General features: G+C 44.6%; 1 protein-coding gene across 1 annotated transcript; it reads left to right on the forward strand.

Moving 5' to 3' along the window:
* The first annotated feature begins 29,854 nt into the window (after window positions 1-29,854).
* BAX (BCL2 associated X, apoptosis regulator) lies at window positions 29,855-88,757 on the forward strand. Its single transcript, XM_078655230.1, has 6 exons — window positions 29,855-30,140; window positions 60,910-60,958; window positions 63,289-63,453; window positions 64,504-64,639; window positions 80,366-80,470; window positions 83,133-88,757. The coding sequence occupies exons 1-6, from the start codon at window positions 30,026-30,028 to the stop codon at window positions 83,223-83,225; spliced, it is 663 nt and encodes a 220-aa protein (XP_078511356.1). The 5' UTR covers window positions 29,855-30,025; the 3' UTR covers window positions 83,226-88,757.
* Window positions 88,758-144,179: the final 55,422 nt, after the last annotated feature.

A 144,179-nucleotide genomic window follows, 5' to 3' on the forward strand; every position in this document is an offset into this window, starting at 1 on the left:
AATGGCGTCGCTGGTAAACAAACACTCTCCGGTGGCAGCCTATTGCTCAGCTGTCCTCCCGGGGGTTTGTGCAGCGCGAGGTGCTCAGGAGGGGGGGTAAGTGCAGCGGAGGTGGATTAAAACACAAACAATTCCGTTTTAAAAATATCAGCGCTTCCGCTTCTACTCCCGGCTCAAGCCTCAGGAGGTTCCAATTTTAAGCTGTAGGCGCTAGGATTCAGCGCGCTTTTATGGCAAGGAACGAGTGAGGGGGGCGTGGCCTGTCCGGTAGGCGTGGCCAATGTGTTCAGAATGGCGTCGCTGGTAAACAAACACTCTCCGGTGGCAGCCTATTGCTCAGCTGTCCTCCCGGGGGTTTGTGCAGCGCGAGGTGCTCAGGAGGGGGGGTAAGTGCAGCGGAGGTGGATTAAAACACAAACAATTCCGTTTTAAAAATATCAGCGCTTCCGCTTCTACTCCCGGCTCAAGCCTCAGGAGGTTCCAATTTTAAGCTAATTCCCATGAGGCAAGAAAACCCCCATGATGCAGATACCGTTATCTGACGCAGTCACACTACGGCACAGGAACGTGTTATCTGATTAGGTCATAACGCTTGAGATCTAATTAGACAAGCGACATTCCTCCAGCCCCTGATAAGGCATACGACGTTCTCATAACAAATCAAACCTATGACAACCTGGAAAATCCGTGCGGCCATTGTTTTGATTTCACAGAGAACTTTTGCAAAAGAATGTGCTAACGAGCAAGTCGTATGACATCTTTATTGACGTACCTATGTCCATCCTTACGTCAATCTCGGCACCTTTAAGGTATAAATATTGCCGACCTTGCCCTATGCAAACACACGCGTGGTGACAAGACGGAGCAGCCATACTTGCCGAAGCCGAGAGCAGAAGCAGACCCCGCAGGCAGCAGCCCCGCCTTCCTGACGCGCTGAGAGACGCGCTGCTATCTCAAGCCGAGAGACCCAGCACCGGCGCTTCTGGGCAGCCCTCGCAGGCAGCCTGGAATATCGAGAGCAGAGAAAGAGATACCATTCCTCATTCATCCTAAATTCCAGGTACAGAACTGAATAACCCCTCCTAGAGAATTCTTTAGTTATTCACTTGGCAAAAACAAACTTAACTTAAACTGTAACTTTCTATTCCCGCCCACGCATTAGACTTAGGTCAGGTACACGGGGTAGGCGTATTTAGAAACACCAGTTGAGTACGTTTAGTCAAATGTATATGTGTATGTAAATATATTTTAATCATTTTAAACATCATATGGCTCAGAAACCATATCAATGTTTTTACAGTATTATTTTATACTATTGCTTCTAATGTATGCACTTTACTTAACTATAAGTATTGCAATAATATCGATCCATTTCTCTTGTACGAGAAAAGAGACTGATCAATAAATAACATCTTTTATTGAACACGCCCGTCTCTTCCTTTTCTCTACATTCTGATGAGACTAAGAATGCACGTACTGACTGAGTAAAATAATTGCCTTGTGCTCACACGACTCATGAGATTGACTCTTGATTAGGGGAGAGCAAAGTTGTCATGTTCTATGGTTGTCAGAAACTAAATCCCTTCTTGTCTAATCAGGGGAGGTAATTCTTTCCTGAACATTCGAGAAAGTTTCTAGCGAACTCTGAGCTTAGCTGGCAAACCCAAAAATTAAGTCTAGTATCGACAGTAGTAGACCTAGTTAACGTCTGGCCTAGGCCTTTACTACTGTAGGTACTATTCCAATGCGCAGAGCCTATTGGGAAAATAGGAGCTACACTACACCTGCACCATGAGCCTTGGTCTCACTGACGCCATTTGGACGACTGTCACCGAGCTGCATTGGGAAGACACCGCACCCGGTACCGCTTCCATTTTGCAACGAAACCGCAACTGTTGCCACGACCGGCTCTCACCCAGTGTAAGCCGCAATGAGATTTGTACTGTTACCGAGTCTGTTCACGCTTTGCTGGCCCGTATCGACGCGGTCGGCTGGAACTGTTAGACTCTATTGTTTTCAGCATCGCGGTAGCCCCCGATGGAGCTACCGACTCGTATGAACTGTGTTTTTGATGTATCTCTGCAGTTTAGAAAACATATTGAAAAGTGTCAATTTTACAAGTACTGTATTGTGGATTCTTTATTGTTTTGGTCTTGTTTTGAGTACATAAAAATGTTTGGATATTTTTCTAAACTGGTGTGGTGTCCTTTTGCAGTGATTACACTGTATTACTGTTGGTTATGTGCAAATGTGTTACACACTACCTCTAAGATAAGACTGACTTCTCGTGCCAAGCTACCAAGGGGTCCCTACTTGGACAAAGGTACAACCCTTGCCAACTAGAAATCCCCATTTCTAACACCAGCTCTCTTTCCTCTTCAGCATCCTATTTTCACTCTTCCCCAAATGGACTTCCTCGCATCTCTGTCACTTCACCGCCCCCAAACATGCACTGCACTCCCTCAAATGTAATCACTTTAAATTCTCTTACTTTTGCCTTGCAAATATTTTGACATCTGTGTCCCCTTCTCACACATATTTACAGAATTTCAGTTGCAAATGGTATACATAAACATTGTTCTGTGTGCTCTGCAGAGAGGTACTGACACGCACATTGTTTGGCTTCAGACTTAGCGCCTGCACGCTCAATCAAAGCCACTCATCAACACATGGCATGGCTCAAGCCTCAAAGTATGCACAGAAAGAAATACAGATGAACGACAAAATTATAAAATAGCGAACTCTTGGGAATGCAAGATTAAGTAAAGCATGTGAAATAAGACAAAAAATTATTCTCCTTGCCTGGATTCGATCCCACCGCCTATGTTTCAAAGACAGCAGTGTTGCCATTGCACAACTCCGGCTTTCCAAGAGATCTGTTGGCTCCTACCCTTAGCAGAGCAAGCAGCAAGTGCAGAAGCTGTGAGCTCTCTAATCTGCACCATGTTCCTGGCAGAATAGCTGCTCTTTGGTCCAATCTCGCAAATGCGCCACTACTCCTCACATTTTGCCCATGTTGATTTACATATGTGGTTGAGGAACGGACTTTTGGTGTTATGCTTGCTTTTCAAGTGTGTGTGTGCCCTGGAGGAAAGCCTGATGTGTGCGCGCGCACACGCACATGTTAGAGGGAACTATGGTAGTGAGTGTTTGGATATTTTTCTAAACTGGTGTGGTGTCCTTTTGCAGTGCTTACACTGTATTACTGTTGGTTATGTGCAAATGTGTTACACACTACCTCTAAGATAAGACTGACTTCTCGTGCCAAGCTACCAAGGGGTCCCTACTTGGACAAAGGTACAACCCTTGCCAACTAGAAATCCCCATTTCTAACACCAGCTCTCTTTCCTCTTCAGCATCCTATTTTCACTCTTCCCCAAATGGACTTCCTCGCATCTCTGTCACTTCACCGCCCCCAAACATGTACTGCACTCCCTCAAATGTAATCACTTTAAATTCTCTTACTTTTGCCTTGGAAATATTTTGACATCTGTGTCCCCTTCTCACACACATTTACAGAATTTCAGTTGCAAATGGTATACATAAACATTGTTCTGTGTGCTCTGCAGAGAGGTACTGACACGAACATTGTTTGGCTTCAGACTTAGCGCCTGCACGCTCAATCAAAGCCACTCATCAACACATGGCATGGCTCAAGCCTCAAAGTATGCACAGAAAGAAATACAGATGAACGACAAAATTATAAAATAGCGAACTCTTGGGAATGCAAGATTAAGTAAAGCATGTGAAATAAGACAAAAAAAATAATTCTCCTTGCCTGGATTCGATCCCACCGCCTATGCTTCAAAGACAGCAGTGTTGCCATTGCACAACTCCGGCTTTCCAAGAGATCTGTTGGCTCCTAACTTTAGCAGAGCAAGCAGCAAGTGCAGAAGCTGTAAGCTCTGCACCATGTTCCTGGCAGAATAGCTGCTCTTTGGTCCAATCTCGCAAATGCGCCACTACTCCTCACATTTTGCCCATGTTGATTTACATATGTGGTTGAGAAACTGACTTTTGGTGTTATGCTTGCTTTTCAAGTGTGTGTGTGCCCTGGAGGAAAGCCTGATGTGTGCGCGCGCACATGCACATGTTAGAGGGAACTATGGTAGTGAGTAAAAAAAGGTGGATTAAAACTGATAGGGGAGGTCACAAACTATTCTTTAATAACTGGACCACCCTCTCAGGAGTAAAAACCTTTTTACAGGTGAATGCTACCAACGTGAGGAACCTTGGTAGTCAGTTTACTACAGTTGGGTCAAGGACAGTATCCTGCAGTTGTAAGTGAGAAGCCTCCCTCTGGTCTCACCCTGAGTTATAAGTCAACATGTTTCGCCCCTTTCTAGTCGTCATAAGGATCCATGCCACTTTGTCAGGACAAAGAAAGTTATCTACCCCACAAATATGTGGTGTCCCTAAAGTGCTACCTGCTGTATATGTGGTTCAATGTCCAACCTGTCGAGAAAATGGGGGATACAAAAAAGAGAGATTATCATGTCCCTGGTGTGAGAGCCTCTCATAAACCAGGGAGTCCATTATCGTGGACCAAGATATCGGTCTGGTACCAAAATTTGCATCCAGACACTTGAAATACATATAAGACATACTCAAAATGTATATTTTGCTTCAAATCATGCTGTAGCAGTGAACCCTACAGTGACTGTGTTATTACGAAAATTGTTTATGGACCAGGGTGCCAGTAGGTACTGGATTGGTATCCAAAGGCATCAGACATACATACAGGACACACAGAACACTGATTTGTTAATTAACAAAAAAATAATGGCATAATATATCAGGATGTGGTGTCAATGTGCAGTTGCCAGGCTGTGAAAGAGAAGTCTGACATCTACGTGTAGGCAAGACACAGCACAGGTTGTAAACATGTTATGGCAAGCATTCCAAACCAAACAAACATCCTCGTTGTAGTGCACATTTACACTCAAGTGGTGCTCTGTGCACGTTTAACAGGTTACCGTGTTAAAAACACTGATCAATTATGTTCACACATGTGAGCCTCCCGATGCGTGTCATCTTTATAATGTTGACATAGTGAAAGACATTTGGTAGATGCGTACTCTTATGTGATCAATATAACCGCATCTACTCTCTTAAGGAAGTATGATTAGGTCTTACCTAACATGAAATTACGCGGAGGTGTCGTTCTATGCTGGGAATAAGGTAAGTGAGGGTTTTAATCAAGTAATGCGGCCCTGCCTCAAGGGAGTTGACGCGTTGGTCAGCCCGAAGGTCGGCATCTGTACTTACAATTCGAAGAGTGCAGACCCTTTATCACCATCTACTCTCGCCCTATGCGTCCCTGGAATGGGACTGCAGGGGCCGTTGGAGCTTTATTTAACCTAGAATCTGTTCAGGTGGCTGTATCGTATACGTGTGCAGCCGCCATGAGTCCAAGGCGCATGTCAGGTGTCCATATTGGGTCGATTGACAGTGTTGAAAGTTAAAAGCCAGTCAAAGGGGTTTTTGACCATATCTAGATAATTAGGTTGAAGTCAGAGCCTATTGATGGATTAGGCAAAGATTTGAATACAGGTCCTCCTGGGAGATCGCCCTGCTTTTCAAAAAGAATTGGACCAAGGAGACCTACGACAGAAAAAGTGTCTCATATATGATTTCAGTGAAGAGTGCCCCCAGATGAAAAAACTGTATATTCGTGATATTCAATTTTACGTAATAAATGCCCAATAGCTCAAAACCGATAGGATCAAGGAGATCTATGGCAGGTTACGTTTCTTCCATTATAGTGCGGGGAGCCACTGGGTGACAAAATCATATATTAATGACACATATGTGGGACCCAAGGTGAATTGTCCCTAATAAAAAAACTAATGGCAACTAAGGATAGTAAATGGATTACATCGAGCTTGGTGAACAACTGAGGAGTATCCAGGTGGTGTATGGGGTTTCTTTTTTGTTGGTAGGACCAATGTCAGACCCCTGAGTTAGAGTAATGTGGAGATGTCTCATTTGTAGTTCCTTAGGCTTGATTAGAAAGTGTGTACACCTGTACAGGACCAATGGCTTGTTACTTTGGTGGAGGGTCATGGAAGCCGACACTATATGGTGCCTGATGAGTATGCGCCTAAAGTTCGATTCAAGGAATCTCGTCATTTAGTCCGGTCCTGTTAGTTTGTAAGCGGAACACCTATTGCTGCATCTCGCCTAAAAAGAGTGGTAGTACTGCATGAGGAGTTGGCTTCAAGAATGGTCCATCTTAGGTCATCAATGGAGTGATTTACATATTTAAAATGATTGCTCATCTTGGTTCGCATCTGATGGTGTTCCTATACTCCCTATTTTTATTTTTACAGGCATGTTATAAGATATACGCTGTTTCTGGTGTTGCAATTAGGGGCACATTATGATGGAGGATTTTCCGCATCCTCCGGGCCAACGGATGCGGAAAATCCTCTGCGGACCCACCAAAGACCCACCGCTACATTAGGATGGCTGGTGGGTCCTGGTTTTAGTCCGCTGCTTTTCCTCCGCGGTTGGCTTACAACCGCGGCGGAAAAGCTCTAATATGGTGGCAGTGTCTCTCAGACACCGCCAGACATATTAGGATGGCGTAGAAGAGATGCTTTTCCGCGGCGGGTTCTCCGCCGTGGAAAAGCTTACAGATCTTCACTCTGGGGGCCCGTTGCGGGCTCCCTGGGTGAAGGGAGGTGGGGGGGTGCACATGGGGGGTACCTATGGTACCCACCTGCATTTACATGGAGAAAGCGGCAGGCACCGCGCGGTGCCTGCCGCTTTGTGCATGTAAATGCACTGCATGTGTTTTTAACATTGCGGCGGGTGCAGCTTCAAGCCGCACACGCCGCAATGTTAAATATAGAGGATGTGACCGCCAGGGTGGCGGTCACATCCTAATTGCACGGGAGGGAACGCCGCAGCACATGCGGACGTTTCCTCCTACACAGGGATCGCGGACGGACGCAAGTCCGTCCGCGATAGTAATGGGCCCCTTAGTGTGCTGCTTTTGATCCCAAGAAAAGGACCCTAACTGTAGAGTGGTAGAGTATACAGTTGAGTTGCACGCAGTGCAGCTTCCGTATGGCTAATGTCCGGTTACTGGTCGAAGGCTCCATAGTTTGTGAGTTGAGTTTCTGAATGCGTGTTCTTGTATGCACCAGTTGGTCTTTCAAGTTAGATGTTTGTCTGAACGCAAAGGTGGCATGTTCCAAATTCAGATTTCTTGTATTCAAGATGTTCCAATGTTTCAATATACAAGGTACTTTCCTTGACCCAGCTGTAGTAAACTGAATACCAGGGTTCCTCACAACCGCAGTGGTAGCATTCACCTGTAAAAAGGTTTTTTACTCCTGACAGGGTGGTCCAGTTATTAGAGAATGGCTTATGACCTCCCCTATCAGTTTAAATCCACATTTTTATACTCACTACACCACCCCACTTACTAGCTTTCTTGCACTCATCATATGGCATTTTTCAACAAAAGATCTTCGTTAAAGAGACCCGTCGGGGGACCCGTAGGGCATTGCAGCGCCGGCCCTATGAGTAGCACTTCCCTATGATGAAGCATGACATCACCTTAGGGATGTGTGAGGGACACAAGAGCATTGACTGCCCCTGTGCTCTTGCTCTAGTCACACACAAACTGTCTAGATTCTTTCTCTTCCTCTCTAGGAACAGAAGCCTTATTTTTGTTATATTGTGATTCATACCTATTAGCATGGGCTCTGGACCTTCCACTCCAGCTCCCAGTCCCTCCCTTAAGGGAGGAAACTATTTGAGATGTCCCCTCATACCCAACCAACCATTCCCAAATTGTGAAAATGGGCAACTCGTTCTCGAGACCAGTCAGCGTTCACCAAGGGGGTCCCTCAAGGTTCGATCCTCTCCCCAACCCTATTTAACCTCTACCTAGAACCATTATGTGTGATCCTCAGAAACTCTGGGATTCTCTTCCAATGCAACACTGTCAAATATAGATGAAAATCTCATCCCTGGAAGAAATTGACATGCTTTCCAAATCACTCTTACAAATTCAAAACTGGATGTCCAACCACCATTAAAAACTCAACCCAACTAAAACAAAATTACTTTTGATCTCATCTCTGAAATCAAAAACTCAAGTACAAGAATGGATGGCTAACCTTCCCATGTTGGATGGCAACTCTGCCATAGTCCAGAGTACCAAATCACTTGGCACCACTCTTGATAATCATCTCAATCTTCTCAGTCACATCGCAGTCATGGCCAACAATGCACAACACCAACTTAGGCAGTTTTGAGGAAATCACACAATTGATCCTGGAACAAGACCTCAAAAAGAGTGGTGCAGTCTCTTGTTCTCTCTAGACTTGACTATGGAATTGCCCATCTTTCAGGCATTCCCAAACTTCACCAAGGCCCACTAAAGCAACACGACATGCTGCAGAATACTTTGTTTTAGGTCTCAAGAAATTTGACCACATTTCCCCTTCCCTGATAACCCTTCAATGGATTCCCATTGAAGCGCGGGCCCAATTCAAAACTGATTGCATTACCCACAGGGCGCTAAACTCCTTTTCACCCTCCTATCTAAACGAGAAACTGAAAATCTCTGGAGCAAAGAAGGGTTCCAGAAATGCCTAATGCATGCTCCTGGAACTCCCCACCTTCAATTGAAAATTATAAATGAAGCAGTCTTTCTCTGGTAGTGCCACTGGAATATGGGACTGTAACAAGGCGAGGCTGAGTGACAACGAGGGGTGGTGGACTCCCGGAAATGACCCCGTAATGCCTCCTTCATTACAGACGGACTCCTGGGATTCAGGTCAGGACGGGCTCGAAGAAGAGGAACACGGCGCCTTTAATTGGGAGTTCACGGAGGAGGAGGACACACCTTCGGCATACGTCAGCGATGCCGGATTGGATAAACACCAGGAAGTGATGTTCGCGGCGTGTGACATCACCCCGGAGGAGAAGGCGAGGAGCGCTGTTGGCGAGCGGAGGACCGAAGAGTGCAGCAACGAAGAAGTACGAGGAAGAGACGAAGAACTACACCGAGGAGGCGGAGAAGAGTCCCATGGAGAGCCAGGAGGCCAACGACCCCGTGAGCCGCCGTGCCACTCTCCCGGGGGAGGAGCGTGGCTATCCCAGGTACGGGAGCGTATGGCGGCTTGGGTGGGAAAGCGTGTGTAAATAGTGTAAAAAGCCCCGTGATTGTTCTTCCTCGTCTCCCCACCCTCTCGTTTCCTTTACCCCGCGTTTAACCCTCACTGTCTGTAAGACCCGCCTCACCTCACTGACTTGTATAGAAATACTTGGTCACCGGTGATTCCCTCCAGTCTCACAACAAACGGTCCCTAGGGAAAACCCCCCCCAGTAGACAGTGGAACTAACGGCTCCCTCTCTGTTGGTCTTCTTTTGCATGGGAAACCGGAGCCAAGGGAGTCGCTACATTGACCACATTGACCAGACCTTGATGTGACAACAACAACAACCGGAAAGACGAAAGGTCCCAGACCAGAACGCCACAACGGATCCCAGTCAGTTTGCTAAGGAAAGACTTACCTTTAAAACCCGAAGAACTTTGATGTTACCATCGAAACGCTTGATACCAATAAAACCGTCTTTACCCACACGACCCGGTGTTACTCTCGTTCCTGAAGGAAGGAAAAAGGAGTCCCCGGGGAAAACCCGAAAACTTTGTATTTGCGACTCAAAATGGCAGCAGAAAAGTGGTTAAGACCTGAAATAAGGAGCAAAGACGACGTAATGACGAGCATAATCCTTGAGCAGTTCATGGAGGCACTACCCTATGGTACTCAACGGTGGTTGAGACAACATCCAGGACTGACGGCAGCTCAGGCGATTGAGATGGCGGCCAACTATACGAGGGCAGCACCAAGAACTTTTCCGTGGGAGACCGAAAAACCCTCAAAGACACCAACCCCTCCCGTGAAGACAGAGAAAAAGAAGGCCATCTATGAACCCATGAAAATACGGCCCTTCCGCCCGGATGTGACACCATTAAAAGGACCCCAGTGCTTCGAATGCGGGGAGTGGGGCCATATAGCACGGTTGTGCCCCCGAAAAAAACCCATTGAGGAACCGATGGAAGTTGGGTATATACCCAAAGCCGTGATGTACACCGCAGAAGTGGGGCCTTCGTATTATGTAAGGGTACGGGTGAACCACGTCTTGGTAAAAGCTCTCCTAGATTCGGGGTGCAGACAATCAGTAATAAGGGAAAAACTACTGCATCCCTCTCAGATAGGGCAGGAGGGGGAAGTACACATCCGGTGTGTCCACGGGGACGTCAAGACCTATCCCATCGCACGCATCACTTTACACCCCATAGGGAGGGAACCTTGCACAGTGAGAGTAGGGGTGCTGGGGTCCCTGCCCGAAGAACTAATCTTGGGGGTAGACAATCCTCATTTCCTGGCCTTGTTTAAAAGAGAGCTAGACAGTCATCCTGCGGAGGCGTATTTGTCCACCGAACCATGGGTTATAGACAAGGGGTTCAAGTTCGCACAAGCTAACGACCCTACCCTTTTGAATGCATGGGAGAGCGCCCACGTTGCACAAACAACCGCCACCTCTCAAAGGTACCCACGTTTTAGTATTAATAACGATCTGCTATATCGGGAAGGAAAGGAGGGAGACCAGAGACAACTGGTGTGCCAAAAGATTTCAGAGAACAGATATTGTTCTATGCACACACTCACTTAACCGCAGGACACAGCGGGGCAGAAAAGACCACACAAAACATACTGCGTTTGTTTTATTGGCCTATAAAGAGACGGAGGCCTATTGCCAGCACTGTGAGGTGTGTCAGAGGAAAAATCTGACCAAACCTCCATCAGTTCCATTACAACCCTTGCCCATTATCGGCAATCCATGGGAACGTGTGGGGATGGATCTCATAGGGCCCCTACCTCGCACCTCCAGGGGACACACCTATGCCCTAGTGGTGGTGGACTATTCCACCAGGTTCCCCGAGGCGTTTCCATTAAGCGCCCCAACCACCAAGAACATAGCAGAGAAGCTAGTAGAACTGTTTTCAAGAGTTGGGTTTCCCCGTGAAATCCTAACTGATCAAGGGACACCCTTTGTCTCACGTATGATGAGGGAGGTATGCAAAACACTGGATCTCCAACACATCCGCACTTCTGCTTATCACCCACAAACGGATGGTTTAGTGGAAAGATACAACAGGACATTAAAAAACACCCTAAAAAACTTGTTGAGTTCAGAAAACAAGGACAGGGACAAAATGCTCCCGTTAGCGCTATATGTGGTAAGAGCACAGGTCCAGAGTAGCCTCGGATACTCCCCCTTTGAACTCTTGTATGGCCGGCAACCGAGGTCCCTACTCGAGATAACCCGAGAGACATGGGAAAGAGAAGAGGCTAACGAGCAACGCTCCCTGCTAGACTACACCCAGCAGTTAAGGTCCCGAATAGGTAAACTGAGGGATTTAGCCTATTCAAACCTGAAGGCGGCCCAAAGCCACCAAAAGCGATACTACGATAAGGGTAAACGATGGAGAGCACTGAATAAAGGGGACTGGGCTCTGGTATTGCTCCCTTCCACTACGCATAAGTTTAGGAGTGAATGGAAGGGACCGTACCAAGTACTAGAGAAGTTCGGCAGTACCACCTATAGGATACAGATGTCGCCCAATCGCAAGCAAACCTTCCACATAAACCTTCTGAAGAAGTGGTTGGGACCAGTCCCACGATCGTCTCATCTGGCGCTACCTGAAGATAGCACCAAGTCAACCCTAGCCTCCCTACCCATCAATCCTGAGCTCCTCGATTCAGAGAAACAGGAGTTGCTTAAAGGACTCCGCCAATATTCTCACTTATTTTCAGACACACCTGGATGCACCCACTTGGCAGAACATGAGATTCATACAGCCAAAGGGAATATGGTAAAACAAAGAACATATCGCATTCCAGCCGCGAAAAGGGCAGACGTAAGAAAAGAAGTCGCTAGTATGTTAGAACTCGGTGTCATCAGACCATCAAAGAGCAGCTGGTCATCCCCCATAGTCATGGTCCCCAAACCTGATGGGTCCACCCGTTTTTGCATGGACTTCAGGGCGTTAAACGCCATTTCCACGTTTGATGCATTCCCCATACCCAGGGTAGACGAATTGATAGAACGGATAGGGGAAGCCAAATACATAACGACTCTGGATTTGACGAAAGGATATTGGCAGGTACCCCTAAGGGAGGAGGACCACCACAAAACAGCGTTTGCCACCGAGGACGGATTATATGAGTTCAATGTCCTTCCTTTCGGCCTCCACGGGGCACCTGCCACGTTCCAGAGACTTATGAATAAAGTATTGGCTCCCCATAACAGATATAGTTCTGTGTATCTTGACGACATCGTCATCTTCAGTCACACCTGGAAGGAGCACCTAGAACACCTAACCAAAGTAATGGCATCTTTGGAACATGCACGTCTGCATGTTAATGCCAAGAAATCTCGAGCAGCATTCTCAAAGGTGAAATATCTTGGGTTCATGCTAGGAGATGGAGTGATTGCACCCCAAGAGGAGAAAATAAAAGCGATCACAGAGACACCTTTTCCATCTACAAAAAGGGATCTCAGGGCATTTCTGGGCCTCATGGGCTACTATCGGAGGTTTATAAAGAACTTCGCCGAGATAGCCACCCCCCTGACTAATTTACTGCAGAAGAACGTCAGAAACACGCTACCTCATCCTCCTTCCTATGAAGCCGGGAAGGCCTTCCTCCTACTGAAGAAAGCCATTACCACCAGCCCTGTGCTTATGCCGCCTGACTTCGAAAAACCCTTTTCGCTAGCGACAGACGCTTCAGAGACAGGTATAGGAGCGGTTCTGTCACAAATAGGGGAGGACAATGCTGAACATCCGATACTGTACATAAGCCGTAAACTCCATCCAAGGGAGCAGAAATATCCCACCGTGGAAAAGGAGTGCCTAGTCATACGGTGGGCTGTTGAGAAGTTGCGATATTACCTGGAGGGGAGGGCGTTCACGCTCTACTCCGATCATGCCCCTTTACAGTGGATGCAAAAGAACAGGACACAGAATGCCAGGATACTGAGGTGGTTCTTGTTTCTCCAACCCTTTGCCTTTACGGTGGTGCACAGGAAGGGGAGCGACAATGGGAACGCTGATTTTCTCTCTCGCATGCCCATTCTCCCCAATCGGGAGAATCCAGGGGGGGAGGTGTGTAACAAGGCGAGGCTGAGTGACAACGAGGGGTGGTGGACTCCCGGAAATGACCCCGTAATGCCTCCTTCATTACAGACGGACTCCTGGGATTCAGGTCAGGACGGGCTCGAAGAAGAGGAACACGGCGCCTTTAATTGGGAGTTCACGGAGGAGGAGGACACACCTTCGGCATACGTCAGCGATGCCGGATTAGATGAACACCCAGGAAGTGATGTTCGCGACGTGTGACATCACCCCGGAGGAGAAGGCGAGGAGCGCTGTTGGCGAGCGGAGGACCGAAGAGTGCAGCAACGAAGAAGTACGAGGAAGAGACAAAGAACTACACCGAGGAGGCGGAGAAGAGTCCCACGGAGAGCTAGGAGGCCAACGACCCTGTGAGCCGCCGTGCCACTCTCCCGGGGGAGGAGCGTGGCTATCCCAGGTACGGGAGCGTATGGCGGCTTGGGTGGGAAAGCGTGTGTAAATAGTGTAAAAAGCCCCGTGATTGTTCTTCCTCGTCTCCCCACCCTCTCGTTTCCTTTACCCCGCGTTTAACCCTCACTGTCTGTAAGACCCGCCTCACCTCACTGACTTGTATAGAAATACTTGGTCACCGGTGATTCCCTCCAGTCTCACAACACACGGTCCCTAGGGAAACCCTCCCCCCCCAGTAGACAGTGGAACTAACGGCTCCCTCTCTGTTGGTCTTCTTTTGCATGGGAAACCGGAGCCAAGGGAGTCGCTACATTGACCACATTGACCAGACCTTGATGTGACAACAACAACAACCGGAAAGACGAAAGGTCCCAGACCAGAACGCCACAACGGATCCCAGTCAGTTTGCTAAGGAAAGACTTACCTTTAGAACCCGAAGAACTTTGATGTTACCATCGAAACGCTTGATACCAATAAAACCGTCTTTACCCACACGACCCGGTGTTACTCTCGTTCCTGACCCGCAGTCTGGTACATCAGTCACCCCAGAACCACAAGCCCAGTTCACAGGGACTCTCTAGTTTGAGCGTGAAAAATCTGTCACTTCTCCCCCCACTAGGCCATCTTGAGTTTTCATGCTGGCTTTGCTCCCTTCTCTGCTATTGCCCAATACAATCTTTGCATTTTCTAGCTTACCCCCTGAAGGATTTCATGTGGCTGGGCACTTTCTCCTGCACCTTCTATTGCTGTGTCCTTTGCTGTGTCACTTGGAGTATCCAACTCACCCTCCTCTGTCAACAGCCTTTCGGTTATATCTACCTTTGCCTTCTCTGTTGATGTCCGGGCTGCCAGTGCCGTCTCCCCGGAGGCTGAGGCTAAGGTGGAGGGAGGAGCTGTGGCATCCAAAGCCCAGGGAACCCCCTCACCCTGTTGTGGGCAGTCACAATTCTGTACATCATTCTGGGAGCCTTCCTGAGCTGGTTGCAGAGAGGATGTCTGTCGATCCTGCCCAGATGCTGCTTTGGAAGAGGAACCGTGAAACAGCTCCAGCACCGTGGTGCCGGTCAGGCGTTGCTGGGGAGGTGCAGTCCCACTCCTCCCCTTCCCCTCTCTGGGGGGTTCAATCCAGGTGGATTTTTACTGTTGGCGCCCAGATTGCATAGCAGCAACAGACGCCGTGGTTGCATCCGTGGTCGGGCCTGACACGTGCACTCTGGTCTGCGGGGGAGCAGTCCCCCTCCCCCTACCAGCAGCTGGGCTTAGGCCCCATAGCGGGCGTAGCACCCAAGGTCGGCTGCCGGCGTCCCTGGTCCACGCGGGCTGCCACCTCCTGCAGCCTCCGAAAGGCAAGCACAAACTTCACTTGCTGTAGGATGATCTCCAAGGTAGGCTCCAGATGATTTTCTTCTTAATTATTAGGCCGGTATTTGCTGCTATGCCGAGCATGCTTCAGCACTTAAATCCAGCGGGTTTGCGTGCAATCCTGCCACCTGGTCAGGGAGCTGCAGAATGGCCATCTCAAGAGGTCACCATCTTCCACCATAGGCTGCTCTCCATTTCCGTTGACAGATTGTTCCCGATCAAACCAGAAAAATGCAAAGTTGCCGCCTGGCCCCCCATCTCAAGGGAGTGGGAGCGGGTAATGGCTGGGATTACGATCCTGAGGTGAATGATTGCTTTTTCTCCTTGTCGGACGGTACCTGGTCAGTAGACGGAACAGAGTCAAGTCAAGTCAAGTGAGACTGAGAGCCTGCCAGGTACTAGCAGAGTAGACTCAATAGCTACCACATGAAAAGTGTTCAGGAACCCGGGGGGCTGTGACAGTAAGGGAGGTAAAGACCTCGAATAGGATTACTTTGCGGGCAATTAGCTGGTTGAATTGGTGCAACTGGGCTTCAAGATGTTCATTCAGCAGTACCCCCTTCGTTGGATACTATTTTACAGTGTGTCATGTCACATTGTGAAGAGGCTCGGCAGGAAAGCCGTCACTCACAGGTAGCAGCATGTAAGCTGCAAAGGTCTGTCAGGAAGGTAGCCAAGACATGTAATGCCATCAGTGAGTGACTGACGGACCTAGAGCTTAGAGCTGCTGACCTTGAGACAGACATTGCTGATGCCTGTGGACAATCGGAAGCTCATGAATCCCAACTTATTGACATCCAGTGGAAGCTGGAAGACCAAGAGAACTGCCAAAGATGCAATAACCTTCGATTCTTAGGCATCCCAGAAGACAGGGAAGGGTCTGACGTGCGGTTGTATATGGTAGAGCTGCTGCGTGAGGCTTTCCCAGATTTAGAAGATAGAATTGCCATCACAAGGTCCAAAGAGCACACCGAATCCCCTTCTCCCTGCGACAACCAGAAAAACCGGATGCAAAACCTTGTGCCGTGCTGGTGTACTTTGGAAATTTTTTGTGGCGACAGAATCTTTGAGCAAGCCAGGCCGGAAGAACGACGGTCTGCTTATGACGTTTCATGCATCACCAGGCCAGATTTTTGTCACATAACTTGAACGGCGCTGGCGCCTACACCAAATGATTAAGCTATTTCAGGAGAAGGGCGCACAAGCCTTTTTAATGGACCAGGTCCGTTTGAAAGTGATCTGGGGGGATCGGACCAGATTTTTAACCTCCGAAATCAAAGCCAAGGACTTTCTTGCGGAGGGTGGAGTATAATAGTTGGTCATATGGTTGGGGAGTCGGCGGCATTTCAACCTGATTAATTTCAGGCCATCATCAGGACAGTGGTCACAATTTTTCAAAAAGTGCTGTAAAAGGGAAGGGAGAAAGGCGGGGTAAGTGGAGGAAGTGGCCCGAAAATAGATAAAAGAAACAGGTTCAGGTAGTGGACAATTACCTGAATATAGCTTAGAGTAGATCAAGAAGTCCATGCAAGATGGGGTCATGGGTTAATGTAGGGGATAAGAGGCGCAGCGTCAGGTCACCGCGTGAATAATTATGGAGAAAAGAAGGGACAGGGATCATGTGAATCACGTACCACGTGAATAAGGTACCAGGGAGGACAGTAATGAGGTAATTGGCTAGCACGGTGTAAATTTACCTATTCAATGTGGAAGAACCGGCGTGGAGTAGATTGAGTTGCTTATTCGAAGGGGATCAAGCTGGCACTGTAGTAATTCCAGTTACTGGGAGGAACCGAAGCAATCTGTGTTACCGGGAAAAGGGAGGGGAGAATTAATGGCAATTCAATGGCTGTTGGAAAACGGTTGTTCGGCATGGTATGGGCCAAGGAGTGCCGTGACATACCTGGTTAGGAGATTCCAATACTCCTGAAACAGAACTTGGCCCGGCCGTGGTGCGGGTGGGTCCGTTGGTGACCGCTCCGAGGGACTCGAATAATTCTGAGGCTATCTGTGGGACGAATGAAGTGTCCGGAGGCATACAAGCATAAAGGTCTCGGCGATAAGAGCCGGAAGGAGGATCATATGACTGGGGCCATGTGGGGTTGGAAAAAGTGGGACTGTAACCAACAGAGTTAATCAAAGTACCCCGGGGGGACGAGGAAGAGTAGTAAAGAGATGCAGCAGCGTCAGAAAAGCACCGAGGGTGAAGGGTTCAAGGCTGTAGGCAGCCGCATGTGTGTTATAACAGATGATGGTTTGGCACCAGTAAATTAATTGAATTAAATCACAATGATGAGGGCGACCTGTGGGGTATGTGTGGATACAAAAAATTTAAAATTTACAAAGAATACAATTATGCGGTAATGAGATCAGGAGGCAAATTAACTGATGCAGTATGAACATAATGTCTGTGATACAGTTGCATAGGTGGTCATGTGAGTGGGGTAATCAATCGACAGTACAGAGTACACAACATTTAATTTACTTTACATAGTAAGTGCTGCACGGTAGTATGTTAAAAGAAAGGGGGAAAAAAGAGATCCTTGCGCCACTTACAATTTCTCAGAATGCGAAGAATCTGGCCGTAGGGTAGGCTGTCTCTCGAACCTCAGGGATGATAGCTAGAGTACATCAAGTGAGTGCCCATGGCTTGTAAACCAAATGCTGCTGGTGGGCTTGCAGCACCTGTTGTGCCACCCACGGAAGCAGCCTGTAAAAGTGTGTCTAAGGTCAGCCATTGCAGAGCCTGTGTGCAGCCTGGTACTACAAAGAAAATGGAAGCTGTTCCTCTGAGCTAGAAATCACCTCAACTCAGTCTGGTACTGCCATGCTGACTGGGAAAGTGCACCCACTTGCCAGTCCCTAAACTTTCCTTTTCTTCATATCAGACACCCCTATGGTAGGCCGAAGGGCAGGGTGCATTGTAAGGATAAGGTAGGACAAGCCCTGGTGTGTTTGGCATGTCCGAATAGTGAATTACAGCCATTTTTGCTTTTCACTATTGCAAGGCTACCTGTTCTCCATAGGCCAGAATGGGCAGTTAGATTATTACATCTTATAATCCTAACTGACTCAGGGAACATGGTAGAAATTCGAGTTTAGTATGCCTGAACTCAGAATGATAAAATAGATCTTTTAGTGAAGTTGGTTTTAACATTCTGTGTTTGAAAATGCCACTTTTTGAGAGACAGTGGGTGACCCTGGCATGTATGATTGCCAAGCGTAACATTGCCCAGCTGTGGGGTGCTGGTCAACCACCCCGGGTCGAGAAATGGGTGGAGGACCTGGATTGGTGCATGTACAGGGAGAGGTCGGTCTACGTTGCTAGGGGATGTCCCGCGAAGTGGGGGAAGGTCTGGGGAGCCTGGAATAGGTATCGTGGTGATATTTGTGCTCCCCCAGTTGTTCGGGAGGAAGCGGTAGCACAGGAGTCCCTGTGAACCCCAAAAAGTCATTCTGTATGTATTATCCTGTGGTATGGAAAAGTATACAAGACAAATATGAAGCGATGTATGTCACCTGATGTTTTTGTTTGTGGTTTTTGTTAATAAAAAGATTTATGAAAAAAAAGAAAATACCACTTTTAGAAAGTATGTACTTTCTTGTCTAACTATCCAAGCCTGCCTCTGCTAGGTTGTGTATTCCTTGTCTGGTGTTTGAGTGACAGGGCTGGGGGATTCCAGGAGACAGGACGAGTCAGCCCAGCGGTGAATAGAGAGATCTGCATCTAGATGGGAGGGAGGAGTTGCACCTGGGACCTAAATAGGACAGTGCCTGCCCCCCACAGTGCTGGCTCCATCCCCTGTTGTGCGTCTGATGTCTCTGTCCTGCACTGTGAAAGGAGAGAAGTAATCATGTCAACAGAGTGCTCCAGGGCTTTGCTTTCCCTCCGTAATGCTGACTCCACCACCTGTGGGGCGTCTGATGTTTCTGCCCTGCACTGTGAAAGGAAAGAAGGAGTCATATAAACAGAGTGCTCCAGAACTGGTTTGGACTAGGCAAAGGCCCCTCTGCCCTCTGAGGACAAAGGATTTTGGGGTATAAATATTGGGACCCTGATCCCAAGAAATTAGATCACGTTTGGACAAACAAGAAGAAACCTTTGCTGAGGAGAGGAAGCTGAACAAACTGAGCAGAGACTATCCCTAAGCTGAAGTGCTGCTTGGGAGATTGGCCTGCAGTGGTTGCCTGACTGCCAAAGAAAGGAAAAAGGGACTTTCTGCACGTTCATCAACTTGTAAGGATCTCCAAGGGCTTGAGAAAAGAGCTTGCCTCCTGTTGAAGTCTCAGGGACAACAGACTTCAACTCCCAGCTCCCCAGAGTTCCTTGGGAAGTACCTGCTGCTGTTTTGGGGCCTTCTGAGGGACTGCGTGTCGCAAGGAGCTGGAAGCGCGACTCAAGAGGAAGAAGCATGTCGCCGTCGCTGCCATTGCCGCCGCATCTTGGATGTCGCCTCTGTAGGTGTTGTATTGCACCGCATCGAGAGAAGCGTCTTGCAACGAAGAGGAAACGTGTTGCCGTCGCATCTTGGATGTCGCCGCTGTAGCTGTCGTATTGTACCGCATCAAGAAAAGCGCTTCGGAGCTGCTGTCGTCGCATCACGGAACAAGGGTGATGCCGCTGCAGTTGTCGCATTGTGCGGAAACATCTCGCAACGTCGGAGAAGAGTGTCGCTGCTGCAGCTGTTGTCGTTGCATCGCGTAACAAGGGTGTCGCCGCTGCAGCTGACGCATCGAATTGAGACTTCTCGCATTATCAGAGAACTGTGCCGCATCTGGAAGATCTTCACGTCTTTATTTCTTTGCGCCGGAACTTTGCCGCATTTCCATCACTGCAACACTTTTGTTGTGGAAGTTTAAGACATCGTAAGGTACTTTGACTCTAAGTGTCGCATTTTAAGAACTGAACAGAACTAAGCTAACACTACCATTTTAAGTACAGTATTGTGGATTTTTGTCGTTTGTGGTCTTGTAATAAGTCTATATAAAGAATACTTAATTTTGATATAAAATCTGTGTGGAGTCCATCTGTAGTGTTGTCACTGGATTACTGTATATGTTCACACATGCTTTACACACTGCCTCTAAGATAAGCCTGTCTGCTCGTGCCAAGCTACCAAGGGGGTGAGCAGGGGTTATTTTAGGAGTGTACCCCCTTACCCTGACGAGAGGCAAGGGTCCCTATTTGTCACGAGTACCGACCAGTGCCAACTAGAGACCCCCAAATCTAACACTTCGATTTTGCCCTGTAACTGGAATTACTACAGTGCCAGCTTGATCCCCGATGAATCGGCACTCAATCCACTCCACGCCGGTTCTTCCGCATTGAATAGATAAATTTACCCCGTGCTAGCCAATTACCTCATTACTGTCCTGCCTGGTACCTTATTCACATGGTACCTGATTTACATTATCCCTGTCCCCCCTTTTCTCCAAGATTATTCACGCACTGACCTGACACTGCGCCTCTTCTCCCCTACATTAACCCTTGACCCCGTCTTGCCTGGGTTTCTTGATCTACTCGAAGCAATATTCAGGTAATTGCCCACTACCTGAACCTGTTTCCTTTATCTATTTTCGGGCCACTTCCTTCACTTACCCCGCCTTTCTCCCTTCCTTTTTACAACACTTTTTGAAAAATTGTAACCATTGTCCTGATGATGGCCTGAAATGAATCAAGTTGAAACGCCGTCAACTCCCCAGCAAAGAACTATGGCACTGCTGTGGTCAATTTATTCATTGTTAAAAACCTACACTCTATATTACTTTTTTGTATCTTTGACCTCATCGTTACCTTCATAGTACTTTCGCCATTCACGCTGTTCTTCTCCCTTGTGTCACTGCACCGTTCACTATCACTAGCATGCCCAGTGCTCACTTGAGTGTTATGGTCACTTGTACTTTGATTTGTACTGTAGTGCTGTAATAACTACTTACAAATAGAATTCTTCTCCAACTCCCTGCCCGTTTGTGGTCTCCCTTTCTTCTTCCCCTCCCTATGTGATTTATATCACTATATTTGAAATTGCTATGTTTTAATGATTTCCAGTTGATACATTGTTGTTTGTTACAAACTATTGCCCGGTCTCACCTGGGTAAACAGGCCTACTCCTGTTTTTTGCTTCTTTGGGACACGTTTAAGGCAGGAAAAAGGGGTGCGGTTGCTAGCTTCGTGGGATATCATAGAAAAAGGCATGCAAGATGAGATGCATCGGTTGATCAAATAGCTTACCTCACTTGAGGAGAAACACACCACTGCAATAGCATGTGGACAGGAAGAGCTACAAGCCCAGCTACAGATAGAAGTTAAATGGATAAAAGATGAGATCAATAACTACTATAATAAAAAAGTAGTCGAAGCTTATCAAGCCTATAGCAGAGATAATTATGAGTATGGAGAGACTACCTGTAAACACTTAACCTTGCGTATGAGACAGAAGTCAACTAGAAGTAACATTGCTAAGATTAGTAGGAAGGATGGAATATATGCGATAGATTCATATGAGGTTCTCAGGGTATTCACAGAGTTTTATGGGGAACTATATCGGGCAGAAACACAGTATAGCGCTTCAGAGATAGGAGGGCTAAACACTGATGGGGGGAGGATAGGGGCCTCTTCACCTGTATTGCAAGACCTAGAGGCTAATATTACACTAGGGCAAGTTATAGAGGCAATCCAGATGATGGCCTCAGGGAAAGCCGCTGGCCCGGATAGAATCCCCATGGAAGTCTATATGATGCTTCAGGCAGAGGTGGCTCCCTTGTTATTAGATTTATTTCTGGCTGTTCAGTATAAGGGGCTGCCCCAGCAGGTCCTGACTAGGCACTGATATAGTTGTTTCTGTAAAGGGAGGGAAATCCCCAGAGGACCCAGCTTCTTATCGTCCCATCTCCCTTATCAACTGTGACCCAAGACTATATGCCAAATTATTTGCGATTTGATTGGGTAAGATCATTTCTAGGCTTGTAAGTCCATGGTAAAATGGCTTTATACAAGGGAGAGGGACTACAGATCATATCCAACAAGTCATTACTATATTTGACATAGCTGCTATCTCAGTAGAACAGATGGCCCTGATTCTCCTCGATGCTCAAAAAGCTTTCGATCGAGTTGCATGGGATTATCTTTGGAATACTTTAAGGCAGAATGGCTTTGGCCCACGAATCATTACTGCCATTAGAGCTATTTACTCGCACCCCTATGCCAGAATACAAATGATGGGCAGTGAATCTGAAAGGATCGAAGTTGTGAGAGGGACAAGACAGGGGTGTCCTTCCTCACCGATTATTTTTACTCTATATGTTGCTCCATTCATTAGAGAAATTCCGTTAAACCAGAAGATTAAGCCAGTGTCGGTCAGGGGGTTTGACACCAAAGTATTAGCATAGGCTGATGACATAGCTATTGTAACCCCTGACCCACAGAGTGGATTACACAGGGAGAAATCCTGGCCAAGGAATTTGGCAGGCAGGCTGGCTATCTCCTGAACACTGAGAAGACCCAGATTGTTTGCACTAAGAACATCACACTTCAGCATCCATGCAGGACTGAAGTGGCCACATATCTCGGGATTGGTGTAACTGCTATAAGGTGGACTCAATCTGGCCAACGAACATGGACCGCCTGATAGTTAAAATCAATAGGGATTTAAGAAGAATTGATAGGTTGCACCTCAAAATAATCTGGAGTTGTAAGACCCTCAAAATGGCAATGTTCCCAAAGGTACTCTACTTATTTTGCTGCATCCCCCTTGAGTTTGAACCTGTTTTTATCAAAAATCTTGGTGTACTGTTTTCAAAATTCATATGGCACTTTCAGAAAATCAGACGGTCTCTCAAGTTCTTAACCCTTCCCAAGGCGCGAGGGGGCTAAGTGGTCCCAAATGTACTTTATTATGACTGGGCCACAATGTTACAACAGATGAGTATTTTGTCATGCCAGACAAGGGAGACAAGGGTCACAGAGAAATACAGGAAGCCGAAGCCCCAATATCTATCTATGAACTGGCTATCGGAAGAATAGCATGGGGGTGTTACTACAACAGTTGGAGGCCAGTTACTATAAGAAGACACGTTTTAAGTCCTTTAGAGCAGGTTTGAATGTATCGTGTAAAGTCAGCATATTGATGACGATACCAATGCTCCATAAATATACATCCCTTTGGCGTTCACCAGTTTTTACTGTTTATGATGGGATGGGAAAACAATGGAAGCTAGGGGATATTCTTTATACGGACTGTATGGTTTCTTTTGCTGAGCTACTGGAGTTCTGTGGTATTGATGCTCATGCCTATTTTAAGTATATCCAAATTAATTACATTATTAGACAGTTTAAGCTAGAAGTGCTTTCCACAGATAAGATTCCTCTTTTAGAAGCTGTTCTTTGTAAAGACTGCCGGATAAAGCACATATATAACTTTTTATTGAAGCTATTCCAGATGATTTAGTAAAAATAAATTGTAATCGGGCTTGGAAGCTAGGGGGTAATGATACAGACCTATGTATGCCAATTTCTCTTGCCAAAAAGATCTTTCTTGCAGCCAACCTGAAGGCTTAACACTAAAAAACGATCTTCAATTTGTATTTAACCCCAGCCAAGTTATTTGGGTGGGGGGAAATGGAAAATTATCACTGCCCTGGGTGTGGGCAAGGGCTTGCAGATTTGGTCTATATGTTTTATGATTGTTGGAAATTGGAACCTTTCTAAAGGTGGGGTCGAAATTTTCATTCAAAAAGCATTGAGACAGAGAGTGAGTATCTCTCAGGCTATGATGCTATTAGGCTACAATGAGAAATCCCATTTAGAACAGACTCACATATATTTTATTTTCATCTCAGTGGCAGTAGCTCGCTTGTTTATTGCTATAAAGTGGAATGACCGGGACCCTCCGTCCTGTCATGCTTGGTTTGCCCGGATGCTCCATATCTGCAATCAGGAAAGAGCTTTATACAACCCTAAGAGGTGGCAGTCCAAGAAACAAGGTAGAAAGATCTGGAGCCCTATGCTTAAATGGGCTTTTAATGAGTAGCTGGGATCTGCTTACTCTAGTGTCTTTCCGCCACTAGCCGTGTAAAGCAGCTAAGGACCATACATGTAGGCAAATAAGTAATGATTGAAGCATTTTTGGACCTCTCGTGGTTGTTATTATGACTTTAGGATAATATGTATTCCTGATGCCTCTTTTTAAAGCCGAGGCATGCATATGAACTAATTTATTGTGATTTGGTTTTTAGTCTAATAATTATTTGTCCTGACACTCAAGGCCTGCCAGTGGTGCAGTGGCAAACATTTTGGAAGTTTTCAGTTGAACTTTGCAGCAATTGGATTGCCAAATACCTTTTGTGTGCAAGATACAAGCCCTATTTATCAAAGTCTCAAAAAATATATCACATTTTCTAATCCATCTATAAAATATGCTTACAAACCTACAATACCCCCTTCTCCAAACTTCTCCACAGTAAAAGCATGTTTTACCTTACACCTCCACCCTAAAAAATAAAAAATAAAAAAAAATCTGGCAGCAGTTGTCTGCTTCCTAATCACTTTTTGTTTGCCTGTCTGCCCAACGCTGGATATAACATTTTCACAAAATGAGTCTGTACTCATCCTCCTAGAGCTCGTAGGACAAGGATACTACTGGCATGTAAAAATGTCAACAGCCTGGCTTTGTATCTAAAATCTATATCACCACAAATCCCTGAATTCAATGTGATGTTGTCTAAAAAGCCACTACCGACCGAAAGTACCATAATTGAACAATGGAGGCTGTGGCTTTATTAGGCCGAAGAAAGTTGTGTGTCACAGTTCAGTTTATGTGTTGCCATGCTATGGAAATGTACAAGGCAGAAGCCTACTCCTTTCACGACAGGGCAAGAAATAGTTTTCATGTCTCCTAACAGGAATGTAAGAATTTCACACACATTGCAGATATTATATGGCAACATGGGTTAAATGATTACGTTGATCTTATTACTTGGACACAGTTGTTTTGTCATACATGTAATACAGTGTCCCTTAGAGTATCACACATAAGGCAGTGACGGGGGCCCGTGGCCACAGCGGACGGGCGGGACAGGTTACACGACCAGGAGAGGATTTTAATTACAGCGCTCACCCCCTACATATGACGAAGCCGCTAACGTCCCCCTGGGAGAGCCAAGATAGACATCAGCTTTTTGTCGAGCATGAAAGCTGGATGGAGACCTGGGGATTTGTTTTAACACCCCTGGATGGATGGATGGGTTTTTATATAGCGCAATATCACCGCCAGGTCTCAAAGCGCTTTGCATTGGGAACCCGTCCTGGTTTTTCCCTGTGAGATAGCCCCTACTGGGTATCCCCAAGGTGAAAGCCAGGCATCCCGCCACGGGGGGCCGTAGTGGAGATTAAGCAAGCTATTGCCCAGAGTTGCAGAGTGTGAACCTGTGATTCGAGTAGGCACCAAAGCGAGAATTATCGAGTCCGTGGACATTTTGGGTTCAAGACCCTGCCACGTCGGGAATTGAACCCTGGTCCCAGGTCTGATCTCACCGTCCGGGTCTGCCTCCTCTAACCAGTGAGCCACACTTCTCCACCCCTCCAGCTAATTACACAGGTGGTGCCCAGGACAGGAGCATGGGAGCATTTAGACCAGGGATCATGTGTGTGCAGCTGTGGTAAAAGGAGGTACAAATACTGAACATGCTCCTCCTTTTGACTGTCTGGCTCCTTTTCCCCTCTTGTTCTTCCTCCTTTGGGTCGGCTCCCTGGTTTTCTTTGGACTTGGCCCTCGTAACTTTTGGACTGGATTTCGTGTGCGCCCCGCCATTTTGGGACCCTCTCCTGTTGTCGATATTGCCCTGGGTGCATCTTACCATGTTGAGAAAGCGTGATCGTAGGAGGCTGGTCTGGCGGCTTAAGCGAGAATCTGAAGAGCCCCTGTGGGCAAAACTCCTATATGACGCCAAATCAAACAACAGCGCTCAATTTTGGAGAAAAATCAACAATTTGTCTACGGGGAGGAGTCAAGGCATTAACTCCTTTGTCCCTGAAGATGATTGGATAATATTTCTTAGCATTCACTTCAAGGGTACTGATGCTAACACCCAAGGAACGTCCAAATTCATAAAAGAGGAATGTTTAACACTCAGCTGTGACCCATATGAGCCCCAGCAACAAGATCAGATAATTGAAATTAAGTGCGCCTTGATCTGTTATCGAATATCAAAGGGAAGGCGTGTGGGGGCCCCGGGACCAAACGGGATCCCCCCCATATTGTTTAAGCAAGATCCCGATTTTTGGGCAGCTGCCCTCAGACCAATGTTCGTCAAGATTTTGCAGACATCATCAATCCTGTTATCATGGAGGGGAGCCATTATTTCCCCCTTCTTCAAAAAGGGTGACCAAAGCGACCCGAAAAATTATCGGCTAGTGGCTCTGCTCGATAACGAAGCTAAATACTACGCGAGTCTGCTTCTAGAGGAACTGTCATCCTGGGCAGCCGAAGTTTCAGCAATCCCATACAACCAAACAGGTTTATGCAAAGGTATGGGAACCACCTCTAATATCTTAGCTCTTTCTTTATTCATTGATGCGGCCCAAGAAGTGAACCATCCTCTCTACTTGTGCTATATTGACTATGGCTTGGCTTTTGATCATGTGGACAGAAACCTTTTGTGGGAAAAACTACACAAGTTGAACATTCCCCCGCTGCTTTTAAACCAATTAATTCTCCTACACAGCGAGACATGGGTGCAATTAGGCTCGGCACCGGTGATTTTTTAACAAAAAAGATTCCAACATATACAGGGGTAAAACAGGGCTGTGTACTCGCCCCAATACTTTTTAATCTTTTTATGGGAGAACTATCTTTACTATTAAACGAATGCAACTCGCACGCTCCAAAGTTAGGGGGCTCACAGATCTCAAATTTATTCTACGCAGACGACCTGTTACTCATCAGCCGGTCTCCGGTTGGCCTTCAGCGGCTGTTGGACATCACCTCTAGATATTCCGCTGCTAACAGGCTTACCATCAATCGTGAAAAATCCAAAATCATGTGTATTAACCTTTCTAAAAAGAAAGCAACACGAAACTGGCTCTTGTCATCCAGAAAGCTAGAAAAGGTCAGCGAATATCGATATCTGGGGGTCATTATAGATCACAAGGGCAATTTCAAGCCGCAATGTGAAGCCATAAAAAGGAGAGGACTAATCACTGCAGCGGCGCTCAGAAATTTAAAAAACACAGTTTCGGGGCCAAGCTTACTTCCTCTCATAAAAGTAATCCAGGCAAAATTAGTTCCAGCAATCACTTATGGCAGCGAAGCAATGAGAGGGAGGGACGCTCCCCTACTAGACAGAACAGTAGCAAAAGCACTTCGCATGATCTTCGGCCTTCCAAGGTATGCATCGCCTGCCCAAATGAGATTAGAGTTCGGGTTACAAAAAGAAGAGCTGGCGCGCAAGGGAGCCTACATAAAAACCTGGCATAAAGTAAGCAGGGGGGACCCGAAGACCCTAAACGCTCTCCTGTGGAAGGAGCTTCAAAATAAAGAAACATGCCTGGCAAGGAGGTACTTGGAAGCAGCCATTGAGGACCTTGGCTTACAGCAACTCTGGGAACTTTCAGGCTCCACAGCACTCTTCAAAAAGGTGGTCAATAAAATAGTACGGAAGGAATCATTGCTGCAGGACAAAGCCGCCCTAATAGAGCGGGCTCATGGCTGGCTCACAGTTCAATCATACACCATGCTCTTGCCTCAAACCTATCTGCAGATAGGCTTCACTAAAAAAACAAAAGAAAAATTCTTGAAATATCGCCTAGGTCTACTGCCGTCAGCGGCTCACCTACCTCCATGGTTACGGCCACATCTACCTACAACATGCCGACTTTGCGGGATTGGCAAGGAAAATATAGTTCATCTGATCACTACCTGCACCAAGCTCACCCAAGATCGCCGCGTCCTCCTGCGACCACTTTTCAACATTCGTAACATACGGACCTGCAGGCAAGCAGCGCTAGCCTGCTTTAAAGGAGATGACATCCAACTGAGTTGCCAAATGGTAAAATTTCTTGAAACAGCTGAGGCCCGCTTCAAAATTTTGAAGGAACAAACAAGTAGCACCGTAAAGGGCCATAATAATGAGCTAAATGGTACTTCAGAAGCCCATCCTCCAGAGTGACACCTTTTGCACTCCCTTACACTGTCTAGTACTGATTGGTAATAGGGCTCCCCTGAACTGTTATCATAATTTAACTATTCTCTCCTCCACCTTGGCATCTTTTTTTTTTTTTTATCTTCCCTTGGCAGGCAGGGAGGAAGAATTCATTCCTTAATTTTTTATTTTTTATTTTTCTGCTTTTAGGATAAATAGGCTGTTTAACATGATGTTAAGCTTCTTTTAATTCTGTCGCTGCTACCTCACCGTGGATTCTTGTGTCTTGTCTTAAGGACGGACTCTCTGTTTTAACACGCTTAAATTTGATTTATGTTTTATTGAATCTTTTTCGATGTATATTGTAAAGGTTTTAAATAACCATGCACAATAAAAGTATTCCCACCCTGTATGTTGAGATGGTTTCCATCGATGCCCACGACCCGGGTCTGCCATTTTGTTGATTCTTGTCCTTTTCTTTGGTCCCTTGGATTCCATCCTTCTGACCTTCAGACATTTCACTTACGCTGGACTGCCTAATCTCTTTCTCCCCCTCAGGCCCCCCCTCTCTCCTCTCACCAATCTCAGCCTCCAACTCTTCTCCCTCACATACTGCTCTCTACCCCTTTTTATTTTAATTTTTTTTATTTTTTTATTTTTTTTTATTTCTCTTTTTACTCTGTAAATATTTGATATATACTTGTCCAAGCCGAATGGCTGGTAAAATGGAATCCTGAGAAAATCTACTATTTGTATATATATATGTATATAGAGATAACTCGTATATGTAGTAGACCTTTGTACTCACTATCATTCCTATGTGATTCTTAGAGTTTATCCATTAGTATCTCTTCCTTGAGTGACTTTAGAACTTGTACATTTGCAATTTTTTCTATTTGTATCTCTTCTCTGTTTGACTTTACAACTTGTACATTTGCAATTTTTTTTCCTGTTTGTATCTTTTATGTAACTCATGTAATCCTAAGTCCTTATGTATCGCAACTGGTTCTTTTATAAAGCGTACACGCTCTGACACCTTTGGGTAATGTTCGCGCTATAGAAAATTGCATTAAATAAAAAAATAACAATAAAACTGTCACACATTTGAACTGGAAAAACGGAAATGTCACACATAACCATTCTGAAAACTTGGCAGCTATGTGTAACCCTCTGTAACCCATGTATCCTGCTTGTTGTAAAGCGCTCTGATGCCTTTGGGCCATGTCCACGCTATACAACATTGCAAAAATAAAATAAATGTAGCAAACCAAACAGCTGGGCTGTCTGGAAGGCTACGACCTAAAAATCGACTGAATGTACTTTCTCAATTGACTTCTGTTGAAGCAAAGGCAATTTCTGTAGGTAAACAAAATAAAGCAATTTTAAGCTTAAAAGTAGGGAGTCTCACGCTGAAATAGGGTCAATTGGCATACATGGGCATGTGATCTATCGCAAGTTACATATGTTCACCGGAAATTTAGTTTTTGTTTTTAATCTCTTTTTACTGGCTGCTGTTAAAACTGCAGTAAGTATCGAAAAGTATAATTATTGTCTCTGCGTCCTTAAAAAAATTGAAATTCTGTGCTCGTCTGCTAGAATTATTTTTACTCGCAGTTAAAATTAATCTTTCTTCTCTGTCTACAGCGTACTTGAAATAGTACTTCTTCTATGTTACTTGTTAAATATTGTGTAGCAGTTGTCATCAGCACACGAGCTCCAATAAAGGGCTAGTCTGGTAGGTCACGTGACTTTCTCCTCCGAGCGGTTCTTCCTTGTCACCATGGTTTCTCAGGTGCCGGTATTGCCCACGGCTCTCGCTCTTTGATAGGTGACGTAGCAGATTTTTTTTTTTAACCTTTGGCGGAAGCAGGAAGCAGAAGAAGTTGCAGTGTTGCTCCCGGCACAGCGATGGCTGATCAGGGCGCGGGAGAAGATTGGCGTCAACGGCCACCGGAGGAAACCGGTGCAGAAGGTAGAGGACCAGGGGGCGATGGACCCACGAGAAGACGGGGAAGCAGCGGAGGTGAGTGGACCGGAAGCAACGGCATACACAAACAGGCTAAACTTGGTTCTATGAGATTTGTAGGCAGATAAATAATAGGACCGTCTCTGGAACCTAGAAGTTGTCCTGGGTGAATTTCAGGCAAGAAGGGATATGCGCAGCGGTTATAACCTAGAACAGGAAGGGACACAATGGTGGTCATGGGGGGAAAAGAGGTTGGTATCTTTAGCTGTGATATTTTGAATTGATGACCTCACAATTCCTGAAATGGAGCGCTAGCCTATCGTGGTTTGGACAACCTTAAATGGTATGTAGATCTGGAGGAGAAAGGACTGTAAGGTGAGTGTGTGTGTGTTGGGGGGGGGGGGGGGGCGTAGTCTGCTGTAAGAAAGTAATGTTGTGGTGGTTTGGTGTTATAGCACAAATGTAAGTCGGGCAAAAAGTGAAACGGTTAGGTCTGTTTTGCAAGCTATGTCACCGCGAGGGTTTGTGGCAATTAGGGATTTTGTTTGATTTGGGGCAGTAGGTCTGATGGTCTGTAAAGAAAGAAATTCATTGAGATTGTGCGTTTCATGGGATGCAGTGGGGTTGAAGGCCGGGTCTGGGACGAATAGTCATGAAATATTGTTTGCACCAGGTAGAGATGCCATTCTGTGTGGTTAAATAATGGATTCCACTTACTCTGTGCTGGAATTCAATGGCAAGGGTGTAGTGTAATCCAAATCAGTCACACACGAAAAGTAGTAGTGGTAGTAATATCCTTTTATTACCAACCTGCAGGACATACAGTTCACTTTCCAAGAGAGCCCAGCAGAATCTGAACACAAAATTCCATTCACAGATAACTAAAGGTAGAACATAGAATGTTCATATGGAAGTTCTAACTTGCATGCTAAACCAAGCAAATACAAATGATGTACTTAAACACAAACCAAACAATAATAACTCATATTCTTTCAACTACACTGTTCCCACTGGGATTATAAAGTGCAGTACATTTTTATTCAATCCCAGAAGAATGTAAATACTGAACCATTTCATTGGATTTGAATTGGACCACATTGTCAGTAAGAATAAACGCAGGAAAACCTTCCCTAAGAAACACAGAATCCAAAATGTTTATAACTGAATTATAATTGACACTCTCCACAATGCTTAATTCAAACCATTTGAAAAATACATCCAAAAGAACAACAATGTACTTAGTAGAACCATCCTGCCAAGAAATCGGACCCATAAAATCTAAAGCAATCTCCTGCCAAGGAGAATTCGGACAAGGAAAAGGAGGATTAAGAGTTTAATGAGACTTGTCTGCAATTTCGCAATTGACACACACTCTTACAAATCGCTCCACAGCAATATCAGCATCTGGCCACCAATATAAAGTTTTAAGTCTTTGCTTGGTGCGAGTGATGCCAGAATGACCATCATGACATAAACTAATAATTTTTTTCTTTAGGACAAAGGAGGTACTACCGTATCTCCTCTCAACAATAATTGACCATTAATACTCAATTCATTTCTCACCTCCCAGAATCCTCTGAGTTCATCTGTAATATTATTTCTTTCAACATCATGCCAACCGTTAATAACTTTGGATTTGACGGTGAGGAGACTAGCATCCTCGTTTTCAGCTTCTAACCATTCCGAACGCTCAAAACTACCTTGTAAAACGTCAACATAAGAGACATTGGCTACAGAAAATTCATTCCATGAATTACAATTAACCTGTGTTAAAGGTAAAGCCATTCTACTAAAAAAATCAGCAGTTCTATTTTTAACGCCAGGCACATACTTTATAGTGTACAAAAAATCTTGAATTCGCATTGAAAGTCTAGCAATTCTAGAAGTGGCTTTGGGTAAACCTTCAGTAGTGAGAAGTTTGGTTAACGGTTTATGATCAGATCTTAAAACAGAATGCCTGCCCCATAAAAAATGGGGTTCCAATGGCCACACGCAGGCCACCGTTTCTCTCTCAATAACCAAATATTTTTCTTCTGATGGAGATAATGACCTAGAAGCAAATGCAATGACCACTTCTTTATGATCACCATCAACCTGAGTGAGCACAGCACCTAACCCCTTTGAGCTTGCATCAGTAGTAACAAATGTGTCTGCTCAGGGGTCAAAACCTTGCAAACAGGGAGCTTTGCTGATAGCATTTTTAATAGAAAGAAACGCTTGTTGGCATTCAGAGGACCATTCAAAACTGACCTTATTCTTCAAAAGATGGGATGTGTTGTCTCTGAAAAGTTCTCAACAAACTTAGAGTATAATTCCGCTAAGCCCAAGAATGACCGCAAATCATCCTTGGACTTAGGTGATGGTGCATCCACAATAGCATTAATTAGTTTAGATTTGGGTTTAATACCATTACAACTTAGTTCATGACCCAAATAGGTTACACTGCGTTGAGCAAACTTGCATTTTGACATTTCACCGGTTAAACCTTTAGACATCAACACCTTCAAGACTTTTCTTAATCTGTCATCATGTTCAGATTTGTTATGATCCATTATAAGAACGTCATCTTGAAAGAACGTAATACCCGGCATATCACCAAATAATTGAGTCATTAACTTCTGAAATACAGCGGCTGCAGAAGCCAAACCAAAAGGCATTCTGCGAAATTGTTAACAACCAAAAGGGGTACAGAAAGAAGTAACTCTTCTGCATGATGGATGTAGGCCAATTTGGTGATATGCCGCGGAAAGGTCGATTGTTGAAAACCATTTTGAACCTCTGGTCATTGAAAGCATTTCATCAATCCTCTGGAGAGGAAACTGGTCTACAATGATATTCTCATTTAGGTTTCTGAGGTCAACACATAAGCGAATTTTTCCGTTGGCACGTCTGGCAACCACCAACGGAGAAATCCACTCTGAATCCTCTATGGGCTCAATGATACCAGCATCTTGTTTATTTATTTATTTATTTATTTATTTATTTTTTTTGACTTGAGATTAACTTCTTCTCTTGCAATTAACGGTATATTGCGCGGTTTGCACACTTTGGGAATTGCAGAAGGTTTAACCCTAATAAGATGAGTGAAGCCTTTTAGTTTACCAATTTTTCCATTAAACACTTCGTTAAATTCACTCAAAACCCACTTATTTGTTTCTTCACTCTCGCAAGCTACTAACACTTGTTCCGGACTATTAAGATCAAGAATGACATTCAAAGCTCTCTGATCCTTCCATCCTAAAACTGAAGGACCATCAAAAGCAATATAAAGTTTACATAATGCTCGTCTTCGTTTAAATTGAAATTTAAGTAAACGATAACCTAGCATATTTCTTTTTTCACCTGTAAAGCTTTCAGGATTAATATCCGAAGGTTCTAAGTGTGGACCTAAAATATTTACAAACATGTCATCCCAAATGGAACGAGCAATAATAGTGAAAGGCGATCCAGAATCGGCAGCAACCTGTAAAGGAATACCTCCAAAATTAATGTACAAAGGTTTACTTTTATCAGAATCCGTGATATTAAGTGTAGGAGAGTAGGGTCTGCTTCCTATGGTTACCCCCACTTTTTGCTGTGATTCTGTTTTTTCGGCTTTAGTGTGGCTGTGGCCTTGCTAATGAGGCCCACAGCCCAGCTGTTCTCTCTCTAAATTGATACCATGTACTTTAGGTACATACCAGATTGGTTACTGGGTCACCCTTGTGAGCCCCTGTATAGTGTACCATAGGTACCCAGGGCATAGGTGCACCCTAGGCCTACCAGGGGCTGCAGCATCTATTGTGCCACCCCTGGTTTGCCTTCCAAACTGACACCACATGTCTGTTCACACAGCCTGGGTAAGGTGGTATAATCACCACTTACTTAGATATAGTATAGTATATCTATATATAGACACATATACACCTATAAGTCACTCCTATGGCAGGCCTTAACAATCCTGGAGGCAGAGTGCGTGGTTTTATGTGAGAGGGTGCCCTAACATGAGCTGAGCCTCTCTGCAGCTTTCGGAACCATCTCCTTATAGCTGTTCTATAATATAGCCATACCATATCCTCTTCAGTGCATTATAATCCTCGCGGTTAATGCTAACTTTGGTTTGGCTTGGCTTTATCAAAACATGTCGTGTAAGGTGTCATACACTTTGGAACCCCCCCCCCCATAGCATTCCACCCTTCTAGAGGGAGAAGACATGTAGTTACTGGTTTCCCGGTTAAAGTTAAACAGAGCCTCAGCATCACAAAATGGATGCTGCTGCCACAGACCCGAGTCTGACCTCCTGTTGCTGGAGTAAACTCCAGCAGGGGAGGCCTGGACAATAGGTTTCCTGTCCAGGGAGGTGCCAGCACCTCCCCAGACAGGCTTTAGTGTATTGGGGCAGGGAGGGCTGCATTCAGTGAATGCTTTCCAGACACTCCCTGGGGCACACAAGGTGCTCCATGCGTTTCCCAGTTCAAACCGGTTGCTGGGGCGCACTGCCCCAGCTCTGGCGTGAAACTGGACAAAGGGAAAGGGGTGTAACCACCCCCTATCCAGGTCCACCCATAGGAGGGACTTTAAGGGTAGTACAGCCCCTAAACGTAGTATAAGTATAGGATCCCAGTCACTAGGACTTTAGATTAACCTGGACGAAACGTTGAAACATAAATCCTGGACCTTTGACATTCCATTTCGACTGGAAGACGGAAGACATCTCCCTTGTGGTCAAGGAGTGACCACCCTGTTCAAACAGGCACTAACAGCAACTTTGCCGGTCTGCATTTTGGAGGCTCCCGCCGAATCTGCGACACAGGACACGGACTTCCAGACATCTTTGACCCCGACCTTCGCTCACAGCAAAGCTGAGACCCGTGGCGGACACGAGAGACAGGGGACCCGAACTCCTGGACATCCTGCATTTTGCAAGCTGCACTCACTTCACGAGGTAACTCTAAGTCGTGCATTGGGGTACTTGAAGCCCCCGACCCGAGCACCATTTGCACCGAAGCTCAGAGACCCCCCCCCCACTCCACGAGTGACCCGTGGGCCCTGCTTTTACATTACAGCTCGACACGTCTTAGCGGTTCCTAGTCCGTTGGCTGGTGAGCCCCCCCCGAAGACTTTCCTATACATCTAACTTGCTTTCCTGGTTGCTCCAGGCTTGCTCCAACTTCCATACAAAGGAGAAGTTCCTCAGACCTTGCTGGTCTGCTCCGAAGCCAATCTCGTCATCCTGCGTGGGATGCGTTTGCCAAGGCTTGTTGGGTCCAGTCCGGATACCGACACCGCAGTCAACTAGATCCTTTGTGGGACAGCTCGAATCCAGCTCCTGGTCGTCGTCGACGCCTCCTGGTCCTCGTGGCTGAAGAGACAAACTTCACATCTTCACCTGAAATCACCCGACATCTGGTGGCATCTTCCCATCGCTGCCCTGGTTACTGGCAAGTGACCCAGACTCTGTCCCTTCTGCTTTCAGGTTCTACAGATCTTCGATCCACCCTTGGATCCACCCGGACACTTTTCCTCTGGTCGCCTGCAGCACTTCTTTGCAGCTCTCCATTGAAAACGACGACGAAACCCAACACGAAAAGACACCAATGCACCCGGCTTCCCTGGGTGAGGTAACACGAGTACTCCGGTGCTCCCATGGGTCTTGACTCTCGAAGTGTCCTAGTTTAAAATGGTTCCATCGCAGTCCATCCGGAAGTGTCCTTAAATTGTATATTTGTAACTTCTATGTTTCCCATAGAAAGTCAATGGTAACCCGCGCCTGTGTTTAGACACTGCACGTGTCTACCGTGGGCCTCCTACTTCCTAACCTTTGGTTGTTTAGAGTAGCCCTATCGATTCCACAGGCCCCAGGCATGCTTTCTAATTCTCTCGTGGTTCTTATACCACTATTTTAGTATATGGTTTGTGAGGCTCCTAGGGCATAAAGTATACTGTGCAACTTATCATATAGTAATTGAGTAACTTGTATTGTACTTTTACCTCTGACCTCATAAAGAGTGCAGAGGGGTTGTGTTTAGAATAAATACATATATATTTGATATACACCTTGTGTGGTGTCCTTTCATGTGGTACTCAAGGGATTATAATTGGTAAACCAACTTGCTTAATACGCTCCCTGAATCTTAGCCTGATGACTGCTGGTCCATGCTACCACTAGGATAGCTTTCTATAAGGTTGACTTTACAACCACCATCAATAAGGGTCGATCAGACTGGTGCAAGGTGCCCACTAGAACTAGTGGACATCATATGCCAGGCTAACTTCTCACATTAAGACAACACTTTTCGAATTGGAAGTAGGAATGGAACCAAAATGAGAATCTTCAGAATCACTTTCCGAAGAATCTGAATTTTCAGTAAGACAAGCTACTTGGTTACATTTCTTATTCTTTTTCCTTCTCCAAACGTTAGCCAAATGGCCTACTTTTCCACAATAGAGGCACTTAGTAGATCTGGCATAACACTTGGCAGAACTAGCATTATGCTCGGTGCTGCCACACCTGTAACATGCAAAATTATAAACATTTCCTTGAGATTTAGGAGTACTTTTGTCAGCTAACTTGTGATTGGCAGAACGTTTTTCCTGCGGAATACTTAAGTTAGGCTTTCCCTTAAGTATAGATGAAACCAAATTGACTGAAGGTTTCTCCGTACTAGCTGAAATGGCCTTCGCGCTCCTTTCAGAAAGTTCAGCTTTTTTAATAAGGGTAGTTATATCTTTAAGGCATGAGTCTCCTTCAATCCAGAGTTTATCTTGTATACTTTTATTTTTTTGACATACGACTAGTTGATGTCTTATCATATCGTCGTGAAGTATTCTAAATTTACAATGAATTGCCAAAGTTTTTAGAACAGAAATATAATCCTCAATGGATTCATTAGGCTGTTGTTTTATTTTATAAAGTGTACGTCTGGAAATGGCTACGCAAACAATGGGGGGAAAATGATTATCTAAATCCAGAATCGCACACTTAAAAATATCAACATCGCCAGCTCTTTCGCTTTTCTGCATTTGGTTGTAAACTCTCAGACCTTCAGGTCCAAGACAGTGCATGAGAATTCTTTTTTTTTTTTTTCTGTCCGGTGAAAGAGTACCACTGTTGTCTTCTCAAGTGGCAATATATTTGAGTAAATACTCTTTCCAGTCTGCCCATTTGACAACAGGCTCACCAGGATTGGTGAGAAATTCTTTGTGTTCAGGTTAATACCCAAAACTAAATTGTTAACAACATTAGGAAGAGAAGATGTACTTTCTGAGCTTCTCTCCATGTTCGATTCAAACGTACACAATTTAAAAGGAAATAAAATAAATAAAACCAACCAGAACTCTAGCTGATGCGATGAAAAAGTAGCGTGTGCTGAAATAGATTCAAGAGGAACGTAGAAAAGAAACTCCGAACTTCATGCTGTAATTCACACGAAGATTGCAGGAATGTTGCTAAGAGACTCGCAACGCGATGCAGTAAAATGGCGGCACGTAGAGGTCACGTAGCGTGACCCAAAAAGGTCATCAATCATAGCAAGGAAGACATCGCAACGCTGAAGCAGAACATTGAAATGTCAGTGAATGTGAGCTAGTTTAAAAAATGCGGGCAATGGTAGACTATTAACGGCAATGAGAAGATTTGAAAGAATGAGAAAAAAAAATTGTATCTACCTGAATTGTATGTAGCAAGGCACTCACTTCGTATTCCAGCAAAAGTGGTAGAAGTTTCCATTAATGTTCGTCAGGTTTCTGAAGTAGGTCGTCAGTCCTCACAGAATTCCAATGACAAGGAAACACATTGTGGGTCCGGGGTTGGCTTCCCAAATAGTCGCCAAATTTCTGTAGTGTAATCCAAATCAGTCACACACAAAAAGTAGTAGTGGTAGTAATATCCTTTATTACCAACCCGCAGGACATACAGTTCACTCAGCAGAATCTGAATAAAAGATTCCATTCACAGATAACAGGTAGAACATAGAATGTTCGTATGGAAGTTCTAACTTCCATGCTAAACCAAGCAAATAAAAATTATGTACTTCAACCCAAACCAAATGTCAAAAGAAAGTTATCCCTTGGGTTCATCCAATAATCGCAATCATTCGTTCACACTCCACTCTATGGTCCTAAATGGTATCATACATGAATACAATGCTTATCAATACAAGCACCCCTTAATCATGAAAGGACCTGAAATTACTATTTATCACAATGTGTAAATTTATTTAAATCATGTATCAATTAAAAACAATTCAATTTTTACATTAACGCATGGAAAAGGTATACACAATCTTAAAAACGGGAGAGAGACTGAAAGCTCGGGATGTTAATTCATGGTAATCTTTACATGAAAGTCAGAATCATATAGATCAGTTCTGACAGATTGTTCCGTGAACTTAACTTGAAAAAGTTGCGTCAGCGTGTTTCGGTGTGTTGCTCTATGCGCACCACCTTTATCAAGACTAGTATTTGCGTTCTGTCTCTTTCTCAATCAACATTTTGATTAAAATTGATCTAAACAAACACAAGAAATAAAAACAATATTACACATTGATTAATAGGCAATTTTCCGGCTATGTCCTTCATTAAATTACATTGCATTTCCTTACTAAAAACCTTCCGGCTATATCCTACATTGTATTTCATTGCATTGCATCCCATCGTTATTCATATATTGTTTACCCCCCAGAAATGACAAATAGTAATTCGGGAACTTAGATGTAATCAAACACATTGGCACCTTATTCAATCTTACTACCTATAACACTGTGTTCTGCATCCTGCTAATCATTAATTCAAGTTGACCCCCCATTGAAACAAGCGACAATTTATTGACTTGGGTGTAATAAAACAGATTTACAACTCATTAAGTCTTGCTGTATACAACACTATGTTCTACATCCTGTTCATCATTAATCCAGGTTTACCCCCCACTAAAACATATTTAATGTACATTTTAGTGGTTGTTTTCATAACCATTATTGCCCTATTCATCCAGCACATACATTCTCGACCATAATAATGTTACTCAAACTCTGTTCACACATGCATTCACATACCCTAGAGCTTTAATAGTGCCAAGTAATGGTCTCTATATAGAGGATTTCCAAATGCCTTCTGATAGGCCAACAACCATCTGTAAAGCAATGACAGGTTTGTATTAGACCACAATCTCAGTGTAGTTGGTCTCCTAGTTTCGTGATCCAGTTGTATAGTTACCTGCATAAGGTTAACACGAACTAACCCACTGTAAGGGCACTGTTACGATGTTCTTGGCACCAACTGATGATTTCCTGTATCTGGTTCTCTTATTTCAGTGTGCAGGTCTTAAATCTATAAGCCGCTAGACCTAAAAATATATATATAGAGACCCTTGTAATCCTAAATTTTGTACACAATATCGGCTAGTTCATATATCAAATCAAGATCATTTATGTACCTGGGATTAATTTCCGGGTACGTGCCCAGCAGAATCTGAATACAAGATTCCATTCACAGATAACTAAAGGTAGAACTTAGAATGTTCATATGGAAGTTTCTAACTTCCATGCTAAACAAAGCAAATAAAAATGATGTACTTAAACCAAACAATAATAACTCATAAACTACAATGTGTGATTTGTCCTAATTTCAAAGGGACAGTAAGTATTGTGCCAGAAGTAAAGAAATAACGTATGTCCTTTCTTAAGTTCTAGTAGTGTGAGTTGTCCGGAGCAAGCACGTGGAAAGAAAGCTGGGTGATCCAATGGTCAGATTCATAGGATTAGGAAGATTTAATGCAATGAAATTAGAAGTTAGAGTATTTTTTTTTTAGAAGAATTTCACTGCAAACCGCCCAGCAGAGTCCGCCCAGGTATTGAGAACTATCAAGGGAACGTTTCTCCGAACCAAAATACCTGTACCCCAAGAGCCGGTGGTGTAGTCGCATGCACCAGCAGCCTGTACCCCCATCTATTCAGGGCCTTACTTTTGTTACCAACCGGGTGGATTTCCTGTAGGAGGACTAAGTCTGGGGAATGTCTCTTCATGTATTGCTGAACGATGCCTCTTTTTATTTTATCGCCCAAACCATTAACATTCCAGGTAAGGACAGAGAGCACTGAATCACGCTCAGCCACCATCTACCAACATGTTAAACATCATAGCACAGGTCAGAAACACAGCCAAAAATATCATTCACAACTTGCAAAGAAAGGAATTCGCATCATTTTTGAGTCTGTCATGTAAAATCGAAAAATGAAAATAAAACATTTATTTATTGCATTACAATCACAATGCAAGCAGTCTCCCTGGCCCTTGGAAAAAGAGTAAGCTCGTCCACAGTACAAACACAGCTCAATACTTTGGAAACAACAACCACCCCTCCAACACCCCATTCCCCCCACCCCCCACCAAGCCTCCCTGCCTGTGGATTTAGAACTACTCACCCCCAAAAATGCTAGAAATGCAGAGGGAACCGGTCCCCCCTCCCGCAGACACAATATACAATCATCTAAAGTCACAGCCATCCTTGTAATATTAAAACTAAGCAACATCCTATCACATCAATATAATCAACAAATAATTCACATCATTTACCCCGAGTGCAAAAACATTCTTGTTTCAATTAGCCAGAATCCCTCCCCCTCATACACCCTCCTACTTGTGTATATCTTCAAATCCAAGTCCCGCAGTGGAACACTGGATCTGCTCAGTCCTGCTCCTCCAGTCTACTTGTGTCCACTGCAGCCTCCGTACCTGCCGCCTCGGACCGGGTTTCTTTTTGCAGTCCAGGTCTATCAGGACGGTTCCTCCTACGATTCCCTACTGTGCTCCATCCCTCCATCCAGTCCCACACTACCTCCGGTGAGTCAAAGAACCATCACTTGCCATCCGATTCCACTCGCAGTCGCGCTGGGAAGAACATCGCGTATTTCACCTCTCGTTCCCTCAGCTCCTTTTTAACCGCTTAAACTTCTCCTCTGCGCCTGGACCTTGGCCGTGAAGTCAGGAAAGAACGCCACCTCGTAGGAGGGGATAGTTCTGATATTGGGGGGAGGGTGGTCAGATTTTGGGCGTGTTTCCCGCGAAGGATCGGGCTACGGTTTTTTGTTTGCTTGTTTTCATCGGGATGAGTAGTAGCGTGTTTGAGCCCCGGCTTGATAAAATGGCAAAAATATGTTTAACACCTATTTTTGCCATTTTATCACCCCTCTCCGTGATGACACAGGGCGGCCCGCACCCACTGCACGCACCCCCATTTCTACGCCACTGAAAGCAGAGGTTGAGACGGGTCCCTGTCGGGCTCTCCATTTTTGCACTCACCCTCAGGGTGAAAAAACAAATCCTAACGCTACAGCACTGCAGTGCCACCCTTCGCTGCTTTTGATGTAGCTTCAAAGAGACTCGTTATAGTTCCTTCCCAGTCTCCTCATTTCAGAACTGAAGCATTTTCAAACTTTTATTCAACAAACCAATAGTCGTTGCTTATTTATCTTGTGCAACTAAAAAACATTGACCAAGCCAATAGTCCTGGTTTGTTGTAGGTGCAATGTTATTTGTTGTATCATACATATGGATGCAGTGACAAAAGCAGCAAAATACCAGTCGGGCATCACAAAGATGTTTAACTTTAGTGTTTTTAAGCAACGCCCTTAATTACATCTGCCACGTCCCTTTGAGAGACCCCCCCCCACCGATTTTATCGTTCCACTTAAAAACCCTGTGGAAGAGTCAGGGCTTTAAGTAGGCCGGGTCTGAGCACCAGCAGTTTTTTTTAAGGGGGCCTCGAAACGGGTCTCTATCAGGCTCTGTTTTGTGCCCTGGCACAGGCGGTCCGTTTTTTTCCCCCGGACTGCAGTGACACCAGGCACATCGATGTGCACTTGGTGAGCGTTGTAGGGGAAGGGAAATCCTTTAAAGAGTCATTTTCTCTCTGGATTTCTCTTCTCTTTTTGAATCCCAGGAGCAGCAACATTGTCGTGGTGTCACCACCAGGGCTTTAAGTGGAAGTGTTTTCAATATTATATACAAGCCATAGTTGCTGCTTATTTATCTTATGCAACTAACTAACAAACAAAGCCAATAGTCCTGACCTTTAGGTATGATGTGACTTGTTGTATCATATATCTGGACGCAGTGACAGGAACAGCAAAATACAAGTCAGGGGCACACTGTGCTAAACACAGATTTTTAGCTTACGTGTTCTTAAGCCACACCCTTAATTACATTGACCATGCTCCTTTGAGACCCCCCAGTTTTTTCATCCCACTTAAAGCCCTGGGAAGAGGGATGCCGCTGTGTGGGGCCTGGAGACCAGCACAGGCCAGTTTAAAACGTTTCAAGTGGCGGCATTCGCACGTGGAGAAGCGTGGCTCAGTGGTTAGAGGCGGCAGACCCGGAAGCTGAGATCGGCCGTGGACCAGGGTTCGATTCCCCGCCTCGGCGGGTCTCGGGCTCAAAAATTCCACGGACTCGACAATTCTCACTCCGGTGCCTACTCGACTCAATGGGTCACACTCTGCGACTCTGGGCAATAGCTTGCTTAATCTCCACTACGGCCCCTCGCGGCGGGATGCCTGGCTTTCACCTTGTGGATACCCTGCCGGGGTATCTCACAGGGGAATACCAGGACGGGTTCCCTAAGCAAGCGCCTTGATACCTTCGGGTGATACGTGCGCTATATAAGTCGTAATACATTTACGGCAGTTGCGGAGGAAGTGGCGTACATAAGGTTGCAGTAACATGCATGGGAAAGGGGATAGAGTGCACAGGGAAAGAGAGGGAGGGAGGGGAGAGAAGAGGAGAGGCGGAGAGCCGAAGGGGGGGCTGAAAATGGAGTGAGGCAGAAAGAAAAGTGATGAGCAGTCAGAAAGCTTGCGAAAGAAGCTGGAGTGAAGGTAGGAAGAGTGGCGGGTCAATGGGAGATTACCAGATCAAGAGGAATAGTGGATGGACAACATTGGTGTTGGAGCGGAACAAACTACAGTTTATGACTCTGGCCGACCACCTGATCGAGAAGTGGATTGAAACTGAGGATATGGCTGTGAATCCGGTTCTCTGGACTCATGCCTGTGCTGCAGAGATGAGTGCAACTTGCAGCTCTGTGGCTTGAATCCTCTCTCACCCGGATCAGAATTTATCTTTCGGAGTTCTATAAAATAGGCAGCCTTGCGCTTTACAAATGGAGTCCTGTCACAAAACCTATGAAGTGCCTCAAAGCTGAATTATGCGCTGTAGAAGTGCACATCTTGCTACAGTAACATAGCCAGCCAATAGCTAGGACACCTATTTCCACTGTTTGTTTTTAATTCCTGTAGTAACTAGCAGCTCTTCGCTAGTCTTGCTATTGGTCTGAAAGCCCCTGTAGCCAATGCTCTTCCGATGGTGGTTTTCTGTTGCTCCGAACAAACGCAGTGCACAGCCGCACTCCTCTCATCGCTGTGAAACTGGGCGCTAAGCAAATGCACTTTACATGAAGATGCGCTTCCTGGTATGCCGCTGGATCGACGTTTCAAGAGCTAGTTGGTGTAATGTATGTATTTCTATTAAGGAAGTCGCCTTGCATTGTGATTTGCGGTACCATTCTCGCTAAGCTTCCAAGTAATGTTTTGTTTTTTAATTATCAGATCTGCCATTCTGCTTAGCACACGAGAGCTGGAATTGATGCACAACTGGTTGCGGCATACTCTGTTTCATAAGCCGTTAATTTATTTCATATCGTGCATCACAAACACAAATCTCTAATGGTGTTTGAGAGTCCTTTCCCAGCCAAACTTAATAGTACTCATTTCGCGAACCTCAGAAGGATGGAAGGTGGAGTCAGGTTGGGCCTATGATCGGTCTCACATATTACTGTCTACCTTCTGCACACTGAGGCTTCTTTCTTCGAGGCTGGACTGCCACATTTCCCAGCGTTCATAATTTCCCTTCTCACTCTTTGTGTACTGACACAGTGTGACTCAAGCTATAACAGTTCCGTAAAGATTCGTAGTCGTATATTTGAAAAATAAGCTTTATTAGAAGAATCCTGGCACAAATAGAAAGGACAGAGAGGATTGATTCCAACTTCCTGGTCCTGGGCCAATGCCATCACCACACGTTCTTCAAAGAAAAGCTAATAAATGTATGTTGTCGCCTTTTGACATTGCTTCTAGAGGAAAACGCAAGTGCTAGAACAGACATTGGGACAGTCTTCTCATGGGAGAGCAAAGACGGAGCTGGGGATGAATTGGCAAACAATTATCCTTTCCAGCAAATAGTAGCGGCATTGAATGAAGGTGGAAAAGTGAAAGTGTGCCATGCGCGCGTTGTTGCACGAGCCACACGTGTGCACATCGCCTGTCCGGGCGCGTGCACATCCCCTGTCCCCCTTCGCTAGCAAAACCGATGACTAAAGGTCTCTCCAAGATGAGCAGCGCCTGCGCTCCGTCGCTAGGCGAGATCTGAAAACAAGAGGTGGTTGGGTCATCCCCTTTGCACATGATTGGATTGCTTTATCTGTTTCAGTACACTGCTCCTTATTTAATGTCTTTTCTTTCTATTCATGTGTTTGTCCCACCACAGGAGCACTACTTTACCTTGTTACCGATTTAAATGAGTTTTATCCGTTGACTGCTGACTTAAAGGACTATTTTTAGTTTTCGCCTACAGACTCCTACTGTGCTGTCAAAAACCTATTGTGTAGAATACCAGTACTTGCAGTGGGTTTTGGGTCAGCTTTTTGCTTATCATTGGTTAGTTTTTTTTTGTCTTATCTTTTCTTGCTTCTTATTTGATTATCTTTCCTTCCTCTTGTGTTTGTCACTCCTCTGGTTATATTTTCTGTACCATAATTTTGATTGGTGACTTGTATCCTTCCAGAACTCACATTAGGGAGCTCCTTTTTTTTCTTTAAATACCACATGGAAGTACATGTCCTTTCTTGCTCACTCTCCAAAGTGCTGCTCCCCGTCACGTTCCTGTCCCTGCCCCCGCGGTATCAGCATTGCGTGCCTACACTCCTAGCTCATCTGTAAAAGCAATGAGGTAGGAACATTTTTGCTGAGATTTTACTGAAGAGCATATTATTAAGAGCTACACCTACCTTGAGTCGAAATAATACAACGGGACAATTTGTCTACAAGCACGTTATTTTCTTAGATCTTTTTATTGAACAATAGTTTACAACAATGATATTTTTTAACATGAATTCATTTTATTGTTCATAACGATACATATGGTACATTCATGACTCTTTTTGTGATAAAAATAATTTTTTCTACTATTACAATTTTTCGCGTAGAACCCACATAAATACAGGGCAACATGTTTTGTGGTGAATTTGTAAACATTGCCACCGTTCTGTAGACTAGCCTATTAAACCGGGGAGTTCAGGTCTGTTGGTTATAGAACATCTGAATACAGATTATCAAATAGTATCCTTTTTTTGTCCTGTCTTTTTAGTAGTGATACAGATGTTCGAGGCATGTGGGCTGCTGAATTCATATCTATAGCATAGATCGCCGCCTAGTGTTGGGTCCGGATGATTGCACATTGTTGTCCTGGAAGAGTCTTCGAAGTATCACCAGATAGGTGGCTCCTCCCCTGGACTACAGTGCGCATGGGCATCGACTCCATCCTTGGATTGTTTGTTTTTTTCCGCCATTAGGTTCGGATGTGATTTCGTTAACTCCGGTTCGGAATCGAAAAAAACAAACTTTTTCCAGGCCAAAAGGCCTTCCTCGCCGTCTGTATTGTTTGCGTTCGGTGCCCGACTTGCTCCGACTCATCGCGTCGGATATCCGGGGGGTCGTGCGACTTCGGGGATCGAGGCCCAGTCGACGCAGCTAGACTTTAGACGGCATGGAGCGGAGTCCGTTCAAGCACTATCCCGTGTGTGGGTCCAAGTACCCACACATCGACGTCCACCCGGTCTGTAATAAATGCCTGTCGCCGGACCACGACGAGGCCAACTGTATGGCCTGTTCCAGGTTTCGTTCCAAGAAAACCATCAAGCTTCGGCACGCCTCGAGGCCCGGCGATCGGCTCCGGAACCAGTGGACATCTTCATCAACAAAGAAGCGGACGAGCAGCAAGTTCAACTTCAAGTTTCACCTCCGGTGGTCGTCGAGTCAGACTACGAAGCGGACGCTGAAGGCCAAGACGTGGAGGAAGTCGTCGACTAGGTAGGGGACGACGACGAGGCCTACGGGGCCATGGAAGATAGCTCGGAGGAAGAGCTATACCCCGTTCGTACTTTTACTAAGGCTCTGTACGAAGCGGACGCTGAAGGCCAAGACGTGGAGGAAGTCGTCGACTAGGTAGGGGACGACGACGAGGCCTACGGGGCCATGGAAGATAGCTCGGAGGAATAGCTATACCCCGTTCGTAATTTTACTAAGGCTCTGGTCGAGGGATCGCCACATGGCCTTACCCGAGACCTTACACCAAAATCCACGGCCCGCCTTCCGGCCCGGCTACGGACGCTGTAGCGGAGCCGCCATTGTCAAAATCGAAACCGAAACTGAAACAAACTGTCGACGAAGACAAAGATGGCCGACACGCCATCGAAACCGAAAACGTCTGCTCCCCCATCGACTTCGGAGGCCTCGAAGCCAAAGAAAACTGTCGAGCCGGCCGTGGCGCCAAAAGTGGTCAAGGAGCCAGGCTCAAAGAAGGCCATCGCATCGGTGTCGAGCAAGGCAGTCGACCCGACGTCAAAGAAGGCTATCGAGACCGCATCAGACAAGGCCGTCCAGCCAAAAGCCAAGAGGCCTGTCGGGGCTACGTCACACAAGGGCGCGGAGCCAAAGTCTGGGATCCTGACGCCAAAGGTCAAGGCTGCCGGACCGAAGCCGTCGGCGTCGTCGTCAGCGACCGTGGTCAGAGATCGTGGCGCACCGGTGGACGATGCTCCTGCGCCTCGAACGGAGAAACAGAAGGCGTCAGCGCTCGGGTCTTCCCCTGGGGGCGGACCGAGGCCATCGGTCGGGTCGACGAAACCATCCGCTTCCTTTACAAAGCAGGTCTCGGACTCCCTCAAACGTCTTAAGGAAAAGGCTTCTGCGTCGGAACCGATGACACCTTCCGCACCAAAGAAAGCTGTCCAGACGCCGCTGACTTCAACGCCGATCCTCTTCACGTTACCTCCTAAGGTGGCGCCAAAGGCCTTTACTCCACGGTCGGTGACCAAACACTCGGTGGTGCCGACACACGACTTCCCCGGCTGGGGGTTTAAAGCATCCACCACCCGCTTTAGCGGAGCAGTCGGAGCATTTTATCGATGCCGACACCGGAAAGCTAACGCTTTACAAGAGGAAGATTACGACATCAAAGCCCTTGGAGTCATACACTATTCCTCTGAAGCGCAAAAGGCCTGCACACGACACACCGGTCTTAGTTGAGCCGCTGGTTCCACAAACTCTCCGCGATGCAACACCCTCACCCACATATTCTGATGGAGAGGATGGGGTGGGGCAGGATGAGGAGTACAATTTTCCTACCAACACGGGGCCTGATGAGCAACAGGACTCGTGGGTGGACGCAGGTGATCAAGGGGATCAGCATGCAGCCCTTGACCCTCAAGTGTTCAACGTCAAGACGTCTCCCACTGAGGATTCGACAGCATTTCATGCTTTGCTTGAGAGGGCAGCTAAGAACCATGGTGTTGACATGCACGCTGACCCTGTGGAGGCTGACTTCCTTTTTGACACTTTCTCCACTGCGGAAAAAACTGTGAAAACTCTTCCGATGCTCAAAGGGGTCCTCCAGGCATGCTGCGGACATTTTTAAGGAGCCCACAAGGTCTAGGGTTGTTAACCCTCGTATTGAGAAGAAATACAAACCGGCGCCTGGCGATCCAACATACATAAGGGGCCAGTTACCGTTGGATTTTTTGGTGGTCTCTAATGCCCGCAAATGGGCGAACTCGCAAACCACGGGTGAAGCTCCTCCCCCAGACAAAGAGTCCAAAGTGCTGGAGGCATCAGGGAAGAGAGTAGCAGCTCAGGCGGCCAACATCTGGCGTATCTCAAACACGCAAGCACTATTGGCCAGATACGACAGGGCACACTATGACACCCTAGAGACCCTGTTGCAACACCTACCAGATCAGTTTAAGGAGGGAGCTGAGATGCTTGTCCAAGAGGGAAAGTTCATTTCCAACGCTGCTATAAAGTGTGCACTAGACGTTGCGGACACTGCAGCCCGGGCAATCAACACTAGCGTAATGTTGAGGCGTCAGGCTTGGCTCCGAATTTCCGGGTTCAAGCCTGAGATACAGACTACCATCCTCAACCAGCCGGTGAACCCAGACAGGTTATTTGGTCCAGAGGTTGATACCACCCTGGAGAAGATTAAAAAAGATACTGAGACTGCCAAGTCCATGGGGGCTCTCCAGTCCCAGCAGTTTCGAGGGAACACTTTTCGTCGCTCAGGCAATCGAGGTGTTACCAGGGGCCAGATGTCACAGCAGGCACAGTTCAACAAAGGTGGGGCGCAATCCTCGTACCCCAAGCAGAGTAGAGGAGCATACCGGGGCAACAGCTCCAGAGGCAGAGGCAACAACAGTTCCCGTTCCTCTGCCACCAACAAACAGTGACTCCCTGTCACTGCCCCCCGACCATCCAACACCTGTAGGGGGGGGGGGGGGGGGGTGAGGCTCCAGAAGTTCCTGCCGGTCTGGAAGTCCATCACCACAGACCGGTGGGTCAGGAAACGTATCCAGTTCGGCTATTGTTTAGAGCTCACAGCCACTCCACCCAACATGCCCCCAAAACACCGTCCTATGTCACAAGAGCATTTGCACTTATTGCAGCAGGAGGTTCTTCCCATGCTGCAAAAAGGCGCAATAGAGCTCGTGCCAGTGGAGGAAGAAGGCGCAGGGGTATATTCCCTGTACTTCTTAATCCCGAAAAAGGACGGGTCACTCAGACCTATTCTGGACCTACGGCCCCTGAACCAGTACATTCTCTCAGAACACTTCCACATGCTGACACTGCAACAGGTTCTTCCATTGCTAAACCAGGGAGACTTCCTCGCAACCTTAGACCTCAAGGATGCTTACTTTCACATCCAACTCCACCCTTCCCACAGGAAATACCTCAGGTTCACCATCCAAAACCGGCATTACCAATTCAAGGTCCTTCCTTTCGGGGTGACCACAGCCCCCAGAGTGTTCACAAAATGTTTGGCGGCGCACCTCGGGAGACAGAACGTCCATGTCTACCCCTATCTGGACGACTGGCTTGTTCAAGCAAAGTCAGCCCAGCAGTGCGCCACCGACATGTCCCACACCATTCACCTTCTTCACAGTCTGGGGTTTTCTCTAAACTATCCGAAGTCGCACCTTCAGCCGGCCCATGTGCGGCAGTATTTGGGCGCGACGATAGACACTTTGGCGGCCACGGCTCAGCCAAACCAAGTGAGGATAGGCAACATCCAGTCGCTAATCCAAAAGTTCAGACCACAACACTCACTTCCTGCAAGGGTGTTCATGCAGTTGATAGGCATGATGGCCTCCTGCATCTTCATAGTCCCGCACGCGCGGTTGCATATGCGTCCGCTCCAGGAATGCCTGGCACATCAGTGGACTCAGGCTCAAGGACAATTGAAAGACCTAGTGTTGGTGACCGGTCGGGCATACAGCTCTCTGCATTGGTAGAATCCACACAACCTTTGCAAGGGCCGACCGTTCCAAGAGCCTGTGCCACAGATTATCCTAACAACAGACGCATCTCTCCAAGGGTGGGGTGCTCATGTGCTCCACTACACGGTGCAGGGACTATGGACGACGCAGCAAAAGAAGATGCACATCAACTACCTAGAACTGATGGCAATCTTCATGGCACTCAAGTCCTTCAAAGTACATCTGTGCAACAAAGTCGTGTTGATCCGGACGGACAACATGACAGCCATGTACTACATCCAGAAGCAGGGAGGTACACACTCTCCACAATTGTCTCATCTGGCTCAGAGCATGTGGAAGTGGGCCATTCAGAGGAACATCTTCCTCATGGCGGAACACCTCCCGGGCGTAGACAATCAGATGGCGGATCTGCTCAGCAGGTACAGCCACCAGATGCACGAGTGGGAGTTACATCCATCAGTACTCCGCCCGTACTTCCAGCGGTGGGGTCGTCCAGAGATAGACCTGTTTGCAACAAAGGAAAACGCAAAATGCCAAAGCTTTGCCGCCAGGTTCCCTCACCCACAGTCGCAGGGCAATGCGATATGGATGAACTGGTCAGGCAGATTTGCGTACGCTTTTCCACCAGCACCTCTCATTCCGCTGTTGGCAAGGAAGCTCAAGCAACACTCCATGACGCTCATCCTGGTTGCTCCAACGTGGGCACGCCAACCATGGTACACCACGTTTCTAGAACTGTCCGTGCTGCCGCATCAATGGCTGTGCCTCACGCCCAGGCTCTTGACGCAGAACCATGGCGACATTCAGCATCCAGATCCGCAACAGCTCAATCTGGCGATCTGGCTCCTGAGGTCTTAGAGTTTGGCTACCTTAATCTGCCTCCTGAATGCATGGACATCATCCGGGAGGCAAGAAAGCCCACTACCCGTGCTTGCTATGCAGCAAAATGGAAGCGGTTTGTCATTTACTGTACAGAACACAACATCAACCCGCTAGATGCATCCATTCCTAATATCATCTGCTATTTGTTACATCTTTACAAATGCAATCTAGCATATGCTTCCATTCGGATACACTTATCCGCCATAGCAGCTTATCTTCAAAACAGGTAGCATCTCTCTGTTTTCAAAGTACCTGCCATTAAGGCCTGCCTAGAAGGGCTAAAGCGGGTCATCCCTCCCAGGACCCCGCCAGCTCCTGTGTGGAACCTCAACGTGGTCCTCACCAGGTTGATGGGCCCACCTTTTGAGCCTCTTCATTCATGTGAGATTCAGTTCTTGACATGGAAAGTGGCTTTTCTCATTGCCATCACGTCTCTACGGCGTGTTAGTGAGCTACAGGCGCTCACAGTACAAGAGCCATTTATACAAATCCATTCTAACAGGGTGGTGCTGCACACTAACCCTAAGTTTCTTCCGAAGGTGGTGTCGCAGTTTCATGTTAATCAAACCATAGAACTGCCCGCATTCTTTCCAAACCCTCAAACAGTAGCAGAAAGAATGCTCCACACGCTTGATGTCAAACGAGCGTTAATGTACTACATTGACAGAACCAAAGATTTTAGAAAGACACAACAGCTCTTTGTTGCCTTCTCAGCCCAGCACAAAGGCAACCCCATTTCCAAAGCAGGAATAGCCAGGTGGATCATTAAGTGTATTCAGATTTACTATCACAAAGCTAAGCGCACTTTAACGGTCCACCCTAGGGCCCATCCACACGCAAGTTGGGGGCCTCCATGGCGTTCCTAGGCAATATTCCTTTAGAGGACATCTGTAGAGCAGCCACATGGTCTACACCACATACGTTCACTAAACATTACTGTGTAGATGTGCATTCCAAACAGCAGGCAGCTGTAGGACAGGCTGTTCTTCGAACACTTTTTCAAACTTCTGCAACTGGCACGGGCGGCCGCCGTTAATGGAGGGACTGCTATGTATTCTATGCTATAGATATGAATTCAGCAGCCCACATGCCTCGAACTGAATATGCTACTTACCAGTATGCATCTGTTCTTGGCATGTAGGGCTGCTGACATTCATATCGCCTGCCCGGCGCCCGTAGCGGTTGCAGACTTCATTACACTTACTCTTAGGCATGGTCATCGTTTACACTATTGCACTCCATCTTTGCCACAATGGCTAAAAACTATCTTAAGGATGGAGTCGATGCCCATGCGCACTGTAGTCCAGGGGAGGAGCCACCTATCTCGTGATACTTCGAAGACTCTTCCAGGACAACAATGTGCAATTATCCGGACCCAACACTAGGCGGCGATCTATGCTATAGATATGAATGTCAGCAGCCCTACATGCCAAGAACAGATGCACACTGGTAAGTAGCATATTCAATCCAAAGGCTTTTCTCTCTGAGACTAAAATGCCATGTGCAAAAAATTAATGCTAAGTCGATTTAGCCTAAGTTGTCAAAGAAAACTTAAAATAGTGGTTTAAGTATTACTTATGATGATATCCTGCTTACTAATTAATTTCACTGGAATTCAGTGAGGGCTCCTTTTGTAAAATTTGCCGTTGGTGCAGGGTCAACCTCGAGTTTGCATTTTTGCTGAACTCCGTTTTGTTGCTGGCTATGTGACACTGTGCACTTTACTTCTGCTAACCAGTGATAGATTGACTCATTGGCATATTTAAGTTCCCTGTAAGAGCTTAGTATATGGTACTTAAAGTGTAGCCAGAACCTGTAAGTAAAGCAGCTCCAGGGGGCTGTGGTACATATTGTGCCACCCAATGCAGTGACCGGCAAGCCTGATATGTATAGTAAGTACAGTGTTGCATGTTTAACTGCAAATTCAAGCTGTCAAAATAACCCCTTTTCACATGCCTAAATCCTCCTTTAAATATTTGTAACCCCTAGGTTGGCCATACTGCCTATTAAGTATTCAAAGTAGGACATGTAAAAATGTAATGTTAAACTTCTCCTTGCAGTGAAAATGCCCTCAAAGCTATTTTCACTGTAGGGGTGTCTGCTGTTCCATAGAAAACCATTGGCATCCGATATTAAGTTTGATGTTATCTCCACGAAGGAAACTACTACAAATGTAATTGTTAGGCTTTCTGAAATATTAATTACAAGTCCAGTTCACTGGCAAAGTCCGATTTGTAATGCGTATTTTGGAAAGAATTACTTTTAAAAAGTCAACTCTGCCCTGCCTGAAGCCCCTAAATGCTAAATCTGCATTTTGATATCCTACTTTGGCCAGGGAGTAATTGGCATTTAAATACGCGTGGTGAGCTTTCTCACAGGAGCAAAACAAAAGGCTGACCTGAAAAGGCAGAGTTCAACCCTCTAAACCTGAATGAATATGCTAGGGGCCTAAGGATCCTTTTTGACGTCAAAGTGTCTAGTCCTGCTTGATTGTCACATCCTACTCGACAGGTCTGAGGGACTTTTCATATAACACTTAGGACGTACATCAAAGGATGGAAACAAAATGCTAACACTTTGTGTGTGTCCACTGTCTGGTTTCTGAAAGCTCAGCTTTTTTACACCAGGCTTCTTTCCTCTGAACTTGCTGTGGGTACCGGGTCCTCCACAAAATTTGATTTTGGTGTTGGATGTGGGAAACACTAGAATTAACTAGGAATGTACTTGCTGTCCGAGACCTGTGAAGAGCGTAGAAGAGGGGACCTGTTCTCCCTCTTGTACTCGGGACATAAGGCTGACATCCTATTAAAGCTACAGGGACACAGCAAGCTACAAGAGGCACTTTCCTGCAACTGCCCAGCTGAGAGATGGCAACTGGATCTGAACTCAACCCTACTGTCACCTTTTCCTGCCACCTAGTGAATATAAGTGCCTTCCCCGAGGTCCTGGGGCTTTAGAAGGGTACTCGTGTGATGGATTGGGTTTTAAAGAGCTAAAGTTGGAATGTAAAATCTTTGACTAGGACCAAACTGGTTAGTGTACCTGACTCGCGCTCCAACGCGGGCACCATCAGATTGCGCCTTAATCCTGTCCTACTGTGACTATCATTAACACTGTGCTCCTATTTCTACTTAAAACTTTAAAAAATCATATCTCCTGATCACCTTGTTGGGTTTTTGTCATTCTGGTATAGTTTTGTTTATTATAATTTACTAAATCATTTTGGTATTTTGATAGTTTTGCCTGACACATTTCCTTTCATATCCCCAGTACACAGCAAGATTGCCACATAAATCCTTTCTCATTGCAGTCAAAGAAAGAAAAGTAAACTCCAACCTTCCTTGAAGACCAAGACTAACATTTGACCTGTGTCTTTGAACACACAGCAAATGTGACCAGTTAAAACCAAAATGTAAAGGCCTGTTTATTGCCCATTCACTTATGAACTCCAACATGGTTATTTTGGTGTTGCGTTAGCACTCCCTACTTCCAGTGCCTTTGGCAAGGGTGTGAAATTGAAGAGGATTGTTTAAATTATACTATTACTAAAGAACACTGACCAAAATAAACTAGCTCACAGACCAGCATTGTTCCTCACAGGCATGCAAGATTGATGAATGGGGAGTTGCAGAGATTAGTGTAATTAGTCACGGAGACAGACGGGAAAACTTTATCAAAGAAATATGGTGTATATACTGCTGTGAAATGGTATACAATGGAAATCACAGCAAACACAAGTACTCTTGTGGAGTGCCTCACGAAAAAGAGTTCCCCGAAAGCAAGTATTCAGAGAGGTGGTATATAGGCTATGCTCCATGGGAGGAACAAAGATCTGCTGAACAGCCTAAAACAAATAAAGCAAATGTGGTAAGCCATGGACAGAATGCATTCCTAGAGAAGCTGTCAGTAAGTCCCCAATATATATTTGTAACCAGACAACTGCGCTGCCAGGTAGGCTTTAACCTAAAAAGTAGGTGTCTGAATTTGAGCAATATAAAGACTCATGTAATTCGGTAAAAAATATGGTACACAAGCTATGCTCTGTGGAAAGGGAAAACGCAAAAAGGAAGGAAACCCATTGAATAAGCAGCAAGCAAATGAGTGCCAAGAAAGCCAGACAGTGGTGAACAGTATCAGGGATTTGGAATTCCTATAGCCCGACGCCAAAGACATATTGTTTGGGGTCAAGGGCAACATATTTTCATGTGTATTTTATCCTTAGGACAAGTAGGCCCAACCCCTGCAGCACTAGCCCTTTGGCTGTCAGTTTGCGGTACCACATTATGGATCAGAGAAGGGCACTGTCTGCAGTTAAGGTAATATTTTTGCCCATATGTTAATGCTGTTCAAACTTGTATTTATGGTTCATTAATTGAAAGCCTTTATTATTAGGGTGAGCGCTTTAAGTAAATGTTGTAAGCTCAGACTTCACTACGGACAGTGGTTCCAGTATAAAAATATGTACACACATTTTCATAGTTTAGCAATATGAGGCTATGCATAATGCTCCCAGAAGGCTCTGTTTTGATACAAATATTTGCAGAAGCTTGAAATAATGATTGATGATTCTTTACTTTCAAAATAAAATGTTCTTAAAAAAAGGAAAGCAGGAAAATAAACATTTTGCTAAACTACTGAAAAATTCCAGATACCATTTCTTTACAGCATCATTTAGTAACCTGTGTTGATGCATGCTAGTATTTCCCAAAAATATTCATAATGGAAAATCAGTGTAACCAGTTTCAATAAGAGTTTGGGAAACAAAAATAAACCAGCATTAGTAAAGCCATTAGGTCTTAAATTGGTGGTCAGCTTTTTAGTTTTGTCAATGTGTGACTTGTTTTGCCATGGTTTTTGTAAAACCTTATTGGTGTGGGAGCTGCCAGGCCCTCACAATTATAACAAACCTTGGCAAAAGCAAAAAATAATTTGGTATAAAAAAGCACACACCGCCACAGTAGTTACTGCCACTAAACTAAACTACTTTGTGTGCCGATGTGAAAGAGCAGAATGCAGTCACTCATAGTGAAGCCAGCCGATACAGAGAGAGAGAGACAGAATTTTATTAAATATAAAAGGGTTCCCGGTCAACGACAGACCAAATTAGGGGCCCAATTATTAAAGAAAGTCTCAAACGGGCACCCATGGTATATGTCCTTGCATTAAGTGCAGCTCTACAGCTTTCGTAAATTCCCAAGAATTTACCGAAGTAGAACAAGAAATAGTACTCCTACTAAATATTTGTGAACTGCATTTTAGCATGATCAAATATGCATGTGTAGATTTGCTCATGCGAAAATCTAAGTGTTTACAAGTTCACTTTCCGACCAACCATTTTTTCCTCCAAGTCTGGAAGAAGGTTTACGTCTGCCATGGTCAGGAGTAGATTTCCAACATTTCTCAGTATGGGAAAATATTAGAGAAGAGTTGTTGAAAACCCTTAAAGCATGCAAGTTAGTAGGTTTGCACAGACTTCTGGGCATTCTAACCCGGGGACTATTGCTTACTGCTACCTTTAGCCCCAGTATGTAGATCTGCGGAACCGTGGCAACATAAGGGCATTGCAAGTATTCAAGCATTACTACGGTATGAGCTCTGGCATAATCAGGCTATATCAAGCTCTTATATAATGAGATTGCTGCCATAATTTGTCGCTGCACTACATGGCACCAAAGGGGCAAGTGGATTTTGTTACAGGACAAGTAGATTTATGAAGCAACCTGCCCCATGGACAAGTAGAAATGTTATTAAATTCCACACCCCTGCAGTAGGCTGGCTCTAAGCCCACTGTTAGTTTTTGTTATGGTCAAGTTATATTTTCCCTGGTCGAAATGGCAGTTTAAACTGTACCATAGGCTTTAGTGGCAGTCCTGACAGTGCTAATTTTATCGGTTGGCACAGTGAGTGCTGCAATCCACTGGTAGCATTTAATTTACAGGCCCTGGCTACATGTAGTACCATTTACTAGGGACTAACAAGCAAATTCAATGTAACAATTATGTGTACGCCAATTTTACCATGTTTTCAAGGTAGAGAACAAGCACTTTACTACTGGTTAGCAGGGGAAAAGTGCACAGTTGTCCTAAATGCAAACAAAGAAGGGTTCAGCAAAGGAAGGCAAAAGAACTGGTGTGACCCTGCAGAGAGGGCAAAGTCTGTCAATGTGTTTTGCAGCTCACTCTCTTGCGTACTTATTCCCCTCCACCTCGCTTTTGCTTCTTTCTCTCTCCATGCTCCTTCCGTAATAATGTTCACCCTCTTGTGCTTCATGCCCTAGAGCTTCCCTCTTGCTCCATGTTGCTGTCTCATTCATTTGCTGTAGCCCTTCTCCGCTTCATGTTGCTCTCTAAACTGTTTCCTTCCTCCTCATTGATCTTTCTCCATTTTCTTCCCCCACCCATAACCTGTTTCTTCCACAAACCACAACCCTTCGTGTTGCTTCATGTCACCCGCTTGTGCCAATTATTATTTTTTAGGTCGAGCATTTGAGACCTCTTGTATATACTTATATGGGTATGTACTTTGTGTGCTCTGGAGATCAGCCCTAAGACTTGTCTGCTACCACTTAGGGACTTTTTTTTCTTGTCAACTGCCTCTATTTAACTCTCTTGATAGAAAACGACCAGAAGAGTTTAGTAAAATACCAGAATTGCTTTCTGCTGAGGGACTTTTTTTTTCTGGCAACTGCCTCTTAAATTTTCTTGATAGAAAACGACCAGCAGAGGTCAGTTAAATACCAGAATTACTTTAGCATTCTCTAGATTCCAGTCCATAGAAATTGTCTTCCACAAGCACCCATAGACAATATTTTTTTCAAATCTTGTATTTTCAGTGATATGACCACCGAAGGCTCTGATTTTATATTAAAACAGAGCTTTGGACTATACATTTCTCACTGAAAGGCAGTATTTCTTTCCATGTGTTCCCATACCTGGCGTGTCACGCAGTTTGGTGCTTACTTTTCTCCCCATGTTAAAGAACAGTAGATGTTTCAGCACCCAGGCTGCATAGCTAAAAACCTATTAGGTCCCAAAGGTGAGACCGGTTGCATTGCAAATGCTTGTTTTTTTTTACCGTTCTAGCTTGCATTGGTAAACATGAAAAAAGTGGGGTAATTTTCAACATGTGGACATGCTCGTTTCGTACACCTACAAAATAACCCTGCTGACCGTGTCATAGGCTTTTTTTTTTTATTTAAAGAATTGCCATGCTGTACAGTGACGGGACTGCTGTCCAGCATTGCTAAAACCATTGGCGGCAGCATTAGGCGATAAAAGCTTTGCCAATCCTTGTAATAAATAGTTTGTAAATCAGTCAAAACAATAGATCATGTTGGATAGCTTTGTTTAAAAACAGTCTTGTATCCTGGCTGCGTGGCTCACGTCTTGTGTAGGAAGGGCAGTGGAGCGAGAATACTAAGAGCTCGTTGATCTTTTCCAGGTTAAAAGCTGCGTTGCTTTCTGCTCGCAAGCAGTCGTGTAGCAGTGCGAGCGGGGCTGGCAAAGGTCCTTCCTAAAGTAAGTCGGCTTTCGTCCTGCTCTACTTACTGGTCTGTGTGCAAAGTCAATGTGTTAAGCAAGGACACCACGCAGGCGTTCAGTCACGATCTCGGGCTGGCGAATGGGGTGCGTCAGGCTGGGTTTTCTCGTTTGCTGGATGCATATTTTACATAAGCGGCAGAGAGGGGAGAAGCAATGCAGCCCAGGAGAGAGCCCTGTTCCTGCCTCGCAAGCCCCAGCTCAGAGTGCTTTGGCGGTGATTGGCATTTGGTGTGTAGTTATAGGACTTAAAACAGGAAGGGTTAGTCTATATTGCAGCCTCCTCCTTTGTGCCCAGCTCTATAGCTGTAACTCCGTACTAAGGGCATGGCACATGCTTTATTTCTCAGATACAAGAAATATGTTTTTTACCACTTATATTCGGCCTTGCAGTAATTACCTTAATTGTCCATCGTCCCATTTACCTTCTGCCTTTTATCTTGAGAATCGCAGCCAAGGGGCCTATGTCAGTTGCTAACCTTGAGCAAATTGTAGTGGAAAATGGTCTGTCCCTAAAGCTGCTGTTTAAAAAAAAAAAATAAAGTTAACCCCTAGTGCACCAGAAGATCCTGAGGTGGTGCTGGGCAGGCACTTTATTTGCCGGTTGGAGTATTGAGGCGCACACTGCTCCAATTTAAAAAAGATTAGTTTTTTTTTAAACGTGGTAGGTTAGCCCCAATATAGTTTTTTAGTTTGTTGTCAGTCTGTAAAAGTAGACCATACGAAAAGCCAGGTCAGTCAGATATGCCACAGGTGTTTTAACTACTTTATCTAAATACTCTATGTGATCAATAGTGCACTTACCAGTAGTGTTGTACAGTCTTGTTAACACTGCTGGTAAAATCATAGCCTGCTTGGCTGGTCCTTCCAGTACACATGCTGGCACCTTAGTCCAGGGATCAAAATACTTTTACTAATCACGTGTTTGTGAAATAGAATAATTCGTTTTTTCCTTGTCCTGGAAAGGCTCTGGGGAGGACGATTAACACGCATGCCTGGTCGTTGCATATTCTGAAGAACAGAAACCGCAACGTTATACGATTCTACAGGGTGAATTAAAGGTTCGTAACAGCCGGGAAAATGTCTTGTGGAATGTGCAACCAGATAGGGAATGATGGTTGATATGGCTTCTAGCAGAAGTTAGATGTGTCAAGCCAGAGCAGATAGCACAGAGTCAAGTATAGCAACAGTTGGTAAGCCAAGCTTTAGGAGCCCGCTTTTGACCAAAGTCACACAGCAAAGGCAACCAAGAAGCAGAATCTCATTAGACAGGCGGTGTCAACGTCTAACTTTGACAAGTGAGGAGAAGACCGTCACCTGGCAACAGTTACCAGTGAATGAACTGTAGTATGTAGCTGTAGGCTTCTCCACGTGTTACGAGGATGCCAGGGTAAGCACGCAGGACAGCTTGGGAGTGAAGTCTGTGGGGTGAAAGCTGTGGCAGGCAGCCATAAACAAATCTACTCCTGCTTGATCAATGCGTGCATGATAGTTCACTTTCGGGTAAAGTTTGTTTCATGGATCTAGTTTGTTTATTTGGATGACATGCTTCTAATACGAGGTCCCTTGCTGTGTGCGCTTGCCACAGATCAGCAGAAATCTGCTATTTTTGGTCTATGAATGTGAGATTTCCTTCCACACTGCCAAAAAGTTTACTGGGAACATTCACACAGGACCGGTTAGTTGCTCCAGTATTTTCACCCCCAGCAATGAGTCAAAATATGTATTTTTTTGTGTCTGATACAAATCTTTAAATGTTGATATATGGGAGAAATCTTTGGTAAGGAACAGCTGTGTGGGGCCTTCTAAGAATAAACGAAACCCAGGGCAGTCATTCAGTTGGGTAGCGCACCCTATAAAGTAGTATTGGGGAACAGTGTTATTCTGTATGTCCTACAAAGGTTAACTTTTGGCTGTAACGTAATGTGATCTCAACATGGTGAAATAACCTCGACAAGGGCTGATCCCTTCACACAAGGAGGGATATGTCATCTTGAAATGGCTTTGGGGAGGAGGCGAGGGAAGCATCATGTATAATGTTTCTGCAACTCTCCACTAAAGTTGGTTTACTTTCTGTACTTTGCCCACTCTAGAATGTTCAGGGTATCTCCCTTGGTATTTATGGAATGTGTAGCGGGTTGGGAAAAACACTAAAGGTATTTGGAGCAATACTTATCATATGCACCACTGACAATTATGCTGGGTAGCAGTCCAACACATGTTTTTCCCCACTTTACTATTATAGGAGAAGGTCCACTTTATGCAGATCAGTAGTGGCCATGCTCCTCATGGATGCATTTTATCCAGAAATGCCAAGGGTGGCCCTTTACAGAAGAGGACACAAACTCCAGACCGGTTTCAGTCTTGCTAGCCCAGCTCTCATCAGCTTGGTATAGTTTAGATCTCTGGAACAATACATGCCCACATTAAGGCATACACATGGCTACTTGGGGCATCATTGATTTTGTCCTCCATTGGTCTACGCCATGAGTATGCGAGGCAAGACCCAAGAATGTCTGGAGTGTGCGGGATTAGACAAGGGCACGGATAATGTACATGGTGCAAATCCTTTCGAGCAAAAAAGATGGCACTAGAAGATCGATATTTACTAGAAGAGTTTGCTTTGATTTATTATTTGTAAATTGAGTAAAAACATAAGGATTTGGAGACATAAGATTCATAAGGAGGAGAGGATCTAATGTTGATACTAAGCAAGTTGTATTCTGATGCACCAGCTTTCTGTTATGGTTGATATAGGACCATGTTATCAGCAATTGCTATATGTTACTATGTTATGAAGCTTAGGATGTTTTTTTTTCTTTTTCAGGGACCAGCTCGGAGCAGATAATGCGCATGGGAGGAGTGCTTCTACGTGGGTAAGTCTTATGGGACTTGCTTGTTGGGAGGCCCCCCGCCTGTCCTCTCTGCCTGCCCCCGCCTGTCCTCTCTGCCTGCCCCCGCCTGTCCTCTCTGCCTGCCCCCGCCTGTCCTCTCTGCCTGCCCCGCCTGCCCTCTCTGCCTGCCCCCGCCTGCCCTCTCTGCCTGCCCCCGCCTGCCCTCTCTGCCCCCCGCCTGCCCTCTCTGCCCCCCGCCTGCCCTCTCTGCCCCCCGCCTGCCCTCTCTGCCCCCCGCCTGCCCTCTCTGCCCCCCGCCTGCCCTCTCTGCCCCCCGCCTGCCCTCTCTGCCCCCCGCCTGCCCTCTGTCTAGCCCCCCGCCTGCCCTCTGTCTAGCCCCCCGCCTGCCCTCTGTCTAGCCCCCCGCCTGCCCTCTGTCTAGCCCCCCGCCTGCCCTCTGTCTAGCCCCCCGCCTGCCCTCTGTCTAGCCCCCCGCCTGCCCTCTGTCTAGCCCCCCGCCTGCCCTCTGTCTAGCCCCCCGCCTGCCCCCTGTCTAGCCCCCCCGCCTGCCCCCTGTCTAGCCCCCCCGCCTGCCCCCTGTCTAGCCCCCCCGCCTGCCCCCTGTCTAGCCCCCCCGCCTGCCCTCTCTGTCTGCCCCGCCTGCCCTCTCTGTCTGCCCCGCCTGCCCTCTCTGTCTGCCCCGCCTGCCCTCTCTGTCTGCCCCGCCTGCCCTCTCTGTCTGCCCCGCCTGCCCTCTCTGTCTGCCCCGCCTGCCCTCTCTGTCTGCCCCGCCTGCCCTCTCTGTCTGCCCCGCCTGCCCTCTCTGTCTGCCCCGCCTGCCCTCTCTGTCTGCCCCGCCTGCCCTCTCTGTCTGCCCCGCCTGCCCTCTCTGTCTGCCCCGCCTGCCCTCTCTGTCTGCCCCGCCTGCCCTCTCTGTCTGCCCCGCCTGCCCTCTCTGTCTGCCCCGCCTGCCCTCTCTGTCTGCCCCGCCTGCCCTCTCTGTCTGCCCCGCCTGCCCTCTCTGTCTGCCCCGCCTGCCCTCTCTGTCTGCCCCGCCTGCCCTCTCTGTCTGCCCCGCCTGCCCTCTCTGTCTGCCCCGCCTGCCCTCTCTGTCTGCCCCCTCTGTCTAGCCCCCCGCCTGCCCTCTCTGTCTAGCCCCCCGCCTGCCCTCTCTGTCTAGCCCCCCGCCTGCCCTCTCTGTCTAGCCCCCCGCCTGCCCTCTCTGTCTAGCCCCCCGCCTGCCCTCTCTGTCTAGCCCCCCGCCTGCCCTCTCTGTCTAGCCCCCCGCCTGCCCTCTCTGTCTAGCCCCCCGCCTGCCCTCTCTGTCTAGCCCCCCGCCTGCCCTCTCTGTCTAGCCCCCCGCCTGCCCTCTCTGTCTAGCCCCCCGCCTGCCCTCTCTGTCTAGCCCCCCGCCTGCCCTCTCTGTCTAGCCCCCCGCCTGCCCTCTCTGTCTAGCCCCCCGCCTGCCCTCTGTCTAGCCCCCCGCCTGCCCTCTCTGTCTGCCCCGCCTGCCCTCTCTGTCTGCCCCGCCTGCCCTCTCTGTCTGCCCCGCCTGCCCTCTCTGTCTGCCCCCCGCCTGCCCTCTCTGTTAGCCCCCCCGCCTGGCCTCTCTGCTAGCCCCCCCGCCTGGCCTCTCTGCTAGCCCCCCCGCCTGGCCTCTCTGTCTAGCCCCCCCGCCCGCCTGGCCTCTCTGCTAGCCCCCCCCCCGCCTGGCCTCTCTGTCTAGCCCCCCCCCCCCGTCTGGCCTCTCTGTCTAGCCCCCCCCCCCGTCTGGCCTCTCTGTCTAGCCCCCCGCCTAGCCTCTGTCTAGCCCCCGCCTGCCCCCCCCCCCTCCCCCCCCCCCTGCCTGGCCTCTGGCCTGCAGAACCTTCTGCTCACTGCCTGCTGGCCCTCCATCCACTTCTGCCTTTTTCATTTGACCTCAACCCTAACCAGGCTATATATGGATAGTGTCAGGAAGCATTATTTATAGGGTCTTTTATTAGAACATAGGTTCAGCATCAGTGGCGATGGAGGACCCAAGTACATTGCTAAAAGTGAAAGACAATCTTTGAAAGAGGTGTTGGCCATGCCAAGCTGGCCAAGGGAATCTTAGCAAACGCTGCTTCTGCTTACTACAAACATTCCATAGGCAAAGGTAGTGTCCAGTCTCAGTTTATGGTTTGAGCATTGCAGTTCCATATCACTATTGATTTCTGATGCAGCGGATTTGCTTTTCTGGGCTTTTTGACCACTACAGTTCTAGACCACTCATTGACTCATTGATGATTGGTTTTTGTGCTTAGCAAAACAAAATGTTTCTGCTTCTAACTTCATATCTGTAAGTTCTTGACACACTGTTCCCTGCTGCTTTGGTACTCCTTTGTCTATAGGTTCATTGAAGACCGCGTGGAGAGGACCTGCAGTGAAGAAAAGGTCAGCCAGGCAAAGCAAGAGTTGGGAGGAAATGAGATGCCAATTGATCCCTCCACTAAGCGCCTGAGCGAGTGTCTACGCAAAATTGGCGATGAGCTAGACGGGAACATGGAGCTGCAGAGGTGACTGATGCAGTTAATTAATTCTGGGGTAGAAAAACAGGCATATAAGAGTCTTCAAGAATGTAGGGCATATTGGTAATGGCGTTGTGACAGTGTGTCTTGGTAGCGAGTGTTGCTGTGATGGAGTAAAGACAGTTGTGTTTGCATTGTAGAAGTCCAAACTTTATTTTATATTGTGACTCCACATTGCAGCGGTATGAATCTGCATATGGAAGTGCTATGTTAATGAATAAAGAGTTCTGCCGGGACAATAGATCATTGAGAGTTGTCCGCTATGGTTAAAGCACAATCATTTCATTAATTTTTCTCTCTCTCTGCTTTTGCTGAATACTGGTGTCTTAACACTGCAGTTAGTAATATTATTGAAGAAAGGAAGAAGCAATGCAACAAACCACTACTGAGAAATCCGCTATCATGCCTATTAAGTGGGAAGTAGTAAAGCGAGCAAAGTACTTTTGATATTCTAACAGATCTAAAGTTCAAGTTTCTCTAATACTAAAAGATTCTTTCCACAGAACGTATTCCTTATTTTGTACTCGAGAAGCTTGTGATGTCAGCAGAGCGGTAGGGTATTGCAAGCTGAGGAGGAGCGTGTGATGTCCGCAGAGGTAGGGGTTTGCAAGCAGCAAGATGAGGAGCAGCAGCATTAGTCTATTGAGGGACCATGGGCTTTACCCTGCTTATATTAAGAAATGAATGGGTGCCCCTTGAAGGAGAGGCTTATTCTGTATGCTTTGATTTTTAGATAGGAGATTGGTGACAGCAAGAACAGTAACTACAGGAGAAGCACTATCAATCTTATGAGTGAGGTGACTGCGTTCTGGGGCACTTGCAGTTTTCAATAGAGAGGAAATTAAATGAGGACCTCTCTATGGCAAATCGTTTAGTGAATGGGCTGCAAAAGGAAGAAATTAATCTATTGAACAAATGTTGGGCACAGTTTGAGACCGCTACGATTTAGACCAGTGTGGTGTGTTTATCTGTGTTGCCCTGTTTATAGTGTAGCTTATGATTCTAAGTAGTTAACCGTGTGTATTATGTTCTTCCTAGAATGATCGATCAGGTGCCAACCAGCTCTCCCAAAGAGGTTTTCTTCCAGGTTGCCTGTCAAATGTTTGCAGATGGGGCTTTCAACTGGGGGCGTGTGGTAGCACTCTTTTACTTTGCCTGCAAACTGGTCCTAAAGGTGAGTCCTTTCACTGTACCAACGAATGGAGTATAAATATGGTTTTGGGAGAGGATTCTTCTGACTTCTACCAGTGTACAGAGATCATTTCCGGAATCTGTGTGGATCTACTTTTTTTTATAACTTGTATAGTTCTTAATGTATATGGTGGAGCAAAAAATCTAGACACATTTCATTTGAGATGTTGCCAAAGAAACGTGTGTGGTAGGATTGAATGCATGAAATTAATTTGTACTGAGTTTTTGTGACCTCTCGTTACAGAATCGTTTCTTGCCTATATGTTTTCCATCTTTCATGAAACATTCTATTGTTTGAAATGCTTACTATATCTGAAGACAATTGACTACACAATTGAAATGCCTCTGACGTACTTGACCAGTCACTAATGTGACCGAGGTGCATTCTAGGGTGTTTTGCCAAGCTAATGGATTGTGAACACAAATGGCATGTGGACTCCTATTTTATGAATTCTGATCATAGTAAAAAGGCAGCGACCCACTCTTAATACTTTTTTTAATGCTTTACTGTTTCTTTGACACTCAGTACTGTATTCGGGGGAGGGGGTAGCAGCTCTATTCAGTCGAAGAGCCAGGTCTTGAGTGTTTTCTTGAAGATGTTCTGCTGTTGATCGGGAGCTTGTTCCAGGTCTTGGCCGTGCTGTAGGAGAAGGCTGTTCCACCTGTTTTGGCTCTGCGGATGCAAGGAGTTTCAGCGAGGTCTGCGGATCAGAAGTTTATTTTGGGTAGGTGGAAGGAGATTCTTTCGTCTAGGTATTTGGGTCCGGTGTTGTGGAGGCATATGTAGGCATGGGTGAGTATCTTGAAAGTGACTCTCTTCTCGACGGGGAGCCAGTGCAGGTTCAGCAGGTGTTGGGTGATCATGCCGATGGATGCAGAGTATGAGTCTGGCTGCGGTGTTCTGTATGGTTTGGAGCTTGCGGAGCAGAGACCTGTTGATCCCGGCGTAAGGGCATTTCCATAGTCTAGTCTGCTGGCTAGGAGTGCGTAGGCGACCGTCTTTCTTACTTCGGGGGGATCCATTTGAAGGTCTTTCAGAGGATGCGGAGTGTGTTGAAGCCGCTGGAGCCGACGGCGTTGACCTGAGGGGCATGGAGAGGGAGGAGTCTAGTACGGTTCCTAGATTTTGGGCGTGGTCGTGGGAGGGCTGCCGAGGGCAGTGGGCCACCCGATGTTGTCCCATGCAGAGGGGGAGGGTCAGAGGATGAGGACCTGTCTTCTTTGAGTTGAGCTTCAGAGAGCTGCTGTTCATCCAGGATGCAATGTCCTTCATTCTTTCCTGGAAGTTGAGTCTGGTGGTAGTGGGGTCCTTGGTGAGGGAGAGGCTGAGCTGGGTGTCCTCTGCGTAGGATACTATGCGGAGTCCATGTGCGAGGGGCGTCATGTAGATATTGAAGAGCGTGGGGCTGAGCGATGATCCTTGGGGGTGGGGGTGGGGGGGGGTAGTCCGCAGTTGATATCCGTGACTTCGGAGAGGAAGGGAGTTAGTCAGATTTTTTTTTTTTGTGTTCCGCCGGTGCGGAACGAGCGTATCCAATCGAGGGCCGTTCCTTGTATGCCCGCCTCGTGGAGTCCGGCAATGAGTGTGCCATGGAAGACTGTCAAATGCGGCCGAGAGGTCGAGGAGCATCAGGGCTTTGGTGTGTCCTTGGTTGAGGAGGGTGCAGATGTCGTCAGTGGTGGCGAGTAGAGCGGTCTCAGTGCTGTGGTTGCTGCAGAATCTGGATTGGAAGTGGTCGAGGATGGAGTTTTCTTCAAAGAATTTCTTTAGTTGTGTATTGACTGTTTTCTCCGTGACTTTGGTCGTGAATGGGAGGAGGGAGATGGGCCGGTAGTTCTTGAGGTCCGTGGGATCAGCTGAGGACTCCTTGAGCAGGGGTCTGACTTCTGCGTGTTTTTGAAGGTGGCATTGATAGTGCGTCGTGTCGTAGTTCTGGGGTGATGGCTGCTCTGTAGAAGATGTGCGGTGGGCAGGGGTTCGTGGTGCCCCCTGAAGGGATGCCTTTCATGGTCGAGACGGTGACTTCGGTGGTGAGTGGGGTCCAGGAGGAGATGGTGGGCTGGCTGGAGTAGCTGGAGAGGGAAGTGGTTAATTCTTCCATGTGTAGTACTGTTTTTTTTTTTTTTTTTTCCCCTGAATAAAATTGTACTGGGATACGCATTGAGGTTTAGTATGCATTGAAGTGTATTATTTTTTTATTTGATTTTGTGCACACTTTTTGGGGGCGGCGGGATTTTTCGAAAATATGTAAATCTGCACAAGTCATAGGCATAAAGCCAGCCTTAACTAAAAAAGGATTTTGGCTCTTTATAAATGAAGTAGGTCAGTTGAGGCCAGTGGGTTACTCCATTCTGTTGAGCCTTTTACAGTGATTGTGCATTTTTATAGCGCACAACTCGCCTAGGAAGGTATGCTGAATCCGTAGCAGTATGGGCTGAGCCAAGGTTGGGGCTAATGGAACAGTCAGGCCATCAGTTTTAGTGGAGTTCAAGAACTGAGAAGAAGTCTCTGATGTGCAGGGGTAGGCCATTTCAAGCTTTGGGGGTGATGTAGGAGAAGGCACAACCACTGAACTGGGTTCTGCGTTTGCAGGGAGTGTGGCAAGTAGGAGTCTGGCTGAGCGGAGGTGTCTGGTTGGTGTGAAGAAGTTTTGTTTGTATGCGTGAAGAATTTTCAGAGTGCTAGCTTGTGGATTGGGAGCCAGTGTAGCTCTTTGAGGGGCCATCTGATGTGAGTGCGGTGTGGGAGGGTAAGGGTGAGCCTGGCCAGAGTGTTTTGTATGTTCTGAAGACTTCTGGTCAGTTGAGGGTTGATTACAGCATCGGATGTGTTGCTGTAGTCCAGCTTCCTGCTGATGAAGTCTTGGGTGACAGTTCTGCCAGTGTTGGTAGGGAGCCATTTGAAAATGTTCTTGAGCATCTTGAGTTTGTAGAAGCAGGAGACTGCGTTTACCTGGCTGGTTATGGTGAGTTGGTTGTCGATTACTATTCCAAGGTTCTTTGTGTGGGTTGCTGGGTGGAGTGTGGTTCAAGTTTGAAAGGCCACCATATGGAGTCCCAGAGCGATGTTTCTTTTCTGAAATTACTATTTCTTCTGTCTGTGCTAAACTTGAGGCATTAGTTTTTATCCATCTGCTGCCTTTGGTCATGCAGGCAAAGAAATTGGTCCAAGTGTTTAGCGTCTTGTCAGAGATGGCAAGTATGAGCGGCGTGTCGTTAGCATAAGATATGATGATGATGATTTCGAAGGCGTGGATGATGCTGGCAAGTCCGAAAATGTAGGCCTTGAACAGAGTGGGGCTGAATGAGGTTCCTTGTGGAACTCTGCAGAAAAGGTTGATTGCATCTCGGGTGAAGAGGGCCAGGCATACTAACTGGGTGTGGCCTGTCGGGAAGAAGCAAATTCAGCGAAGTGTGGGACATTCGATGACTGCTTTGTGCAGTCGTTGGATAAGGATGGGAGACTGTCGAAGGCTACTGAAAGATCTAGAAGGGTAAGTGCTGTGGTTTCACCTCTGTCCATGTTTATCTGAATGTCATCCGTGGCTGCAATCAGGGTAGCCTGTACTGTGGTTGGTCCTGAATTCCGATTGAGTGGAGTGTGGGTAAGTATTCGTTTATCATGTTTTCTGTGACTTTTGCCAGGTGAGATAGGACAGAAATAAGCCAGGAGTTGGCCAGCGTCTTCGTTGTCTGCTGTGGATATCTTATGGATGTGTTTTGAGCTTCCAGGTAAGTTGCTGTGATTGATTTGTTCAGTATCTGAGTGAGTGCTGTGCTGATGACATCCAGCCCTTAGATGAAAAGGGGAGGGCAGGTGTCTAGGGGTACTCTGGAGTGTATGAACTGAATGGTGGTTGCAGTTTCTTGAGTGGTAATGGTGGTCATGGTGATCCTGTGGGTAGTGGCATAGAAGGGCTGGAGCACTGTGAGGGAGAAGGGTCCGGCTTGGGCTTGACGTTTTTGTAGATGCGGATGCTTTGTTGCTAAAGAATAGGGCCAGCTGGTTTCGGTGGTACTCAGGGGGTGTTGCACTGGTGGTGGTTGCTGCTAGAGAGGTGAAGGCACTATGTCAGGATTTACCTGGCATTTTTGGTTCTGCTTTTAATGTGGCCAGTGAGCACTGATCATTTGGTGGATCTAATTTGCTCAACATAGCATCTATGGGGAGATTTGTAGGTGCTTTTGTGGGTGTTCTGACTTTGTATCAATTTGCATTCAAGTTGCTTGCAGTGACGTTTGGCAAACCTGAACTCTTCAGTGTACCAGCTTGCTTGTGGCTTGATTCTCTGGGCTTTATTGGCTGCAATGGCGCTACCAGAATTTGCACGTGGTCTGCAATGGCAGTAGACTAGAGGTGCCCCTCATGGTGATGAGGAGTTTCGAAGGTCAAGTGTTCCATGTTGCTGTTGGTGCTATTCGAGGTGGTGGTGTATTGGATAGATTCTTTGAAGAGGATGGTGATTCAGGGTCTGTTTATCTTGTCCTGTTTTGCATTCTAGGGGTGAAGGGAGAGGAGATTGCTGTAGCGATGATGAGGGAGCCAGCCAGGTTTCAGTCAGTAAGAGCAGGCCCTGTGAGCAGTTGTGTAGCAGATTCCAAATTTTGGTGGCATATTTAGTGAGGGAGCGAGTGTTTAAGAGTATGCAAGACAGGACAGAGAGAGTTTGTGTGAGTGTGTGTGTTCGTTTGTTTCCCATCAATGGCAAATGCAACCGGGGTGCAGGGCTTTGAAGATTGTGGTGTAGGAGGGTGGGAAAAGGACCACGGGTCCTGGCACTGTGCATGGCCAGGCACGAATGGATTTGCCTGTGGCATGCCCGCACTACAGCTTCCATTAAGTGAAGACCATTTTAAGGGTAAGCCAGTGATGTCACTTCCTATGCAGATGGATGATTGGATTGCCCACATTAACCACCTGTATGTGGATACCGAAAGATGATACCATGTTCCTTGCTGGCCCAAAAAACTGCTTATGGTAGTTGTGGATCTCAGCAAAAACCAATGTGGATTGGTCACTGAACGCCATGTGAGATGCTACTGCACGCCCAGTGGTGGTTCTAGTGGGGTGATGGTGCTCTAAGGCAGTACGCAAATATTATAGGGATAACTTGGGCATAAGTGCTTTGCAAAAGGGTAGGGACAAACACCCCTTTCCCTAGATTGTGGTAAATCACTGACCAAGAACTCCAAGGTCCCCTGCACACGCTACTGGTACATAGATTTGTTAGTACAGTAATAAGTGTAGGAAAGAAAGAAAAACACTGTTCATTCACTGCTCTGTGTGGTACCAGGATTTATTGTCCTTGATGTGCGTTCCTTGGTACTAAGTCTTAGCCTAGCCAACACATGTTTCGTCGCTACCATGAAGTACACAGCAACTTATTCAGTGCTAAATTCCTATGATTACGGTCCTTACTGTCGGGGTGTACTTCCGTCCCGAAGGTAAGTAGTAGTGGATGCTCTCAAGGGTAGCGGAGACCAGAATTCCATTTCATTAAAGTTGCTCATGAAGCAGATTCTATATTCTGTGATGCAGACGAGTATTCAGAATATGCAGCTACTAAATATTGTGAGACCCTATTCGTAGGGTTATGGCTGTCAGCCAGCTTTGATTGTGTTGCCGCTGCCCAATCATCCAGGTCCCGCCACTGTCCTCCGTGGGGAAGGGCTTCCAACAGCGGCTGCGCCATCTCTGGAGAATATGGGCGCCTTGTTCTGGTTTTCTGTAGGCATCTGCCCCAGCAAAGATGTATCACTCTGTGTTCATTGCTGCTGATTTGTTGAGGCCTGACCGTCCTTAGCAGGGTTCAGAACACAGCGGTCCCCTCCAGAGCGAAAGGAGCCACTTCTCTGTCCGGTTCCCTGGTTCCCACCACCCATTGTGTGAACTTCTGCAGTTGTCCTGCTAAGTAGTAGGCCTCCATGTCCGGCATCGCCATGTGTTCCCCCAATCTGGACTGCTTTACCGTATTAAGAGCTACCCGTCAGCGTCCCGCCCCCTATATGAAAGCCGACAAGCAGGAGTCCAGCTCTCGGAACCAGGCCACTGATATCCAAATTGGGAGTGTTACAATGGTGGTTCTCCCTCGGCTGCTTTATTTCTTTGTAAGTAGTGAGATGCGACCCATCACTGAGAGGGGGAGACTCTCCCCAGAAAGCCATAGTGTCTTCAAGCGAGCGGAGCGCCCTCCCTATATTGATTGCCCTCCTTCACGTTTTCCATAGAGTGGAATATGTGGACCCCCAAATAGCGGAAGCAGCGGGGTTCCCACCGCAGGTTCCCCAAGTTCAGGGGGGGCCTTGCATCCCTCACCAAGGGAAATAGTTTGGACTTCAGCCAGTTCCCTCGTAGACGTGATAAGGAGCCAAAGCGCTCCATCATAGCCTTTGCTCCTGGCAGGTCGTCCTCTGCATCGTTTAGGAATAGCAGGAGGTCATCCGCATATTGCGCCACTTGGTGCTGTATCTCCCCCACCTGGATCCCCCGATACGCCCCCCCGTGTCTCGCTATGCATGTTAGCGGCTCCACTGCCAAGGCAAACAGCAATGGGGACAGTGGACATACCTGGCGTGATCCCTCTCAATCCGATACTGTTCCAATATTGTGCGTCCAGTGCAGACCCTCACCACCGGGTCAGTATATAGTAACTGCACTCAGCGTATAAATCCCATCCCTAGGCCCATTTTGTTTAGTACTGCATACAAGAACCCCCATTCAAGGCTATCAAATGCACGCAACCTAGGGGTCATCCTCGACTCCACCCTCTCCGTGACTAAACGGGTCAACGTCGTCTTTTCCTCCTCTGCATGCCCCGCAAGATCTACAAGTGGATCCCCACCGAAGCAAGAAGAACGGTCACCCAGGCCCTCGTCAGAAGCATGCTGGACTACGGAAACGCCCTCTATGCAGGAGCCCCGACCAAACTCCTGAAACGCTTCAACCCATCCAGAACTCCTCTGCACGCCTGACCCTCGACATCCCTTGCCGCAGCCACTTCACACCCCACCTGAGACCTGCACTGCCTCCCCGTCAACAAGGGGATCACCTTCAAGCTCCTCACACATGCACACAAGGCACTCCACAACACTGGACCAGTGTATTTCAACAGACGACTCGGCTTCTACACCCCCACTCGCCAGCTCCGCTGACCTCGCTCTCGCCACAGTCCCCCATATCCGAAGAGCGACCTCCGGCGGCAGATCGTTCTTACACCTTGCTGCCAAGACCATGGAACACCCTCCCCATCCACCTACATCAGACCCAAGTCAGACGAAGACTCCTCAAGAACTGGCTTTTTGAGCAGTAGCACCATCTCCTACCCCCAGCGCTTGAGACCCTCACGGGTAAGTAGTGCGCTTTAGAAATGCTGTGATTGGCTGATAGATGTATAGTTCGATGATGGACAATAATTGGCGAATATTTAAGGTTGTATTCCGGCGAGGTATAAAGCCTGCCTGGTCTTGGTGCACCAGTGGTATCATGTGCCATGGATAATGTTCTTAGAGCTACACTCCTGATTCGCCAAAGGGTCCACCTCTTGGGACTTCCTTGCACACGTTTTCGTAATCACAGTTCAGGCTTCAACAGTGTGGACCGAGGACCTCTGTAATCAAATATCTCTTTACGGGCCATGCCAAACTCTCCTTCTAATAACAATTTGATTGCTGTACAATGGTATGTGGATTCAGATAAAGCCAACCCAAGGTTTTCTCATCTCAGACTGTCTTCCAATAAATAAGATGAGGAGTTGGCCTAACGGCTAGGGCGGTCATGGCCGGACTGGCCATAGCGGGCACCGGGCAATCCCCCGGTGCGCCGCATGGGTGGGGGCCGGTTTTGGGCCCCTGGGGGCCGTTTTTTGTTACAGGGCCGTTTTTGCAGCATAGCTGCAAAATCGGCCCTGTACGAAAATCGGCCGAAAACCGGCCCCGGCAAAGAGCTCGGCGGCACCTCCAACCCCCCGAGTGGGGAGGGGGGGAGGCCGGCCGAGCACTTTGTCAGGGCCGGTTGTGGTTCCCAGTCCGGCCCTGAGGGCGGTCGACCTCGAATCTAGGGAACCGGGTTTGAATCTCAGCAATGACACTGAACATCCTGTGATTCTGGGCAAATCACTTAATCTCCCCGTGCCTAACAAAAAATGAATGTGTCCTCATGTAACGCAACAGGTGCTCATCTAAAGCGCTCTGATACTCGATACCGGATCAAGTTTGCGCTATATAAAACTCTGTAAAAAAAAAAAAAAAAAAAGGGCAAAATCATTCCCACCGAATTTTGCCCTTTAGCATATTTATGTTCCGATATGAATTAGTTTGGATAAATCCTTGAAGTAGCTAGACCTTTTTAACAAAGAAAATTAATTGAGTACTAGGCCTAGCAAAACAAACATGATATTTGGTAAAGATCAGAAGCATCGTTATTTTTGTGTCTCTACGCAATCAAATGATGTCTTGTCCTCCACATAAGTTTATCCGGGCATTTTCAGCGAGCAATATAGTCCCTGGTTTTGCTTAACTATAATTAAGAAGAAATTCACCTCTCACTTTTGCTTTCTATCCCTATACAGTAAATGTGACCTATCTGACCCTATACCTAAAGTCAAAAGAGTTATACTGAATCCCACCTTACGCTGTGGCTGACTCACTTAAACAGGTAGCCTCTGGTGTGGTCACTTTCATGTTCTTGTGTACGAGTCATTCATCATGGAGAGCTGTAGGTGACCCCTTTTGGGGTCTAGGGGAAAAGTGGGGTCTTCTTGGCGTATAGCCACCTATTTTGGGGGCATTGATTCCCGTAAGGCGGCGACACTCTTGCATAGTGGACACCTGCAGCTTATTCCCCTTCCCATTCTATTTTGATTCCGTGGAACTGCACCTGCATAATTTGGGCTGATTTTGGTGACCATGTGGATAGTAAAACTGGTCACTTCACCCCCATTTAGTTTTACAGTCACTACAAAATTTAATTGAAAATATTGTTAAAGGACCAATACAAAGGCATCACTTTGGTGAGCGAGCCTGGAGCTGTTAAACATGAAACGTGCCTCTCGCAGTCCTCTGCCTAGTTCCCTTTGTTCAACGTTTGAGCTATAAAATAAGTGCCAGAACCCAAATTTGTGCTCCGAAGCCTGTGGCTGGCACTGTTGAAGGTTGTTGTGGCCAATACCAAGGCTGCATACTCTGGATTCCTTCTCATGCCTCTTTAATTAACCACCAGACACTCTGTCTCTTTATCTCACTCTAAAGGGGCTACTTTATCCATGCTTCCCTTTGTCACATTTTTTCTGGCTTTCTTTCCTCTGCTTCCTCCTTTTGTGTTTTTCTCGGTCTTATTTTGGATCAAAGTCTGTTGTAGAAAAATAAGTGCTGGTACCCAGAATGAATGCTGGTCTGACCCACCTGCAACAACTGGTTCAGTGTAGGCTGTGTCCTTGTTCCTGGCAGTTTGTAAAGCAGGTGAGGCTCGGCAGGACTGATGGCAGCTACTTTGGTGAAAGGCTTTCCGACCTAGTGGGCTGGCAGATTATATGTATGTACGGCTGCATATTTTGGTTTTAGCATGTTAAATTGGCTTTAAAAAAAGACGTTGCTTGACTGAAACTTGCCACTTGTAAACTGTACTCATCAAAACAAAGTCAATCTGTTTAGTAACAATTTCTAAGTAAAGCACTGAGACACTCTGATCTAGTTTGCAAAATGCTAAACTCTAAAATAAGTAAAAAATAAAACCTGGAATAGTTGGGATGTGCTAGGATTTATTGATGTTCCTATCTCAAGTTGTCTGCTTTTTAAAGCCTGATTTGTTCATGCTTCTAATGTGATCTGTTAGGTGTGAAATTCCATTGATAAAATCTGGCCATCTCCATTGTAAAACATGGATGCCTCCATTGTAAAACATGGATCCCTCCACTGTAGGCGGACACTGTTCTTGATGACGCTCATAATTACGCCCTTATCATAGCACCCCCCTGGAAACTTTAAGGCCAACATGGTGCTGCACATTAATGTAAACTTGTGGAGTTTAGCTTATGCAAATTAGCCTGTGATAGTTTAGGCTAAAGAGATTTATTTTGAGAACATGGCCTTAAAAAAAACCTATAAAAAGTTGAGTTTTTGAACATTAATTTAGAGAGGTCTTTTCTGGAGAGATTAGTTCCTGAACCAGACTTCACTCTCAGTCAGATGCATCAGGAGGGCCAGCTGTATAAGCAAAGAACAGCTGTGCAGAGATCCCTGTCCTTGGCAAAGCAACAGCCTGTTCTTCCTTGACAGAACTCTGCTGTTTCAAAAGGTGTGCTGTGTGCTCTATTCCAAATACTCGACAGGCAGCAATAATATATAATGTTTTAGCCTACTCAATCAGATTTGTAAAGCGCAGCTATTCACACGCAAGGGTATCCGGGCGCTGAGGTCAAAGGAGCTCAGGTGGATTCAGTTGAACAACTAGGTCTTGAGTTCTTTTCTGATTTCCTGAAGGGAGGGGGAGGTCCGGAGCTAGAGGCTGGTCCAGGACTTTGTGGTGAGGTAGGAGAAGGAGCCTCCTTCACTATTGCTACAGTCGATGTGGGAGTGTAAGCGAACGAGAGGAAGGTGGTGCGCAGGTGTACGGGGTGTCTGTCAGCATCTTGAATTGACATCCCCTTGTGGATGTGGAACCAGTGGAGTTTCTTGAGGTGAGGGGTGATTTGCGTTCATCTGGAGAGGCCGAGGATGCAGAGTTCTCTATGATCTGCATTCTCTTCAGGAGGTGTGTGGTAATTCCTGCATAGTGTTACTGTAGTCAAAGCGGCTGTTGACTAGGGCTTGTGTAACTGTGTGTCTAGTGTTGACGGGGAGCCATTTGAAGATCTTTTGGAGCATGCAATAAGTGAGGAAGCAGACTGGGGAGACTGCGTTGATCTGGTTTTGCATGGTTAGTTGGCTGTCCAGGATGATGCTGAGGTTCTGGGTGTGGTATGTGGGAGTGGATGAGGGTCTGGGTCCTGTTTCAGCCATCCACCACTAGTTGTACCGCATGGAAGTCTTGTTCCAGAAGATCAGTACTTCTCTCTTGTCTGTATCGGAGTTTAAGGCAGTTGTTTTGCATCCAGTTGGCAAGGCTGGTAATGCACATGCCGAAGTTGGCCCCTATGGTGGATGGATCTAGGGAAGCTGGGAGTAGTCTGCGTAGTAGAGTATGATCAGTCAATACATTTTGATGATTTTGGTGGGGGGGAAGGTGGGTCATGTAGGCGTTGAACAAAGTTGTACTGAGGGATGAGCCCTGAGGGATGCTGCAGATGTGCTTGGGTTATCAGGTGAATGGTGGTAGGCGGATACTCTGAGTTCTTCTGGTGAGAAAGGATGCAGTCCATTTGAGGGCGTCCTCTTGTATTCCGATCTCATGAAGCTCCTTGATCAGGGTGTGGTGGGACAAGGTGTTGAAGGCTGCTGAGAGTTTAAGGAGAAACAGGGTGAATGTTTCTCCCTCGTTTAGGTGGGTTGTGATGTCGTCAGTTACTGTGATCAGGGTTGTTTCAGTGCTGTGGTTCATAAGGAATCCGGATTGGGATGAGTCTAGTAGATCATTGTTCTCCAGGTGATCCTTGATTTGTCGGTCGATGGACTGCTCTAGGACTTTAGTGGGAAAGCGGAGTAGAGAGTTGAGTCTGTAGTTCTTGAGCCCGTTGGGATCGGTGGACGGTTTCTTGAGTAGGGGTTCGACTTCAATGTGTTTCGATTATTCTGGGAAAATGTCGGAGGTTTTGGATGCATTTAAGATTGTGGTGATCTCATTGCTGATGGTCTTGTTTCCAAGGTTGAACATGTGGTGGGGGCAGGGGTCTGTGGGTACTCTTGATGGACGGAGTGCATGATGCGGTGGTGCTCTGTGTGGTGAGCTAGTCCCACAAGGTGATCTGATGGTCAGAGTTTTGGTCCGCAAGAGCGAGGAGGCTGAGTATGTCAGAGGCGGCAGTGCCGGATTCTAAGTGTTTGTAGATGGTAGAGATCTTGTTGTGGAAGACGTCCGCCAGGGTGTTGCAGAGTTCTTCAGATGGGTGATGATGATTCTGGTTGCTGAGTGGTGGAGACCTCGTTGACAATGCTAAAGTATTCTTTGCTGTGCTTGGAGCTGGACTCGAAGCAGTCGGCTAGGATTCTATTTCTGTCTTTTTCAGGAGTTGGTGATAGTGGTGCAGCGATGTCTTGAAGGTGGTGTGTTCAGTGCGCTCCTTGCTGGTGCAACATTTCCTTGCTTGCAGTTGCGTTTTGAGGTTTTTAGTTGCGAGGTGTATAAACTAGCATGTTTAGTTAGTTGTTTGAGTTTGGTGCATCTGATGGGGGTGACTCTGTCGGCTTAGTTGGTGTTCCAGATGGTGACGTTCTTGACAGTCTGTTCAAGGTTGGTAGCAGCATTGGGGTGGGAGGTTTTGAGTGTCTGTTCTTTGGCTTTCAGATACTTTGTTCCAGCTGCAGTGTGAGGTGCTGTGCGGCTTGGTGGCAGTGCTGGAGGCTCCTGTGATGATTAAGTGGACAATTGAGTGGTGAGCTCTGTGATATTGCTGTACTTGACTGTGTCGCTGTTCGTGAAAATAGGGTTGCGCATGTGTCCTGCGTTGTGAGGGTTGGTGACTAGCTGGGTGTGGCCGATGTTAATGCTTTCAAGGAGGTTGGCGTTGTTTGGGTTGTCAAGCTGAAAATTGAGGTCACAGAGGAATATGTAGAGGTTTGGTATCAATGGCTTATGATGCAATGAATTTGAGAAAGGTGTCACAGAAGACGGTGTTTGGTCCTGGAGATCTGTAGAAATGGGTGCCTCTGATGGTGGATTTGCCACCTCTTTTGAGTTGGAAGTTGAGTTGTTCCATAATCAGGGTGATGTCGTCTGTGGCGGTGGTGTGGTGAATGGTTTCTTTGTGGATGATGGTGATTTTCCCCTCTGTATTTGTTTATCTGGTCCTCGTGTGCTATCTTGTAGCCGTTTGGCGTGGCTGTGGCAATGTCTGGTGTGGATGCAGAGTTGAGCCAAGAGGAAGACTACATTGGGGGTGAGGGAGGTGATTGTGTCACCGATCTCTGTGGCATGTTTAGTGAGTGATCAAGTGTTGAGCAGGAGGCAGTGGAGTTGCCCATGCGCAGTCGAGGTTGGCATGGTAGTTGTATGAGCGTGTGCCAGGGTGTTGCAGGAGAAGAGACGGTGGTGGGGAGACGTGCAATAGCAGTAGTGGCAGCGTCCAGGGTCCAAGGCTGTGAGCTCTCTACCGGTGCAGCTGCGGGTGTTGGGAATGCCAGGGTTCGAGGCACGAACATGCGCAGACATGCTTGCTATGGCGTGCAGACAGCACTGTCATGGTGCGGCCACCATTAAGTAGGTCCTGGAGGAGGAAGAGGTGCTGGGAGACTGGAGCAGCTGAAAAAATTAGTGGCGAGGTCAACACAAGCAACAGGTAATAACAATAAAATAATGACTTCACAGATCCACACTCAGGAAAAAACAAAGTAAATAACAGGCACAGAATTGTTTTACAGCGAGATACCGGGCCGATGCTTCACTGCTTAGATGGGGCGGCCACATGGGAGAGGCAGAGATCAGAGGCCTCTGGTCTCTAGCGGAATTCGGGCTCCACATCAACCTTCTGAAGCTGCGGGCGATCAGTCTTGCAGTAAAGGCATTCCTTCCCTCTGTCCGGGAAAGTGTAGTGCAGGTGTTCACAGACAACACCACTGCCTTGTGGCACTGCAACAAAGAAGGCACGGTGGGGTCATGGACCCTATGTCAAGAGGCCCTTCGCCTCTGGACATGGCTGGAACATCAGGGCATATCACTGGTGTTTCAACACCTGGCAGGTTCACTGAACACCAGGACGGACTAACTCCGCTGCTGGTGCTTGATGGCTTGTGAATGGCGTCTTCACTCGGAGGTGGTGCAAGGTCTCTTTCAACAGTGGGGAGAGCCTTGGTTGGATCTATTTGCCACCGAAGAGAACGCGCAATGTCAGCAATTCTGCGAGTTGGGAATTTCCAAGGCGGCACTCGCTAGGTGTCGTTTTTCGTCACAAGTGGAGTTGCGATCTATTGTACTCCTTTTCCGCTTCTACCACTTTTGCCCAGAGTGCTGAAAGATCACGCGCGAACAAGTCATTCTGGTGGCCTCGGATTGGGCACAAAGAGTCTGGTATCCCGAACTACTCCATATAGCCATCGATCCTCTGATTCGGCTGCCTCTTCGGGAGTATCTTCTGTCGCAGCAGTAGGAGACGGTCCTCCACCCGAACCTGTCCAGCATCCACCTCCTTGCGTGGAGATTGAGCGGCGGCAGTTCACTTCATTTGACTTGCCTCCCGAAGTCTGTGATGTAACCTTGGCAGCCCACTAAGAAGATATATGCCTGTCGATGGAACAAATTTGTGGCATGGCAGCAAAGACTGTGGATCCCCTTTCTCCCCCTTTTTCTAAAGTTCTCTTGTTCCTCCTTTCTGTGACCCAGCAGGGCTCTGCTCTGGGCACTATCCAGGTCTATCTATAACTAACCTATGTTTCTTACAGATATATCAGTACCGAAGGTAAGTTACTTGTTCAACGTTTGTATTCTGGGGTTCCAGTTGGATGACCAAATTAGTCTAGCACCACAAATTAACAATCTTCTTTCATCTTAAACTTTTGAAAAAGGTCACTGCCTAGCTAGACCTAATCTCTTATGATTCAAGTGGTGATTTTATCAAGGCTGGATTACTACACTGCTTTTTATTTTGGTTTTCTTAAAAGTCTCCTAATACTAGCTCAAATATAAACCTGCACCCATTAGTTTACTCTACAGTCTCCTAAAATGGGCACATATCACTCTTTAAAGGGCGTTGTTACATTGACGACCTGTGACAGAGCAAATTATTTTTAAAGCTGTACATCTACTGCACTGAGCGTTCTAAAATTGGAGGCTGAAATTCTGCAAGAAAAATTTAAGAATGACATTCCCATTCGGCGTCCAAGATCTTCAGGTAGTAATCCGTTTACTCTTGCTCTGAGATTGTGGGAACTCAGTAGGGTGCTATGAACAGGCATGTCCCCACATCCAGTATCTCTTTATTTTTTGGCACATTGGGCTTGGCATATATATATATTTTTTTGTTGTTGTTGCTTACACATTGACTAGAAATCATAATGCATGTGTCTGTCCAGTATACTGAGCAGTTACTTCATGCGTCTTTTGTTTGCAGGAGCATACCTTACATACAATATTCACACGTACAACCCCCATCTAAATGTTTGTGTTTTTTTGCAGAGTTTTATATAGCGCGAACTAAACCGGATCAGTTATCAGAGCGCTTTACATAGCACCAGTTACGTTACATGAGGACACACTTTAATTTTAGGCACGGGGAGATTAAGTGATTTGCCCAGAATCACAGGGGGTTTTTGGCGTCATTACCGAGACTCGAACCCAGATCCCCAGGTCTGAGGTAGAGCGCCTTAGCCGTTAGGCCAACCCCTCTCCCCATGTAAATGAAATTTACATATTCTGTGTAATTTTTGCAAAATGATGTGGTAAAAAGTATGCCGTTTTACCTATCTCAAGACAGCCTCCCTGTGTTCTAGACTAGGCTTGCTGTGGAGAGTGCATGGCACCATGATGTACTATTGGCTCCTGTGAGTTATGCATAACAAAGGCCTCTGGTGTGCAATGTACTCAGAACAGTTACCCATTCCTCTCTGTCATCCCATTTTTGCGTAGGCTCTCATTTCCAATGTTCCAGAGCTGATCCGCACTATTTTCAACTGGACCATGGATTATCTACGAGATAACTTGCTGCAGTGGATTCGGGATCAGGGAGGATGGGTGAGTTTCTCTTGCCTTTCTTTGCTTGTGGCATAATCAGTTTGTTATTCTCTGATGTATATATTCTTTTATTTGATTATTTGTCTTTATAATACAGTGCTTTGTGTGGCATGTTTGTATTCCGTAGTATAATATGCTTTTTGTTCTGACTAGTTATTTTCTCTCAGCATCGCACGTATGCTTTTTTGTGAATGATTAATTTCCCAAATCCTCTCAAGCTTGCTTTGTCTTCAATGTTTCTTTTGCTTTGGTATTTTATGACTTTTTAAAAATTATATCTTCTCTTGGGGCATCCTATAAAAACATTGTTCTGATTACCTGTGTCTGCTTGCTTTGCTCTGGGAGATTGTTTTCTCTTGCATTCTCTAACCTGATTTGTAGGTTTCCCTTCTCCTGGTTTGTCTGCTAGTTAGGAGTGTCTTTTTGGCATCCCATACATTTTCTATTCTGATTAGTTGTTTTTCTTTTGGCATATGTGAGGCATAATCTCTGAGAACCGTGGAATTATGTAGTTTCTGGGCAATAATTAATATGGTCATTTACCATTCATTCCTCAAGACATTAGGTACTGTTGCATTCCAACTGTATGGCTGTGGCTATGTATACTTCTAGTGGAGCAGTGTTAAGCAGAAGAGGTTTGCTCCCTGTACACTATACACTCTGTGTCCAGATAGAGTTATAGATGTATGAAAATGTATAGATCTAGAAAACCAGGCAGTAAAACAAGGAATGAAATGCAATGAAAATACGTTTACAGTACTTGGATAGTTTAGGGCTATACTCATGTTAACATGAATGACATTCATATCCTACAGGGAGGAAACATGATGACTGCCAACTTCCTCACATCTTTCAGGGTGTACATCATTTGGCCTCTCACTGTGTGGTCAATCAGTTCAGTAGCCAGAGGATTCCCATTGTCCTATTTTCTCCCTTGCTGTGGGTTAAAAGATAGCTCGATGGTTTAAATTAATATTGCAGCTCCCATTCCAAAACTCAATAACCTATTATTAGAATGAACGTGGAATCCCAACTCTCGGCAAATGAGAATAAATGTTTGGGAAGATCATTTGACAGCATCTCTGGTCTCTGTAATGTCCGTTATTCTGGGGCCAAGGTTCTCAGGCAGGAACTTTAACCGAAGACTGCAGTACTAAGTATAGCTGAATGCTTTTGTCTCCAACTTGTCAAACTCCACTGGCTCCCCGTCATCTCTAGGGCAGCCTTCAAGATCGGCTGCCTCACCTTTAAGTCATTAGCTGGCCCCTGCCCTGCCTTTGTGAAATCCCTCATCAGACCCTACTGTCCATCCCGCAACTTGAGATCCTCTCACCTCCACTTCTTGACTGTCCCCTCTTATAAGCTCTGCAGATCTGGAGGCCGGAGATTTGCCTACCTGGCCCCCAAGCTCTGGAACTCTTTTCCTCTTTCTCTTAAAACTTCTAATTCTTTGACTCTTTTTCGTAAATCTCTAAAAACTTGGCTTTTCCCCCAATCTGGTTAGTCTCTCTGTCCCCCTTCACTTCTGACCAGCGCCAGGAAACCCATGGTGTCAGTGCGCTTTATAAGCACCCCTTACGATACGATACGATACGATCCATACTGTTCAAGGTGCTAAGGAGTGTCTAGGAAATGAAGTGCAATCCAAGTCTGCCTAAAACTATCAGGGGCTTGTATCTCTTAACCGCTAGTTGTGGTCCTCTTTCTCTGTTGTTGCCTTACCACCCCCTAGACCAGTAACCTCCCACTTGGAACAAGAGGTACAACAGTCTGTATCTAAACAAGGACTAAATGGTCAATATGTTATAACTCTGGAACCATAAGTCATTGGACAGTTGTGCCTGCGATTTTTTTGTGTGCAGCTCATTCAGGCCTAGCTAGAGGTCTGGAATGGGGCAAGAGAGTGGCGATAGCCTCACATTTCTAAAACCCAATAATAAAGTCATCCAAAGAAGCAGAGGGAGAGGTGCTTCTCTGAACTTCCTTGCTTTCTGAGCACCACTTGGTACTTAGCATAGTACACATCAGCACAAGGCCTCAGATAATGGAACCGGAATTGATCTTCGTTCAGAGGTCAATAGATTGTCTCTAAGGGTACATGTGTAAACATCTGTGCCGCCACAACCATTATTCACTCCGTTGCCCGATAACGAGACAGTAGTCTCCTTTCTATGTGGGTGAGGGTACAGTCTGAGTGCACCCCATTCTCATTCAGCTTTTTTTCTCTGATGCTGGTAGAGTAAACCAAACCAAAACAGCATTTACAGAGTTCTCAGAGATGTAAAATCCACTGGGGGAAAATATACAGATTGAGCAGTCGAACGTGCAAAAGGCGGGGTGGCCCATTGGTCTGCAATGCAAGGGCTTTCATTTTTACTTAATTCCATGCATGCTTTATTTCCTATGATATCCCTTGCAGTTGCCTTTTTGACTGGTAGTTTTCATTGGTATCTTGTGCATGCTTTCTTTTGGTTTGTCGTTTTTCTTTTACATTGTGTCCTTTAGATTATTTTGGAGCGAAGTGTTAGCAAGCTTTGGTCTGTCTCTCTCTCTATCCCTCTGCTTCGTTATGCAGTCTTTGTTCTGATTGGTAGTTTGAAATGTTTGTATGTGGCATTACATGTGTCTCCTGGTTTTAAGGTTGGCTATCCTTTTTTTGCAGGAGAGTCTGTTTGGTACACCAACGTGGCAGACCATTGGCATCTTTGTAGCCGGGATACTGACGGCCTCCCTCACCTTCTGGAAGTTTTCTTAGGGTTGTGTAAAAGCATTAACCTAGCACATCCCAAAGTGGACGCTGAGCTTCCTTTGCTAATGCCGGACTGTGCTGATCGGGCACTTCTGTTCATCATTCATTGCAAATGGCCCTGTGAATTCTTCATACTTTTACACAAATTCCTCGTGCCTTTTTTAAGAAGAAAAATATGAAAGACATTTTGTTTTTTAATTACTTTTTCGATTGGTTTACTTGAACAAATCCTTTTCTTGAAACTTGAATCTTAACAGGGCTGTCTGCAGCCCCTTCCGGTGCATCAACCTGGCCACTCAGCTGAATGAAAGACCGAGGGGAACCATTTCTGTTCATGTGAATTGATGTGGTCACTGAGCCAAAATCCAGGCCCAGGAGAGGGTGCGAAAGTGGGGGAAAGGGAGAGAAACATTTTGGAGGGAGGGTCATCCGCACTATTGTACCGTATGCTTTGTGGCACTGATGAAATTCCGTTATGTAAAGCAATGATTCTGTTCTCAGGGATAACTCTGCTGGCTGAAACAGGAGTCTTATTGATCTTTGTAACTTGAGGGATAGTTCTTCAGCTTGAGGCTTCATTTTGCTAGTTGTATAGCCTTAAAGATGGCACTTCCTTTCAGAGAGAGCGTGATATCTGTGTAACCTGAAAAGAAGCTGGTCTGTCTTCAAACTGCACGGTCTGGTGAACTAAGTAATGCTTTTCTGTCTGTTACTCGAATCGGTCTCTGGGACATAGCTCTTGTTTTAGGAATGAGCTTGAATGATCAGATTAGTGATGCATGACCTCCTGTCTTAGGCTTTGAAGTTTTACAAGTTGCATGCCCCAAGATGCAGATTAGATATGCTTGTAAGGCTGATGGCAATAGTTAGCTGTACTTTCTAAAACCGAATTATTCACAACCAAAGCCAGTATGCATCACCTGCAAGGCCTGAATTTCTCAAATATTCCACTGTCTGCCACTGACTGTTGACTAGTTCCTTCTCCAGATCCCATCCCTTGGATATCTGAGGGAGTGACCTACATGTAGTTTGGCCTGCCTGAGTCTGGGAATCCAGCACACAGTGCCACACTGTAAACCAAGTTGTTTTGTTAATTCCCTTGTTTGACCAGAAGTCTGTGCCATTTGGTAGGTTAGTAGTGAATTACTAAAGGGACCTTGGTTCTGAATGGCCGTTTCTGGCCGTGTTCATCTAGGATCTCTTTCAACAAATTGCACTCTTCAGGGTTTGATGTCCTGTGACACCCATTCTAAAACGGGTCTTGTTTGATTTAGTGCAACCAATGCTGGATTCTGATGCTTATTGGCGTGTCCCCAACCCAGCACGACTTTAGCTGCACTGTATGACTGGAGAGTGTAAAACCGAGATTGTACTATGCTTCTCCACCAAGTAGCAGAAATGCTGTTAAGGACACAGTTTTTTCCTAATGCCTAACTTGGGTCTAAGATATGGTCCGTGTCACTTGAGTGCGACCCTGGGCAAGAAGTGCTTCACTCCCTTGTTGTCAGCCTTGCAGGTTACTTATTCAGTATCAAAAGATCTACTCTCAACCCAGGAGTTCTCACGTTCCTTTCCTGACTTGAAGAGGTGAATTCATTCACATCTAAGGGCCTTATGTGCACCAGCTGAGCACGTTACTCTACGGGTTCCTGTACCACTCACCGCGCCAATCGTAGCTCAAGTGCCACTAGCCTTTGAGTGGCTTGAATAGAGAGCACTGAACAGTTTTTTATTGTATGTGAACCTCCTGCATGTGGGCCCTTCAGTTGTAATTGCTACGCCGGGAAACACCATATGACCTTTAGGGAATGTTGGCCCCATCAAAATACAACGGTTTCACTGTGAAAGGCTGCTATTTGCACTAGCACGCATTCTGTCCTTCCAGGTTTTTACCTTCCTTACACAGATCTGAGAAGTAGGATACAGAAGAAAGGTGGTACCTTAATTTCATGCTCTCCTAATGCACCTTGATACTTCTGCCCCCACAATGTCCATTCATCGTTCGCATGTTTTGGTGGTGGTGTGGCCATGGACTGCTTCCTTTTTTCACCAGCTCAAGTAGCTACTTCTTGGGCCTATCTAGGGGACTTTTGTATTCTCTGTGGCCTCTCTCCTTGGCAGCACTTATGACTTGAAAAGGAGCCATGCCTTCCAAGCTCTTTGTGCTGTTTTATTAGCCTGTTTGTAACCGTGATAAGAGCATTCAAACCAGGACTTAACAGAGAAATCGTTATAAATGAAGATCCTTAAAGAAGTCCTTCATTAGAGTTTTTTCAGAACGTGACACCTCTGCTGATGCTCAGTGGCTCTTGCAAGTACAACTTCACCATCCTTCCAAGTATTCTGCCGTTGAACCTCTGCTGAACTGTGTCTACATGAATTAATTGCATGTCTTACTGGAGCGAGTTTGTTTAGCTGTAACTTTTAGACTTCGGTTTGATTGCATTTTTGCTTGCCTGTGTGTTTCGGTACGTATGCTTGTGTATTTCTGCACGTATGCTTGTGTATCTACCGGTCTGTAGCTCCCGTGCCTTTGTATGTCTTTCTGTTTATTTCCCTCTATGACCTTGTATTTGGGTGGTAGTTGTGATTTCTTATTTTACTGCATTTACTTCGGGTATTTTGCAGGTGCACTGCCTTACTGTTGCCTGTTTGTTTTGTTTAGTGCTAGAGACTTAAATATCAGGGTTGTTCGGGGTAGGTTCACGAGTAACGCAGCCATAACAGCATGTGTGTTTCATTATTGCTGTATATGCAGTAATTTAACATGAAGACTATGTAAAGTAAATTCACACACTAAGCTAGCTATAGGAAAAGCACTGTCAGAGAACCAATCTTGTCTTGAGGCATGTCAGACAGAAGTTCCAGTCTTCCAGGGAATCTGAAAGCATCTTTACTCCGCTTTTATTATAGATGTAAAGAAGCGAGGACAGAGTGAAATAATCTTTTCATGCATATTAAACTGGCAAAGATTGCCAGCCCCTGGTATGATCCTACGATTGGTGGTGTGAGCCCTAAAATGCGGACAAAGGCAAGCTGTACTAAGCATTCAGCAGAGCTTACTGTTCCAATGTTATTTTAGCTGGAAGCTCTGCACAAGTGCCTCCAGTTGCCTGTAGTGGTCAAGGAGCCTTGAGTCGCACAGCCTTAGAGTGGGAACACGGGCTTCAAGTACTCCAGAGAATGGAGTTTTATGAAACACACTTTTACTAGCAGAATTGGTACAACACTTATTTTGTTGATGGGGATTCCTCCTGATGGTCAAACAGAAGTCCCGCCTCACGGTGTATTATTCTGACTGGACTAAAGGGAGCAGTTCTTGGCATCCAGAAGATAATTGGAGAGCGAATTTGCTTCTACATTGCATCTCCTGAGAATTTGTCTGTCTGTTAGTACGCATAACTAAGCACGGACTTCTGTATCTTGATACATACATTCATTCCTCTATTTTCTGCTACAATACCTATCTTCCTGCATCTGTTGACTAACACACCTGAACAGATGTATAATAGTCTTGTTCCTCTGTCTTAATATGCGTCTACATTTTTTTCTGACTTTTTGTTTTGGTCTGTATTTGTACATCTGCCTTCTGATCTTCATGCCTGTGTTCATTTAATGCTCGTGTTTAATGTGTTTGTTTGTAATTGCATGGATCCTATTGTGCCTTCATGCTAGGATTCTGTGTGCATGTGTGAGACTACTGCTACAGTTCATCCAGTGCCTTTAATGCGCCTCTAGTTTCGGGGAGGGGGTGATAAGTTCAGTTATTTGAACAGGAGCCTCCAGTAGCGTTGTGCACTGCCTCCCGACTACATCGTTATGAAGGAAAAACACCAGTGAACGGGATTTATATATTCATAGATTTAACTGCTTCTTTGTAGCCTTTTTATAAGATCACGTTTTGTAACCTGCTCTATTCTTACTGCCCGTTTATAGTAACCCCTGGAAATAAATCTTTCTGTGTAGTAACCCTGCCGGTTTATGTTGGAAATCTGCCACTTTCCTGTTGCACTGCCGGGAATCAAGTAAAGGAGGGGCTATACCTAAAATTAGCAGAAACGTTTAGGGTCTGGTTAATCATGAACTTGTTCCTTTGGCAAAAAAAAAGTGATCACCCTTGGTGGCTACAACAAAGATCGATGTCACCAGTGTATTTCGCCTCAAATCTATAAATTGGATATATTCTTTGTTTAGAAGTTCTCAGTGTGAGCTGCAAAGGTCATGTGTCGTAATGCTGCTGTTGTGTGGCCAGTTTAGAATTTGCTACAGTTTTGCAGCATGAGAAAGCTAGTCAGTGGTTTAGATCTGCTGCTGCTGTGTGGCCAGTTTAGACATGGACACATTTTTACAGTATGTGAAAGTTTCTCAGCAGCCTAGACCTGCTCTTAATCTTGTTTTACGAATGTTAGCAAAATGGCTTCTATTAAGTCTTAGTTAACCTAGGAAATCTATGGTGCAAAATCAGTATCACAGACTTCTGTAGGTGGTGCAGAATCTTCAGTGATCCGCTCAGAGCTTTTTCTTGTGCCACTGTGTATGCTGGTCCACAGTGCGTTGCTAGACGTGCGTCTAAGCTTTTTCCACCTTGGTGGAGGCTTTTCTCCAGGCCTGGGTGCCAGACTACCTCAAATTAAAGTGGACTTTTGCCTCTGTGATGCAATGTTTTTACTCTTAAAGCTTTTGCTGGCTGTGTTCCCATATTTAATTTCGATATACACATTTTCTGTTGGGTCTTAAGTTTGTTTCTAACCACCATGAAGTAGCTACTAGATCTGCTTGGTGCCATTTTGAAGTGCTTCCTTTTACATTTTGAGCAAACTGACTCGCATCATGCCAGTGCTCTGCGTACTGCAGTTTTTTTGTAACCTATAGGCAATATAGACACTCTTGGAGTTTGTCTGCTCCGTTCTACTGCAGTGAACCGATGCATTTTGGAAAACACTCCCCCAAGTCCTACAGATACAGCCATGGTAACCTGACCGATTAATCACAATGATGCATCATACTTCATCAAAATGAATCCAAGCAGTGATTTCATGGTTGGCATAATTTTAAAGGACTGTTCAGTAAGGCCCTAGCTTACAAAGTTTGGAGTTCTGTTTCATAATAGATTCTCTTTGGATATGTCCGATTCTCCTACTTACTTCATACTTCTGATGTTAGTTCTCTCTTCTCCTTCCTTGCTTTACGGCTGGGGAATGGAGTTGAGGGGAACAATGGTCTTTCCTGGCCTTCACGTATTCAATTTCCTTTTACAGCAGGTCCCCCTCTTACTCTCACTTAACAACTAAGTTAAAATCTTTTTTGTAAGGTATGCACTTTTATTGACGGTTACTTTTGCGTCTGGTGTTTTTATTTTCCAATTAATTATTTTCGCACGTTTGAAAATTAGATTGAACTTGGACAGTCTCAGCTTTTTACTGTGACTCACTGACCGTTGCCTCCTGCTACGCTCAAGTACAATCTCACCTATGTATCTTTTCAGAAAAATACATTTCCACCATTCAAACGACAATAAAGATGTTTTTTACTGTGCTATGTTCTGGTCTTGTTCTTCTCTTGCTTGTGAGTCATGTAGCATCCCTTCTCAATTCTGGCTTTAAATTGTATGCCTTTCTCACACTTCCCTTTTTCCCTACTCCCCAATTTCCTTTTACATTTCACAATTTTCCTATATGAATTGGTGCTTGGTGCTAAAAATGTCCAATATTAATGTTATAACAAGTTGAAAAAACCAACAGGACAGACTATTTTTTTGTTATATTTTTATATTGTGTATAATTTGGTAATTTATTTGGTCCGTGTTTGTGAGTTTGCATAACAAAGGGCAGCAACATACTTTCCAACATTTGATAGCTGGTATGTGGGAGATTTCAAAAACAAATCAGGAGGTTGCATTTTCCCCATTGGCTTACATTGAAATGAAGGCAATTTTAGGCAGGTGACAGGTAAAATAAAGCCATTCATTCATTTATTCATTCATTCATTCATTCTAGGCAAGGGAGAGGCGAGAAGGCGGATGGGTCTCTTGACCTTCAGCATAATCTGCATATATGTGGAATGTCATGGTTGCCCTACACGGTGATTCAGTTGGGATTTTGTCCTGGTATCCCACCACTTAACATAATATATACATGAAATTGAGTGTCACGTTTCAGCTAAATCTTAAACTGACAAACCTGGTAACAAACATGCAGGGGTATAAAACCAGAAGGTAACCTACAGAGGGAGCGAGAACTCCTAACTGACCAAAGCCTATGGGAAGCGAGCGATCTCAGAGAGAGTGTATCCTACCCTTGATTTCTTTCTAAAGCACAAGTCTGAGACCAAAATTACAACTGAGTTTGCATTAATAACAAAGTCTCAAAAGCACACACTAAATCACAAAGTACTTGCAGGAAAGTGAGAATAACAACCTTCAGTTACGCCTACTGCTCCCGTGCTTCAGCTACCCAGCCCCTATCTGAGGTTGAAGTCCTGTCTGACCTTTACCCTCCTACAGACACATATACAGTTCCAGCATGTCCGTGCCAGGTAACAAGATGGGAGACAGATTGAAGTGAATGAGCAGTATTTCTTGATCTAACATAACCAGATGAGAGGTGACTGGGTAAATCGTGTGGCCTAGAAAAACGGGTGATATCACTCAATGTAATATAAATAGAAAGACTGACTGAATTAGTGATGATACAGTGTTCAAATTATGTGAATGTTACCTACTCTGTAGGGAGGGCGATTGCGGTAACAATGCTCTAGTATTGGGGTAGCTTGTATAGATCACGTGCTTGAAACATTTCCCGTTGTCGAAGTGGGAGTCCCACGGTACATAAAAAGCCGCAAGTAATTACTTTTACATTAAAGTTAATAGAGAAAAATATTCACTTTAATATCTCGTCCTAGTCATTAGGAATGGTCCAAACTCCAGCCAATCAGATGACGGCACCCTCTAGAATTCTTTCACAGAGGCTCCAGGCTCTCAGATTTTCTACCACATGTTGTGTGAAGGGAGTCTCCCCGAGCTCTGCTCAGTACTTTCTCTAAGCCTTCTGAATTTCTTCAGTTCAACATGTCTTCTAAAAGATCTCTCTTCAGGCATTGTGACTCTTGTGGGAAACTCGGACTTTATTCGAATGATCCCCACAAGAACTGTATCTACTGCCTGCCTTCTCCCTGATCACCAGGTGAGAGACTGTAAAATCTGAAGGATTTTCAAAAGACCTTGTGGGATAGAGAAGGACGTCTTATTTTGATGAGGAGAGTGATTCCTCACTCAAAACTACAGCTTCTATGAAGAGGGCAAGTGAGGCCGAGCTGGTGACTCCTAAGGCTGCTAAGGTGTTGAAAAAGCATCACCACACCTCAAAACCACAAGATCAGCCTTCCTCTTCTAACAAGGAACCAGCCTCTCTTAAGAGTCAATCTGTGCCCTCTATGCCTTCTAAATCTTCTTCAAAAATGAAGCAGACGTCCAGGTCTCTTCCAGAGATAGTTTTACCACATAAAGATGCTCCATCGACTACACCCTCCTCAACCAGAATGTCCGTCGCCACAACTACGACTTCGACTTTCTCTTCGCTGATCATGTCGTCAGCATCTTCTCCATTGACTATAATCTTAGTCTTCTTCGTCAACAAAAAAACCAGGGACTTTTGTCAGGACCATCGTTGACTGATACTACGTCGCGGCTGAGAGAACAAGTCTCTCTTGTCTGCGTTGTCCTTTACGACGGTAGCCACGCCAACGGTAGCCTTGTCGACGGAGCCAAAGACTTCTGATACTGAACTTCGTCGACTGAATCACGGTCGACGAAAACTTCATCATATCCTCTTCGGTGGTTTGCTTGACGTCATCGATGCAGGACTTCTGCATAAGAGTAGACCTTCGCAAGAAGTGATATTGCCTTTTAACACTTCTCCACGTAAGGTATCTCCCTGCCCTCCAGAGGAAATGTTTGATTACAGAGCAGATGAAGAGGAATCCGAAGTTGATGGTTAATTTTGGGTGGCTCGCAGTCCATCAGATCTTCTCATAGAGTGTCAGGACGATTAAGATAAGGACTGTGTGTACTATCCTCAGGCCCCCAAAATAATAATAATAATAATCCAGTTTGTAAAGCGCTTGGTTACACTAGGCTAGTGTGTCCCCGCGCTACGGTACAAGTAAAAACAAGCATAACCAAGATAGACAAAGGGAACAAATAATTAAAATGCCTGTTTCCCTAGTTTCAAACTTGCAACATATTGTAGAGGATTAGTACCATAGATTCTCTCCTTCTGAGTCTGCATCTTCAGTTCCTCAGACTCCTATTACGCAGCCTTGCTTGCTAATTAGATCTCCCCTTTCTGTTTTCCTATTACCTGTAGCAACACAACAACAGGACCAGGAGATTCATACCACTGACGAAGAGAGAGAAGTGGGAGAGTTGGATGAGGTATCCCTACCCAACGAATGGGATGTCTATCAGATTCAGACACCATCGCCTTCCACTCCACCTCCACCTGAGGAGTGGAGGGGGGGGGGAGAGGGAAGAGTCACAGGTGGCAACAAGTGCTTCTGCTTGTTTTGCTTTTCTCTCCAGCACATCAACTAAGATGTATTCCCTGGATGGTGCAGCTCCTGACAAAGTTTTCGTGTGTACATACCATCTGCTGAGGGCAGTTTCATAGATCTTCAGCTCTATCAGGGTTTTTACCTCTGTCACCTTGGTCAGGAGCAGGTTCAGAGATCCATGCCCCCCCTTTGGCCGGTTGCAGTTTTATAGAGCTGCCACCTCTAATTGCGACTTTTTTTAAGGATCCAGCACCTCACCCATTGGCCTTTCCATGTTTAATAAGGGAGTGCTTTAACCTGAGAACTGGATAGTGAACTGTAGTTTTCCACTGTTCGCACTTACTATGGCGTTACTGGCCCTTTCATGGGGAGATCACCCGAGTAAAGCACAAATAGGTGTTTGGTAAACATGTTATGGTATGTCTTTTTCTGACATTTTTCACTTTAAATGTGCTCCCTCGGGGCTGACAGAAATAAAAGGTTAACATTGAAAAATAACTAAAGCAAGACAGTGTGGATCGAAAAAAGTGGCAAAATTGATTTTATTCAAACCCAAAGCACATTAGCGCCACTTTAAAGAGTTTGCCAGTGAAGCGCTACTTTTGATTTTATGAGATGGGGCAGAGGCAGGGTGACAGACTGAGGGTGACAGACTGAGGGTGACAGACGGAGGGTGACAGACGGAGGGTGACAGACGGAGGGTGACAGACGCGCGGATACTCAAGAGTGTCCCGGCGCGATGCCTGAGAGGTACAAGAGGAGATTAGCAAACAAAAAGGTGAGTCTTCAGTTTCTTTTTGAAAATGACAGGGTTCTGGATAGACCGCAGGGAGAGGGGGAGGGCATTCCAGGCTGCACTGGCCTTCACCGTAAGGGAACTGCCACCCATCCTCTGAAGCCTAAAGCGAGGTACCCGAGCAAGACATTGGGTCGCAGAACGAAGAGCACGAGCCGGGAAGTAAAAAGAAAACCGCTTCTGAAGATAAGGGGGACCAAGGCCATGAAGGGCACGGTGGGCCACCACTAGAGATTTAAACCGGACCCTCTCAGCAACAGGAAGCCAATGAAGGGAGCGTAATTGAGAAGACACACTGTTCCTTGCCGAAATGCCCAAAAGCAATCTAGCGGCCGTATTCTGAACTACCTGAAGATTTTTAAGCAGATAACCAGGGGACCCAACAAAGAGAGCATTGGCGTAGTCCAAGCGGGAAAGGATCAGAGCGCATGAGACCATTTCTCTGGCCGCTTGAGGAAGAAGCGGGGAAAAAGGACCACAGAGACTTAAAGAGACCAAAGCAGCAGCCAGCCAGTTTCTTAATATGGGTGGAGAAAGAGACTCTCCTCAAACCATACTCCCAGGTTTTTTTGCAGGCTGTGCTGACACCGGGGGGAGCTGGGAGACAGCTGCTCACGAAAATCAGCGGGAAACCTGCCAAACAATAAGATTTCTGATTTTTGTTCGTTGCACTTGAGCTGAGCATCAGCCAGTCATTTAAAGATGGAAACCAGACACTGTTGAGCTGCAGAGACAGAGCTGGAGGTCTTATTCCAGGTGAACAGCAGCTGCGTGTCGTCTGCATAGGCCATCACCTTAGCCCCAAGCTCCTCTGCCAGGTATAAAAGAGGCGTAGCATAAATGTTAAAGAGGAGCGGGCTAAGGGAGGAACCCTGAGGAACTCCAGTAGTGACCAGCTGGGGAGAGGGGAAAAAGGGGGGCGCCAAATCTGCTCAGCCCGCTCTTCCAAAAAGGACCTGAGACAACCACAAGCCGCTCCCGATACCCCAATCTCAGCCAGTCGGGCCAGAAGAAGAGCATGGGAGACCGTGTCGAACGCGGCCGAGAGATCGAGCAAAATCAATGCTGCCCTCCCGCCCGCGTCCAGACACTCCCGAATGGCCTCCACCACCTCCACTAAGACAGTCTCAGTGCTGTGGGAGGCACAAACCCCTGATTGAGCTGGGAGAAGGAGTCCCTCTGTCTCCACATACTCTGTGAGTTGGTTGTTAACAACCTTCTCACAGACCTTAGCGATGGCCGGGAGGAGGGTAAGGGGATCCAGAGAGGCTTTCTTAAGAAGAGGCAGTATCTTTGCCTGCTTCCACCTCAGAGGGACCGCAGCAGTTTGGAGGGACAAATTGACAATACCATTCCCCTCGGTATTCACAGTCTCTGCCACCGCTGCCAGGAGCCTCGCCTGGCAGGGGTCAGAGGGTGAGCCAGACTTAAGCCCCCTAAGAATTTTGAGATTCCAGAGGAGCAGCTGCTCTGAAAGCTGCAAAGGAGCAGGCAGGGGCGGCCAGTAGAGCAGCCAAAGGTCCCATACAGCAGCCATTGCCCGGAGAAAAGGAAGCCTGAATGGCCTGAATTTTCTCTCTAAAGCAGCGGGAAAGTGTGTCCCACCAGGCGAGAGAAGAAGGAATGACACTCGTCTGGGCCCGAGGAGATGTAAAATTCTGCACTATAGAGAACATTTCTTTGGCATTATTCCTAGCGGAATCAATGCGGGCAGCAAAAAATTGTCCTTTGGCCACAGCGATAGCCTCATAATAGATTTTTTGCGAAGCTCTCAATTTCCTCTTGGTCATAAGACAGTAGCCGCTTTGACGCCAGGCACGCTCCAGGACCTTGCAATCATACTTAGCACCCTTGTGAGTCGCATTAAACCAGAGTTTAGACGGGGAGTCTCTGACCGGTCTAAAAGGCCGAGAAGGGGTTGCAGAAGCCGCCGCCTTGGTAACCCAGGTGGAGAACCCTGACAAACACTCCTCCAGTTCTCCAGACAGAACAGGTCTGGAATGATCAAGGGCCAGTTTGAATTCCAAAGGATAGATCCTACCAGAAGCAGGTTTCAGGCAGGGTTGGACCCGTGGAGCTGCACTAGGTAGCGCCCAGGAAAAATGGGATAAAAAGTGATCAGACCAGGGCACAGGGCAGGGGTCTCCTATGGAAAGGGGGAAATTAGAGCAGATAGGGTCTAGAAGATTGGCCCGCCTGATGAGTTGAAAGGTGGATGTGCTGAATGAGTTGAGCCAGGTGGAAAATATCCAGCAGGTCGGTCGCTTCCCTAGTGTCAGGGCAATCCAGATGAACATTAAGGTCTCCCAAGATCAAATAGTGCGGGAACCTAACTGCCCTGGAGGCAATAGCATCCCTGCAGCTCAAAAGGAAAGAGCCCGCGGGGCCAGGAGGCCTATAAATCAAAGCGACCCTCAGAGTGAAGTGTCCTGAGAAGAGCACACTAAAATCAAGCACCTCACAATTAGCCCAGGAGGACGAATCCCCAAGAAGGAGTTCCCAAATATCTTTAAGAACAATGGCCACGCCGCCACCTCTGCCTCCTAAACAGTCGGCTCTAAGAATCTTATAGCCTGAGGGGATAGCAAAGGAAACAATAGGGTCGAAAAAAGTATTAAGCTATGTCTCTGTGAGGAACAACATATCTAAGGGGTTGTCCTCCAAAAGATCATGAACATCGACGTAGTGTTTCCTGAGGGAATGGACATTAATCAGAGCAGCCCTAATGTGAACATCCTTAGCCCTCTGAGCCAAGGGACAGCTCTTGATAACAACGAGAATCCTGTGTGGCCTTCAGATGAAAGCCACAATCTATGCAGGGGGCAGGAGGTGGCATCGACACATCCCAGGTCTGGGAGTGGCAACGAGCCAAGCAATCCAATGCTCTAAGAGAAGCTCCACAGTGTCAGATGTATGTCGTTACTACGCATGCATTTACAACGCATGCCTTTACGACGCAACTTTTACAACGCAAGTCGTTACAACGACTTGCGGTGGATAGTGAATATTTTAATTTACTATTCCAACTCCAGTCCCCGTGGATAGTAGGGAAGGAGTTGGATAGTAAATTAATCTATTCCCTATCCTGGAGCGCCCCACAGCGCAAGTCGTTGTAACGACTTGCGTTGTAAAAGTTGCGTCGAAAAGGCACAGCGTTGTAAAAGTTGCATAGTAAACGCTGTTCCCCACAGTAACTAATCATTGGCTTGATACCTGGGGACTTTGGGGCAGCATGGTTCAGCGCACATTTAAATGAGCCCGGGTGCCAGAGACCTAGAACGTTTACTTGGATTGCAGAAAAACTGTAGTCGGGCATTAAGCAGTGATGTGTGTGAACAGTAATGTGAAGTTCTCCAGTATTGGATATCTCTCATAGGTGCACAGCCTCCTCAACGTATGCTCCCTAGACAGACACGCCATAGAATCTGCAGCCTTCGATACCGTCTCCTACTCCAGACTCCACGACGCTGGCATCCAAGGAAAAGCCTTAGACTGGACATAATCTTTTCTATCGGGCAGTACACATAGAATAAGACTCCCGCCCTTCCTCTCAGAACCAACAGAAATCCGATGCGGTCCTCCCTCGGCCCCTCACTCTTCAATGTTTACATGCCCCCCTCCCCTTCACAAACATTGTCAGAAACCACGGGCTCAACATAGTCTCCTACGCCGATGACATCCAGCGCATCCTCTGGCTCACCACGGATCCCGACATCACCAGGTGTCATTTCCAAGATGGGATGAAAGCCATTGTGAGCTTGATGAGCAACAGCTGCCTAAAGCTATACTCTGAGAGAACAGAAGTCCTCATCTTCTGCTTCACCCCCTCCACATGAGCGCCTCCCGTGTGGCATGCAGCCTCGGCATCATACTCCACTCTTCACTCGCCATGAAGCACCAGATCAATGCTGTATCCTTTGAATGCTTCAACAACCTCTGCATACTTCACAAGACATTCTAGTGGACCCCCCCCCCCCCCACTCCAGGAAAACTGTCACCTACGCACGCAACACCAGCAGACTGGACTACGGCAACACCCTCTATGCCAGAATCAACAAAACACTCCTCCACAAACTACAGACCGTCCAGAATGCCACAGCCAGCCTTATCCTTGATAGTCCAACACACAACCACATCACCTAACACCTCTGACCTCCACTGGCTCGCCGTTGAAAGACGAATAACCTCCAAACTGCTCACACACACACAGCTACAAAGCCCTCCACAACACCGGACCCCAATACCTCAACAACTGAATCTCCTTCCATGCCCCCAAGAGAAACCTCCGATCAGCCGATCTCGCCTTAGCCACCATCCCTCGTGTCTACAGATCCAGTGCAGGCGGAAGATCCTTCTTTTACCTCGCATACAAAACCTGGACCAAACTCCCCCTTCACCTCTGACCTAGCTCGACACTGCAACAGTTCAGAAAGGACCTAAAGACCTGGCTCTTCAAATGACCCCAACGGAGCTGCTCATAACCCTCCCGATACCCCCACCCCTCGCGGGTGAGTGGTGCGCTTCACAAAACTTGATTGATTGAATTATTCCCCTCGTCTGGATGGGAGTCCCACGGTACCATAAGCAAATAATGCCGTAGGCTTTAATGACCCTGAGCCACGTTTTAAATAGACTATCTGTCCTTTTGAAAAAAGACCAAATGTTAAGCGCAACCAATCAGGTGCTAGCACCCTCTAGAACTCTCCCAGCAGAGGCAGTTTCACTTAGATCTTCCAAGCACAAGCGAGAAGGGAGTACCTCATAAAACAATAGAGAAAAAGCCTCTACAGGGAGTTGGGTGGGTTGCATGTGAATCTATGAAAGATTCTAGTACTGGATAACCGTAGTTGCAGGTAAGTAATTTATTTTATTTTCCAGTTAGGAGGGTATCTTTAATAGATTCACATGCTTCAACAGAACAATTCGTAGCATTACAATAGTTGTACTTAACACCTTGGCTGCTTGAGATATTCCCCTGCTGTGCTGAAGGTCAATAGAAACGGGTGTGGTCATGACGAGCCCAGCTCGTCATCAGGACATGAGCACCGTGCCTCATGAGGAGCTGATCTCGTCATGAGCATGGAAGGAGTTAACGATGTCTGCTCTTTATCCCCTTTTTAGGTCTCGCCTAGTGACACAGCACATGCACTGCTCGCCTTGGCGAGATCTATTGTTGTCGGTTTCTTGGCCGAAGGGGGACAGGAGATGTGCACGCGTACGGACAGGAGACTCCTGCTAGCTGTGCCAGCGCGGACTAGAGATGTGCATGCGCATGGCCGTCAATTTTACATTCTGCGTTACCGGCATTCTGTGTGGGCCAACTCGCGCATGTGGCTTTTAGTCTCGCTTCTCTTCGTCAATGTCAGATATAAGCGCTTTATTTACATATAGGAGCATTTGTTGTAACAATGGTGCTTTACCCAGTTTTCCCATCCCTCCCCTCCCACTACACCCCTCCCTCTACACCCCTCCCTCTACACCCCTCCCTGCTCCTTCTCCCTATCATGGTCCGCCATCACAGCAGCTTCAGCAGGGACCGTCCCGGGCTCTCTCCCAGCTTGAAGACCGGGTTAAGTTGCAAAATGGTCCAACAAACCTTGGGGAAGGTCTTGAGGTAAGCCGCTTAATCTGCGGGAAGATTTTCTTCTGTCTGACTGAACTAGCGATCTGTTCTGCAATGTTGTGAAGCGCTACAGAAAGGGCTTCAGGGCTCTAAGGGATGGCTGATGTTGGCCAGGGCAGCTGCAGCGGGGTGGGACAGGGAAGGTAAACAACTTTTTCAAGGTAAGCTGGGGGGGACGTCATTAATGACTGCTGCATTCGGACTAATGGTCGCCCATTCGTGCACTTTGAAAGTATGCAGGGTGCCATGGTGGACTGTGTGTTTTTTTGGGAGGGGCAGTGGTTCACGCCCCCTCCCTAAAACATAAAACCATGCGGAGCAGCATAACGATAAAGAGGGGTGTGCCTGTGCGAGATAACAGCGGGAGCGTACTTCGATTTAACCTAGCTTTTTTAGAACATCCTTGGACACTTAGGGACTCTAATGGTCGAAAAGGTAGTGAATGAACAATCTTCCACGCTGTTAAAAAAGTAATGACGTATTAGAACAGTCACCACCTTTTTTTTCCTCCTACCCATTCCTGCCTGGAAGCGCCATGCTTGGGTCTTAACAGTGGACTTTTGAACAAGTGCTGTTGAGTGGTTAATACAGGTATCAATCTGCATGTGTGCCCAAAACATTACTTCTGTTCCAGTAAAGCACTCCACGGGAGGCCAGGGAACCACCCCTCTCGATATGATTGTTACGGGAATTAGGCATAATATGTACGTTCGCGTTAAGGGAGAATTGCTGCAGCTGTGCTGGTAATATGGTTGGCGATCCAGGGGGCGATGTAAAGAAGCTGCTGAGAGGGTGCTGCTTAGGATGAACAGTGGAAATGTACAACACCAGCAGGTACTGGCTGCACACTTCGATGGGCACTGTTGGGGGAGTGGCTGTTTACCTTCTCAAAACTCTCACAGCTTCCCATAGGACTCCTCTAGGGGGGTCTTTCCATGGGGTGACAAACATTCTCACACGGAAACTGCAAGCTATCTTCCTTGTTCACCTGCCCCTACTCTAACCACAGCGCTTCACATATTGCTAACAATACCTGCCCCCAGGCCACAGCATAGCCTGCAGGCGCCTCCTCTGCTATTACCCCCACACTGCCGAGCTCCACCCTCCGCAAATGCATCACAAGCCATTGCCCACCCACCTCCCTGAACATAAGTGGCAACAGCCTCCTTCTGCACCCTGCGCCTACTCAAACTACTTGTTCGCATACTTAAACAACGCATTTTGTCAAGCCACAACATCTCTTCGCACCTACCCAGCCCTTCCACTTTTATTCCACACCACTGTCTTTTCCAGCTCCTAACCTTGCATCCTATAGCGCAACACCCACGGAACTACTCACCCACCTCGTATGCACTCATCAAGGAGTAACCCATGGTGACATTTGAAACGCCAGAATTGGAAGGGAGAGTCGACGTGCGGAGGGGTTATAGCGACCAGCACTGGGAAGTGTTCCGAATAAGTCCGGGGGATGTGGGAGGAGTGCGTCACTGAAGGGATTAGGAATGTCTTGCCAGGCATCAAGCAGTTCATGGTCCGCAATTATCATCTTGAGGGTGGATTGCGAGTGGGAATAGTGGTGTGGCTGCGGATGTGAGCGGTCCAGTGTAGGGCCAACCGTGACATTAAAATCCCCCCTCCCCCCCTCCATAGTAAATGTGTGGAGCCAATCTCTAGCACCTTTCCCCAGAGTATGCGAAAGAACTCTGGATCGTCCGTGTTCTATCCATAGCATGAGACTAACGTGAAGGATTGGCCAGCGATCCGGCCCCAGAGAATAGAGTACCGGCCCTGCTTGTCCATAACGATCCCAATGGGGTGTATGGGAGGGACTTCTTCACTAAGATGCATGTGCCGTGATTATATGATGAGTAGAGACTAGATGTACCTTGATTGAGGCAAAAGCCAAACCAGATTTTGCTAATGAGAGACGGTATGGCAAAATTTGTTGCGGGATGCTTGACATTTGGTCCTTTTTAGGTCTCGCGCCTAGCGTTGCAGTGCGTAGCAGTGCTTCGCGCAGCGCGAGGCATTTTGTAATTGAAAAACTGGGTTTCAGCAGTCACCTTGGACTCTAAGACGCTCGTGCGTGTGCCTTTTTCTTTAGTGTTACCTCATTGGCCTTGGCGTTCTTTCGATAATAAAAGACTGCACACTATTGGCTTTTGGTGCGAGCATTGCTCCTCCCATGGCCTATTGGTGTCTATTACGCGCATGAAGCTCGTAACAGACACCAATAGGCAGTGGGAGGAGCAGCACAGTGACGGGTATGCTAATTGAAATGACACGCCATACTGTGGCACGCGTGCGTGCGTTTACCAATTACGGGCTTTTTTTTTTCCTGAACGACTTGCTTTAAGCAACAGTAAAGCAATGCCATCTCCCCCTCCAAATTTGGGCTGTAGTTGCTTGTCAACACAGAGAATCCCCCCCTCACAAAAATATTCCCTCCTCTCCCGAAATTCGGCTCTAGTTGCCTGCAGTAATATATACATTCAGGAAGAATGCGCACGTTCTTGCAGCCGTACAGGAGTACTTAACAGATCTTTAAAACACCATTTACTTGTAAATTAGGCTTTTCTTATGTTTTCACTCCTTTTCACAGGCACTCTGTCTATGGTTGTTAAAATTAGCCCCCCACCGCCCCCCTGAAAAAATTCCCTCCTCCCCCCTGCACAGAGAACTACAAAGGTATGAGCAGTAATATATACATGCAGGAAGAATGCGCGCGTTTGCCAATTACGGGTTTATTTTATTTTCTCCAATTGCTATCGCTTTCATTTTTGAAAAATTGAAAGTTAAATAAATGCACGCTTTAAGCAATGACATTATTTTTTAAGTAATGTAATACATATATAACAGCCATTAGAAGTCGGAATAAAGAGTGAAACGAAGGTATGCAAACTTGCATAGACAGAATCAGAAAGCTAGAAGCAGTAATACACATGCAGGAAGAACAATGTATTGATAATGATGCAGTGAAAGAAACAAAGCAATAGAGATGTGCATACCCAGAAGAACATCGAGACATGGACATACAAAGATGCATATAGAGATATAGTAAGATAAAAAAAATTAAAATAGTGAAAGGAAGGTATGCAAACATGCATATACCGAAAAGCACAAAGCTAGAAGTACTAACACAGGCACAAACACAGAGACACAGGCTTTGACAAACAATCATAAGCAGAGGCAGACATGTACACACTCGCAGGCAACTCAACAATTCACTGGGCTATGTTCCACACATGCCACCTGTAAGGGTAGTGTTTTACTCACAACCATCTCTGCTATGCTCCATACCTGCTATTTGCAAGTGGAACTGTCTACTTCGCACCACCTGCAGTCACAACCTTCAGCTGTGCTTCTGCTCAGTATTTTAAATACCCTCCTCCTATCGGTGCCCTATTCACTGCCCTCTGATGTATACTGCAGCAAATAGATGAACACACAGTGATGCAGACACTGACACAAATCCATGTACAAAGACACACTCACAAACAGGAAGGTATACTGAAGCCCCCAGCGTTCTCGCATATGCAATGTTGAACTACAAACCAACGAACACAAGCACCAACACAGACTCTGAAATATTAATGTACACAAGTGCAATGTTCAAAAAGACACAGTGTTTGTAAGATACCCCTCACACACCAAGTATTCATTTGATGACATGCTTCATCATTGGGGTCTTCTCGTTCTAGCTACAGGGTGGGGGGTGCTGCGACTCGCAGAGACGTGTGAGCACTTTTTATGAGAAACAATATGTTTTTTGCATTTGTTATTACTGCAGTGTGAAAAGGATGTTGCTGTGGGGGCCTATGTGAGTGCGATGTAAGCATTCAGAAGTTACTTTTTGTAAGATACGTTCTATTGTCTACTACAGTACGTCTGTGTTTGCATGTTCTTCTGAGTATATGCCCTAGTCTAAAGAAGGACGTATAGTGCCTAACAAACTCTACTGACATGTACAGGGGCAGGTACGAACAACCAGGCACAAACACAGAGACACCGGCTTTGACAAACTATCATACACAGAGGCAGACATGTACACACTCGCAGGCAATTCAACAATTCACTGGGCTATGTTCCACACATGCCACCAGTAAGGGTAATGATGTACTCTCCACTATCTCTGCTATGCTCCATAAATGGAATTTATAAGGATGACAGTTGTGAACACAATCTCTGTTATAGCCCATATACATCATCTGTAATAGTAATAGTCTAATTGCCACTACCTCTGCTATTTTTCATACATGTTATCTCTATCAGTAATAGTGTACTTGCTAATATATCTACTCTGGGCCATACATGATATGTCTACAGGTCATTTTGTATTTGGCAGTAAATTAGCTATGCCACATACATGTGTCCTGTAAATATAATGCTCTCCTCTAACCTCTTCTGTGATCCGGATGTCTTTAATTACCATTCTGTTACTTAGCCCTTCCGTTATTATTTGATTCTTTTCCTAATGTTCTTTCTCTTTGTCATATTATACATTGCCATGCTCGACGACTATAATTACCGTTTTGTTTCCTACTTAGCTGGTCCATTATTACTTGTTACCTTTATATTTGCAACAATGTTTTAAAGTTGCCTTCCTCCAGTGTCATGAAATCTGTTTCCTTCCATACCCTCAAAGTGTTAGTGACTAACCCATTTGTACCCAATTTATTGTCGAAATGCCAACACATACACTATTGCTACGTACTAAACAAGTAAAAACAAAAAAATATAGACTGCAGCACCTACATAAATAAGTATCATCCCTAAAGAAAATATATTTCAACATTATCAAAATGTAATCTATAATCTATTAGTAACAATCAAATATATACGAAATGAAACGTGCCTTACAAACTTTTTTAAAATGCCTTACTTAAAAATTGCTGTAGTGTTTCTGTCATTTTATATCCATCTATATATGTGCATCTGTCTATGCATTTCTAAAATGCATTTGTCCATGCATGATTGTGTGTACATATGTAGGTGTATATTTATGATTTTCTCTTTCCATATAACAAACAAAATGTCTTACAATACAAAACATTATTGCAAAACTACAATTTAAGTAAATACAATTACCATGCCCGTGTACAGGAAGGTTTTCGTACTGTGCCAAATGTTTGCCTTTATTACTATTACACTTACAGCCTTCTCTTCTGTGCCTTCCACCCTTCTTGCCTTCTCCCTAGTACCATTTTTCCCTCCTCCTTCTAATCTTCAATACTTCTCTCTGCTACCCTACTCCACGTCTTCCTTCCAGTTTTTTTACCTTCTATCCTTTCTCTTCCCTACCATTTACTCTTCTCCTCTCTGCGTTGTACCTTTCTTCTCATTGCCTTGTACCCTTCCCTACCTTCCGACCTTCTCATCTCTACCTTGCACAATTCTCATCTATACTTGCTATTATTCTACCTTTTGTCTTCCACTCTTTTTCCTTTACCTTACACCCTTTCTTCTTTGCCTTGCACCATTTTCTCTTTTATCTTGCACTCTTGTGCACTCTGCATTGCACCCTTTGTTTCTTAGCGTTCCACTCTTCTCTTCCTTGCACCCTTGTCTTCTCAGTCTTGCATACTTTTCCTTTATGCCTTACAAAGTTCTTCCTTCTGCCTTCCATCCTTCTTTTGTTTGCTTTGCACCCTTTCGTCCTCTGCCTTGCACTCTTCTTTTCACTACCTTGCATCATTGTTTCCCTTATGCCCTTCTCCCTTCTGCCTTCCAACTTTCTAATATAGGCCTTGTACTCTTCCCTCCTTTACCTTGTACCCTTCTCTCTTCTACCTTCAGGGCCATTTCTGCCATTAGGCAAGACTAGGCAGCCGCCTAGGGCGGCAAAAGGGGGAGGGCGGCAAAAAAAGCAGGCAGCAGCACCTGTGAGTGTAGTGCAAACTCACCTGCCAGTACATGCTGCACGCACCCTAGCTAGTGGTGTGTGGAGCGGGCCGGCGGTACACACTACCAGTGTATGTGTGGGTCCACAGGGGTCAATCTTGTAGCGCGGGATAGCTTCAGCAGCCAGTGACAGTCACGCGCACCACCTTCTCCCTCTCGGCGGGCAGGGGACGGACTGTGTGTGTTGGCTGGCGCAGCTCTGGTGCCTTAGACGATGGTGAATTGATTACTGGCTGCAGTACTGCCAGTGCCACACAGACCTGTCCCAGCCGTCTTTTACTCCAAGTCCTCGGCTCCCGCTTTGAGACCTCAGACCAACCAGAGTCTCACTAGTGCTGTGGCGTGGAGCGGAGACCAGTACGAGCCTGCAAACAGCACATCCGGGGTCTGTTCCGCATCCCACATAGAGGAGCGCGTGGACTCATGGACATGACTTTTACCCGAGCACAGGTGAGTCACCGAAGTCAGTGAGCGAAGCTATGTTCTGAACACGCATGCCTGCGAACGTGTAAAATACTTCGGCTGTAATGTTGTAAAATCAGTGCTTAATTTGTAAAATTTTAAGTGCAGGTGCTAATTTTTTGGGGGAGACCACACCCATTCCCAACAGCCCCACCCACTTCCTACACTGGCTCCACCCACTTACTATATTGGCCCCACCCACATCCTCAACTGACATTGCTGAAAGCCTGGTGTGATACCCCATTTGAATTTTAGCAAAGGAGACCTCCTAAAGTACGTTTCTGATAGGGGGTTCCCGCCACCACCAAGAAAATGAAAATGTTGAAAAAAAGGAAAGCAAAAGGGCATTTAAAGCAAAATTTTGGCATAGCTAAAAAAACTAATGCAACTGATGCAACTTCTGCAACATAACACAGTGGTTAGGGTTGACTTAACTAATAACAATTTATTTCTACCCACACAAACCCTTTTTAGCAAAATTAGGGATAGTCAAAGACTGGGAAAAAACCCATAACTTTCTAACCTGCACCATGCTGTTTGCATCTAGTGCTTTGATGGCAGTTCATAGCTCACTGTACTAGATCATGATTGTAACATATGAACTGCACAGTAACAAAAGAATCTCTGTGGCAAAAGCAGCATCCCTCTGAGCTGGGCACATAAAATACTGTTCTGTAATCTGCATGGTACAGGTTCTTTGCAGCAGGCATTTTAACCCTCTGCGCTACCAACGATGAGTCAAAACTGTCACTAGACAAAACTCTGTTCTCTCTCCTTCAAGTACATTAATCACCAGAGTTATCTAGGCACATTTATTGTTGCTTGAAAACTGTTGGATATACAAAGAACTCAGCAGTGCTTTTAAAACTTCTGTGCAGCTACAAAAGTGGCCCCCCACTCTTCCAGCTTTCCGGTACGGCTTGACTGGCCTTGAGGTAGATCATGTATTAAGGACAGATGGAAGTCTGTGCTAAAGAGCGGTGGCAGTCTGGAAAATCTATACCTTAAGGACAAGTAGCTAACTATGTGTAGCAAAGAGTAGTTGCCACTATTTGGTGTTCCGGAAAAGAAGCACAATGTGTGCAGTAAGGACAGCTGACACCGTCTCTGCATTTTAGAAAGGTGTGTGGCCTCTGTGTTAAGGGCAGGTAGCACATGCCTTTTTCCTAGGGCTCCTTTTATAACCCCCACTATCCCAAGGTGTCTAACACGCCATCGTCAAGTTGGTTTCTTCTGTCTGCTCAGCGCCAAGATGCTCCTTCCGGAGCGATAGACGCGCTTTATAAAAGCTAATAAATATCAAATATCGTCCTCTGTAACATAAGGTCCTTGGACACCTCACTTATACATAGACTCAGACTTCTCTAATAACCTACACCCCACTCCCTGGCAGTGCAGCACCAGAGACTGTGTTATTCAGATATTGTTTGCTTACAATTTTTAAAACAGTGTCAGGTCTCAAAGTTTTACTTAGAATAGAATGGCTAGTGCTACTGAATGTCGGCGTGCAGGATGCCATGGCTACCAGGGTCGGACTGGCCTACAGTGCAAGTAGGTAGTGATTGATGGGATGGTCAGACAAGTCAGTGTGCGGGCCTTTAATTTTGGCTGTTTCTGGGAGTGTTTATGATCTACTGGGCTGGGTTTTTCCTGTTGATTTCCCTGGTATTGATACAAACACCTCTCTACATGCCTGTCCTATCCCTCTTTTGTTTCACCACTAATTTTTCTGTCCTTTCCTCCTTACCTCTCTTTCACTCTCAAGACACAAGCAGTAAGGGCTATCTATATATGTAACATTGTACGAACGACTACTACCATCCTTGGCTGCAACAATGGATGCAATTGTATTCTGCATATAAAAATAATATAAAAAAATAATTAAAAAAAAGAAACAAACATTATCTGCAGCAAGCTCAAATCCATGCCAACTTACATAGCTTGAAAATTAAACGTATAACTTTTTTACATGCTCAAAGGCTTAAGTTGAAGGCTGCATACTCTTGAATCCACCTCATGCCTTTTTAATCCACCCTCAAAACTCTACCTACCACTTTATCTCACTCTTATCTGTCCTGCTTTTTTCCCCTTTGTCACAGTTTTTCTATCCTATTCGTTTTGATCTATCACTAAACCTTTCGATTTCCATGCAGGCCAGTCCACTCCAGGGATCACGTATTCAAGACAATAACATTTTAAAGTGCACTGTTAATAAAAAATGAAAGTGGTGAAAGTTTGAAGATTAACTGTTCCCAGGACAGCCGACACTCTTGACGCCTCAATCCCTAAGACATCCGTGCGCCCAAGGTCAGCGCAGGTGTCAGGGGTCTGGCTTTCAGGTGTAAAAAGACCTTTAAATCACAGAGCAAGGAGTTCACCATTACTAGGAGTTCACCATTACTCCGTGGTTCCCGGTGCACTCTCTACACCTGCTCATATAATGTAGCCTGTGAAACGTCTACATTCTAGGATTCAGGCCCCGGGTGTTTTCATGCCTTGAGTATGTATGGGCAGCGCTTCCACCATTTGTGTGCAGACAGAATAGAGCGATTTCTGAGCACATTATCAACAAAATGAGCGCACGTCTCTTCAACCTCAAAAGAGGGGGCGAGCAGCTCGTGCCCGATCGTCGCGTGAGCAACATGTAAGTGAAGTCATGCCGTCCTTCCAGGGCAGAGGTGATGTGCGTGGGGAGATTTAAAACAGAGGGAGGGCCAAATAAATGATCCAGAAACTGCGCAAAAGAACGTGGGGCTCTCTCTCCTGGGAAATTCCAAGTGAATGTATGGTGATTCCCCAACTACAGAATGAAGCAACCTGCAAGGTAGCGAAAATTTGACATTTATTCCAGACTTGCATCACAGATCACACACTACTAGGATCATATTACAAAATCAGTACTTACTCGGACTGCTGCCTTTCAGTTTTATTTAGTCTGAGGCCTGCTGCGCACCACGCTGCTTGCTTCTTGTGTCGCTGGCAGAAAAAGCGTTGAGGCTGCGCAGAATACCAGCGCGGGCCGTATGCCGTAGTGAAAACACTGTTCCCATTGGTGTGACAAAGGACACACACACTTGATGATTCCCAAGTAGGGACGGAGCGCGTTTATGATATATTTTGTAAACAGTGTTTATTGGTAGTGAAGTACTTCATTGATTGGAGCGACCCAGCGAGTGACCTGTAACTTATGATGAGGCAGGGACCCAATCAGGTTCTGGCACTGCGTGTGTGTGTAATAACGGAGGTGTAGCACTTAAATTGAAATGTTTACTTACACATTCATGGGTGAAATTGGCTCTTCACCGAGGAGACCCATGTGAATTTAGTGAGCAGCCAATAGTGCGTGTAGACCCGGCCCTGAACATTAAGTGCCGGTGCTTAGCACCGGAAAGCACTGGCACAAAGACCTGTGAGTCTCCGAGCTCATCCTCACGGCCCCAGAGACGGGCGCACAACAGAGGGGCAAATTTGTCAGCCCTCACTTCCCAGAGAAATCTATTTCTTTTGTTTTTAATGACCATGCCTTCTTCTGCCGTGGGTCATAAATCATTTGCACTTCACATGTGCCTCAAAGAACCCGAACTATCACTTTGTGAGTGAAACTGGCCTCAGCTCCAAACTTAATTTTTTATTAAAGATAGTCCATGAGGGTGGCTTTAGGCAGACTGGCGCTTTTCATAGATCACTAATTGTCACATGTGTTGCTTCGAGTAGGTCGCTCAGCTAAAAGTTCTGGAGACTTGGGAAGGCCAATAATTGTTTTAAGAGAATTACCCTAGAGGCATGACAACAGCAAATTATCGCGGCATTGTGATGATGTATTTTACCAGGCAATGTTGAGAAACTGAAGAATGTTCTGATTTAAAGGCGTCTGAATAACTTGGGTCCATTCAATTGTCCCCTGTCTTTCATTCACTATATTGTGATGGCAAAAACCATGAGCTACATTTAAAAAATACAAATGCAAAAAAAACGTAATAAAGAAAATCTTTGAAAGCTGCTGTAAACCTGCAAGAGCTGGGTGTCGTTAATGAGCAATGGCATAACGAAAAATAATGGGCCCCCAGCAGAAAGTGAAAAGGGGCCCTTGAGTCTCCCGTATCCCACAGCTATTCATTGGCCTAGGGCTTAATGGGGGCCCTTCAAGGGTTGGGATCCCCCTTTCGCCCCAGGGGTTGCAGCAGCTTGCGTAACACCACTGTTATTGAGTGTTAACTTATATGAATTGTGTTCCTGTTTTTGTTCCGCATTTCATATTTTAAAAATGCTCTTTTTTCAGCTCCACTTCTTGCTTATTGGACTAGGAAATCATTCTATAAAGAATTTAGGAATATGTTGTTAGATTTTCTTTGTAGAATCCTCAATCACCACAATTGCCATCTACCGGATATAGTAACTCTACAAACTAACTCGGAGTTCCAAGGGGTAGCATACCGCAAGAGGAATATGGATGTTGGCGCTGGTTTGTTTGTTGCAGCAGGCCCTGTCCAAAGATCATAAAATAGCGGCAGTGGCCCCATGTCCAGGCCTCTAGCCGGTGAGGTGATGGAATCCCACTGTGCATGTGGGCGAGGCTGGAGGACATGGGAGAGGGGAGTCAAGGAGGCCGCGGAGAGTGTGCCTTAAAGAAGAGTCCTTTCCTTGAGCTGCATGCAGTCCAGCAGTCCGTGGAACTGGGCCTGGTGTTAAGCGAAACATAGCATTTCACCACAGCCAGCCCTCGTACATTGGGCTCTTCCCTTCCCCCAAGCAGGGAAAGTATAAGTCTGCACTGCACCAGGCATGTTGATAAGAGATGTATAAAGGTGGGTGATTTGCAGTGGCGTTGCTAGAGGGTGACCAAATGTGGCCTGTGCCCCAGCGGTCTTTGTCCTGGCCACCCTTGGTAATGTACCCCCATAGCTGTTAAATGTGCTATGAGGCAAACACGGAAAAAAAAATACACGCCCATTTATTTGTCCATCTACCCTTCAGTGCAAAGTAGTGTTTGAGGCAATGCACAAGCCTACGTACATAGCAAATAATATGTACACGTCCATAAAAGGGAGGGGCGGCATTTTTTAATTCTCGCCTAGGGTGGCAAAACACCTAGAAACGGCCCTGTCTACCTTCTCATTTCTGCCTTCCATTCTCTTTTATACCTTGCACTCTTCTTATCTCTGCCATAAATCCTTCTACTCTATACCTTACACTATACACATATCTATCTTACATTCTTTCACCCCTCTATCTTGTACTCTTTTCCCCTCTACCTTACATCTTTCTCTCCTCTACCTTTCAATATTGTTCCTGTTATATGCTATTTTTCAACACTATCTTCCAGTCTTCTCCTGTCTCCCTTCCAGTGTTCTTCCCATTCACCTTCTGCTCTTCTCCCCTTTACCTTATATTCTTCTCTTCTGCATCTTCTACCCTTTTGCTCTCTACCTTTTACCTTTCTTTCTTCTACCTATTCTTCTCCCCTCTACTTTCTACCCTTCTATCCTCTACCTTGCACTCTTCTCCTTTCTACTTTCTATTCTTCTTCCCTGTATTTCATATGCTTCTTGCCTTTGCCTTCCAACATCCAATTCTTACAGTTTATACCCTTCTTTTACTTTGCCTTGCAATTATCTATTTTCTACCTTACAATTTTCTCCCCTTCTAACTTCTAGTCTTCTCTACTTTTCCCTTTCCTTTGCTTCGCACACTTGTCCACTACTCCCTTACATGCTTTCCAAGAAATATAAGTGATATAATAATGCCACCATTTCCAAAGCATAATTCATTGCGCCATGCTCTAACTGGAGCCACACCACACGCACTACTATTCCAAAGGATGGGGCAAGTGCTCCTCCTTGACTTCTGTTCTGACCCCTATGCTATTAAAATCGTAGATCACTCTGAGCAAAAACTAAACTAAAAGTGTTCTTCTATGAACTTTTTGTTGCAAGTGTTAACTTTGCGCGTTTATTTTTGCAGCCTGTGATTTCGTCTTATTTATTTCTTTATTTCTCTTTACTACCATTGGTTATTTGAAAGTAAGCAACTCCTACTACAAGAGAATAATTGCTTTTCCTTTATATAACCACCCTGAAATACATCTTTCCTGAAAGCAGAGTTCAGAGAACTCTTCGGATATATCATGCCAGTTCTGCTATTCTATTTCTCAGCAAGCACATTATACAGACCCCCCAGGATATAGCGGCATGGATTAGCAAATTTAGCGGCACAAAAATGGAAATTTAGCGGCATAAATATGGAAATTTAGCGGCAATTTTGCGGCATTTTATTTGCCCATTTTTCCTACAACAAACACAGATATCTTAGCTTTTTTAGTTATTTAACAACATGAAGCTATGTATATTTGGTTTATTCAGTGTGTGAGAGTCAGAGTGAGATTGTAGCAATTGTTCTTCGGAAACTCAGGGCCTATCGGCTCATTAGTTCCATACCATCTCCAGTCACATAACACAAGGAGAGGTCTTTCTTTTGTGTATTTTCTTCTTTCTTCCTTTTAAAAATCCATTATAGCATAGGAAACATTGCTTTTACATTAGTTCTCTGTGCCCCAGAGATTTAGTTTGCACATTACTGGTAAGCACACTTAGTTAACTGAAAACAATAATGGTGAAACACCAGGTCAAAATAAGGATTAACCAGGGGTCTCTGGACCAGACTTAGTGACCTTCCTGGTTAATGTCTGATTTATAAGGAGACTCCCAGCGTCCCTCCCACATGCAGTTACCCCTTGACATCAGTAACTCCACGGGGGAGTTGGCAGATGCTACTAAGTTTACCTTGTGATCGAGTCTTGAGAATTAACTAAAGTCCTTCTTGACAGCTTCGCCCTGCAACCACACAGGGCCAACGTGTGTAGTAGTTTTAAACTCTGCCCAACAAATTTCAGAGTAGGGTAACATTTGTGTTACTACGTGCTACAGAAACTTGGTTGGAGTGAACACAAGCACTGGCAGTAAACAGTAGGGCACTGTGCAATCTACTGGCACTGAGTAGTGCACTCTCTGCTTTACCTGATGTCACTCCCTTCCCCACCCTGTTTACCCACCCCACTCTTTCTCCTGCCCTGTGCTTCCTTCCTGATTCGCACGAGCTCTTTCTTTGCCAGTCCCTCGCCACTTCACAGGGTGGTCTCCACATGGCTGGCTTATCCCGTGGCTCCCTAGCCCCCACTCTGACTCACCAGCCTTTTGCTTTTTCCCTGGCCCGCTCACACTTCCCAACATACACTCTGCAGTTGCTGTGTTATTTACTCATTGCCTACTGATTGAATTCGTTTAAATTGTAAACAATGTTTAAAAAGTAAAATGCAAACCGAATGCTCACAGTTCTGGTAATCGAATGTGTGCCTCTTTTATTCTGGGCATCCGAGCCATGTTCAAATCTTGTCTTCTGGAGCGGCTCATTTGAAGGTTTATTTAGTTTTCATGAGGTTTCTGGGAACCTCTTTCCAAAGTGCAACATTCCCCCGCAGAACAATATTGTGCATTTGCACCGTTATCGATAGGCGGCATTTCAAGGTTGAAAACACCAGCAGACCTTGAAACATGCCTGGGAATCTTGATGTAACTGCAGCTGTGAGAAGCCTGCGGTAGAAACGTGAAATTGCACCAACAGTGAAGCCAAATCATTTGATGACAAAGAAGGCATTCTTTGAAGCGTGTGTTGTAGATTTCATATTTGCACTTTCCTGCCATCTAGTGCTGGATTCAGGGTATTGTTTTTCTTCGAAGAATGCTTTGTTTCAAGCAGGCAGTAAATGACTCGTGATTACATCCTCGAAAGTAACTCACTACAGAATGCGATTTGTATCGGAAAAGAACTAACAGACCCCCAAGGATATAGCGGATTTTGTCAAAATGCCACGATTTCTACAAAAGTGCCGATTTCGCGGGCACTATTGTAAAAATCGCGGCTTTTTGACAAAAGTGCCGATTTCGCGGCAAATCGCGAAATCGCGATATCCTGGAGGGTCTGATTATACTTGTAAAATTTCGGTAAGTACATTTTATGTTTACACGCTTCTTTTTATATAATGATAACATTTTATCACGTGATATTAAAAAAAAGTTACCTAGCAATTGTATACTGTTTTTGTGCTTTCATGCATGTATATAAATATTTGCGTTTTAAATGCCTCTAGTAATATTGACATTTATTTAATTATTGTTACTTTTCGATATAAAAACTGTTTATTTATTTACATCTACAGCTCAAAAAACTATTGACCGCCAAGTCTCCTGTGTCGTTTCCGTACATACACTGCTATCAAAAAACTAAGTACATTACTGAGTAAAGTTATTTTATGTACGTATAACATGGTTTTAGCTACATTAAAACATTTACAGATAAATTACTAACACATAGACACATATATGCCACTGGATGGTTCCCTGTCTAAGTATGCTCCATACATCACACCTGTAAGTGAAATTTTGTACTCTGCATTAGCTTTTTTATGCTTCATATGACCGCTCTAAGGGTAATGGTATACTCTGCAATCCTAGTTGTATGCTCCGGAAATGACACCTGTAAGTGTAATAGTATACTTGGCACAAGCTTATCAATGTCCATACATGCCACCGCTAAAGGAAATAGCATACTTGTATTACCTCTGCTAATTTACATAAATGCACCACTAAGTGTAATCGTGTTATATGTGCCCACTGTGAACAACACGTTTCTTTCATGCATTTATATTTTAATGTTAAGAGTGTATCTCTGTCTTTGTGTTTCTTGATTTGTACTTGCTCCTGTATATATTGGTAGAACCTATATATCCAGTAGCATTTACAAAGAAAAACACAAAGATAAACATCCACTCTCACAAAGAAACATACAGAGAGGAAAACAAATACATACAAACAAGTTACTAAAGATCGTTCTAGCTATGCTACATACATGTCCCCTGTAAGTGTAATGATCTATTTTGTATTATTTTTGTTATGCGTTTTACATGCTAGGTGTAAGACTGATAGTGTACCACACACTATCTCTGCTATGCTAGAAACATACCACTTCTAAGGGAAATAGCGACCATCTCTACTATATGCCATACGTGGTACCTTTAAGGATAATCATATACTCTGCACTCTTTATACTATGCCTCATACATGCCACTTCTAACAGTAATATTGTATTTTGAAGCATGTATACTATGCCCCATACATGTCACTTCTAAATATAATTGTGTAGTCTACATCAACTCTCAATGTCCCATACTACCTACGCCTAAGGGTGATTCTGTACTCTACATTATTTCCATATGTCCCATGCATGTTACCACCAAGCATAATTCTGTACTCGATATCACTTTCCTATACCCCATAAATGCCACCTATAAGTTTAATTGTCTACTTCATAGCAGCTGCAGTCATTAATTTCAGCTATACCATTTATCTAGTATTTTAAATACTACTTTCAAAATAGCAATCTGTATCCTGCCATTAGTTTACAGTGCCCACGCAGTGATGTATCCTTAAAGAAATACATGCACAGTGTCTGACAGACACCTGCAGATATCTATATAGAAATGCACACATATTAAGGAGAATGTATAATGCAGCGCAAAATTTACTTACATATAGAGATGCAGCTATAAAGAAAATGACACAAACACTCTGAAAAAGAAACGTCTACAAAAGCACACACAGAAGTGCAATATTTAAAAAAGACAGTGTTTCTAGGATACCCTTCGTACATAAAGTACTCATTTGATGTCATGCTTCATTATTGAGTTCTTCCTGTTGTAGCTATAGGGAAGGCGTACTGCGGCTTACTGAGATATGGGAGCACTTTTTATGAGAAATAGTAGATGGTTTGCAATTGTTATTATTGCACTGTGAAAAGAATGTTGGTACGAGGAACTATTAGACTGCCAAATAACCATGCAGATGATATTTTTGTTTGATTGTTTTGATATGCAGTTCATTGGTTCTGTGTTTGCATTTTCATCTGTGTACATGCCTGTGTCTAAAGAAAAAGGTATAGGCAGGTACAAGATGTACTCGCTTATACAGGAGTATTAGAAATTTTAAACGCACAAAGATAGAGATACACTCTGACCAACATACATAGATAGAAGCAGACATATACACACTTGCACGCTACTCTACATATCACTGCATTATGTTCCATACATGCCACCTCCAAGGGTAATATTATATTCATTATCAACGTTGCTATGCCTTATACGTGTCACCTGTAAATGTAATAGTCTATGTAGCATCATGTACTCTCATCACCTTGTATTCTTTGCATGTATGTTTCTCTTTTTAATTGTGTCTCTGCCTTTGTGTATCTTGTTTTGAAGCTGCTTCTCTGTGTCTAGGTACATCCTATATATAAAGGGGCAGCCACAAAATAAAAAAAACACAAATACAGACACACATTTTAAACTAAGACTCATTAAAAGAAGCAAACAAATATACACAGCCAGGTTACTGAAAGTCGAGCCCTGTATGCCACAAACATGCCACCTCTAAACTTTACACTATGGTTGCTATCATTGCTGCTATGGCCTTTACATGCTTCTTCTAAGTGTAATAATATACTAGCCACCACCCCTGCTATATACCATAAATGCCACCTTCAAGGGTAATGGTATATTCCTTAACACCTTTAGTAGGCCCCATGCATCCCACCTGTAAATCTAATAGTCTATGTAGCATCATGTGTCCTCATAACCTTCTGTTCTTTGCAGGTATGTTTCTGTTTCAAACTGTGTCTCTGCCTTGGTGTTTCTTGGTTTGAAGCTGCTTCTCTGTGTCTAGGTACATCCTATATATAAAGGAGCAGCCACAAAATAAAAAAACACAAATGCAGACACACATTTTAAAGTAAGACTCCTAAAAAGAAGCAAACAAAAATACACAGACAGGTTACTGAAAGTCGAGCCCTGTATGCCACAAACATGCCACCTCTAAACCTTATACTATAGTTCCTATCATTGCTACTATGGTGTTTATATGCTACTTCTAAGTGTAATACAATTAATTTAATGTATCTATATGTTTACTTACTTGTCTCTCTGCATAATATAAACATTACTATCTTCCAACTTTACTGTTTCTCATTTATACATCAGTACTTATCACATAATACCATCACCAATTGCTACTATTAAAGTATTTTTGTAAAACATTCTCAGTATATTATAAAATAGCACTTTGATATGTATGTTAAAAGTAGAAAACTATAGTATATTAAAAATTACAGTTAAAAAGCATTGCATGTATTAAATACACACACTCCTATGCACAACAAATTATTAATCATATAAATAATAATCTCTTTTCACATGTAACAATTCTTATACATATGAACACATATTTTATCTTATGAGCAGTAAAATATTTTGCAATATAGAAACATACTTTTATGATTGCATATGTTACTTTGTACAAACCAAACAAGTATAGCTTTTACCCTTACAAAAGCGAAATATAAGAGTGATATCTATATTCACAGGAATAAACTAAAATGCCATTACTATGAAAGCAAACTCCATACTAAATACCTCTTTTAAGATGCATACATTCTACTTATCCTAACAACTGATCTCTGCATAACTTTTTGCTACAGAATATAATACAAATTCAAAAGAAATATAGTTTACTACATATATGTTCTAAAACTATTGCACTCTTTCTTCAATCCAAAACTTGTTATCACATCTACTAATGGCATTATACAATAAGCTTGAATTACATTCAACCTTTAATCATTAATTCATGGCACTCCCTTAAACAACCTCTATACCTAACTCCCTTTGATATAAAAAAAAAACCACTTTGCAAATATGAGCTATACTCACAATTGTAAATAACCATAACATCGAACAACAATACCTTTATATCAAAATACTCTAATACTCCACAATCTCATAAACAATCCTATGTCTTCTTCTAATAAATACATCTCCATTAAAATGTCCATATAGTACAACTAAAGTAGTACATTGCATTAACTATTATTTACCATAAAAATACTCTTTACATTTTTTTTTCAAATCCTTCAATTTCATAGATACATTGAAGTGTCATAAGCATATGTCATTATTTCAGTAAAATAAAATTTTTATACTTTTAATAACTATTCATAATAATACATGCCTTAAAATAACAATTCATATTTTACATACAAAATACTTATAGGTCAATATACGATACTTACATTAGATATGAAAACATACTTAAAATTATATTATACAAAAACACTTCATTTATATTTTACAGAAAATTTAATTACTAAACAATATATAGAATACTTAAACAGAAAATATCCTACCTTACTCTTCATACACTATTTTCTTCTATTGTATCTTTAATACTCCGAGCACACCTCAAAATGTAATACTGTAAATAAGTAAAATTACATTATTAATTGTTATAACACAAAACAAATAACAGCCATTCTTAAAAACAATTGTAAGCAGAACACATATCTTCAAAATAAAATTACCTTATTTGTAATAGCTTCTTCTTTTTCTCTTCTAAACATCTTGTAGTATCTTCATGGCACTGTAAATTAATTGTTACAATAATATATTAGAATCACATTCACATAAAAGTACTTGAACATCTGTTAAAAAATTACATATTACACAACAGGTACTTACCTTTTTATTAGCTTGCTGCTCCATGTTTTACAGTCCATTCAATGAAGTAAGACATCCCAAAAAAAAACTATATTTCGCAGGTACCTAAATTGCAAGTAGTTACTATCAAACAATACAAAAGATGCATAAAGCACAATAAAATGCAAAGTAGCTAAAAATATTAATACATAATACTGTTTTGTCCTGAAAATATATAAAATACACTAAAAGTAATACATCAAGCAATATTAACATTATATATAAAATCATACCTTCCTTCTTTCATGTTATACTTTCTTCATAACTGTAAAAAACAATTAAATATATACAAAATAAAAACATGAAGTACATCAATTTAAGACATTAATATCAAAGCATACTTTAATGATTGCATTGGTTGTCTGTTGTGACTTTCGTATTGAAAACTAGACATATACATTATAAATTGATCCAATTCATAAATTAAAGTCAATATTAAGGTGTACCTTTATGGTTGCATGTTCTCCATTCTTAAGAACTACAATAAACAAATTACATATATACAAAACAAAAAGATAACATAGTAAATGTATTAAAGTGAACACCTTAAGTTAAGCCAACATTTAAAAATACAATTTACCTTTTTATTCTTTTCTTGCTATGTCAATTCTACACCTGTTACTGATATAAGCATCCCAAAAACATAATCAATATTGTTACTTGAATTGTCATCCTATTACTGCAATAATACATAATTATACACAGGTCCCAAAATTGCAAGCAGTTCGTAACAAACAATGCAAAATAGATAGCAAGCATGAAAAAATAGACAATAAGTAAAAATAAAAGCAAATAATATTTTCTACAGTACAAATATATATAATACAGTGTAATTAACACATGTACAGATAAAATTATATATCAAACCATACCTTTCTGCTTGCATCTTATCCTTTTTTCCTAACTGTAAAGAAACACATACATATATACAAAACAAAACATATAGTACTTAAATTCTAGGCAACATTCTATATCCAAGCATACCTTTATTATTGCATGCTGTAGTCTGTCATTTAACTACGAAAGATTGGACATGTACAATAGAAACTGATGCAATACATAAAGTAAAATCAATATAAAAGCATACCTTTAGGTTTGCATGTTGTCCGTTCTTCACAACTCCATACAATGCACATATACAAAAGAAAAATGTAAGATAGTAAATACACTACAGTAAACACAAATTGAAACCAACATTTTTAAACCAAATTTACCTTGAAATTCTTGTCTTGCTACATCTTTTCTGCACCTGTTAGTGCCGGGACCACTCCTCCCCTCCTTATCCCATCTTATAAACCTGATCGCCCCCCACGCTATATCCTCGAACAAATTCCTCCTGCTAGGTGGCTTCAATGTCCACAGTGAGATAGTCGAAGACCCAGACGCAGCTACCCTCATATCAGAAATAACTGCTCTAGGTATGACCAAAATTAACGAAGCGCCTACACACATCGCAGACCATACACTCGACCTGATCTTCTCTAACTCCCCAGAGACAACTTACAATATCACCAGACCTCTTGTATGGTCAGATCACTCAATAATTAACTTCAACCTTAAAGGTCCCCATGAACGTACAGTCAAGAAAAATCCCGCCTGACAGACCCACCGACAATGGCATAAACTTTCTCCTACCCTCTTCCGCAAACCATTTTCTCCCCCTGATGAGTCAACCTCAGTTACAGTAGACAAACATCTTGGGGCCCTACAGGACGCAGTAAAATCCACTATTGACTCTATTATTCCCCTTAAACATTCCTTCCACAAACCCAAGCGCATTCACACCCCCTGGTACTACTCCATGCTCAGAGAAGGGAAAAGCATATGCAAAGAGCTTGAGCGCCGCTGGCGCCGCACTAAGGACGTCTCTGATACCTATCACAAGAACCTAAAAACAGCCCGGAAAAAGTACATAGCTACCCAACTGGAGCAAGCCGACAATGGTCCTAAAACCCTCTTCCAGGTCCTTAATAGCCTCATCAATCCCACTGCCTGCAGCCTTGCTGAAGAACCCACTCAATCTCTGTGATGAAATTTCCAATCACTTTTCTCAAAAAATCGATGACATCTACAAGAAAATATCTGTATCGTATGCCAATCTCAGTCACAGCATGGTAATTGATCCTGCCCATAGACCACCAAGTCTCAACACTTTGGATAAACTCCCCTTCCTGACCATTCCTGAAACCGAATCCCTGCTTACTTCAGTTAAATCAGGGTCCCCCAAAGATCTTCTCCCAGCCAAAATGGCCAAAAAACTTGCAGCCGAACTGGCTACGCCTCTATGTGCGGTTTTGAATAGTTCTATCAGTGAAGGCAAACTGCCGGATGAATGGAAAGCGGCCCAGATAATGCCCATCAGAAATAACAACAAACTGTCTCCTGATATTATCACCAACTATCTGCCAATTTCGCTGCTCCCTCTCTGCAGCAAATTATTAGAAAAACACATCAATACACACCCTTACAACTTCCTCGAATCCTCCAATTGTCTCGACCCCACACAATCGGGATTCCATCCCAAATACAGCACCGAAACCGCCCTGGTCAAGGTGATCGATGACATCCGTATGCAGGCGGACGCTGGTCGAGCAGTCATTCTCGTACTGCTCGACCTCTCTGCCGCATTCGACACCATTTCACATCGAATCCTGCTAGAAAGATTGGAAGCAGCTGGAATTCAGGACACTGCACTAGACTGGATAAGGGACTTCCTTCGCGGAAGAACACAAACATTTCAACTTGGTCCCTTTAGCTCAGTAACCACCCCTGTGACCAAAGGAATACCGCAGGGCTCCTGTCTCAGCCCTTCGCTGTTTAACATTTATGTTGCCCCCCTCGCCGCCCTCCTTGGGGATAGCGGATTCACCCCTCTCACCTACACTGATGACACACAGCTTCTCCTCACCTTCGATAAAGACACGCGAACATTAAAAACATCATCTTGGAAGGTATGAGGACAATAACAACATGGATGAGTAGAAACTTTCTACAGTTAAACGTTGGTAAAACTGAGATAATGCTCTTTAGAGAAGCACTATCCACCTGGTCCCCCAGCTGGTGGCCGGAAGAAATGGGCCAGGCACCTTCCCCTAAACCAATAGTTAAAAACATCGGAGTTCTGATCGATAGTAAACTCAGCCTCGACTAACATATTGCCACCACAAAACGAGCCTGCTTTCACGCACTTGGGGGCCCATTATGATCGCGGACGGACTTGAGTCCGTCCGCGACCATGGAGGAGGAGGAGGGAACCTCCGCATGGCCTGCGGAGTTCCCTCCTGTCCAATTAGGATGTGACCGCCACCCTGGCGGTCACATCCTCTATTTTTACCATTGCGGCGGGTGCGGCTTCAAGCTGCATACATTGCATTTGTATGCAGAAAGCGGCAGGCACCGTGCCCCCCATGTGCACCCCCCCACCGCCCCTACACCTATGGGGCCCGCAACGGGCCCCCGCAGTGAAGTTCCACATAAAGTTCCACATAAAGTTCCACATGCTTTTCCACGGCAGAAAACCCACTGCGGAAAAGCATTTTTGAAAGCCCTTCCTAATAGGGCTGGCGGTGTCTGAGAGACACCGCCACCATATTAGAGCTTTTCCGCCGCGGTTGTAAGCCAACCGCGGCGGAAAAGCTGCGGACGGAAACCAGGACCCACTAGCCATCCTAATGTGGCGGTGGGTCTTTGGTGGGTCCGCCGCGGTTTTTCCGCATCCTCCGGGCCGGCGGTGGCTTCAGCCGGCCCGGAGGATGCGGAAAAAACGCTATCGTAATAGGCCCCTAAGTCTTCTCCGTAGAGTGTTCCACTTTCTCCCCTCGTCCACTTGAAAAACTCTGGTTCATGCCCTGGTCCTCAGCCGCCTGGACTTCAGCCATGCCCTGCTGATCGCTGCCGAGGAATCTGCCCTGGACGGCCTTCATGTGGTACAGAACACAGCAGCCCGCCTGGTAACCAGCTCACCCTACCGTACTCCTTCACTGACCTTATTGCGTAAACTTCATTGGTTACCTATTCGGATGAGAATTAAATTCTGCTGCCTTGTGTTTAAGAGCCTTAACCAACTAGGCCCCGCGTACCTACCCAACAAACTGATGAGACATTCACCGACGCGGACCCTCCGCTTAAAGAGGAAAGGTCTTCTTACTATCCCGCGAATCAAACAAAGTAGATTAGTAGGCAAATCATTCTCCTATCTAGCGCCCAAATACTGGAATCAGCTCCCATTGGACATTCGCCTCTGTACCAACTATCTTAGCTTCCGAAAAAAATTGAAGACCTCACTATTCTGTTAAAATCCTCAGTTACCACACCTGCTGCATCTATAGCGCGGAGATACCCCATGTGGGGTGATTCATGCGCTTTATAAATGACGAAAATAAAATAAATAAATAAGCATAAAAAACAATCAATATTATTACTTGAAATGTCATTCTATATGTGCAATAATAAACTATTAGACATAGGTGCCTAAATTGCAAGCACTTACAAATAATGCAAAAGAGCTAGCAAGCTTGATAAAATACATAATAAGTAAAAAATAATAGCAAAAAGTATTTTCTATAGTAGAAATATATATAATACTGTAGATTAACACAAAGTACAGGTAAGATTATATATCAAATCATACCTTTCTGCTTGTATTATCTATTCTTCCTCACTGTAAAGAAACAATATATCAAATCATACCTTTCTGCTTGTATTATCTATTCTTCCTCACTGTAAAGAAACAAGAACATATACAAAACAGAACATGTAGTATATAAATTCTAGGCAACATTCTATATCTAAGCATACCTATATTATTGCATGCTGTAGTCTATTGTCATGTAACTATAAAATATTGGACATGTACAATAGAATATGATATATCAATAAAATCAATAGAAAAGCATACATTTAAGGTTGAATGTTGTCCATTCTTCTGTATTCCATAAAAGAAAATGCACATACACAAAAGAATAATAGAAAATACTATTTAATATACACTAAACACACAAAGTCAAGGCAACATATAATAACAAAATGTATCGTCTTATAATTTTGTTAGTATATCTTTTGTATACTGGTTAGTCATATAACAATTATAAATACATTATCAATATTCTTACTTATAATGTAATTAAATGTTCCATATACATTAAGAAGAACTTATCTTTTATTTAACTCACTATTACATATTCTGCACTTAATATTTACTAGCTTATAAATTAAATGGTGTATATATGAAAATGTACTATAAATAAAATATACATATTAATAAACATTACACACATTTTCAAAATGCACCAATATATACAAAAAATAAAGATTGTATCCACTAGATATGATACACCATAACAACTGTAACATAAACATTCACTAAAAACTGGAAATAGCATAACTACATTATCATTGTTCACATACAAAAAACATAAATAAAGTCAACAGAAAAAACAGTTACTTTTCTCCTTACCTGGTTACTCTTCTGTTGTGCTCTATTCATTCAAGTTAAGAATCATAACATTAAAATCATAGTTGACAGTTACAGCAAATAACATGAATGTATCATCAAACATCATATACCAGATGGATGTTCAAGAAAAAATGTCACATTCATAAATATTAAATACAGTATGTGTTGTCTAAAAATAATGTTTGGTACTCTAAAATAATTAACACACAAAGTTGTAACAACCAAACAGTTCTAATCTTACATTTTGCATTTGTCATAGTACTTTCTTTCTTCCCAGTAATTACATGGGTGTATCATCAGAACATTCGCATAATATTTGTAAATTACAGTACACTACACTTTTTTTTTTTTTGGTGTAAGACGTTTATTGAGTATTGTCAAGAATACACAGCGTCACGCCCACAACCCTGAGGCCGGCCGCTATTGGAACAGTTCATCAGGATGGTCAGATTTATAATAAAGATGTTACACATATCGCTGTACAGGTGTCATATCAACATATTGACAAGTACATATTTAACACGACAAGATCAATTCGTCTTACTTTTTTACAGTTTTTGTTAACGTAAAACTCGTGCGGTATCACATATGCTAGTGGAATAAATTGGTGCGCCAGCATGGTGGCGGGCCTGCATCAACCGGCGGTAGTATCCCTGCTGGACATATAAAAAGAAGCATAACAACACTGGAGCACATTAGCATTTTTTGTAAGCCAAGCAAGTGAGTCATCCTATCTAAGGCATCGGGCTGTCAACATCATATTGCTTCCCAAGGAGTCAGTATATCTTCTTGTTAGCAGGAGAGTATCACCGGCCAGGGGGAGGGGGGGGAAGTCATGACAACATCTGTGCCCACACCTGACCAGCTCGTCTTCACACCCTCTCATGAGCTAGGTGCTCCACAGCAAAATCCCAGCATCCCAATCTCAATCTCTGACATCCTCAGGAGATTCTGCTAGTAAATAACATTGCAGCGGGGCCCATATGTCAGTGGGCCTGGAGGTGGACGGCAGCAGTTCAGAGTAAGTGTGTAATTGTTCTTGGCAGTACACCATGTCCTGCAGCCAATCCTTGAACTTAGGAGCTCTTCCCCTCCCCCACCTACAGGCAACTCTGCGCTTAGCCAGGAGCATGGCCAGGGCCACATATTTGCGGTGGGCCGCTTGAAGTGGTTCAACATAGCCCAGCAATGCCACTATCGGAGAAGGCTGCACCGTTACGTGTAACATTTTGGATATTGCCTGAAAAACCTGATCCCAATATCGGTATACCTGATCACATCCCCATGCAAGGTGTAAGAAATCAGCCCCTGGAGCCCCACATCTATCACAAGTGTCAGTGGGCCGCAATTGAAATCGATGCAGACGTGCCGGTGTGTGGTACAATCTGTGTAGGAATTTATAATGAATAATCCTATATCTACTGCTGGATGATATGCGCTCAGTCTGTTGTAAACGGAATTCCCATTGTCTGTCAGTAAGTGTTTCAGCCAATTCCTGGTCCCACTTCTTCCTGGCGGGCACGTCTGCATAGTCCGTATTAACACGGACCGAGTTATATAGCGTAGACACAAGTTTATAGGGTGTATCGTGTAGGAGGATGTTTTGCAGTGGGAGAAGTACAGGAGGTTCGTGCGGGAAGTCAGGTGTAACTGCCTGTAAACCATGCCGGAGTCTGATATAATAAAATACTTCTAGTGGTGTCGGCTGTATACCTTCGTAAAGCTCGTCTCTGGTGCGGAAGGTGCCATCTCGGTATAAATCACCCCACGTGCGAACATGTATTTTCATCAAAAGCTTTTGAAAGCCCGTTTCCTGTGGAAGCGGGAGCTGTGGGTGATAAGTCAATGGCAATAGTGGGGCATATAGTAGTTGTAAACCAAGTCTTGAGCCAATATGGTGCCACGCAGTCACAGTGCTGAGTACTGTGTTTGGGGTTTTATCCCTACCCTCTACCTGCGAGTATAGCACTCCTCCGATCGGTATTGGGTGTGCCAGCCAGTGCTCAGCTGCCAGTTGGGGCATGTATTTGGGTTGCCGAATCCAGAAGTAGGCAAAGTGGGCCTGTGCAACTCGGTAATAAAGTTCGAAATCCGGAATCCCAAACCCACCTTGCGAGTACGGTCTGATAAGGGTCTCCCATTTGAGTCTAGGTGATTTCCCACCCCATACCAGCTTGAGCAGCTCTGAGCGCAGTAGTGGAAAAAAATAGGCTCCGGGATGAAATGGTATGTTCAGAAAGAGATATAGAAGCTGAGGGAGTACCACCATTTTGACTAACGAAGCCCTCCCAGCCATGGACAGGGGAAGGGTTATCCATCTGGAGATATTATCACTGAGTTTATCCATTACTGTGCCATAGTTAGCACGAATCAGTGCCTCCCTATCCTTTTCTATATGTATACCCAGGTATTTAAAATCTCCCTCACTCCAAGCCAGTGAGTATTCCAGTGGAAACTTACGTGTCGAGGCAGTGAGTGGGAAAATGCATGACTTGGCCCAGTTAATCTGGATGCCAGAGAGAGCACCGAACCGTATAAATTCCCTAAGTATGGGGTGTAGGTTCTCACCTGGGTGTCGAACATAGAGCGTAATAGCATCGGCGTACATGGAAATGAGTATCTGCCTTTGAAAACATCGCAATGCACTATCCTGATGATGTTGACGTAGTTTAGCTGCAAGGGGTTCTGTGGCTATGGCAAATAGGAGTGGGGAAAGGGGGCAACCCTGCCTAGTTCCCCTGGACACGGGGAACTCCGAAGATAATTTTCCGTTGATGAGTACTCTGGCTACTGGACGCGTATATAATAAACTGATCCAGGAGATGAAAATACCCGGGAAGCCCATCCATTCGAGTACACGGAATACATAATCCCACTCGAGCTAATCAAACGCCTTGGTGGCGTCTAAAAAGATGGCTGCCATCGGTAAGTCCTCGTGAACAGAGTCGTATATAGAAAAAAAGGTGCGGAGGTTGTGCGATGTCGCTCTGCCAGGGACAAATCCAGCCTGATCAGGGAGTATTCGGGCAGGCAGTAGAAGGCTAATGCGCGTCGCGATTAATTTGGCGACAATCTTCACGTCGCAATTTAATAATGATAGGGGCCTGTAAGAATCACAATGAGTAGCGGGTTTCCCCGGCTTGAGTAGGGACGTGATGAGAGCAATTCTCATGGAGGCCGGAAGGTAGCCAACCTCCAGTGCATCTTCATAGACTTCGCGTAGTACTGGCGCCATGAAGTCAATGAATGTCTTGTAAAATTCAATAGGGATGCCATCCAGCCCGGTGGCTTTACCCGACGCCATGTGCATGATAGCGTCCCTGACTTCATCTAGTTCGAACGGGGCACTCAGAAAAGCCCTTTGTGAATCGCTCAGCCACCCCAATGATACATCTGCCAAGTAGTCATCTAGTGTCAGTTCCCCCGTCCTGGTTGAGGAGTATAGTGTACTATAATGTCGTACAAATTCATTCAGTATTTGCGTGGTGTCCCTGAGTACCAGCCCTTCAGCAGTTTCCAACTCAAGTATAACAGTGGGCGAGCGCATAAGTTTAATCGTTGCAGCCAAGGCCTTTCCTGGCCTCTCACCCTCTCCATATCTCCTGGCCACCCAATACTTGTTCCTAAATTTCACCTCTCGCGCAGCTTCATCAGCGTATTCCGTTAGTTTCTCCCTTATCTCAGCCAGGGTAGTGCTCTCGGGGTTCGCTCGGAGGGCCTCTTCCGCCCTGCCGAAGTCCGATTCCAAAGACCGCAACCTATTTAATATACTCCTGAGGACCCCCGATCCTTTTGAAATGCAGAGACCCCTAAGCGTGGCTTTAAACGCGTCCCATATTGTTGCAACATCTCGGACTGAATCTTTATTGCGTTTAAAGAAGTCTAGGCAATCTTCTCGAAGCTCTTCCTGGAACACCGTGTCCAGTAGCATCGAGGGTTGCATACGCCATGCCGTGACAGGGGGACGTAGTTCAGTGCCTCGCAAGGTGATGAGGACTGGTGAATGGTCGGAATATGTTCTGGGGAGGTGTGTCGCATGCACCAGTGAAGTGTAAATGTGTGACGTCAGGAGTATGTAATCAAGTCTGGCCCATGACCTAGCTTGCGCGGTGAAATGAGTACCTTCCCCTCTTGCCACAGAGTGAGCTCGCCATGCATCAATGAGATTATTACTATCAATAGTCGCCCGGAGGACCTCTCTCCCGCTAGTATAGTGGTGGGGGGCGGGGTGTGACCTATCCAGGGCAGGATTTCGGGTTGTATTGAAATCTCCCCCCCATATGATATGTTGTGGTCCTGTCCCTACTATCGCTGCCCATAGGTCAGTAAAATACTGCGGGTCATCCACGTTAGGCCCATAACAGCAGGCGAGTGTCACAGCCATACGACCCAACCTGCCCCACATTAAGCAATATCTCCCCTGTGGGTCTGCCATCGAGCCTGCTAGATGGAAAGGTGTATTTCTTTTGATCATTATAGCCGTACCTCGTGCATAGGAGGAGTAGGAGGAGAAGACTGTGAACGAGGCCCATCTCTTTCCAAAAGAGTGTGGTCTATTAGGCGTGAAGTGCGTTTCCTGAAGGAACGCAATGTTAACTTTATGGCGATCAAGATATCCCAGTATGTGCCTCCGTTTTCTATGATCACCCAGCCCTCTCACGTTCCACGTGATCACATTCAGGCTTGTGTCCCCCATGCGTGCAATGGAGCATATATGTCTAATAGCAAGGCATCCAGCATGGCGTATCTACAATCAGCAAGTAACAGCCCCTCTTCAAGTTCTGCTTGTCCAGCATTCCCCAGAGAGAGTGATATTCTCAGCCCAGCGGTAACACCCCTGCCGCCAACAATATGTCCCAGGAGCTCACAGTCCACATAACTTAAAACAGGCCCACTCACCCTCCGGACATAAGCAAGATGTCTCTTAACGAAGCAGATTTCCGATACCTTTTGCATATTTCATGAACCTAAACCAAACATTTCTCCCAAATTGGATCCCATCCCGCCCCCCCCCAAGAAGTCCCAACAAGAAGACAAGGCGCGCAGAAATAACAGTAGCTTCTGACTTCCAGCCATGCCCGCTCAGTCTATACGGCTCCCTTAGTAAGAGCCACAGTCTGCTAACTGCTTTCCCACCAAACAAGGTCCTCCGCCCACCACCAACTCGCCAGCATCCCATACCCACCCAAATAGCAACCAAAACAATTGAATAACAAAAGTAATAGAGTCAAAGTTTTTGGGGTATACCCAGCAGGGGTCATTAGAGGTGCACGTACAGCCACCCCCAGTCCTCCCGCACCGTGCAAGTCCACCCCCAGTGTCTCTATCCGGAGGGGAAAGGGAGTAGAGGGGGTGGGGGCCTGGCATACATTACCGCCTGCAAACCAGCACCCGTCCAAGGCACCCCAGGAACCAGATGCAACCTCCGATCATAATAATAGCATCCGCCATGCAGTGAGATAGTGACTACAGTCCAGTAGTTTGCGAAATCTCAGCGACGTCGGTCCACCGACCACCTATTCAGAACTTGAGTCATGTAAGCCCTCAGCATTCGCAGGTCGTCCACCCCGTTTAGGCAAAGTTTTAAGATAGTCCTCGACCTGTTGTGGGTTGAGAAAAAAATGTTGCGTGCCTTGGTGGGTCACTCGTAATTTGGCCGGATACAAGAGGGCATAGTCAATGTTCAGATCTCGAAGCTTTCTTTTAACAGCAAGGACTCTGTTATGCCCGTGACGCGGACGTTGTTTCGGCGGCTCCTCGCTTCCAACTCCTCATTTTTGGCAGCAATCACTCGTAGCACATTGTCCATTCTTGAAAGTCGCGAGGTATGGGCCGCCGTGGTGTCGTCATTCTCGGATATTCGGCGCTCCACTTCTGTAATGCGCTCTTCATAGACGTCCATCTTCTGGACTATGCTGTCCATTCTGGCGGACAGTCTATCCACCTTATCGACAACCGTGGCAAAGCCCTGGCGCATCTCATGCAGCATTGTGGCAATATCCGGAACTGCGTGGGCCGACGTTGATACCTCCGTGGTTGGACTACGGGGTTGCCCACCGTCTCCCGTGTGTCTCGTCACCTTCTTTTGCGCTGCGGGTTCAAATTGCAGCTTGGGCTGCTTGTTATCCGGTTTCCCCATGACGATAAGGAGAGACAAGGCTTTTCGTCCCAGTGAGATAGTTATCCCGCCTGATGCAGTGCAAGACTAAGATGGCCCCCTGCCGTCGATGTGGCGCTATGTGGTGGTCGCGCCGCTTCGCCTGTGCCACAAGTTGGAAGGGGAGGCCTTGGTAGTGTCCACAGGGGGAGATGCACAGTGCAACAAGGCCTGGGGGCAGGGGCCGGTGCAAGGAACAAGGCCCTGCGCATTTAGTTCAATGGCGCCGCCTCCGGCGCTTCAGCACAGGGCAGCAGGGCAGTCCCCGAGGCCCACCACAGGATCCAGGCAATAGGGGAGCCCACGTGTGCACAGTCTGGGCCTGGTGGTACGTCCTTGGCCTTAGCGCATGAGAAAAGTATCGCCTGGTCCGGGGCTCAGTGCACATAAAAGGAAGGCAGCCTTGCAATCGATATGGCGCTGTGGGATCGCGCCCGGCCCAGCCACTAACCTCGAGCCTGCAGGGGCAGAAGCACTGTCCTCGGCGTCCGATAGCCCTCCCGGGCGCTATGATCCGATCGTGCACGGTGTCTGTCACCGGGACGTCACTCGGTGTCAGCGGACGCCCGCCTCCGCAGGCAAGATGAGGAGCGCCGCTCGCCTCAGTTCCGTAGGCCCGCCCGCGCGCAGGTCCAGGAGCCGCCTCAGTGCTCCACTGCAGTAGGGTGTTGATCGGCCGCAGACTCAGAAGGCTCCAACTACGAGACCAAAGGGGCTCGTGCCCTCAGACTCGCACCGAGTGTGTAGCAGTGCTTGCTGTTCCTTCGTGGGGATTTTCGGGCGGGTGGGAGCAGGATTAACAGGATAAATGTCGGATGTTCGTGCCAGGCTGCTGGAGCCTCACTGAAGTGCGGCCATTCAGCTCGTGCGCCCTCTAGCGCCCTCACAGTACACTACACTTGCGCATAGCATTAATATTAAAAATCCCACTACAGTACACGGCTGCATAGCGTTGACATTGGAAATCCCCCTACAGTGCACATGCGCATACCGTTCACATTGGAAATCCCAGTTCAATGAAACATAGCATAGATTCTCATCAGCACTTTCGACAACTTAAAGAAACGTTAAAAAAACAAATAGCATTACATTTTCAGATTTCAAATAGGCAGTATTAACACATATATAATAAATAAAATTAAGGATACTGTTTATTTAGTAATAATACGTTAATACATAAACAATTTTAAAAAGTATAAAAATAGTTTATATACAAACCAGCAAAATAGTTAAAACAAATATCTATAAGAATAAAACGTTCCTTTACCTTCCGTCATGCTCTTTCATCCCTCGACTTCTTACTCTTCCGGTCCACTCGATACGCTCGAACAAAACAAGAAAAAGTCTCATCAGCACTTTCAACAAATAAACCGAGCGCAGTTTTACAGTCCACTCGATAAGCTCGTCCAAAAGTAGAAAAAATTCACATCAGCACTTTCAACAAATAAAACGAACGTTAAAACAACAGTAGCATTAAATTTAAAACATTTCAAATGCACAATATTAACAAATATTATACTTTACGTCACTAATTTTTTTTTGTTACTAATGACAAGGTAACATATCAAATAATTAAAAAAAACATATAAATACCTTTTATATACCGACAATCAAAATAAAATTAAAATTAAAATCTATAACAAAACTTACCTTTACCTTCCGTTATACTCCTTCGTAGTCCATGTCTTCACTCTTCCACTCCAATCTATAGGCTCCAAAAAAACAAAGTAAAATTCTAATCCGCACATTCAATAAATTAAACGTACCTAACAAGAATAATTCGCATTAGATTTAACACATTTAAAAAGATACAATATTAATCGATCTATAACACATTAAATTAATTACACCATTAAATACATATTATATAACAACAAACAAAATGGACATAAAATACATATATTACAATAATAAAACTTACCTTTACCTTCCGTCATGCTCGGTCTCCTCATTCTTCCGGTCCACTCGGTAGGCTCGAACAAAACAAAATTAAAATCTAATCAGCACTTTCAATAAATTAAACGTACGTTGAAAAAAACAATAGCATTAGGTTTAAAATATTTAAATAGGGATAATATTAATCAATCTATAACACATCAAATTAATTACACTTTTAAATACATATATATAACCGCAAACAAAAAATACAGTAAATGCATATAATACAAGAATAGAACTTACCTTTACCTTCCGTCGGGCTCCCTCTCCTCACTGTTCCGGTCCACTCCGTACTCTCGAACAAAACCAAACAAATAATCTAATCAGCACTTTCAATAAATTAAACGTACGTTGGAAAAACATAGCATTAGGTTTAACATATTTAAATAGGGATAATATTAATCAATCTATAACGCATCAAATTAATTACACTTTTAAATACATATATATAACCGCAAACAAAAAATACAGTAACTACATATAATACAAGAATAAAACTTACCTATACCTTCCGTTGTGCTCCCTCTCATCACTGTTCCGGTACACTCCGTACTCTCAAACAAAACGAACAAAAATTCTAATCAGCACTTTCAATAAATTAAACAAACGTTGAAAAAAAAATCGCATTAGGTTTAACATATTTATATAGAGATAATATTAATCAATCTATAACACATCAAATTAATTACACCTTTAAATATATTTAATATAACAACAAACAAAATACCAGAAAATACATATATTACAAGATTAAAACTTACCTTTACCTTCCATCGTGTTCCGTCTCCTAACTGTTCCGCCCCAATCGGTAAGCTGGAAAAAAACAAAATAAAATTCTGATCAGCACTTTCAATAAATTAAACGTACCTGAATAAAATAATAAACATTACCTTTAACAAACTTAACTCCTTGGCTGCTTGAGAGTTTCCCCTGCTGTGCTGCAGGTAAATTGAAATGGGTGTGGTCATGACTGCTCCCAGCCATCATCAGCACACGAGCACTGTGACTCATGACAGCTGGGAGCCTTCATCAGCACCGAAAGGGTTAAAAAGATACAATATTAATAAATCTATCCCAGATTAAATTAATTACACCATTACATACATTTTATATAATAAACAAAATACCAGAAAATACATATATTACAAGAATAAAACTTACCTTTACCTTCCGTCGTGCTCGCTCTCCTCACTGTTCAGTCCACTCCATACTCTCGAACAAAACAAACTAAAAACATAATCAGCACTTTCAATAAATTAAACATAAATTTTTGCTATTTCTTTTTTAATGTAACATATTTAAATAGAGATAATATTAATCCATCTAAAACACATCAAAATAATTACACCATTAAATACATTTTATATAACAACAAACTAAATTCCAGAAAAGACATATATTACAAGAATAAAACTTACCTTTACCTTCCATCCTGTTCTGCCTCTTCTCTGTTCCGGTCCGCTTGAGTCTCGAACAAACCAAAATAAAATTCTGATCAGCACTTTCAATATATGCAACATACATTAAAAAAAGAATTAGCATTCGTTTTAACACATTTAAAAAGGGCCAATATTAATAAATCTATCCCAGATTAAATTAATTACACCATTAAATACATTTTATATAACCACAAACAAAATAGCCCAAAACTACATATATTACAAGAATAAAACTTACCTTTACGTTCAATCATGCTCCATATCATCACTGATCAGCACTCCCAACAAATTAAATACACATTTAAAAAAAAATCATTGCATTACATTTAAAACAATTAAAATAGCTTTAATAAATATATTACACATTTAACTAATTATACAATTAATTTACTTTTAACAGACTACTACACATAAAGAAACAATATTTCTCTATTACAACTTACCTGTATCTCTTCAGTTTGCTAATTTTTTTATTCTATGAACAAAAACTTAAATTAAAAACAATCTTACAATAACAATACCATTTTATATAACTAAAAAAAGAAAATAGCACCAAATTAAATATCTTATAAGAACAAAACGTATCTTTCCCTTTCATCAATGCTCCTTGATGTAGCATCATATTTCAGGTACAGTGAGGAATATAGGACAAATAAAAACATAAAATTGTTGTTTGCAGCTTGAACAAGATACATGCATACATTAAAAACAAATCGCATCAAATGTCAATACACTTATATAGTTATACTTGCCATTGAATATTACCATAGTACCTCTCATAAAGTGAAATATACTTTGTTTACAAACTTACCAGTTTTTTACTTGCTTACTATTGCATATTCTTTAATGTATACGGTGATTCCAATAAAAAATGTAAAACATATCATTAAAAAAACAATGCACATATATCTTTAATGCTACATATGATTTTAAAATTAAACATACAAACATAACTTGTGTAGAAAAATAGTATGTAATTACTGAAAAAGAATAGGTTACTGTATAAGAAAATCAATAGCATGCTCTCTCCCATATCTGCTTTCCACTGTTATTATATACTTACCCTTTATAGACATAAATTGTCAATGGTTTCAAATGCATTTACCCTTGCATTTATCTTCACGCTACCTATATACATACTAGCATCTAATAAAGATGTTTAAAGAATATGGAGTCACTTATAATCCAGATTGTTTATTAATAAATAAAACAATTACAACAGATAGTCCCAATATACTATGTTTAGCACCGGCTGAACACAACAAACCAAGAGGATTATATGAAGACAAGATTCAGAATTTTTAGCATTTCCGACCATATTTGTTGGCACTCGCAGACCTAATAATAATGATAGACATGTACCTGTACATTATAGTACAATATGCCAATGGGAATTAAGAAGCTATGATAGAAGAGTAGCTAAATGTATTACTAATATTTTCTTTAAACTAAGAAAATTACCCATCAAGCAAATACAGGGAAAAATATATATTTCTTTAAGAACATTTTCCAACAATGGTGAATGTATTACTGCCAAAGACATAAAACATAACTTAGAAAACATCTTTAAATATAATGAAGGGTACAAAATATTAAAAACAATCCGCAGTTCACTACCATATTGGGAGCACTGTAAAAAAGACCTCTTTGCAATAAGGCAACTTGGAATACCAACATTTTTTTCTTACTTTATCTGCCGCAGAAACTAGATGGCACCACTTAAATATTATATTACTAAGAGTGCAAAATCTAAATGAATGCACTGAAGAAGAATTTAAAGAAATGTCATGGGAAACAACATGTAAATTAATACAAGAAGATCCAATTACCTGTGCAAGGCATTTTGATTTTCAAGTAAGAAAATTATTTAATTGTGTCATAATGGACAAAACAAACCCTATTGGAAAATTACAAGACTTCTTTTACAGAGTTGAATTCCAACCAAGAGGTTCACCCCATATACATGCATTATTAGGGATTGAGAATGCACCATTATATGGAATAGCAGAATTACAACAAGTCCTTAAATTTATAGACCAATATATAACTTGCAAAAAATCCCAAGAACCAGATTTAGAGAAATTACTACCTCTACAAAGGCATGCACACACAAACAATTGCAGAAGAAAAAACCAAATGTCAATATCCAATGTCAGAAACGATGATACTTGAATCATTACCAAATGATCCTGCAGACAAACAGATGCAAATAAAAATTGAAACTATTCATGAAGCAATTAATAGTCCTGACTTTCACACACTAGATTTTACTCCGTTCTTAGAACTAATCCAAATGGATAATAACCAATATATTACATGTTTAAGATTTGTAATTGATAAAACAACTATTGTTTTGAAAAGATTACCACCTGAATGCTTTATTAATAGCTTTAATACAATACTTCTTAAAGCATGGAGAGCAAACATAGATCTACAGTACATTTTAGAAGCATATGCTTGTGCTGTGTACATCATATCCTACATCAGAAAATCACAAAGATGAATGAGCGAAATAATAGCACAAGCTGCAAAAGAAGTAACTCATAATAGCAATGTCAAAGAACAACTGAGACAAATTGGCAATAAATTCCTAAACTGTTCAGAAATAAGTGCTCAAGAAGCAGCATATCTGATACTTCAAATTCCATTATGGAAGAGTTCTCGATCATTTTGTATTTATTAATACTAGCCCACCTGAAAAAAGAACTTATTTGCTGAAAGATGTACATACTATAAATTCATTACCAGATACATCAAGTAATATCCAATGTGAAAATATCATAGTAAAATATTACAAACGACCAAAGTCATTACAAGAGTGTACATTGGCTGACTTTGTTGCTACTTATAATTACAAACCCCAAAAACATGTACAACAAAGTAAAAATGACAACTTACTTACTGAAACAAAATTTTTATAGTTCGATGAAGAAGAAGTTGAAATAAAAAGTATACAGCAAAACACAAAAAGTATCTACACTGATAGAAACGGTACTTTTGCTGAACGGTCATGTCGAAAAATTATATGATATTGTAAATTTAACAAAAACGATGATTCTGAGAAGAATTGTTAATTTCTTCATTACCCATGGAGAGAAGAAAGGAAAATAATCTTAAATAGTCCTACATATTATGAAAGATATACGCAAGTAAAAGAAATTGTAGATAAGCATTATAATAATTATAATTCTAACAATGAAATTATTACTGAACTTACTTAAGATACCGAACATGAAATAATAAATATCAATCTAGATTCAACAATATCTTCAGAATCAGCAACCCTTGAAATTGAAAATAATGAAAAGCAATTGCAATATGACTTATCTCTAGATATAGGTATTAGAAGCATAGATGAAAGTGAAACTTTACCTCAATGTATCCTAACAGATGACAAATATTATGAGATCATGCATAATTTAACAGAAGAACAAATACATTTTGTTTATCATCATTTGAACTGGATAAAAACAAAAGAAACACCATGCTATACATTTTGCACTGGTGGTGCAGGAGTAGGTAAAAGCGTTCTAATAACTTCACTTCATCAAACATTGCTACGATATTACAATACAAAAGCTGGTGAAAATCCTAGCAATACTTATGTGTTACTTACAGCTCCAACAGGAAAAGCAGCACACAATATTAATGGAAAAACACTACATAGCACCTTCAAAATACCTGTGTCACAAAATTTGACTTATAAACCACTAACACATGAACACAGGACTCAATTGCAAACTCAATTAATGCATTTAAAATTACTAATAATAGATGAAATATCAATGGTTGGAAGAAACATTTTCAATTTTAGTCATAACAGACTGCAAGAAATAAAATCATCTAACCAGCCTTTTGGAGCAATCACAATCATAGCTATAGGAGACTTTTATCAATTAAAACCAGTATTTGACAGCTATATCTTTGAAAATACAAAGCAGTTATATGGACCTTTAAGCACTAACTTATGGGTGACATATTTCAAAATTTTTGAACTAACTAAAATAATGCGCCAACAAAATGACCTACTATTTGAAGAATTATTAAACAGACTGAGAGAAGGGAAACATACAAGTGATTACATATCACACATAAAACAGCGTGAAAAACAACCAGATAATAGCATTGCAAAATCTATACCATATATAATGTCAACTAACAAAGAAGTAAATGCAGTAAATGAAAAGGTTTTAATGGAACATAGCCAACAATATCAAGTTTATACTACCATACCAAAAGCTACTGTTAGTTCAGATGTAGCACAAAAAGTTAAAGAAACAATATTACAACAATTACCAAAAGATTCAACAAAAACTATGGGGCTTTCCTATACATTACACATAGCTTTAAAACTACGCTATGATTTAACTTGTAATATTGATGTTAATGATGGCCTAACTAATGGAGCTACAGGTTTAGTAGAATTAGTAGAAACTATTAATGGTTTACCTTGTATAGTTTGGGTTGAATTTGATAATAAAACAGTTGGAAAAAACACGTCGGCAGAACAAACACTTATATCAGTCACATATTTCACAAGAATGGACACCCATTCAAGCAGTCACAAGGCAATTCCAATTTACAAAATAATGTATCACAATTATACGCAAGCAATTTCCATTGCGACAAGTATCAGCAAGAACTATACATAGAACAGAAGGTGAAACAGAACCCCTATATATTCACTTTAACAACAGTAAAATACATCACTTGCATTATGTTGCTTTAAGCAGAGCTAAGTCTATATCAAATATATACATTCAAAACTTTAATGAACACAAAATTGTAGTACATCCAAAAGTTACAGAAGAAATGCATAGATCAAGAACATACATGCCATTAGAAATATCTGTACCCCAATTAAAATCATATAAGACACATTTCAATATCATTGTACAAAATATACGTTCACTACAGAAACATTTTAAATGCTGGGGGGGAGGGGGGCGCGCACAGCGCCCCCATGCTGCTCATGACGAGCTCAGCTCGTCATGAGCTACGGCGCTCCGGTGCTCATGACGAGCTGAGCTCGTCATGAGCGTCGAAGGTGTTAACATCAGATACAAACATTATGAACGCTGACACTATTTGTTTAACAGAAATAAACACTACAAGGAAAGCACCAAAAAATGCTTTCCTTATTGAACAATATCATTATATGATTTTTGATAAATACCATCATCAACAAACAACGCATGGCATTATATTTTACTACACATTTTTTTTGCATTCTACCAATTTATTAAACAAAACAAGGTATTGATATTCTACACTTCATATTATGCATTAATAATAAAAACTACTTAGTAATAATATTATACAAACCACCACAAGCATTATTGCAAATATTATTAGAAGTGATAACAAGCATAACTCAATTCTACCCAGGATATCTATATATTATTATGGGAGACTTCAATATAGACTTAAACAATAAATGCCCCAAAAGCACAAAACTACTGCAGTTTATGAATACACAATTGCAATGCAACCAACTTATAAATACGTACACAACAAACTACCAATCATTATTAGACTACATATACACCAATGCAGAGCTAGAAGCCTTTGGAACTATAGAATCCTATTATAGTGATCACAAAGCATTATGGATTTCAATTTAAAATGTTACTATTTTTTTCAACCTGCAGATGCTTACCATTGAAGACATCATAAATAAAGCAACAGAAGACAGCAAGCAATACCAAAAACCACTGAAGGTGAACGTTGTCAAATGCTCCCCAAAAACATGTTATAGGAATGCTAAGGAAGATGATAAAATCCTTTATCATTTGGCATTGGCGGATCCAACAGGAACTATAAAAGCAACATGCTATAATGAACACTTTTACGATCAAACAAAAGACAAGAATGGATTGCTAACTAGGAATTTCATCACCAAAAACAATACAGTCATAATTACAAAGCAAACGAAGATTACAAAGAAGTCCAATTACATTATCGGATTTAATCATCAAAGAAGCAGAAAATATTTTACAGCCACCACCACCTCCAGCATCGCCCTTAAAACAAATAAAAGGGGCACAATTTGAATTTAATTTGAATTTAAAAGCATTTATTGAGCGCGCTTATACCCAGCGGTTTCATGGCGCTTTGAGGACTACAATCAGCAGCAGCAACAGAAAAGACAGGCTAGGCGGCAAAAGCTCTGGAAACAAGCATTAGAAATGCAATCGGGCTCGGATTTATTTGAGTTTGAGCTAATGGCATTGTAAATGCCAATGTATTGTTGCTATGTGTTATGGAGTGTGTTCATGTGGTGTGTACTGCCAGTGATCTCCTTGTGAGTGTGAGAATATTGCACCGTTACTGCCTGTGATGTCCTTCTTTAGAGTGTGAGAAGCTTGCACCTCTGCTGCCTGTGGTCTCCTTGTGAGTGTAAGAAGCTTGCACAGCTGCTGCCTGTGATGTCCTACTCACTACTCTACTCACTACTCTGCACTCACTACTCACTACTCTACTCACTATACTCACTACTCTGCACTCACTACTCTACTCACTATACTCACTACTCTGCACTCACTACTCACTACTCTACTCACTATACTCACTACTCTGCACTCACTACTCTACTCACTACTCTACTCACTACTCTGCTCACTACTACACTCACTACTACACTCACTACTATACTCACTACTCTGCACTCACTACTCTACTCACTACTCTACTCACTACTCACCACTCTACTCACTACTCTACTCACTACTCTACTCACTACTACTCACTACTCACTACTCTATCCACTACTCTACTCACTACTCTACTCACTACTCTACTCACTACTCTACTCACTATACTCACTACTCTACTCACTACTCTACTCTCTACTCACTACTCACTACTCACCACTCTACTCACTACTCTACTCACTACTCTACTCACTACTCACCTCACTACTCTACTCACTACTCTACTACTCTACTCACTACTCTACTCACTACTCTACTACTCTACTACTCTACTCTACTACTCTACTCACTACTCTACTCACTACTCTGCACTCACTACTCTACTCACTACTCACTACTCTACTCACTACTCTACTCACTACTCTACTCACTACTCTACTCACTACTCTACTCACTACTCTGCACTCACTACTCACCACTCTACTCTACTCACTACTCTGCACTCACTACTCACTACTCTACTCACTACTCTACTCACTACTCTACTCACTACTCAATACTCTACTCACTATACTCACTACTCTACTCACTATACTCACTACTCTCTACTCACTACTCTACTCACTACTCTACTCACTACTCTACTCACTACTCTGCACTCACTAATCACCACTCTACTCACTACTCTACTCACTACTTTGCACTCACTACTCTACTCACTACTCTGCACTCTCTACTCACCACACTACTCACTACTCTACTCACTACTCACCACTCTACTCACTACTCACTACTCACTACTCACCACTCTACTCAACTCACTACTCACTACTCTACTCACCTCACTACTCTACTCACTACTCTACTACTCTACTCTACTACTCTACTCACTACTCTACTCACTACTCTGCACTCACTACTCTACTCACTACTCTACTCACTACTCTACTCACTACTGTACTCACTACTCTGCACTCTCTACTCACCACACTACTCACTACTCTACTCACCACTCTACTCACTACTCTACTCACTACTCACTACTCTACTCACTACTCACTACTCACTACTCACTACTCTACTCACTACTCTACTCACTACTCTGCACTCACTACTCTACTCACTACTCTACTCACTACTCACTACTCTACTCACTACTCTACTCACTACTCTACTCACTACTCTGCACTCACTACTCTACTCACTACTCTACTCACTACTCTACTCACTACTCTACTCACTACTCTACTCTACTCACTACTCTACTCACTACTCTACTCACTACTCTACTCACTACTCACTACTCTACTCACTACTCTACTCACTACTCTGCACTCACTACTCACCACTCTACTCTACTCACCACTCTACTCTACTCACTACTCTGCACTCACTACTCTACTCACTACTCTACTCACTACTCTACTCACTACTCTACTCACTACTCTACTCACTACTCTGCACTCACTACTCTACTCACTACTCACTACTCTACTCACTACTCTACTCACTACTCTACTCACTACTCTACTCACTACTCTACTCACTACTCTACTCACTACTCTGCACTCACTACTCACCACTCTACTCTACTCACTACTCTGCACTCACTACTCTACTCACTACTCTACTCACTACTCAATACTCTACTCACTATACTCACTACTCTACTCACTATACTCACTACTCTACTCACTATACTCACTACTCTACTCACTACTCTACTCACTACTCTACTCACTACTCTACTCACTACTCTACCCACTACTCACTATTACACTCACTACTCTACTCACTACTCTACTCACTACTCTACTCACTAATCTACTCACTACTCTACTCACTACTCTACTCACTACTCTACTCACTAATCTACTCACTACTCTACTCACTACTCTACTCACTACTCTACCCACTACTCTACCCACTACTCTACCCACTACTCACTACTCTACTCACTACTCTACCCACTATTACACTCACTACTCTACTCACTATTACACTCACTACTCTACTCTCTACTCACCACACTACTCACTACTCTACTCACTACTCACCACTCTACTCACTACTCTACTCACTACTCACCACTCTACTCACTACTCTACTCACTACTCACTACTCACTACTCTACTCACTACTCTACTCACTACTCTACTCACTACTCTACTCACTACTCTACTCACTACTCTGCACTCACTACTCTACTCACTACTCTACTCACTACTCACCTCTACTCACTACTCTACTCACTACTCTACTCACTACTCTACTCACTACTCTGCACTCACTACTCTACTCACTACTCTACTCACTACTCTACTCACTACTCTACTCACTACTCACTACTCTACTCACTACTCTACTCACTACTCTACTCACTACTCTACTCACTACTCTACTCTCTACTCACTACTCTGCACTCACTACTCTGCACTCACTACTCACCACTCTACTCTACTCACTACTCTGCACTCACTACTCTACTCACTACTCTACTCACTACTCTACTCAATACTCAATACTCTACTCACTATACTCACTACTCTACTCACTATACTCACTACTCTCTACTCACTACTCTACTCACTACTCTACTCACTACTCTACTCACTACTCTACTCACTACTCTACTCACTACTCTACTCACTACTCACTATTACACTCACTACTCACTACTCTACTCACTACTCTACTCACTAATCTACTCACTACTCTACTCACTACTCTACTCACTACTCTACTCACTACTCTACTCACTACTCTACCCACTACTCTACCCACTACTCACTACTCTACTCACTACTCTACCCACTACTCACTATTACACTCGCTATTCACTACTCTACTCACTACTCACTATTACACTCACTACTCACTACTCTACTCACTACTCTACTCACTACTCTACTCACTACTCACTACTCTGCACTCACTACTCACTACTCTGCACTCACTACTCACTACTCTACTCACTACTCTGCACTCACTACTCTGCACTCACTGCTCTGCACTCACTACTCTGCACTCACTACTCTGCACTCACTACTCTGCACTCACTACTCTACACTCACTACTCTACACTCACTACTCTACACTCACTACTCTACACTCACTACTCTACTCACTACTCTGCACTCACTACTCTGTCTGGGTTAAGGGAGACCCTTGAGGCCCTGGTGTCACTGCACCTGCTGCACCCCTGGACACCCACAGCCACTGGTAGTAAAATACAGCACTGTCGGGGTTAAGGGAGACCCTCGAGGCCCCGGTGTCACTGCACCTGCTGCACCCCTGGACACCCACAGCCACTGGTAGTAAAATACAGCACTGTCGGCGTTAAGGGAGACCCTCGAGGCCCCGGTGTCACTGCAACTGCTGCACCCTCACAGCCACTGGTAGTAAAATACAGCACTGTCTGGATTAAGTGAGACCCTCGAGGCCCCGGTGTCACTGCACCTGCTGCACCCTCACAGCCACTGGTAGGAAAATACAGCACTGTCAGGGTAAAGTGAGGCCTGCTGCACCCCTGGACTTCCACCGCCACTCGTAGTAAAATACAGCACTGTCTGGGTTAAGGGAGACCCTCGAGGCCCCGGTGTCACTGCACCTGCTGCACCCCTGGACACCCACAGCCACTGGTAGTAAAATACAGCACTGTCAGGGTTAAGGGAGACCCTCGAGGCCCCAGTGTCACTGCACCTGCTGCACCCTCACAGCCACTGGTAGTATAATACAGCACTGTCTGGGTTAAGGGAGACCCTCGAGGCCCTGGTGTCACTGCACCTGCTGCACCCTCACAGCCACTGGTAGCAAAATACAGCACTGTCAGGGTAAAGTGAGGCCATCGAGGCCCCGGTGTCACTGCACCTGCTGCACCCCTGGACACCCACTCACTACTCTGCACTCACTACTCACTACTCTGCACTCACTACTCTGCACTCACTACTCTGCACTCACTACTCTGCACTCACTACTCTGCACTCACTACTCACTACTCTGCACTCACTACTCACTACTCTGCACTCACTACTCTGCACTCACTACTCTGCACTCACTACTCTGCACTCACTACTCTGCACTCACTACTCACTATTCTGCACTCACTACTCACTACTCTGCACTCACTACTCACTACTCTGCATTCACTACTCTGCACTCACTACTCTGCACTCACTACTCTGCACTCACTACTCTGCACTCACTACTCACTACTCTGCACTCACTACTCACTACTCTGCACTCACTACTCTGCACTCACTACTCACTACTCTGCACTCACTACTCTGCACTCACTACTCTGCACTCACTACTCTGCACTCACTACTCTGCACTCACTACTCTGCACTCACTACTCTGCACTCACTACTCTGCACTCACTACTCACTACTCTGCACTCACTACTCTGCACTCACTACTCTGCACTCACTACTCACTACTCTGCACTCACTACTCTGCACTCACTACTCTGCACTCACTACTCACTACTCTGCACTCACTACTCACTACTCTGCACTAACTACTCTGCACTCACTACTCTGCACTCACTACTCTGCACTCACTACTCTGCACTCACTACTCTGCACTCACTACTCTGCACTCACTACTCTGCACTCACTACTCTGCACTCACTACTCTGCACTCACTACTCTGCACTCACTACTCTGCACTCACTACTCTGCACTCACTACTCTGCACTCACTACTCACTACTCTGCACTCACTACTCACTACTCTGCACTCACTACTCTGCACTCACTACTCTGCACTCACTACTCACTACTCTGCACTCACTACTCACTACTCTGTACTCACTACTCTGCACTCCCTACTCACTACTCTGCACTCCCTACTCTGCACTCACTACTCTGCACTCACTACTCTGCACTCACTACTCACTATTCTGCACTCACTACTCACTACTCTGCACTCACTACTCTGCACTCACTACTCTGCACTCACTACTCTGCACTCACTACTCTGCACTCACTACTCTGCACTCACTACTCTGCACTCACTACTCTGCACTCACTACTCTGCACTCACTACTCTGCACTCACTACTCACTACTCTGCACTCACTACTCTGCACTCACTACTCACTACTCTGCACTCACTACTCACTACTCTGCACTCACTACTCACTACTCTGCACTCACTACTCTGCACTCACTACTCTGCACTCACTACTCTGCACTCACTACTCTGCACTCACTACTCTGCACTCACTACTCACTACTCTGCACTCACTACTCTGCACTCACTACTCTGCACTCACTACTCTGCACTCACTACTCACTACTCTGCACTCACTACTCTGCACTCACTACTCTGCACTCACTACTCTGCAC

This window comes from Lissotriton helveticus, chromosome 7, assembly GCF_964261635.1.
Source record: "Lissotriton helveticus chromosome 7, aLisHel1.1, whole genome shotgun sequence".
In the NCBI taxonomy this organism is placed as follows: Eukaryota; Metazoa; Chordata; class Amphibia; order Caudata; family Salamandridae; genus Lissotriton; species Lissotriton helveticus.

Excerpts from the sequence above, each read along its gene's own strand:
- BAX (XM_078655230.1), top strand. The coding sequence starts at position 30,026 with ATGGCTGATCAGGGCGCGGGAGAAGATTGGCGTCAACGGCCACCGGAG. Across the intron at positions 60,959-63,288 it reads GGAGGAGTGCTTCTACGTGG|GTTCATTGAAGACCGCGTGG; the intron begins GTAAGTCTTATG and ends CTTTGTCTATAG. Across the intron at positions 80,471-83,132 it reads TTCGGGATCAGGGAGGATGG|GAGAGTCTGTTTGGTACACC; the intron begins GTGAGTTTCTCT and ends CTTTTTTTGCAG.